General features: G+C 43.7%; 3 protein-coding genes across 4 annotated transcripts; 1 reads left to right on the top strand and 2 right to left on the bottom strand.

Annotated features, from left to right (window-relative positions):
• Window positions 1–45019: 45019 nt before the first annotated feature.
• Window positions 45020–47650, bottom strand: LOC119807334 (60S acidic ribosomal protein P1-like). The gene is made up of 2 exons (XM_042054559.1): window positions 47293–47650; window positions 45020–45114 (listed from the first exon to the last, which is right to left on the bottom strand). Exons 1-2 carry the CDS (start codon window positions 47648–47650, stop codon window positions 45020–45022), a joined length of 453 nt encoding a protein of 150 aa, XP_041910493.1.
• Window positions 47651–49283: 1633 nt separating this feature from the next.
• Fkbp9 (FKBP prolyl isomerase 9) lies at window positions 49284–97292 on the top strand. Its single transcript, XM_038319083.1, has 10 exons — window positions 49284–49576; window positions 68159–68304; window positions 69074–69263; window positions 70420–70565; window positions 73065–73254; window positions 76104–76249; window positions 85091–85277; window positions 90223–90368; window positions 92919–93082; window positions 95912–97292. Exons 1-10 carry the CDS (start codon window positions 49356–49358, stop codon window positions 96086–96088), a joined length of 1713 nt encoding a protein of 570 aa, XP_038175011.1. The 5' UTR covers window positions 49284–49355; the 3' UTR covers window positions 96089–97292.
• An 8145-nt stretch (window positions 97293–105437) lies between these two features.
• Nt5c3a (5'-nucleotidase, cytosolic IIIA) lies at window positions 105438–142387 on the bottom strand. Of its 2 annotated transcripts, XM_038319842.2 has the most exons (10): window positions 124042–124320; window positions 120360–120414; window positions 114010–114108; window positions 112652–112721; window positions 111552–111598; window positions 110417–110502; window positions 109621–109710; window positions 107975–108137; window positions 106647–106847; window positions 105438–105780 (listed from the first exon to the last, which is right to left on the bottom strand). In XM_038319842.2, the coding sequence occupies exons 2-10, from the start codon at window positions 120393–120395 to the stop codon at window positions 105679–105681; spliced, it is 894 nt and encodes a 297-aa protein (XP_038175770.1). In that variant the 5' UTR covers window positions 120396–120414; window positions 124042–124320; the 3' UTR covers window positions 105438–105678. The 2 variants fall into 2 exon arrangements, with proteins under 2 accessions (XP_038175770.1, XP_038175769.1); XM_038319841.2 differs by lacking the exons at window positions 120360–120414; window positions 124042–124320 and adding an exon at window positions 142177–142387.
• Between the last annotated feature and the right edge of the window lie 1792 nt (window positions 142388–144179).

Here is a 144179-nt window from a genome sequence, read left to right as displayed (position 1 = left end):
ACAAATATTACCCAGAATTCTGAGTAGAGTTTCCCTTGTATCCTCCTAATAAGGGGAATGAGAATGTTTCAGTTGCTGTCTAGTAATTAATCACAGGAAAGAGACCCACTTTCTTGGAGCACATTGCTTTTATCTTTCAGGAAGCATCTTAGCAGAAAGACCCTCAAACTGTAAGGCCAGGAGAGCTAATCAGAGTTCACAAGCACTGGACTGAGTTCTGACTAGCCTCCACAATCCTGGGGAATTGCTCTCTTTCATTCTGAGAGGTTAAAATCTATGCCTTATGATTGTATATGACCACTATATTATCAACATAAGAGTATATTGTCAACATAATGCAAACACAGCATTTAGCACTTAGTAAATGACTTCTTAATTTTTTTTCCCACAGGGTTGCCATATGATCCAACAAATCTGTTACAATTAGCTGCTGGGTTTCTCTTGCTCTAATTGTATAAAAGCCACAAGTAGGAAGGGAGAGGCTTTTCTAGAATTGACAGTCCTGGGCCTTTGAATGCCGGAGGCCTAGAGATAAGGCTGACCCAGTAATGAGAGCAAAGGCCCTTTTGCTCTAGCTAGAGACGTAGGATTTTAGGAACTCAAATTTATAACTTATTTCTCTGGGCTTCAACTGCCAGAAGCCTCAGCACTGGTCAGTAATCCTAGACTTCTAGCAACAGCCTGCAGCAGTGGGGAAATGATGGTCTGTCCTGTTCCTTTAAGAGACAAGCCCTGCCTACTCCCTCCCTTGTCCACCACAGAGGCAGGCAAATCTTCCTTCTACTTCCAGCCTGAGCTCTCTTCCTTCTCTCTCCCAAAGAGATAGCTGCTGCAGTGGCTCCTTTCCTCTCCCCTCTCCCTGCTTCTTTTCTTGTCCCCCTTCACCCTCCCTCTCCCCTTCCCTTCCATAACCAACTAAATAAATACCCATCCTCACTCTGTATGGCGTACCTATCCATCTCCAGCTCTCACCTGCCGTGCAGCTCCCTGCTGGGCATCGCTGTCCCGTGGGCCCTCGGGGACCTGCAGTGTTTTATTTTTACCATTACAGATACTAAAGCCCTAAACAGCCTCAGGTATTGGGACCCTTGGCTCCTTGTGTGATTACAGCCCTCTGACAGAGATTGCTGGGACTCTTGGCATTTAAGACTTGGGGGGTTTTGTCTTCAGCTCTTCACAGCTGTCTTCTGCAGCCTGTGTTCCCCATCCCATGCACTCTGCAGCTTCCTTGTCATTGCCGCACCTCCTGCCATGGCTGCCTTCACGTCTGCCCCCACTTTACTCCCGTGTCTGCCTATCTCCTCTTCATATTGCCAGCTCAAGATCTAATAATAACTATCAAAAGCAGGCCAGAAAACACCAGCCCTGGGGGATGGAGAGGTAAATGAATGGGGAGGAGCACTTGTTCTTCAAGCAAGAGGAGCCTAGTTTAAATTCCTAGACCCAGATGGAAAGCCAGGCATGGCTGCACATGCCTTGTAACCCCAGAACTAGGAGCCAGAAACAGGTGGATCCCAAGAGCTTCCTGGCCAGACAGTCAATGGCACAGTGACAGATGAAGATATCTGGTTTTTCACATTAGCCTGTGCATGCACATGCACCTGCACACTTGCATGCATGTGGCACACGCACATAGTACACACACACACACAACACACACAGCACTTTGACAGAGGCTGTTAAAGATTTATTTGTATTTTTAAACTATATGTATGTGGGTATGTGCTCATGGTGCCTGTGGAGACCAGTCAGGAAGAATCTCCTGCAGATGGAATTATAGGTGCTTGTGAGCCACCTCAGATAGGTGCCTGTAATGAACGTCCTCTGGACGAGTACTTACTATGCACTTTTAGTCACCGAGCCACCTATCTAGCCCCAACAGAAGCCCTTGCAATGCCACGCATGAGGGGGTCCCCTAGCTGACTCAAAGAGTGTTCCGGACAACTTGCTTATTATACAGCCAGAAAAGGGGCATGGCATGGGAACCCCTCACGCAAATGAAGGACAGTATGCACCAGTCATAAACTTACTGAGTCACCAAGGAAAGGCATCCCCCTGTGCCATGGGCAAAAATGGCTGCTAGAGTTCTTCAAGGTTTGCAAAGGCAGAAATTCAGTGCAAGCAACTTGAAATTCTGTGTTTGATTAGTGCCTTCTGCAACCAGGCATTTTGGCAATAAGCTATGGTCGCACTCTATCCTTAGGGTATCAGTGAAACATTCAGAGTAGCCAAACCATACTTATGGAGCCCAAAGATAGAGCTTGACTGACAGTCCTCCACACAAGGCAGAGGGGAGCCAGGGAAGGACCTAACACCCGTCAATTAGAGTCAGATTGCCCCAGCCAAACCCCTACTGGAACATTTAAGTTAATGGGAAAATAAACATTAAAATGAATGCTTACAATAAAGGCCTATTGTTACCATTAACAATGGCAATAATTAATAGCTGGGAATGACAGCACTTGCCTATAATCCCAGATCCAGGCTGAGGTAGGAAAGTCAAAGTTCAAAGCCAACCTTGGCTACATAGCAAGTTCTGTGTCAAAACAAAAACAAAATTGGAAACATCAACAATGCTTTTATAATATTTAATAGTGTTTGTCATGGAGTCAAAAACCATTGGAGAGAATTAGGCCATTTTATCTGTCTCAGTTCTACTGTGGGATACATGCCAAAAAATAACCAGGGACCTGAGCAGGTTTTTGCACACCCGTGTCCATAGCAACATTAGTCACAGTTGCTGAGAGGTGGAAACAAATGTGAACTCAGGTGAAATGTGAGCGAAAAGAGTTACATACATCAGACTATTAGTGCAGTGGAGTGGGACTTTATTCAGGATTTTCAGAAGGAAACCGAGACCTGCACAGAAGACATTTACTGAATGAAATAAACTACATACAAAGTGACAAACATCCCATGATTCCACTTACACAAGCCACTTGGAGGAATCAAATTCACAGTGACTGAGATGGCTTGTCTTTAACTTGGGAGGATCTAGACTCACCTAGGAGACAAACTTCTGTGTATACTCATGAGGGATAATTTAGATTGTTTTAGCCTCTGCCCATGCCTATGAGGGATTATTTCAATCAGGTTAATTGAAGAGGGAAGATCCACCCTAAAAGTGGGGAACATAAGGGCTGGAGAGATGGCTCAGTATTCAAAAGCACTGTTGCTCTTGCAGAGGACCTGGGTTCTGTTCCAGAACCCACATTGTGGCCCACAGCTATCCATAACTCTAGTTCCTAGGATCCGACACCCTCTTCTGACCTCTGGGGGCACCAGGCACACATATAGTATACATACTTACGTGTGGAGGTTTGAGTAAGAATGGCCCCCATAGACTCAGATTTAAATGCTTGGTCACCAGGTAGTGGCATTGTTAGGAGGTGTGGCCTTGTTGGAAGTGTGTCCCTGGGGTGAACTTTGAAGTTTTAGATGCTAAAGTCAGGTCCAATGTCTCTCTCTTCTTGCCGCTTTCTAGTTTGGATATAGAACTCTCAGCTCCTTCTCCAGCACTGTGTCTGCATGCATGCCACCATGCTTCCCATCATGATGATAATGGACTAAACCTGTGAACTGTAAGCCAACCCCAATTAAATGTTTTCTTTTACAAGAGTTGCCATGGTCATGATGTCTCTTCACAGAAACAGAACACTGACTAAGACAATATTGTAGGCAAAACACCCATACACATAAAATAAGTAGGTCATTTTTAAAAGGTGGCTAACACCATTTGCTGGGATTGAGTCCTGAAAAGCACAAAAAGCAGGAAGCAAACTGAGCACCAACATTATTATCTGCTTTCTGGCTGTGAATGCGATGTGCCCAGCAACTCCTTGCTCTGCTACCAGGCTTTTCTTACCATGATTGACTTTACCCTTAAACTCTGAGCCAAAATAAACCCTTTCTTTCTTAAGTAATGCATTTGTCAGGGTATGTTGTCATAGTAACAGGAAGAGGGACTAAGGCAGAACATTGGTACCAGGAGTGGGACTGCTACTATGATAAACATGATCACATGGTTTTTAGGCCTTTGAAACTGGTTTGTGGGAGGAATGTGGAAAACTTTGGTAAACAGAGCATAATGGACATTCTGGTGGGAACTTGGGAGACAAAATGTTGAGAGAAATACAGATAGTGGAGGCCTGGCTCACAAAGCTTCAGTGAGGAACAAAGAACTCTGTTAGGAACTAGGATAGAGGCCAAATACTATTTTGGCCAATATTCTTGTTTTATTTTCCCCTAAGACTCATTTTTAAATTGTCTGTGATATATATACTCTCCACTTTGGGGTGTAGCTCAGTGTCCATCACTTGCCTGGCATTCAGGAGCTCCTGGGCTCAAACTCCAGCATTAGAAAATGAGAAAGGAAGGAAGCAGGGAAGGAAAAGAATGAGAAGAAAGAAGAGGAAAGGAAAGTAAAAAGGCAATTTACACACTCTCCTATACTACCCAGCTCAGTCAAACATTTTGTGACTAAGTTCCTGAAAACACTACTTTAATCAGTGTTCCAAAGAATAAAGGTGTCGAAAATACCCGCTATGGAGATGAAGGGAAGCTTAGTGACTGGAAAGATGGCCTAGCAGTTAAGAGCTGTGAATGTTCTTCCAGAGCATTGCATATGTATGGCAACTCAACTCTCTGTAACTCCAGCTCTAGGGGATCTGACATCATCTTCTGACCCCCTCCATATGCACTAAACAATGTGGTAAACAGACATACAGGCAGGCAACAACCACATGTATAAAATAGTAAAGGTTCTCTTTAAAGAAGGCAAAACTTCTATTTAACAGCGAAGGACTCTGGTAAAGACCCCAGAATCCAGATGAACCAGGCATCTGAAAGGATATGTGTTTCAGAATCCCAGAAGGGATGGCAGACTGCAGGTGCATTGCAGCAGGAGAGTGTATGGTTTTTACACAAGAGGCCCTAGATCAGTCCCTAACACCAACAAACGAGAAGGAACACAGCCGTGGTGGGCTGCACAACCTGTACAAATAGTTAAGTGAGGCAAACTCTGTCTAAATCCCAGATCATTGTCTGACCACAGCTGAAGCCCAAGTTAGATTGTGTAAATCTTTATGTTTTGTGCTAATCGTTTTACTTCTCACAAAGTCCATGGTCTGACAACCCACGATTTTTCGGTCAACACAGAGAAAAGAAGTGTGAAGCAAGACTCGGGAGATGTGAGCAGTTGTGTGGCGGAATGCTTGACGAATATACCAAGGCATACGTTCAATCTCAGCACCCAAAGCAAGAAAGCCACTGGATAGTGGTTCTCAGCCTGTGGGTCATGACCCCTTGAGGTCAAATGACCCTTTCACAGGTGTTACATATAATATATCCTGCATATCAGATATTTACACTACAATAGATAACAGAAACAAAATTACAGTTATGAATTAGCAATGAAAATAATATTCTTGGGGGGGGGTCACAGCATGAGGAGAAGTATTAAAGGGTCACAGAATTAGGAAGATTTTTGTACAAGAAACATTTCCAGGGGTGGTACCACCTAGAGTGGGTTGTACCCTCCCACATCAATTATTGATACAGACACTGCCTCACAGACTCCTACAGGCCAAACTGATGGATGTATTTTCTCATTAAAGTTCTGTCTTCCCAGATGGCCCTAGCTTGTATCAAATTGAAAAACAAACAAAAGACAGCACAGAGTCCTTTATGATTATTAATGCTTTAAAGTTTATTCTTATCTTTTTTTTGTTTTAGTTTTGATTTTTTGAGACAGGGTTTCTCTGTGTAGCTTTGGAACCTGTCCTGGAACTCACACTGTAGACCAGGCTAGCTTCGAACTCACAAAGATTCACCTGCCTCTGTCTCCTAAGTGCTGGAATTAAAAGCATGTGCCACCACCACCCTACTTTTTAGTTTGAAAAGATTTATTTATTTTGCTGCATATACACTTATAGGCCACAAAAGAGCATCAGATCCCATTATAGATGGCAATGAGCCACCGTGTGGTTGCTGGGAATTGAACTCTAGGAACTTTGTAAGAGCTGCCGATGCTCTTAATTTAAAAATCAACATATAAATAAATTTTGAAAACTAGACTTGGCGTGGACATGCCTACAATCTCAGCTTTCAGAAGGTTGTGGAGAAATGATTGAGAGTTTGAGGCTAGCCTGAGCTATGTAGCAAGACTATGTCACAAAAACCAAAGGACTAGAGATGTCAGTGGTGGAGTCCTTGCCTGGCATGCCAAAAGCCATGGGTTTAATTCTACACACACACACACACACACACACACACACACACACACTTTTACTTAGTTCTGTTCCTCTAGAGAACCTGAATACAACAGATAACATAACAACACACCATTGTCCCACTTATGTGAAAGCTGAAACTGGAAAATCACCTGATCTCACAGAATCCCAACCTAGATGATAAAGTAGGATCCTGCTCATCCAAACTAAAACATGGAGTCAGGGAGATGGCTCCGTGGGTAAAGGAATTTGTTGCCAAGCCTGATGACCTGAATTTTATTCTGGGACCCACATAATGGAAGGGGAGAGCAGACAAGTTGTCTTCTGACTGTTGTACTTGAACATTCATGTTCATTACTGCTCTACTTGCAATACCTAGGAAGCAGAATCAACTTCATTGTCCATCAACTAAAAAATGGATAAAAAATATGTGGTACATATTACTACAAATTACTCAGCTGTAGAGAAAAATAAAGGCATGAAAGTTTCAGGTAAATGAATGGAACTGGAAAAAGTACTGCGTGAGGTCACCCAGGCCCAGGAAGACAAACACTGTATGTCTGTCATAGATTGTTTTCTAGTACAGTGATAAACAGCGTGACAAAAAGTGACTTCTGGAGGAAGGGGTTTTATTGTCTTACATGTCTCAATTACAGTCAACCACGGAAAGAGGTCAAGACAGAAACTCAAAACAGAGCAGAGGTGGGAACCATTGAGGAAACACTGCTTACCGACTTGTTCACCCTGCTTCCCAATACATTCCAGAACCAACTTTCCAGGGACCCACCCCACCCCAAAGTAGGCTCCACATTGATCATTAGCCAAGAAAAATTTCCCCACAGACATGCCCACTGGGCAGTCTCATCGAGGTAATTCTTCAACTGTAGCTCCCTCTTTCTAGGTGACTCCGTTTACATAAAGCTGGCAAAAACTAACCAGAACATATGTGGATCCTCACTTCAAATCATCTATTTTATGAGTTTAACTTGGATCACAGTGGAATTCAGGAAACTAGAGAGGGGTTTGGGGGGACGTGCTGGGGGCATATTGTACGATATAGGTAAACTAAAAGTAGAGACAAGACAATGGGGTCAGAATTGAGTTTAAGCAGGAAAGGGAAACTGGGGTGAAAGGGAGGGCGAACACAAAGGAAGGGTGTATGAAGAGAGAGGGGGGGTAGGGAGGGAGGGAGGGAGAGAAACAGGAGGGAAAGGAGGGGAGAGGGAGAAAGAGAATGGCAGAGAGGAGAGCATGTCTCTTACAGGTACCTTTACACCTGTGTGCAGTCAGAACTGCTTGCCTTAAGCAGAGGAGTACCAGGTTCCCAAGGGACAGGACCAAGATATGCCTGGATACTAACAGTCACATACCTTTCTTATACATCCTAGGACCATTTGCCCAGGGATGACACCACTCACCTTGGGCTGAGCCCTCCTGCATCAATTAGAAATCAAGAAAAAGCTCCATCAGCCAATCTGACTGAGCCGGTTCTTCAGTTGAGGTTGCCTCTTTCCAGTTGACTCTAGTTTGTATCAAACTGACAAAGACTCAGCAGCACACTAGGGTAGAATCTGCTATCGGTATTTTGCTAAATGGTCGTGCTGTCAAAGTGCCTTCTGCATATCTGTGCTTATACTCATAGACCTGGGCTGCTGTCCTCTTGTTCAGAGGGGCTTCTTTTTTCAGTGGACCCCAACCCACGGAAAGATTTGTAACTGGCCAAAGTGTCGAGAATAAGAGACTGAGTGCTCAGACCTAAATGAGAGAGACATCTATGTTACCACCCATCAGGAAACATTGTAGGGGATGATGATAGAAAGAATATAAGAGACAGAGGATGGGGAAGAGTGTTGCGATCTGCTGTCTTCTGGATATGACATGGCTATCAAAATAATACAACCCCAGCAATGTTGTTACCTACACAAGATCAAGTCAGCCAGATTTCTAGCATAGTTGAAGCAGATGATGTCCAGACACCATTCTCAGTGAAGAGCTATTGGTAACTGAACGGGGACTGGGTGGGTGAGTATCACTCTTCTTTGAGGATCGCAACCACTGGTAGGTTTCCCAGGCCCCAGTGAGATGCCTCAGGTTTACATATGAAGTTGGAGGGAGATGTGTTGAAAATATTGGGAGAGGTGGAGAAGGGTTAAATCTTATCATACTCCATTGTTGATATACATGAAAAGCTTATGAATAAAGAAAGTTTTGGGGGCTGTAGAGTTGACTCAGTGGTTAAGAGAACTTGTTGCTCTAGCAGAGGACTCAGGTTTGATTCCCAGCACCTACAATCATCTGTAGCTGTCTCAGGTCTTTGGAATTTGATGTCCTTTTATGATCTCCACAGATGTTAGGTATGCACGTGGTGCACAGACATATGCACAGGCAAAATATTCACATGTAAAGCAATAAAACAAATAAAGAAAACTGTAATGAAACAATTTCTACATCTAAGTTTATCTGTTAGACCACTGACTAGCTTTCTCCATTTTCTTGAAGCTTATTAGGCTATCTTAAAACAGCTATTTAAAATTCTCCATCTAGGTTTTAGGCAGTCTCCCTTACTAACTACTATCTAGCTGTTTTCTGGCTCTTTGTCTTTTCCATTGGGTAAATTTGGGATGCTTGTTAGTTTATTGTGTCATCTGAGTACTGAGGGATTTGGTGTTTGTTCGAATCTAGCTTTGTGCTTATCTTTCTAGAAATTATAAACAGCCCGCTAACTTCTGGAGCTGTCATCTTGAGATAATTTCCCTATCCTAATCTATGATGTTTTCAGCTAATGGTTTGCCATTGTTTCAACACTCGAGGGAGGGAGATCTGAGCCCAAGTTTGTCCCGACTACACCTGGTAGTCTACTCAGAATGAGCTGGAGGAATAATAGGAACGAATAGACTGCCCCACCCCTACACCCCCCACTAATCAGAGATGGGCAAAATTCCATGAGCAAACCAGTTCCAGGACCAGTGTTATTCCTGTGGCCACCAATGCACCATGTACCACCCTGCTCTGCAAGCAACACAGTACTGGAATAAGATCAAGGTTGACAAGGCCATAAGCTGCCTGATGCTGATGCTGAATTACGACTGGAATAAGACTGACACAACCATCCAGAGCAACCAAGCATGAAGGACGCTGGCTGGAATGGAAGTCTGGTAGCCTGGGGTGATGTGTCTTTCCCTGACTCCAGACAAGAGAAAGAGAGAGAGAGAGAGAGAGAAAGAGAGAGAGAGAGAGAGAGAGGGAGGGAGGGAGGGAGGGAGGGAGGGAGGGAGGGAGAGAGAGAGAGAGAAAGAGAGAGAGAATTAAAAAATATTCTGTGTTGTCAAATAAACCATTAAGTAATATTATTAAAACTAAAATTAGTTTTAATTAGCTTAATTAATTTAGTTAAGTATTTTAGCTTCTAAATAACATATACTCACACTTGAAAACACCATCCATCACTGATAGATTTCCACACTAATTAACCAGAATATGAACCATTCTGTTTCCAAAACTTGTTTTTTTTTTTTCAATCCTTAATTTGGTGATACAGAAAAGTTTTCAGTTTCTATTTCCTTTCATAAATAACATTAAGATAAGAAAAGATGACTTAACACTAGTAGACCTGAACATACACAACACACGCGCACACACACACACACACACACACACACACACACACACCCATGACTGCCATAAACTCTTATCTATTTTTTTTATCCTATACAAGGGAACAATATAGTCTTGACCCACTTTCCTTTCAAACTGCCTGCTTATCCCCTTAGAGTTTCCATGGCCTTCTTCCATGGCACTTTTCCTAACAAGTAGCCATAGGACCACTAGAGTCCCCACCACACCCCATTTTACCGTCAGCACTATGGAAGCTTTGCCATAACTGCTTTGTGAATCTTACTCCTCCTCAGATACCTCCTGTGGCCCAGATTCACCTTTGTTCTCTTTATCTCACCAGCTATTTTCCCCAAGTGTCAGCAGCTTCGGGTTCAAGAAATGGAGGCCCCGAGTTCAGAAAATCTATGCTAACTGGCTTACGTCCTCACACAGCCAAGATGAAGAAGACATATTATTCTTTGGAAGGGTGGAAGGAAGCCAGGGCACCTTGATGAAAAAGTGTCCAGGAGGTAGAGGTGGAATTGCCATTTCCGGGCAGAGATGGTGGTGGCAAGGAAAAGCATGGCAGGACTCAACACCTGCTTAAATACACCCGTGCCACAGGCTGTGTGCCAGTCAGGTAATTCCTGCATCGCTGGCTTTGTAGTACTAGAGGAAGCTTAACACCCCTGGCTGTGAAGGCCTCCTGGAAGGGGAGGTGTGGCCAGGGAGCTCTTACCCGTTACTAGCTTGGCATGACTGTGTTCTGGACATGCCGGTCTTTAGTGCAGACTCCCTTTCAGGCATGTCCAACCTTTTGACATTCTGAAATAACACTGCCACCTATAAAGTTCATGCTGGAGCACCACATAATTAATTGAGTGACAAGATAACAGGTTTTCTGCTCCCCCAATAATAAGTCTGTCTGCTGATGCAGTAAGTCAGATTAAGCTGAACTGAAAAAGTAAAAGAACAGATTTATTTGAGAAAGCAACTCCTGGGCAAGTTCTCTGGTCCCAGAGATCAAGGCCAGAGAAGCCACACGCCTGAACTAAAGCAGGGAGAGTATATAGCTTGTAGGCGAGGGCTGATGACATGTCTGCCAGAAGATGGGTTGTGCCCAAGTTTGATAAAAGTTGACTGCTTTAGGCAGGAACTTGGGCTACTGGCAACTTTAGGGGAAGGGCTGCCATAGTCATCAAGAATGTGGAACTGGGCTTTTGGTGTCTTCCCTTTGTTTGGAGATTCTCTGAGTGGGCAGTGTTTGGAGAAACAGGAATGGGGCTTCTCAGACCTTGCACGAAATGCAGGAGCAAGCTGAAGAGTCCAACTGAGCAGTCAGGATCTGCAGAGAGACTCTCCAGCTGCAAGGCAGATCAAGGTGGAGTCCCCCTGATGTCTCCAGCAGTTCTGAAAAAGTGAAGAGTATTACATTGCTCTTGGTCTCTGCATAGACACTGTTGAGTGGGCATTGTGGGCTTCTCTGCTTTTGTCATCACATGCCAGGTTGTTTTGAGTGATGTTACTGGGTTTTGCTTATCAGGTGCAGCCTTGGATGTGATGGGGTTCCTAAATAAGCTACTTCTTTATGTCTAAAAAGCATTTTTATTATGCTTATCACAAATGGTAATGTATATTCTGTGCTCTTGTATGTTGGAAGGGTGTAATTTGATTTTTCAGTTTACAGGGGGTTACAATTAAGAGATTTCTTTGAGGTTCAGAAGAGATTTTGAACTTTGGACTTTTAAACCATATTTAAACTGAGAGACTATCAGGACTTTTGCAGTTCAACCAAATGCATTTTGCATTATGCGATGGCCAGAAGTCCACTGAGACCACATTCCAATGTAGGCTCACACATGTGAATTCTTGGTCCCCATTTGGTGGTTCTGTCTGGGAAGGATTAGAGGTGTGATCTTGTTGGAGGAGGTATGTGATGACTATTGTTGGTTATCAACTTGACTACATCTGGATTTAAGTAAAAATCCAAAAATGGAGGGCACCCATGTGAGGAACCTTTTGCTTAATTAGGAGTAAGAAGAGCTACTTCTAGTTCAGACTTTTGAGGTATGAAGACATACTTTTAATCTAAATCTTTTGAGTTTAGAAAACACACATCTTTAATATGGATCTTACGGTGGGATGCCTTTAATTTGGGCCATACCTCCTGCTGGAAGCCTATATAAGGACATGAATGAAAGAAGCTTTTGATCTCTGCCTGCTTGCTCTTCTCTTGCTAGCAGGTCCATCTCTTCATTGCTATTAGAGACCATCTTTTCAAGATCCCAGCCTATGCTGAAGACTAGCTGAGATATCCAGCTGCATGGGCTGAGAAACTGCTGGATTCTGGGTTTTTTTGTTCACAGCCAACCATTGTTTTGGATTAGCTGGAGCACAGCGTATAAATCATTCTAATAATCCACACATATATTCATTCTGTAGGTTCTGTTACTCTAGAGAGGACCGACAGTGACAAGGTGTGTCCCTGGAGGTGGGCTTTGAGGCTTCAAATGCCTCCCATCACTCCCAGTGTGCTCATTGCCTCTTACTAGCAGATCAAGATGTAAGCTCTCAACAGTTCCTGCTACTATCTTTTGCTTTTCCATCTTGAGCTTTAACCCTCTGAAACTGTTAATTCAATTAAACACTTCCTTTTATAAACTGTTTTGGTCATGGTGTCTTGTCACAGAAATGGAAAAGTGACACATTGCAGTAAGAACTGGGGGTATATGTCTTAGTTTCTTTGGTGTTGCTATGATAAAATCCCCTGAAAGAAGCCACTTTGGTCTCGTAGTTCCAGGGCTTGTCACAGTAGAGCTGGCAATGTGCCTCCACAGTCAAGAAGCAGGAAGTGATGAATATTCATGCTGAGCTCACTTTCTCCTTTTCATACAGCCCAGGATTCCAGCGTAGGGAATGGTGTCACCCATAGTGAGCAAGTCTTCCCATCTCAACTAACCTGTTCTAGATAATCCCTTATCCATCTCCAGAGGTGCCTTTCCTAGGAGACTGTAGTCCTGGGAAGCTGACATTCCATATAAACCATCACAGTAAAACATGGACTTTGTATCTGTATCATGTAGATCAGCCTGTGATTATTCCAAAGAGAACTGCAGATCTCATATCAGCCCAAGCAAATACTTCCATTCTGCAGCACCATGACCTAAAAATATTTTTTTAAAAGTCAAAAGAGAAGCTTTGGAGTGGGGTGGGGTGGTAGAGAATGTCTTTAATTCCAAAACTAAGGAGGCTGAGACAGGCTGTTCTCTGTGAATTTGAGGCCAGCCTGCTCTACATAGTAAGTTCCAAGACAGCCAGAGCTATGCAGAGTGACACTGTCTCAAATAGTACAGAACAGAACAACAGCAAAACTAACAAAAAAGTGAAGCTGCGGGGTATATCCCCATAGAAGCCAGTCTAAAGGCTTCGGAAAAAAGAAAGAGAGATCCAAGTAAATGCAGAACAGCTTCTTGTTGAGGGGATGGCTGTGAAAAGGTAGAAAAAGAAAAAGAGGAAAGAGACCTAAGTAAGAAACACATGGGAGGAGTCAGAGAAGACACAGACCTGGAGGTGGTACCTGAAAGGAAAGGCAACACGGATGAGACCTGCATGGAGGAGGTGAGGGGGGAGACCTGCATGGATGAAGTGAGGGGGAAGACCTGCATGGAGGAGGTGAGGGGGAGACCTGCATGGGGAAGTTGAGGGGGAGACCTGCATGGAGGAGGTGAGGGGGAGATCTGCATGGAGGAGGTGAGGGGGGAGATCTGCATGGAGGAGGTGAGGGGGGAGGCCTGCATGGAGGAGGTGAGGGGGGAGACCTGCATGGAAGAGGTGAGGGGGAGACCTGCATGGAGGAGGTGAGGGGGGAGATCTGCATGGAGGAGGTGAGGGGGAGATCTGCATGGAGGAGGTGAGGGGGAGATCTGCATGGAGGAGGTGAGGGGGGAGACCTGCATGGAGGAGGTGAGGGGGAGGCCTGCATGGAGAAGGTGAGGGGGAGACCTGCATGGAGGAGGTGAGGGGGAGACCTGCATGGAGGAGGTGAGGGGGAGATCTGCATGGAGGAGGTGAGGGGGAGATCTGCATGGATGAAGTGAGGGGGAAGACCTGCATGGAGGAGGTGAGGGGGAGACCTGCATGGGGAAGTTGAGGGGGAGACCTGCATGGAGGAGGTGAGGGGGAGACCTGCATGGGGAAGTTGAGGGGGAGATCTGCATGGAGGAGGTGAGGGGGGAGACCTGCATGGAGGAGGTGAGGGGGAGACCTGCATGGGGAAGTTGAGGGGGAGACCTGCATGGAGGAGGTGAGGGGGAGACCTGCATGGGGAAGTTGAGGGGGAGATCTGCATGGAGGAGGTGAGGGGGGAGATCTGCATGGAGGAGGTGAGGGGGAGACCTGCATGGAGGAGGTGAGGGGGGAGACCTGCATGGAGGAGGTGAGGGGGGAGACCTGCATGGATGAAGTGAGGGGGAAGACCTGCATGGAGGAGGTGAGGGGGAGACCTGCATGGGGAAGTTGAGGGGGAGACCTGCATGGAGGAGGTGAGGGGGAGATCTGCATGGAGGAGGTGAGGGGGGAGATCTGCATGGAGGAGGTGAGGGGGGAGGCCTGCGTGGAGGAGGTGAGGGGGAGATCTGCATGGAGGAGGTGAGGGGGGAGACCTGCATGGATGAAGTGAGGGAGGAGATCTGCATGGAGGAGGTGAGGGGGAGATCTGCATGGAGGAGGTGAGGAGGAGATCTGCATGGAGGAGGTGAGGCTTGAGAACTCAAGGACTGAACGGGAACACAGTTTGGCCAGTGGAACACTGCTAGTTTTGTAAATGAAGAACAGAAGCTAAAAGTCCCAAAGCTGATGGGTGGCTTTAAACATCTGCCCCCATCATTCAGAACTTCCCACCCCCATAACTGGCTGGCTCAACATGGCCCAGGACAAGAAGTCTTCAGACATATTCCAGCAGCTGCTGCAGCAGGACTATAACCCAGTCATATAGTGGAAGAACAGCTTCAGGGTCACCTGGACCTCTCCTCTGAAGCCAGCAAGGTTTTCTACCTTGACCAGAAAGCCTCTGTGCTACCTGGTTTGACATCAACTTGACACAGGAAGAAGCCTTGATTGAAAAAAAAATGCCTCCATAAAATAGGGCTGTAGACAAACCTTTGGGGTATTTTCTTAATTAGTGATTGATGGAAGAGGGTCCAGCCCACTGTGGGTGATACCTTCACTGGACTGCTGGTTCTGGCTTCTGTAAAGGAGCAGGCTGAGGAAGCCATGAGGAGCAAGTCAGTAAGCAGCACCCCTCCACGGCCTTTGCATCAGCTCCTGCCTCCAGGATCCTGCCCTGCTTGAGTTCTTGTCCTGGCTTCCACCAGTGATGAACAGCAAAGCTGAAGTGTTAAGACAAATAAACCCTTTCTGCTCCAACTCGCTTTTAGGTCATGGTGTTTCCTCCCAGCAATAGAAACCCTGACTAAGACAGACGCCAAGGTTATTGAGTTACAAGACTAAACTTTATCATCTTTTTCTCCACACTGCATTTCTTTATCAGTTTTATATCTGGCAAGTTGGCTTGAATCAAACCTTCAATTATTGAAGACCACTTGTAACGAGTTTTGGACAAACAAGTAGAGGTGCTTATGTGTTGGGAGCCAGTTAATATGAATGGCTAAAGCCTCTTATTTTCTGAATTAAACCTTCCACTCTCTTGGATGACAGTCTTTTCAGTACTAGTAGCTAGCAGTGTTGAGGTCTGGCATATACAGGGCCCATAATAAAGCATTTTTCCTTGTAGTAATGTGTTTAAACCTAATTTTGGAATGGGTGCTAGTCTCATTCCCATCTTATAGATGTGGCAATTGAGATTCCATATAAAGTAATAAAATTTGCCCAGGGCCACCTTAAAAAAAGAGAAAGAATGGGCATCCTTCTTTAACTGAAATATAAAATTGTTAGGTCCAAAGCAGGCTTCCCTAATGGCAGTGCTTCTGACAGTGTCCTAAACAATGGTCTGGGCCCAACCTGGCTGGACTGTGCTGGAATAAGCAGAAGATTGCTATCCAGTAAACGGAAACCTAAACTCACCATTCCTCAGGAACCTCAGGAGGGGGCACCTGTCAGGAAAGAGATTACTTCCCTTATTCAACCCCAGAGGTCAACTCCCTTGGGCAAAGAACATTTAGCTCTGAATTAACCCAAACAGCCTGCAACAGTTCAAAGTCTCCATGCTAATTCCCAGACTGTTCAGGCCTGGGCACCACCTCCCACTCCTTCAGGCCCCAGGAAAACTGGCCAGGTTTGCTCTTCCCACCAGGTGTTGTTCTCTATTCTCTGGGGGCAGCCCAGCAGTTATGTCCCCAGTAAACTTTTCTTTCTAGCTATGGAGTGGTCTAGTTCATTGGCTTCAATGAGTATTGGTTACAAAAATATTTTAAGGAATGATGAAACTGATAATTTAGCAAAAAATAATGTTTTAGAAACTACAGCTAAGTTAGAAAGAAAATGAAATTAGAAAATGGAGAGACCGTGTCAGAACCAAACACAGATTCTGACGACCTTGACTCCCCTTGCCACCTCTGGGTCCCACTTTATCTAGTTCTCTGGCCTTGCCTCTTTATCTCCAAGCAGAGAAAAGGGAAATATTGTTGCAGTCTGTTTTTGGATTAAGCCTGCAGGGAGAAGAGATCTCAGACTTGTAAAAAGATTTTCCGTTTCAACTCTACTAACTGGCTCTTTCTTACATCTCAAAGAGATACAAGTTTTCGACCTTTTTTTTTAATCCAAAGCACACTCTGAACTAATGTGATTGTGTCATGCGTGTTCGTGATAACTTTTCATGCAGTTATATTATCTGTATGTATCTTTGGCTGGCTTGGAACTCATTTGTGTAAACCAGGATGGCCCCCGTCACATAGAGATCCACCAGCCTCTGCCTCCTTAGTGTTGGGATTAAAGGCGTACATCACCATGCCTGCCATTCATGCAATTATTTTTATGTGTCATTTTGTGTCTAGGGCATCATGGGACAAACTCCTAAAATTACTAAAAGGAACTGAGCCGTGTGTGTTCATGTGTGCATGTGGTATGAGGGTGCACATGTTCACTTGCTTATGGAGGTCATAGGTCTATGTTAGGTGTTTTCCTCAGTCACCCATGACCTCAGTTTTTGAGGCAGGATTTCCCACTGAACCTAGAACCTACCCATTTGGAGAAGATGCGTGGCTGGTGAGCTCTAAGGATCCATCTGCTCCCTTCAGAACTGGGCCGGGGACTAGCCATGCACAGTCATGCTGACTTCTGTGTAAATGATGGGCTCCAGTCAAGTCCCTACATTAGCGCAGCAAGTGCTTTGCTGACTGAGACCGAGCCCCACTCCCCATTTTATAGTTTCTAAGCCGACTTCAAGCTGAAGTCACTATTTTTTGGCATGTCTAATTTGAGATCCGTATGTTGTGAATATAAACATTTTTAGGATCTTTTTATACATGTGCGACACACATGGGTATATGCATGTTTAATGTATGTGAGCACACACATACGTCTACATTAGTGAAGAGGCCTGTGGCTGAAGCTGGAAGTTTCTCTAACTGTTCTCCTTTGAGCAGGGTCTCTCAACTGAATTCATTCACATGGCTAACCTACCTAGGCACTTGCTCTAGGGATGACCCCCTTCCTGCCTTCTGAGCACCAAAGTCACAGGCTGCCGCACAAGCAGGCATCATGTGGGTTCTGGAGTTCCAAATTCCAGTCTTTTTTAAAAAATTTTTGTTGAGCTATATGTTTTTCTCTACTCCATTCCCTTCCTCTCCTCTCTCCTTCTACCCTCTCTCATGGTCCTCATGATCCCAATTTACTCAGGAGATCTTTTTTTCTACGTCCCATGTAGTTTAGATCCATATATGTCTCTCTTAGGGTCCTCAATGTTATCTAGGTTCTCTGGGATTGTGAATTGTAGGCTGTTTTAAAATTTAATTTAATTTTATTTTTGCTTTTTGTCTAAAAGTCACTTATGAGTGAGTACATATGGTATGTGTCTTTCTGGGTCTGGGTTTCCCCACTCAATATGTTTTCTAGCTCCATCCATTTGCCCGCAAATTTCAAGATGTCATTGTTTTTTTTTCTGCTGTGTAGTACTTCATTGTGTAAATGGACCACATTTTCCTTATCCATTCTTTGGTCAAGGGGCATTTAGGTTGTTTCCAGGCCAAACTCCAGTCTTTCTTTTCCTTTTTTTTAGTACCATTTTTTTTATTGATTCTTTGGGAATTTCACATTATGCACCCCAATCCCATTCATTTCCTAGTCCCTCTGTATCCACCCTTCACTCTTGTAGTGTTCCCCCAAAAGAAAATTAAAAAAAAATAAAAATTAATGAAAACAAATACAAATATTAAACAAAATACAAAGCAACAGCAAAACAAACAAAAACCACTTTGCTCCTCTGTCTTCCGGTCTCTCCATCATCTCTTCATGCATCTTAGAGGCTTTGGGAGCTGTTGTGTATCATGCAGTGTACCCTTTTGTTCAAACAGTTTTGATTGGAAATGTTCATTGCGTACTGTGTTGTTGGTCTGGTTCCAGCTATGGCTTGTGGTACACCATCAACGCTGGACCCTCACGGAAACGCCTCTCAGATATCCTGCTGTTGCCCCGAGTCGAGGAGATCCTGTGGCCATGGTTCTGCAGGACCTGCTCCTTCATGTGCTCCAGCAGGTCATAGGTGAGATAGATGTTGGGAAGCACCATCTCAGAGCTCTGGATGTGTGCGTGGCTGGTAGCTGGATTGGCCAGTCTGGGCTGCTGGAACCGTTCCCCTCAGGTGAGCGGTGGATCCAGCTCTCCCACATCCATGGTAAGGGGTGGGGCCAGCTTTCCCAAGTGTGGGGTAGGGCTGGGGGTAGGGGGGAAGCTCTCCTATGAAGTACAGGGTCAACTGTTCTGTATGGGCCTGGTGGCAGTGTGGTCCCTACACTGCAGCATGACCCCAAGTGTCAGCCCAGACCCTGGATGTCTACATGGCCTTTGATGGTAACAGGAGCCATGGGTATCAGCACACACTCAGACATGGTCCCCAGCCACAGCTTGGGCTGGGGTGTCACCATGGCCCTGGGTATCAGCACAGGTCACTCAGATCTGAATGACCCTGGTGGCAGCATGCCCCTCATATACCAACATGGCCTCAGGTGTCAGCCTGATCCCTGGGCATCTGCATAGCCTCTGATGGTAATGGTAGTCACGGACATCGACACAGACCCTGGCTGCAGTAGGGCCATGCCAATGTTCATTCTTGCATAGCAATCCTTTTATTCACTCAGCCACAGGATGAGGTTTTTACTGCTACTGTCACTTTATGAAAACAACAGGTTTGCCAGGTATGGTGGCACCTGCCTTTATCCCAGGACTTGGAGGCAGAGGCAGACAAATTTCTGTGTGCTCAAGGCCATGCTGATGTATATAGCAAGTTCCAGGACTGCTATGCCCACGGCTGTCACGCCTGTGTAGCAGAAAAATGCCGCTAAGGTGGAACTACGCTGAAGGGTTGGGGTCTGAGCTCCCAGGAGCTGAGCCCCAGGCGGTTGGTTCCCTGGCAATCAGCCACAGTCATGATTCCGGATCAGCAAACTCGCCTTTGCTGGCCCTGGCGCTGTATTGAGCTTTCTGGTCTTTGTTGCTGTATTCTGTGTAGTCCTTTTATCTTGCCAGCAGATCAAGATGTTTTAAGACATTACCGATAATAACCAAACTACTGAGGACATATTGGACTCTGACTCGCTCTCTGGGGGAACTTATGGATACCCTAAAACAAAAAGAGCTCATGATAGGAGAAGAGGAGTAAATGATGAAAGAAAACATATGGAGTGACATGAGTTACCATCTATGGAGAGGCTAGCCAGAAGGAAAAACCCCTGGTGCATTTTAGATAGGATGCACAATTTCTTTCATAATAATGATAGTCTTCATATATACAAGACAAGGATTGTTCTCTTCAGGAACAGTTTTGAGGCAGGGAAGCACAGTATGGGAATAGATGGGTTAATGGACATTTTAGATAGGATGCACAATTTCTTTCATTATAATGATAGTCTTTATATATACAAGGCAAGGATCATTCTCTTCAGGAACAGTTTTGAGACAGGGAAGCACAGTATGGGAATAGACGGGTTGATGGACAAAGGCTGTTGTGTTTTATTTGAACTCTATGAACAGGCTTGCTAGATCCCAACCCCCATGGAGTCTCCTGCATAGGAGATACTAAAAGGTACATCTCCACAGGTGCAGAGAGCTGATTAGGCATATTTGGTCACTAGATGATATGAAGAAAGGTTTAGAGAGAGAGAAGGCCATGATAGTGATAATGAGACAGAAACTCTCTGTTCATAAGATGTAACCACTTGTCTGAGGCTTAAGTTCCCAAGGACAGGATTTCTTTTTGCTCCCAAGGACAGGATTTCTTTTTGCTCCCAAGACCAGGATTTCTTTTTCCAAGGATGCTTTGTGTCTAACACTTGCCCCTGATAATCTGACTAGAGAAGCTTTCATACTGTGCCAACTGACGACGCATGACCTTCTGGTTTGTTCTTTGTTTGAATGCTATTTAGTGAAAGCACGAATTTAGTAAAATTGCAGCAGCATATTTAACCTTATTGAGTGTGTCTGTCTGTCATTTCCTCGCTGATTCCTGATTTCTCCTGGCCTTCACCCCTGTTCTCCCGCGGTCAGTGGTCTCCAAGAGAGGCGGTCCGTGGCACAGGACAGTTAGGGCTACATAGCGAGATCATGTTTTAACAAACAAACAAAAACCAGATTTGCCTAAGATCTTGGTTAGTGTTTCTATTGCTATAATGAAACACCATGAATGAAAGTAATTTTGGGGAGAAAAGTGTTTATTCGACTCTTCACCACTGAAGGAAGTCAGGACAGGAACTCAAGCAGGGCTGGAACCTGGAGGCAGGAGCTGATGCAGAGGCCATAGAGGAGAGCTGTTTACTGGTTTGCTTCCCTCTGGCTTGCTCAACCGGCTTTCTTATAGAACACAGGACCAGCAGCTCAGGGGTGGCATCACCCACAGTGAACTGGGCCCTCCCATCAATCATTAATTAAGAAAATGCCCTATAGGCTTGTCAATAGCCCAATTTCCTGGAGACATTTTCTTAATTGAGGTTCCCTCTATGACTTTAGCTTGTATCAAGTTGACAGAAAACTTGCCAGCCAAGCCTAGATAAGATGCAATGCTAAAAAAAAATTGGGACTAAGGAAGAAAAAAGCATCATTAAAAACCCTGCTTCTCCTTCTTAAGGTTTACAAAGGTGTCGTAAGTTTTACTGGTAACTCTAATGTAGTTCATTAAATCATAAATATGGCATGGCATTTGTTATAATAATTTGTCTTTATGTCTTCAGATTTGAGGATGAAAAAAATAATTTTGTAGCTATTTGCTACATCAACATTCTTACTACAAAGGAAAACAGGTGATTAAAAAAGTACAAGATTAAAAACAGGTAGAGACAGAAAGGTCAGACTTAATCCTACTTTTGACTGCTTTGTGGGCCCAAAGGAAAAGATCCTTTCTGACAAGAGCAGCTTCTGAGTGGCCATTATGATGTCTTAAATCTCTAACAAATTGTTCACTTGAGAAAACACAGAAATACCTTAATATCAAGACTCAGAGTCCATGTGGTCTGTTTCAGGTACAGCTTCTTAGACTTTTAACTGAAGCATAGTTATTTTATTTAGGAAATATATTTCGTAAATTTTGTAAAAAAAAAAAAAAAGAAAGCTATCTTTAAAAAGAGGTAGCGGTTACAGATAAAAATGGTCTTTTTTGGTCGTGTGTGTATTGGAGACAGGGTCTTACTATGTAACACTAGTCTGGAACTACTATGTAGACCAGGCTAGACCCAAATTCATATAGATTCTCCTGCCTTACCTACACAGTGCAACTATGAAAGGCATGCACCACCACCTGGCAAAACTGTAATTTTGCTGAAGAAACTTAAAGAAATAAAAAAATGCCTTTTTAATTTAAAATTTTATTGATCTATTTTTATGTTTATGAATGTACATATGTCTGTGTGTGCATGCCTGGTGCCCGCTGAGGCCATACAAAGATGCCAGATCCCTTGGGACTGGAGTTACATGCAATCGTGAGCTGTCGTGTGGGTGCTGGGAATTGAACCTGGGCCCTTTGGAAGAGCAGGCAGTGCTCTTAACCCTGTGCCATCATTTCTGCCCCACAAAATAGCTTAAATTTTTTTTTGAGCTGAGTTGGGGAAATGCCTTTAATCCCAGTACTCGGGAGGCACAGAAGCAGGTGAAATGCTGTGAGTTTGAGGCAGCCTGGTCTACAGAGTGAATTCCAGGACAGCTAGAACTGTTAAACTAAGAAACGCTGTCTCCTCCTACAGAAAATTATTTTTTATTTATTTTTAAAAATTTAATGTGTATGATTTTCTGTGCATGTATGTATGCACTTACACATGTCTGTGCTTGAGATGGCCAGGAGAAGGTGTCTGCTCCTTTGCTGCGTGATTTCTGTCAACTTGACACAAGCTAGGGGCATCTGGGAAAAAGGAACCTCAAGTGAGGAACAGCCTCCATATGGCTAGCCTGTTGACATGTCTGTGGGGCCTTTTCTTGATTACTGATTGACGCTGGCAGATCTTTTGTGGGCATTGCCACTTCTAGGCAGGGGGTCCTGGGCTATACAAGAAAGCAAGCTAAGAACCCAGTAAGCAGCATTCTGTCAAAGTCTTTGCCTTGAGATTCCTGAGGTGGATTTCTTCAGCAATAAAGTAAACCCTTTTTCTTCCCCAGGCTGCCTCTGGTCATGGATTTATTCCAGCAACAGAAACTTAATTAGGACAGATCTCAGATCTCTGGCAGCTAGAGTTACAAACTGTTATGAGCCATCATGAGGGTTCTGGGAACCAAACCCAGCATCTCTCTAACACCAGACATGCTTTTAAATTACAAAGGATTTTAGATTAGTTCTGTCTTAAGGTAAAGAATATTTCCCAAATGGAAAATGAAATCCAAGGGAATACTTAAAGTCAGGGGACTGGAGAGATAGATAACTCTGTGGCTGAAAGCACTGGCTGCTCTTCCAGAGGATCTGGATTCAAATTTGGCAACCTGCCTGTTGGCTGGCAAGCCTCTGTAACAGTAGTTTCTATGGAATCTGACACCCTCTTCTGGCCTCTATGGGCATGGCATGTGTGTGGTACTGAAGACCAGCAGCTTTCTAAGAATCCTCCAGATCTCTAACAGCATATTGGGACCACTGAGACAGCCAGTTGTGTAAAGTACGCAGCTACTTTTTTCTTGGTCTTTCCATCATGAGACAAACCTTGTTAAACTACTTGATCTACAGTCTGTAAAGGACTCTAGTAAATCGTGTGTGTGTGTGTGTGTGTGTGTGTGTGTAAAATCAGTTCTCTTCCATTATAGAACCCCCAGTAACAAATTTTCAGCTTTTGAGTTCTCCCTCTACTTTGCAGAGGGTCTTCTCTGTATGTTTCCCATGTGCATGTTTCCTCCCTCCAATAAATGTCTTCTTGAGTTGCTGATTACGTTTGCAATGCTTGGGGTTTCTCTGCTGCTACCTGTGCGCTTCAGACTTTTCCTGCCTTTTAATTTTTAACTGGAAGAGAAAATGACCCCAACCAAGACCCATTGACTATACTATTTCTAGACTGTATCATTTTTGGAGTTTCTCTCCAGATTTCTTCTGAAGATGGCATCATTTTGAGACCTCATCTTGGGATTTCTTTTAAGGACCAGCGACTCCTCAAAATGGGGATAAAATCTTCCAAGGTTCCCTCAAGTTCCCCTCTGGCTTGCCTCCTGGACAATTGGAACAGGTTAGACCCTCAGGTGCTTAGGGTGACAGTCTTAGTTTTGTTCTCAACCCATGCATGACCTAAATATCCTCTAGGAAATAATAGCAAGTGGCCCCCAGGGGAACCCTTCAACTCGGCCATTATTCTTCAATTAGAGTTGTTCTGCGAACAGACGTACTCTGTTCCCTATGTTCAACTGTTCCTCTGCTTGCAGGACCATCCAGATCTTGCAACACTGCAAGATGGGCCCACAGACTTTAGCTGTAATATGTGACCTGGGAGTGAGCTCATACACAAACCTGATAGGATCTGCTGGGCATTGTAGTTCAAATGGGATCTGAACTCACTGTGGCCAATGCCCCACCCTGTCTAGATGCTGAGGCTAAATCTAACTTTATTTTCATTAATTATGGTACCCCACTCCTCTGGAAAATAACCTCCAATAACTTCAGTGAGACTTCCTGTGTCCTAACCACACAGGTTCCTTGATTAAATGAGGCAATTAAACATCCCACTGACAAACTCATGGGACTAGGAGAGATTATTCAAAGCAAGCAAGCAAACAAACAAAAACCATGTACTCATGGGACACTGATGGGCGATTCTACAAAACAAAACACAGTGGGACTGTATTTTTCTTTCAGATCGTGAACTGAAAAATGGCATCTGGCTTTGCCCTGAATATGGAACCCAGACTTCACCCAAATTTGGCACCAGGTGTCCACTGCCATCAAAACTTATGTATGGTACATGGGAAATGGTATATATTGTTAGGAGGGACTAACTAATGATACAATTACTCTCAGGAATTTCTCCTTTGAGGTTTCCAAACACTTCTTCAACCCTATAGGACTCACTCGGCCAGTCATGCAGTTACTAAACAAAACGCATGTTAATCATGATGTAAAGGGACATTCCTCATTAGCCTTGTCTGTTAATGCTTCCCCTGAGGTTATATCTGACTTCTGAACTTAGATTGGCTGATGAAAGGCTCTGTGAACTCTTGAATGAGACAAATGACATGACGTTGCACGATGTACATCCTATAGTAGACAATGGTGGCAGAAAGGTCATCAATCTCATCGACACCCATGACAAAGCCTGGCAAGCATTCTTTGGATGTTTTTCTTACCTGTTCTCTTACTCCAGTAAGGGCAAAGCTCCTCCAACTATTTTTCTGTCTGTACTCTCAGTAGGAATTGCAGTAATAACAATCTCACTTTCTGTGTTTACAGATGCTACCACACTTGTAAGATAAGCTCCAAAGCTACACCGTCACCAAATGGCTGTCTTATGCTTTTGATCATCACCTCCCATTAAGTTTTATCATGACCCCTTAAAGGGCTCCCCTGGGGCACGCTGATTGCTGACACCCATTGTTCACCCTTTGCTGGCTTGAAGCATGTAAGAGTGGCCATTGCCCTCAAACCCCCTACTAGTAGTTAGGGTGACCTCAGAGAGACCGGAATGAGAGGCCAGGAGTTAAGACTCCCTGGTAGACAGACAGCTAGGGAAATGGGGCTATGATTAGGTAATAAAGGTGGTAAGTCTTCAAGACAGCCAGCTTCTTCCTCAGCCTTCTGACTTGAGACAACTGGCAGCTTTTGTCTCTCACCGATAGGCCTTCAGCTGACGGAGTGACTCAGCAAGTTCAAGGCTGGATCAGGACATGTCACACAACAGTTGCACACCAGACAACCCCCCATCTGTCTTCAAGCTGGACAACCCTAAAGTGGGGGAGGAAGACACTTCAGAGGCTTTAAGACTCCCAGTTCTCCAGAAGAGACTGCATTTTCAGCTATCAGGGCTCCGCTCCCCCTTTGCAGAGGGTCTTTTCCTCTAAATGTCTGCCGTGTTATGTTTCCTCAGCCCCAAGAAATGCCTTCCTGTAACTGCTAAAAAAATAATAAAATAAAAATATTTAAAATATTTCAATGGTTATAAAAAGTTAAAATATAAAGAAAAATAGAGCAAGCATGATGAAGTTGTCTATATAGTGAAATTTATTAAGATTCCTAAGTTCAAAAGTCAACACTCTAATCTTGATGTAGAGCTGGTGTCTGTTTCTGCTTACAAGGAAATTTCCTTAAAGCAGTGGGAAGAAAGAATAATGATATCCATCAATTCCCGCCACATCCATCTTCAGGCTCCTGATATGAGGCTTAGGGTTAGACATAAAATAAGAGATAAAGAGGGGTTTTGCTTATCACTGACCCATCATTGTCTCTCTCACAAAAGAGTTGATGGGCTCACAGAACTGTGATATCTCCAACGGGTTTCTCCCTGGGTTGGACCTGCCTTTTCTTTCTCCCAGCATGACACTCTTGGGGGAATTCCACCTCCTTAGGGTTTGTCCATCAACCCTCTGATAGCTGAAGGGAGTGTTCTCTTCAGACAGTCTTTGATTCCGCTAGGTAGTTACATTAGAAACACTTCCAAAAAACCAGCTTAGAGAACAAGAATTTTCTTTTTCATTTTTTTTGCAAGTATTGAAGGAATTTAATTTTACTTTTCAAGTCCTGGAAACAACAGTGATTAAATAACAAAATAAATGGATCAGTTTAATTACTACCAGTTGAGTCACATGACTTGAAATATGAGACAGTGAATGCTAACCAGATTGCAAACTACGCCCTTTAGGGAAAATTGTGTTTGGATTCTGCTTCATAGTTACGGTTATCCTGTGTGTATGGAGTACCACAGCCAATAAAAAGAGGTCAAACATATCACACGGTCTGAGAAGGCCTCAATGAGGCAGCAGCTTCATTCAATGCCAGCTTTCATGCAATTCGTAAATCCAAGTCCCAAAATTTCCATGTCATGAACTTCCAGCACAGCTACTTAGAGGTTTGTGAAAGTTTCGGGGTTCTTCAGTGTAGAATACACATGAATCTCTCTCTGGCTCTACCAGCTTCAGGAAGACTACCTTGGATAGAATGCTATTAATAAAATTTCATTTGACAACACTATATGATTAGAGAGCAAGGATTTTTATCTTTATCCTTTTACTGAATCAGTCATAAAAACTCTGATTAGATTTTATCTAAACTCTAAGTTTATGTTTTCACTGTGGGCTAAAATCTTCACTTGCCTTAGCAAGTCACACACTGCCTTAGCAGTTGAAGCATTCCCTTAAGAAGAATTATTCTTACTTGGGGCATTCTTGCTAAATTATACAGCAACTAAGAAACATTTTTAGTGGACAAATACTTAAACCCATTTGTAAAATTGTCTATTTTCTAAGATTTCCATTTAACCTTAGGTCTTCAGCCCGCTAGACTGGTGCTCAAATAAACATACGGCAGTAACTGTGAAAACTGACTGGAGTTCTGGCTTCTTTAGCCAAAGGCATTCCCATCAGTTGGAACTTAAGTCCTACCCTTTTGGGTGGAAAATCACTAATCTCCTTATAAAAATGCTTACCAATTATCCTATAAAAAATAAACATCATGTAAGCCACCTCTGCTAAAGGGATTGTGAATGAGAGCTGCTGGGAAGAAGCTGTGCCTGCAGACTGACGGACTGACTGAATGACTGACGGACTGATGGACTGACTGACTGACTGACGGACTGACTGAATGACTGACGGACTGACTGACAGACTGACTGTCTGACTGACGGACTGACTGTCTGACTGATGGACTGACTGACTGACTGACGGACGGACTGTCTGACTGACGGACTGACTGCTAAGAAGGTCATCTTGGGTCTGTAGAAAAGCTTCCTCCACCTCACTCTAACTGCCTCTCTGATGTGTTCACCAGCCTTGCCTTGATTTATGACCTTCTTTGCTCTACAAAAACTACAAAACTCCATGAAACTGCTTCCACATTGGAACATGGGATTTAGGCTAACATAAATCTGTGTTCTGGGGCCATGATCACAAAAATTTGGCTCCTCAATAAGCTATCTCTTATTTTAAGATTCTGCATCTGTGTTTTTATTTTGACAGGAAACATTAGGCACAGTTATACAGGATCTTTAAACGTAATAACTCAAGATGCAGAACTTTGCGGGTCAGTCGACAGGAAAGCCCTAGAACAAAGAATGACAGCGATGGGAACTAAACCGCTGTGGTTTCATGGAGAGTGGACTGCGCATTCAGCCTGGAACGAAGGCCTCTAGCAGGTCTTTCTGCCTGCTTTCTGTGCTGCAAAGTTTCTGGACCTAAATTCACAGATACACACTTGTCGCCTTGAACTTGAGCTACCTTCTTCTGAAAGCACATCAATGTAAACTTTCCAAAAGTTGAGTGCTAGTCATCTACTTATGTCAACATTCAGTACCCCGGGGTCTTAGTTAGGGCTTCTATTGCTCTGAAGACACATTATGGCCGCGTACCTTTTGTAAAAGAACACACTTAAATAGGTGGCTTACAGTTCAGAGGTTCAGTCTGTTATCATCATGCCACCATGGTGGCCTTCGGGCAGACATGGTGCTGGAGAGGCAGCTGGGAGTCCGACAACTTGCAAACAGCAGGAAGTGGTCTGAGACACTGAGCATAAATGAGACCTCAAAGTCTGCCTCCACAGTGACACACTTCCTCCAACAAGGCCACACTTCCTGATAGCGCCACTCCCTTTGGAGGCCATTTCCTTTTATTCCACCACACCAAGTGTCCTGGCTGGGTTTTTTTTTTTTTTTTTTTTTTTTTTTTTTGTCCCCTTGTTTCAACTGTAGTCATTTTGGAAGAGGGGCTTTCAGTTGAGAAACTGCCTTTGTAAGATTTGCTAGCAGGCAAGTCTGCAGCGCATTTTTAAAATTAGTTATTTCATTGGAAGACCCAGCCTATTGTGACTTGTTTTCCATGGGCTGGTGGTCCTCGGCTCTACGAGAAGGCGAACTGAGCAAGCCATGACTGAGCAAATCAGTAAACAGCACCTATCCATGGCAGCATAAATAATAAAGGCACCAAGTAAATGAACTGAAGCCCTTCTAACAGCAATTCCACTAACTCTCAGTGTTCCCGTTTTTTAGGGCTGGTGAGATAGCTCATCAGGGAAAGGTCTTAGCCTGTAGGCCGACAACCTGCGTACCATTCCTGGAACCATATAAAGGTGTACGGGGAGAATCTATCCCATGAAGCTGTTCATGGCTTTCACTGGCACACTATGGCTTACAAGTATGTACTGCCCTCCCCCCACTGAAGTTAAAAATTAAAGTAAGATATACTTTCAAATCTTCCAATAGATATTTTAAAAATGATTGGGGATATTTGTAACTTTCTTTGTGTGTTTCTAAATGATAAAGATAATGCTAATCTTGGTTTTAATGAAGAAAGCAAACTAGAACACCAAAGCAATTCCTTTATGCAAAAATGGTTGAACCAAAATCCAAACTGGGTAATAAGCATGATAGAACAGGAAGTTCATTTGATTATTTTATAGAGACTTATGACTCCAAACTTTAAGGGCCAGAGGTGATTCTATGCTTTAAAATAAAGACTAGGGGTCTAGACACTCTGGTTGAAGGTTTGTAGCTCAGGCTAACTACTGGTAAACAGCCCTGTTATGGCTGTTCTGTATTTAGTGTACTCGGCAGCAATACTTGGCAACAACAGACAGAAGTAAGTGGTGCCTCCTACTGTTAAAGCTTTCCCTCAGGCCCAAAGCAACACCTGGGGCAACAGGCTTGGGGTATCTGAAACCCTCGAAACTTCAGGCTTGGCAGCTAGCTCCCTGGACCTCACCCAGAAATTAGGGCCTGTAGTTTTTCTTCTCTAGCTCTTCAAAACCTTCTACTTTTGCTCAGCCTCAGCTCTTCAGTCTTTCTTGCCTTCTCTCTGTACTGCAACTGTCCCTAGTTTCTAACACTTCTGGTCCCTTGCACAGATCATAATTCATTAGCGATTAACTCAAAGTTACCAACAATGCATCAGTGTTGCATAAAGAGATGAAATAAGGCACTTCCCCTCAGAGTCCTTTAACTGGGAGTGAGTTCAGAATGAATTCTCCCCTTCAGGTTTCCCATGCCTTCTGTGTCTGTGTGTATCTCTCCCACTGACAAAGGGCTTCAGTCTGTTTATTGAACAGCACATAGGGAAGGAACGGGATACTTTACAGAAACCCTTAACAGAGCTTTAACAGGGATAAGGTTGCTGGTTCCAAAAGATCTCAGCTGACCCAGACAACAAATATCCATAAATGGATGCTTTCAACCTTTATGGCAGAGTCTAGGAAGTTGCTTTCAATTTCTGTATTTCCTTCTTTCAGCAAATATGCACGTGCACTGTATGGGTCAGCTGCATGAAAAGCATATGATTTAAGATCGCAGCTATGCCTGAGCTTAGGCTGTAGTTGCTGATTATATGGGAAATCCAAGGCAAACAAGGTTGGCTGGTACATTGTTCTCTAAAAAAAATAGACAGAATAAACTGACCCAGGAGGATAGCAGTATTAAGTGACGTCTCTCTCTATATATATTATTAATTTGTCCATGAGGGTCGAATAAAAATTTCAGTCTCGTAGAATGTGAGATATTTTCAGATAATTGTATCTGCCAGTTTCTGGAACTGTTCTGCTGCTTTCTTGTCAATATTGTGCCATTGCTGCTGCTGCTACTTCTACTGATTTTGCTGCCTTTGCCACCAGCATGGCTCTTTGATAGCTTCTGTCATCCTTTTTTTATGTTGCCAGCTCAGTGCACTCTAATAATGATAAAGATCAAAGCTAGGCAAGGTTGTTCCCTCTTATTGGAGGCTCCTAGCTCCAAAGCTTAAGATGTGAGTACCTAGTCTGAAGAAAACTGCAGAAACCAGAGAGGTAAAATGGGATCATTGTCAGGATCGGGGCAGTGTGTGTGTGTGTGGGGGGGAGGCAACGGGGGTAGTGAATTGCAGCAGAGAGGGGAACAGTCAGGGAAATGGGAAAAGGAGGCGCTTGTTGAGGGTAGGGAGGCTGTTTTAGTTAGGGTTTCTATTGCTGTAACCACAGCAACTTTTACAAAGGAGAACATTTAATTGTGGGGCTTGCTTACCAATCAGAGGTTTTGTCCACTATCACCGTGGTAGAAAGCATGGCAGCATACAGGCAGACATGGTGCTGGAACTGGGAGTCCTACATCTTGATCCAAAGGCAACAGGAAGTGAACTCACTGGGTGTGGTTTGAGCATATACGAGACCTCAAAGCCCACTCCCGCAGTGACATACTTCCTCCAACAAGACCATACCTACTCTAAAAAGAGTCACACCTCTTAAAAGTGCCAGTCCCTTTGGCGGTTATTTTCTTTTAAACCACCACAGATGTAAACACAGAAAGGGCTGAGGAAAGAGTAAGGAAGAATGGTAGTGTACAGGTGATCTGATAGGGGAAATGGGAAAAGTGGGGCTCCTTAGGGGAGGGAGAGGAAGGAAACCACAGGAGATGGAGGGAGGTGGGTGAAACAGCAACAAATATGTCTGAGAAGCCACAGGAATTACACTATTAACTATTTACCTTAAAAATACCTGTGATACGGAAACAGCCTACCTAAAGCTCTAGCACTACCACTTCTGGGTAGATACCCAAAGGATGCTCCATCATACCACAAAGACATGCACTCAACTATGTTCATAGCAGCACTGTTTGTCATAGCCAGAACCTGGAAACAACTGAAAAGACCCTCGACCGAAGAATGGATAAGGAAAATGTGGTTCATTTACACAATGGAGTACTACACAGCAGAAAAAAATGACATCTTGAAATTCGCTGGCAAATGGATGAATCTAGAAAGCATCATATTGAGTGAGGTAACCCAGACCTAGAAAGACAAATGTAATATGTACTCACGCATAAGTGGCTTTTAGACATAAAGCAAAGAAAAACCAGCCTACAATTCATAATCCCAGAGAACCTAGATAATAAAGAGGCGTCTAAGAGAGAAATACATGGATCTAATCTACATGGGAAGTAGAAAAAGACAAGATCTCCTGAGTAAATTGGGAGCATGGAGCTCATGAGAGAGGGTACAAAGGGAGGGGGAATGAGGGAAGGAGAGCAGAAAAAAAATATATAGCTCAATAAAAGTAATTCAAATAGATAGACTATAGATATTTATATACATATATGTAAATATGGACAGTATGTGGTTAGAAGATAGGTGATAGATAAATTGATATATGGATGAAAAACTGATAAAAATTATATAGAAGTTGAAAAAATTATATTAAAAGCTATACAAATAAATAAGATATAGACCAATAAAGTAAAGCTTTAAAAGAAAAAAACAGCTATAATGCATATAATTCTGCATGTATATAGTTTTAATGAACTTTTATCATCTGGACTGATGGTACTTCCTCCAAGAGCCAAAGACCACCTAACAAAAACCCCAGTACTACATATGAGAAACCTTACTTTTGAGTTATTGGTCAGATCTGTCTAATGGTGTACAAGTCAGGGTTCTCTAGAGGAACAGAATTTACAGAGTGAATCTCTCTATATCTAGAAAAGGGATTTATTAGACTGACTTACAGGCTGTGGTTCAGGCTAGTTCAATGATGGCTGTCTTCCAACAACATGTCCAATAATCCAGTAGCTGTTCAGTCCATGAGGCTGGATGTCTTAGCTAGTCTTCAGTTTCAGCCAGAATCCTGAAGAAGTCGACTCTACTGCCAGTGAAGGACTAGACTTGCTATCAAGGGAGAGCATGCAGGCAAAGAGCAAAAGCTCCCTTCTGTGTCTTTCCTATAGACCTCCAGCAAAAGGTGTGGTACAGGCTAGAGGCCCATCTTCCCACCTCAGATCGTCTGAATTAAAGGTGTATCCTCCCACTTCAAAGTATTTAATTCAGAAAAAAACCCTGACAGATATATCCAACTGCTTGGGGTTTAGTAATTTTGGATTTTAGTAGTTTTGGAATTTAGTAGTTTTGGAATTTCAGTTCCTCACAAAAAGACTTTCAACTATGCAACCTATTGCCATTGCTCCTGGTTATCCTGCATAGATGGAAGGTAAGACCCTAGTGTTAAAGACATCACACACTTAAGAGAGAGGACCTGGAGACCCCTGACCAAAAATGCTACTCCCTGAGATGAGTTTTCATGGTGCCAGAAGGGCATCATATAAACTTCCAAAGGAGGGAGGCACCACTAGTCTTATTTAGCAATGATGTCTATAAACCACCTCAATGACATGCATGGCACAATAGCTCTAGAGATGTATTAGTGGCTGTGGTGATTTGTATTAAAATGGCCATTGTAGGCCCATAGGGAGTGGCACATACTTACTGGAGTAGGTATGGCCTTGTTGGAGGAAGTTCTGTCACTGGGGTGGCCTTTGAGGTTTGGAGATTCTCAAGTCAGGCCCAGTGTCACTTTGCTGCCTGCCGATCCAGAGGAATAAATCTCAGCGGCCTCTCTAGCATTAGATCTGCCTTCATGGTGCTGTTTCCCACTGTGATGGTAATGGACTAAACCTCCAAACTGTAAGGGAGGGAGGGGAGCATAGTGAGGAAATACTGGACCGAATTAACACTGAAGAACAGCTAGGCAAACTCCAAACTCTATGTCTCCATGCCTGATATCAAACTGCTCTTCAGATTTCCAGCTCCTTTCAGCTATGTTGACTGCAACACACTTCTCTCTTGGGTTGGTTCCAGTCCCTGTTAGCAGTTCTTCTTGGCAGGTAGCCCACAGTTCAGGCATTTCCAAAAATTTCAGGTCTCTGAGGCAATCCAGGCTTCAACTTCACAGCTTCACATAATATCCTTTCTAGGCCTCCACTTGGGGATACTCCTGACACACGCCAGGCCTCAGTGACTTTCCTTAGTTGGGGAGGGAGAGTCCATAACCCTTTTTTTCATCCTTGACTCTAAAAATAGAACCACGTGGCTGAAGCTGCCAAGTTCTGATTTTTGCTGGTGTAAAACATGGTCCCCTCTTCAATTCCATCTTCACCAGCTTTTTGTTTTTAATGGTTTCCTTCATTGCCTAAGCTTGGCTGTCCTGGAACTCACTCTATAGACAAGGTGAATGATATTATATATCCTGTGCCATTGTATGTTAGAAGTATTTGATCTGTTTTTTTCATTTTGAATATTTAGGGCTTACTGTTGTGGAATATTTGCTTACACTGTGAAGATATGCCATTGTGATTGGTTTAATAAAGAGCTGAATGGCCAATAGCTAGGCAGGAGAGAATAGGTGGGACTTCCAGGAAGAGAGAGAGAGGGAGAGAACTCTGGGAAGAAGAGAGGCAGAAATGCCAGAAAGACTCTGAAGAAGTTGGACATATGGTACAGAACAGAGGTAACTGAGTCACATGTCAGAATGTAGATTAATAACATCAGGTTAATTTAAGTTATAAGAGCTAGTTTGGGAAAAGCCATAGTTAAGGTCAAGTTTTCATAATTAATATTAAGTCTCTGTGTTGTTATTGTGGAACTGGCTGACTTTCTTTTCCACAGAAGAAAGTCCAACTACATTTGAGAAAGCTTGTTACAGGTTACAGTTAAGAAATTGCCATGTATCTCAGAAGAGAATCTGAACTTGGAACTTTTAAGCAATGCTGATAGTGTGGTAGACTATGAGGACTTTTAAAGTTAGATTATGATATAGCTACAAGTCTATGGGGACCAGGGAGTGGAATGTGGTGGTTTGTATGGACTTGGTCCCATAGGTCCATTGGGAATGGTACTATTAGAAAGTGAGGCTTTGTTGGAGTAAGTGTGGCCATCTTGGAGGAAGTGTGTCATTGGGTGTGGGTTTTTAAGTTTCAGATGCTCAAGCCAGGTCCAGTGTTACCCTCTTCTTCCTCCTGCCTACTGTTCTTAGCTACTTCTCCAGCACCATGTCTGCCTACATGTTGTCATGCTTGCCACCATGATGATAATGGACTAAACCTCTGAACTGTAAGCCAGCCCCAATGAAATGTTTTCCTTTATAAGAATTGCCATGAGACGGGCGGTGGTGGCGCACGCCTTTAATCCCAGCACTCGGGAGGCAGAGGCAGGCGGATCTCTGTGAGTTCGAGACCAGCCTGGTCTACAAGAGCTAGTTCCAGGACAGGCTCCAAAGCTACAGAGAACCCTGTCTCGAAAAAACAAAACAAAACAAACAAAAAAAAAAAAGAATTGCCATGGTCATGGTGTCTCTTCACAGCAATAGAAACCCTAACTAAGACAGTGGCACACTTACCTTGTCAGTAACCAACGGCTCTCTAATTGGACTCAGCAAGAAGGATACCATACCTGCTACTGGAAACCTAGCTAACCATGATTTAGTGCTAGTGAAATCATGCCTGTTGGAAGAGAATCTACAGCCACTACTTTATTAAACCAGCATAATCCTAAACAACAATCTATAAACATTTGTCTTCAGCCTGCTGGTGGTGCACACTTTTAATCCTAGCACTTGGGAGGCAGAGGCAGGGGGATCTCTGTGAGGTTTTTTTGGTGGGTGTGTGCATGTGTGTGTGTGTGAGTGTGTGTGTGTGTGTGTGTGTGTGTGTGTGTGAATGTTTAGGCAGGGTCAAGGCTGTGCTGCAACTCTTCGTGTAGCGAAGAATGACCTTGAAGTTTAGACTTTCCATCTTCCACCTCTGGATTCTGAGACACAGTTGCTTCCTCCTACTATCTGGAAATATTCACCATGATTTTCATATCTCCATTCTTCATCTAGTTCACAATAGGAAGAGACTTTCTAGAAACTGTGCTCAAACTCAATATTCATGTGACACAGAAGTTAGAACAGTGATCTACAACCATGGTATAATGAAGACTGTGAACACTGAAGAGGCACAAGTGCTCCTATAAGTCTGTGTTAGTTACATTTCTGTTGCTGGGACAAAATACCATGACTACAGCAAGTTGGAGAAGGAAGAACTTATTTGGGCTTATACTCCCAGAGAGATAAGAGTCCATCATGGTGGGTTGGCAAGGCAGTAGACAGGCAAGATGGCCAGAGAAGGAAGCAGAAAAATCACATCCTCAAGTACAAGCATGAGGTGAGGAAGGGCGGGAGGTGGAGTGAGATTATGAACACGCAAAGTTCACCTCTAGTGCCATACTTCCTCCAACGAGGCTTTTCCTCCCCAAGGTCCCACAACCTTCTCAACCAGCACCACCACTTGAGCCTTGGAAGGACATTGCCGTTCAAACCACAGCATATGAGATAGCAGATATGGAGGTTTTTACTGTCACTACCTGTCACACTGGAGGTGAGCAGGTTGCTTTCATTCAATAAAAACTACTTTTCAGGCCTGTTTTTCACAGTGCTGCACCCTATCTTCTGGCACTTTCCTCCAGTCCTCTCTTCTGTGATATTTCCTGAGCCATGGTGGGGAAGAGTGGGAGGGATAGATCTACAGTGACTTCCTTGTTCTGTTACCAGGTAAAATCCAGCAGGTTAAAGCGAGACACACAATGCTTGCGGAAAACAGCTCATTCCTTTCAATGCTACTACACTGGGTGATCTCTGCTGAAGATACAGCTACCTATGTGGTCTTGTACCTGATAAAATTCTGACCGGCTTCAGTTTCTGTTCATGACCTGAGCATTAGTAGATTCTAGTGCCCCCTCTTTGACATTGGCTGATCTTCAGTGCTCCAGATGGCAAGAACATGACCTGGACATCTCTTGAGACAGAAGCAAAGTCTTGCTGACTTTTCCCTCAGTGTATTGTTGGGGTGAGCTCCCCAATGATGTCAGGCTTCAATAGCTCTATGTCACTTGTGAAGGCTATGATAGTTTGCTTGGCAAAGGAAATTCAGTGGTATTTGGGTCTTTGTTGATTAAGAAGTCTTTCTATACCAGATTGGACTGCTAAGACATTCAGACTTGTGGACTGAACAACTGGCTAACTACAACGTTCTCAGCCTCTTCAGTATGGAGACAGCTGTCCTATCTAGCTTCAGTTGTCAGCTTGATACAATCTAGAGTCAACTGTGGAAACTCAGTTGAGGAGTTGCCAGATTAGATTAATATATGGGTGTGTCTGTGGGAACATTGTCATGATTGATGTGGAAGGACTCGGCTCACTATGGGTGGCACCTACCCATAGGCAGACGACTCTGAGCTGCATAAGAAAGTTATCCCAGAACAGATCTGAGAATAAGCCAGAAAGCAAGATGGTAAGCAGCTTTCTGCCATGGTTTCTGCTTCAGTTCCTGCCCTGACTTCCAAAGTGGTGGGTTATGATCTGAAAGTGTAAGCCAAAGAGATTTTTTTTACTCCCTCCTCTCCCAGCTGCTTTTGGTCAGTGTTCCGTTTTTGTCTTTTTTTAAAAATTTATTTATTATGTATACAACATTCTGTCTCCATGTATACCTGAATGCCAGAAGAGGGCAGCAGACCTCATTACAGATGGTTGTGAGCCACCATGTGGTTGCTGGGAATTGAACTCAGGACCTCTGGAAGAGCAGACAGTGCTCTTAACCACTGAGCCATCTCTCCAGCCCCCTGTTTTTGTCTTTTTAAGTCACAGAATGACAATCATTGTTTGACTTCTCAAAATTTATTGTGTAAGCCAAGAAATCCCCTTTTGACATATATTCATTCTGTCAGTTATTGTGGTTGTTTGAATAAGATTGGCCTCCATAATTTGAATGCTTGCTTGGTCAACAGAAGGTTCCACTTTGAAATGCTGAGGAGGTGTGGCCTTGTTGGAGGAAGTGTGTTACTGGGTCAGGCTTTGATGGTTCAAGGGCCCAAGCCAGGTTCCGTGTCTTTCTCTTCTTGCTGCCTATAGATCTGAATGTGGAATTTTCAGCGACTTCTCTAGCACCATGTCTGCCTGTATGCCACCATGCTTGCCACCAATACGTGATGATAATGTATTAAAGCTCTGAAGCTGTAAACAAGCCCCAGTTAAATGCTTTCTTTTCAACAGCACACTGACTAAGACAGTTACATTCCTCTAGATCTGTCCAATACAGATACTACTGTACTAGATGCTGTCCTACAGAACTGGGGTGGAGTTGTGATGGTTGATACTAATTGTTAATGTGACAGAGTCTAGAATCACCTGGGAGATGGGCCTCTGGGTGTGTCTGTGGCAGATTATTTTGACTGTGTTAAATGAGGTGGGAAGGCCTGCACATTGTATGTAGCATCATCTCCTGGCTGGGGTCCAAGACTAAGGAAGAATTCTTTTAGTTATTAGGCAATATGAATCCTTACGCTAGTACTGTTCAGATTCTACACCAGAATATATTGCTTCTGTAGAGGAAAAATTAGAATCATTGTATCTAGGGTAAACATCAGAATGAATGATTATTTTCAAGAAGGACTTAGACCTTGAAGTGTGGAAAACAGTGATTGTTTGCTGTTATCTATAGAGCTGTTTCTCTGAAGGAGCTTTCCAGCCCTTGAGTGACCTTGGTCGTACACCTGGATATCTTGGATTGTTGGGTACTGGAAACAGTACACAATAAGGACTAAAGTGGCAGAAGTGAGATGCTTTGCTTCAGAAAACATATAGATTAGATCAGGGCTTTGACATGAGGAACTTGTGTTATCCAAAAAACAACTTTTGTTTAGCAATCAAGAAATAAGCCTTTGCATGGCCGTTCAAGGTTCTGGTCATAGAAACTGCTCCTCCCTGCTTCCAGAGAGCCTAAAATTCATCTTGGAGTGACCCTCTTTCTTTGACCAACCACACAATACTGAACACCTGACAACTTCAGATGATCCTTACAGAAACCCTATGGGAGTTATGAAGAAACATGCCATAAAGATATTGGAATGCATGGAGTAGGGCGTTGGCCACAACCAACATAGTCTGATTTCTAGCCCAGGGGTTTTCATGGTAAGTCATGTGAATGAGAGTGATCTGTGGACGCTGGAGGTAGGAGACACTCTTGGAAATCTTGGGTAGGGAAAAGAATAGGGAGCCGTTGAAAACGATTTCCCTGGACTGCCCACTGGCGTCAGTTCAGACAGCTGATTTTCTTACCATTTCTTTTGATACGAAGGCTAGAGCTGCAGCCAGTCTGGCTTAGCTGCCACTGTTTGTTGCTTTCCAAGCTCAATAAAATGTGAAAACTTGTTTTTCTTTAGTGACCCGCTTTACGTACTAGTTTATGCTTGATTTCAGTATCAGGACTTCAAATCCTGTGTATTACTGGGGGATGGGTGGAGCCTAGTTTTCTGCTTTACATTAATCACCTTCTGTTTAAATTGTCCCCTTCTCTCCGGTATGATTTTACTGTACTCTGAGGTTGTCGGCTTCCTATTCTCTCACTGAATCTCATCTGTTTTTACATTCTGATCAGCTTTCTCTCTCATCATGCTGCTTTATCTTAATGTGGTTTCCTTCTTTTCTAGAAAATATTGCTAAGCACAGAAGACCAGCTGCCATCATAAATATCCATGAGGATTTCCTTCCTACTGCTCACTGTGGTGTCAGGCCAGTCGCTCTCATTTCCTGGTCTTAGCCTGGGGACCCAGAGACTGCACAGGAAATTGAGTCAAAAGCTTCCCCATTTGCCAAAGAGAGGGCACAACGTAAACCTCCTTGGCTCCAGCACCATCCACTCCAGGTGGTCCGGGGCTTCATGGGTCACTGCCTGGAGTATTTGGTCCCAGGCACTTCCTCTTAGGAAAGATGGGTGCTGCAAGAATGGGTGTGCAGCCATCTGCTCCACCCAGCCACAGCCTGGAGATCCTTGTCAGAATGGCTTCTCCTCCTTGGACCCTGCATTAATCCCTGGTCCTCAGAGCCCTCTGCAGGATCACAAGGGACTTTTTCAGGGGGCAAAGGACATCATAAATCTAGTGATAACAAGCATGGTTTGGCAAAAATAAGAGCTAATGGGGCTGCTCACCTGGCTCTGGTGCAACTCCCCATTTCTTGTCAAAACCACCCCGGGCTTTGTCCCTCCAGGTCCTAAATCATTGGCTCAAATCAGCCAGTGGCCTTGGTGCTTGAGGTCAAACTGCCAGGAAAGGAGGAACTGTTCCCTTATTGGTGTCACCCTGGAGACCCTCAGCCGGCCTTTGTCCCAGGGTAGGTGCATTTGTATAATAACATTTAATGATAATAAAAAGAAAATGCTTAAAAATATATTGCAAAAATAAGAATTGTATAAATTTATGGGCTACAATATAAAATTTCAATACACATGTACATTGTATAACAGGGTGATATTATCTCAGACATCCATCATTTCTCTGAGTTGAAACATTCCAATACATATTAGCTAATCTGAGATATTTAACTTATTTTTGTGACGTTCACTCACCCTATAGTATTAGAGAACCCAGCTTTGTGAAGTGTGAATTAGCACCCTCTGTGGGGGCCTGACTTGTCAGGACGACTATTGCTGTGATGGAGCACAATGACCAAAAGCAACTTGGGGGATTTGCTGGCTAGTTTTACATCAAATTGATAGTAGCAGGAGTTGTCTGAGAAGAGGAAACCTCAGCTGGGAAAACGCCTCTTATGATCAGGCTGTAAGCAGACAAGCTAGGCATTTTCTTATTAGTGACTGAGGGAGAAGAACCCAGTCTATTGTGGGTGGGGACACTCCTGGTGCTGTGGAATAATTTTTTGTGCATTGTAAAAATGTGTTGCTCTCACTGTTAATAAAAAACTGATTGGTCAATAGCTAGGCAGGATTTTCTGGGCAGAAAGAATGGTGGGAAGAAGGGTGGAATCTGAGGAGTCAAGAGCAGACACAGAGAGAAGAAAGATGATTGTGCCATTTTGAAAGGAGGTACTGCCATGTGACAGAGGGTAGATAAGAAGCGTAGGCTAATTTAAAATGTAGGAGTTAGCTAGTAACAAGCCTAAGCTATTGGCTGAGCATTTATAATTAATATTAAGTCTCTTGTGGTTGAGAATGATTCCTGGTATAGGAGGTCCTTTTGTATTTGTTTTGCTTTCATTGGTCGAATAAAGAAACTGCCTTGGCCTTTTGATAGGGCAGAATTTAGATGGAGTAGACCGAATTGAATGCTGGAAAGAAGAGCAGAGTCAGGCAGATGCCATGAATCTCCTGCCTGAAATGGACATAGGTTAAAATCTTGCTGGTAAACCACAGTCACGTGGTGATACACAGATTTAATAGAAATGGGTTAATTAAGATGTGAAAGTTAGCCAATAAGAGGCTAAAACTAATGGGCAGGCAGTAATTTAATTAATACAATTTCTGTGTCATTATTAGCCAGTTGGGATGGAACAAAGGGGTCCTGCGCTCCTACAACAGATTCCTGCTATACAAAAAATAGCTGCCTACATCCTGGCCTGGTGGTCATAGGTTCTATAAGAAAGTAGAATGAGCAAGCCACAGGGAGCAAGGAAGCAAGCCAGTAAGCAGCACTCCTCTATGGCTTTTGCATCAGCTCCTGCCTCTAGATTCCTGCTCTGTTTGCGTTCCGGTCTGTCTTCCTTTGATGATTAACTACAATGTAGAAATGTAAGCTAAGTAGACTCCTTCCTCCCCAAGTTGCTTTTGGTCATAGTGTTTCATCACAGTGACAGGATAACCTAAGTCAGAAACTAGAACCAGGGCAGTGGTGTGTCATGTGACAGGCCTGACCATGGTGTTTTGGGGAGGATGATGGAAGGACGTTGGAACATTGGGGTAGAAAAGCCATTGTGTGTTTAAAGCTTGGTGAGCTGTTCTGTGGGAGCTTGGGAGAGGAGAGGGTTGAGAGCAATGCCGATGATGGAGGGCTCATGTGGTCAGAAAATGCTACAGATGCTTAGTGAAGCCAGGACCAGACACAGGAAACCTCTCAAAAGGTACAGAATATTTAAAACATGTGATTAGATATGAAGAAAGAAAAGAAAATGTGTATAGAAAGTCATAGAAAAATAGTTTAAAAATAATAAGGTATTTAAGAAGAAAGTAATGTAATACCAAAAAAAAAAAATAAGCCACATAAGGATGGAAAATATAACACAAGGAGTTTTATGGTGCTTTGTTAATTCTGAATTTTTTGATTGTTAATGAACAATTGAGCTATTGGATTGTAGAAAGGATTTGCTGAATTAAACTAGCTTATGCACTTTAGGGATGTCTGGACCTCAAGATGGAAATTGGAAAATGTATTGTATTGGGGAAGAGGTGATGATTTTGTTTCCAGAGAAAACTAAAGGCTATGGATTCATTCAAGGTTGATAGAGATCAGGTTTGATCAGGGGAGACCCCTTGAAAATCCTGGATACAAATACAAATAAATAAACCTAGAAGAACTATGAGACAAGTGATGTATGTTTTACCTGCTCAAACAGAAAACAGAAAATCATCTTTGACTAGCTTATGTACAACACATAGACCATCATGTATTAATGCAGATATGTATGTTACCTTTGAAAGTTTGTGTGTTTTCAGAACAGGGGAACCAGACATCAATGAAAATGAATGACCCAAGTGATTTAGCCCCTCTGTAAACAGAGTGCCTCTAATACATTTTCCTCAGGGTTCTGCATCCATAATAGCTTCAAGGCTCTTGGGCTGAGATAGTCCAGCCTCACAGACTATTCTTGCCAGGACTTCAGATAGGCCTTTCACTTTCCTATTGCACAGAGACTGAGCAACAAATATTACAACTGGCTCTCCTAGTACTTGACCATTATCCTAATTTTTTCAGGGTCCTCCAAAGATGCCATCACACCCAGACATCAGGAAGCAGACTAAAGAACATGATGCCTATATTCCTAAGAGGTGGTGTGGGTGGTTTTTGGTCGTTTGAAGGGTTATTAATGTTTCTCATCATTTAGGGGAGTTGGGTAGAAATGGTTACTGGTCATGGTCATAGTATAGAAATAATGGGATTTTTATATATTGATACATATTTGAGTCTTTGTTAGAATATACTGTACATATGTTTCTACTCTTGTTTAAGGTATTGCAGCTCATTTAACAATGTAATATAAATTTCTAGTACAGTACATTATCTCTAATAGTTATAGTTAAAGTTTTCCTTAGTTGTGATAGAAAATAAATTAGGTACAAAACTTTAGACTCACCAAGATAAGACAGATAATATAGTATTTTTTCTGAATTTGCCAAATACTAATAATGGACTGGACATTGTGAATGTATTTTTTACTTGATGATCATTCTTATTGTATCTAGTTTTACTGTGTTAGAATTAAAAACTTTTTTTTTTCATTTAGACAAAAAGGGGGAAATGTTGTGGAATAATCTTTTTGTACACTGTGAAGATGTGTCTTTGCCAAGACACCTTCTGATTAGTTTAATAAATGCTGAATGGCTAATAACTAGTGGGAAGACATTAGATGGGACTTCTAGGCAGAAAGAGAAGAAGAGGAGAGGAATCTAGGCACCAGAGAGATACCAGTAGATGGAGCACAAGCAAGACATGGAGTTGGAGAAGTAACATCCATGAGGGGGCAGCATGTAGATGAGTAGAAATAGGTTAATTTAAGTTATAAGGACTAGTTAGGAAGTAGTTTAAGTTATAGGCCAAGCTTTTATAATTAATAATAAATCTCTGTGTCATTTTAAGTGATCTGGTGGCCCAAAGAAAACTTTGACTACATGCGGAACTTTTAAAGCCTATAACATGTTTTAGATTTTGATGTTGATATAAATGTGTGATCTTGGGGATGAACAGGAAAAGAAAGGTTGTGGCTTAACAGTGATGCTTGTATGTCATGTTAAAAAGGGGTCTATTGTCCTGTGTAGTTTTATGCTAGTTTGAAACATGCTATAGTCATACAGAATCCTGGCCTTGTGAAGCTCACATTTCTAGTGGAAGGACACATACTCTAAGTTACACAGCAAAATAGACGCTGGTGAGAGCGGTAGAGCCAGAAAGAGCAGTGGGAGGTTTTGAGGTGGGGGATGAAGCTCTAGGCCCAGAAGGGTGTGATGACATTGGGCATCCTGATGATATCTGATTTCTGGACTCCGTGGTAGACTCTCTGTGCCTCTTGTAAGTCAGAGAGTGGCTTGTGAGTGACAGACATCTGTGCCTCTGCCAGTTTTGATGAGGAGATTTCTCATGAAAAAAATGAGAGGAGGGAATCTCAATTGAAAACTACCTATAGAAGATAGGTCCATAGGCAGGCCTGTAAGCTTTTTTCTTAATTAGTGGTTAATGGGGGAGGGCCCAGCCCAGCGGGTGAGGCCACCCCTGGGCAGTTGGTCCTGGATTCTATATAAAATCACGCTGAGCATGCCATGTGGAGCAGGCCAATAAGCAGACTCCCACAATCTCTGAATCAACTCCTGCCTCCAGGTTTTTTTCTTTTTCCTGTTTGAGTTCTTGTCCTAACTTCCTTTGATGATATACTATATTGTGGAAGTGTAAGCTAAATAAGCCCTTTCCTCCCCAAGTTGCTTTTGGTCATGGAGTTTCATCATAGCAATAGTAACCCTAACTATGACGAGAAGGAAAGTTTTATTTTGGTCATGTTTCCACTTCACTGTTCATTATTGAAGGAAGTCAGGGAAGGAGCCTGGAGACAATTAGCTGATGCAGAGGCCATAGAGGGGTGCTGCTTACTTGCTTGTTCCTTATGGCTTGCTCAGCCTGCTTTCTTTTAGAATCCAAAACCATCAGCCCAGGGATGGCACCACCCACAATAGGCTGGACCTTCCCTCATCAATCACTAATTAAGAAAATGCCTTGATCTTATGGAGGCATCTTCCCAGTTGACTCTCCCTGTTCTCAGGTGACTATAGCCTATGTCAAGTTGAATAAACTAGCTAGCACAGGGCCCTTGTAAAATTTGGTAACAGTATATATTTTGTGGATATGAACAACAAGAAATCAACTCAAAAATCCAACACATAGTGAACCCAAGATCTTCTGGAAGCACCTGTGTTCACCACTTAACGCCAGTGTAGCTGAGGTTCAGAAACTGCACTGTATGCTCTTTGCCGTGCGAATACTCTAGGAAACAGACTAGAGATCATGGTCTGGCATGAATTTCAGTGTTTTTTAACTAAATGGAGGTTTTTACTCTGACAGAAACATAATGGTTTAGTTATAAAAAACAAAGACTTTCACTATTTTTCTACCCTCGTTTCTCAGCATGTAATAATTAAGTTAGTATGTCTTTGGATAGTATGTGTAATAATGTTTGATTGTGTGGCTCCTGCATTCTTGAGCTTACAGTAGCTGTGTTACCTGAGTAAGTCTGCCGTTCTATCATGGGTTAGGGAGTGGCTCCTAAGGGTCCACCACTTCTTAGGAGTGACAGGCAGTTAACGGTTACTGGAGTAACAGTGTTCTGTATTACACCAGACTGAGAAAGAAGTTCACTCCGGAGTGTAATTCAGGCTCTGTGGCAGCAGGGGAAACAGTTTCTAGCAAGTAAACCTCGAACAGTCACGCAGAAGCATTGATTGATTGTTACACAAAGGTTGTTTATTATGGGTTAAACTAGTTCTTCAAACCAAGCTTTTGATCTAATCTGTATGTTTTCTGAAGGAAAAAAAATCATGCACCTGCAACTTCAGTCCTTACGGTGCAGTCTTTGCAGTATCCAATAATGTAAGACACTCAAGGTGTGCCAGGATTGTCTTGTGACCAAAGTCATCCAAAGGATGGAAAACTCCTTCAGAAAAACCACTCCATAAATCATAGGAAACAATTACTGATTTCCACAATGATTTCTTCAAGGTCTAAGTACTTCTAGAAAACAACTATCTCATTTTAATTTTTACCCTAGATACAATGAAAAACAACTCTTTTGTTCTACTGTTTACCCTAGATAACAATGACTCTACTAGGTTCGCACTACACTGGAGAAGGGGGAATCATATTGTCAGTGGTGGAGCCACTGATAGGTTGTCCGTGCTCACAGAAGCAACCCTAATTAAATTCAGTTGAGTGCACCTATACTCCCAACACACATCACACACACACACACACACACACACACACACACACACACACACACACACGGAGTGTGGTGGTGTGGGACTTGGGAAGAAGAAAGGGGAGGGGATTGAGATAAAAGAGGATGATGGGAGGGTCTGATCAAAGCTCATTATAAACATATAGTAAAATTGTCAAAGAATTAAAAAAGAATGCTTGATTTTAAGAAACGACTTTTGAGTCAAGCATGGTGCTGCTTGTCTGTAATCTCAGCACTGGGAAGATGGAGGCAGGAAGATCAGAAGACCCCATGTCATAAAACAAAATAAAACAACAAAACAATATATTGCTGTTGATAATTTTTGAGTTTTATATAAAAATATTCAATGAATTTCGGTTTATGATTAGAGCAGAATTTCCAAAATGACCCTAGGCAGGCTTCTACTATATTGTAGAATGCATGTGTTTATCCCAAGGGTGTTCTTAGCATTGAAGACTTAAACATCAAAATGTCACTTTAGCTCTGAAAAATGTTGATGTTGCTTTGTGTCCTGCAGTATCAACTATTCAGTCAGGATTAATTCTTCGTGTAAAAATAAGCAATTATATACATCTCATTGTTTCATAAACTTGGTTTCATTTCTAATAAATGGTAAAAATACACATTAAAGAATTGTTTTAAAATAAAACTTTTTGTGTTTTAACATCAGCAAACGTTTGATTTATATACCTATTTTATGTATTAGAGTGAAAGGGATCCTGTGTAGAAAAAGTTTAAAAATCTCTGTTATAAAATATCTGAATTTATTACGTGTCCTTTCAACCATTTCTGGCCCATTAACATCCTCTTTCCAGTTCTTTTCAGGCTCTGGTGACCTCCCTTTCCTCTCCTTCTCCTCTTCCTCCTTCTTTTTTTTTCCTCCTTTCCCCTTTCTTTCTGCTGGGTCTAGGACCCAAGGCCTTTGACAGGTTAGACATGCACTAACACACACACACACAACACACACACACACACACACTCCATATTTCCAACTTTGAGATGAACCGTTTACTTTCTACTTCAAGAACATGTGGTCTGTGTCCTTCTTTGTCTGATTTGCTTTCCTAATGTAATGCTCCGTTGGATCCATCCATGTTTCTTCAAATGACGTCATTTCATTCTTTTAAAGCATGCTGCAATAAACATGCTAGTGCAAGCGTCTCATTAAAACTGGGATTTCAATTCTTTTGTTTATATACTCAGTGTGGAATGTCTGGATCATAGGATATTTATCCTCCTTCCTGTAGTACTGGAGATTGTACTAAGTGCTCTACCATTGAGCCATAGCCCAATGATCTTCCTGACTTTTGACATGAGACAGCATCCTGCTAAGTGGCTTAGGCCAGACTTGAATTCTTCTGTAGCCCCAGCAGGTCTTGAACTTTAATCTTACTGCTTGAGGCTTCGCAGGAACTTGATTATGAACAGTACTTCCTGACTCACCTCAGATGGTAGTTCCACTTCTAGATTTTCAGTAACCTCCTATTTTCCAAAACTGCGATACTAATTTACACTTTCATTAAGAATGTGAGATGGAAGCCAGGCAGTGGTGGTACACACCTGTAATCCCAGCACTCGGAGGCAAAGGCAGGTGGATCTTGGTGAGTTCAAGGCCAGCCTGGTCTACAAAGTGAGTTCCAGGACAGCCAGGGGTACACAGGAAAACTCTGTCTTGAAAAACCAGAAAAAAACCAACCAAACCAAAACGAAAAGAATGTGAGAAGCTTCTGTTCCCACAAATCACAGCATGCTTTTGTCTGGTGACAGCCATTCTAACGGAGTTAAAGTCATACTTCATTACATATTTTTAGAAATTTTATGTGTATGGTTGTTTTGTCTGCATGTATGTCTGTGCACCATTTGTGTGCATGGTGCCTTCAGAGACCAGAAGACCAAATCCCATGTCGTCATCAGACTCCTCGGATTCTTCCTTCTTTGCTTCCACTTTCTTCTCCTCAGCTGGGCCAGCAGCGGTGGAGGGGGCAGGACCGCCTGCTGGTGCGGCTCTGACTGCTGGAGCAGGCCCACCAGCCCCTACATTGAAGATGAGGCTCCCAATGTTGACATTGGACAGGGCCTTTGCAAACAAGCCAGACCAGAAAGGTTCAACACTGACACCAGCTGCTTTAATGAGGGCACTGATCTTATCCTCCGTGACCGTCACCTTGTGGTGTCGTCCGTTGTGGAGGATGAGGGCGGAGTAGATGCAGGCGAGCTCAGAGACGGAGGCCATGTTGCAGACTGGACGGAGGCCATGTTGCGGACTGCCGGCACGGTGCTAGTCGCCGGATGAAGTGAGGGCCTCACCCCAACACGGCCTTAGCTTCCTCAGAAGGACCGAGCACCTTGGCGGCAGCAGAGGAAAAGCTTGTTTTATTGTTTTTTTAATGCCAGCTAAAAAAATATTTAATTTGTGTGTCCAAATGGGTGTTTTGTCTGCATCTATGTCTCTGTACCATATCTACAGTGTCCAAATAGTCCAGAAGAGGGCCTTGGATCCCCTGGAGCTGGAGTTACAGAGAGTTGTGAGTAGCCAAGTGGGTGCTGGTCATTGAATTCAGCTCCTGCGCCAGAGCGCAGCCGGTGCTCTTAACTATTGAGCCTTCTCTCCAGCCCCTTCCCCATGCTTTCTCCCAGTAGTTTCATGGCTTACATTTGAGTCTTTGACCCATTTTGAATTGACCTTTGTGTACAGCAAGAGATAGATTTCTAGTTCTTTCTGCACGCAAGAATATTCAGTTCCCTGGCACCATTCACAGAAGAAATGGTCCTTCATCCAATGTGTGTTCTTGCTGTCTTTGTCGAAAATCCGATGACTGTGAATATATGTGCGTGCTGGGGATTGAACTCTTGTTTTACGAATGCTTGGTAATGGACCCTAGGTAAGAAAGGCCTTCTCAGAATCTCAAATAGCCTGGAGTAAAGAAAGGTTTTGGTTGACTCTCGGGTTGCTTGATTATAGAAGCAGAATTAGATGTGGTCTTGATCTTCAGGGTCCAGGGAAGGAGTGTGGAGCATTTCTTTTTCTTTGTTGATTTAGCATGGAGCTTAGTTAGTATGGATTTCTTTTTTCCTCTGTCCTTTAGCCTGTAACTTAATTTAGGACACACCGATTTTTTTTTTAAACACTAGAAAAACTAACACCTATTTTTTTTTTTGAGGGCCACATATGGTTTCTTAGGTCGCTGGACTCTAATTAGCTCTATACTTTCCGTAAGTATCCTATTTTCTCTCCAGTTTGCAGATGTCTCCGAAACTCTCAGCTCACTCAGGTTTAGGGCTTTTTTTTCTTTTTAAACAAAAAACTTGTTTGGTTCCCGTTGTTTATTTTTCCTCTTTTGTTGATGTCTTGACTAGGTTTTGGGACCTGGATTATTTGTTAACATTCAAAACGAGTTAAGAAAACGAGTTAAATTAGTGACGTCTAATATTTCAAAGTTTTAATAAATCGAGGATGCATTTAACTACTGAGGAGCTAGTGAAAGCCTACACACACGCTGTCCTGGGACCACATTAGTTCACAGCAACTCAAAGACATCCCGAGGGATAGTCCCAGCCTGTTTACTGAGTGTACTCCAGTAACTAAGTTTTAAAAAGACTCAAGTTTCCTTCCTTTCCCAGATCAGCAAAGGGGAAACTGGATCCGCTGCCACGTAGGAGTTTCCAAACCGTCTCTTGGGACCTACAGGGATCAGGCGCAGGGCCTGGCGGTCGTTGCGGTCTTCTTCGGGCTTCTGGACTCGGGGAAGGCAGAGGAAGTCCCGGGAGCCCCGCGCCCCTCCGCTAGGGCGCGGCTCCTCCCCTCGGCCCGGCTGGGGGCGGACGCGGGCGGCGGGGGGCGGGCGCTGCGGCCCGGGGCTAGCCGGGAGCCCTTTCCACGTTTGCAACGCTGCGGCGCGCCCAGCCTTGCTCCTCGCCCCTCCAGTCCAGGCCGTGCGATGGCGTTCGGGGCTCGGGGCTGGCGACCCCGGTCGCTGCTCTTGCTGCTGCTCTGGGTGACCGGGCAGGCGGCACCCGTGGCGGGCCTGGGTGTGAGCTCCGAGCTTCAGATCGAGCGGCGCTTCGTGCCGGACGAGTGTCCGCGCACCGTGCGCAGCGGCGACTTCGTGCGCTACCATTACGTGGGAACTTTCCTCGACGGCCAGAAGTTCGACTCCAGGTACCCCGAGCCCCCTCACTCCCCAGGGACCTCCACCAGCCCTTCCCCTCCGCCGTCCTCTTCCAGCCCCTGGAGGTGGGCTGAGCCTCCAGCACGCGACCGCAGCGGAAGGTGGGACTTTGAGATTGGGGTCGGGACCATCCCTCTCCCTTTCTGCCCGCTTCAGCTGCACACGCTTTTACACAGTCGTGTAAAATGGCCACTCAAGGACAACTCCAAGAGTGGGTGATGCCCGCCCGCTGCCTTCCTGACGGTCCTTCCCGATTGGCCCCTGAGTTTCATCCCTTGAGGACTAGAAGGAGGCGGCGGCGGCAGTTGATAATCGCAGCCACAGTTCAACCCAGGCTCTGGGCACCAGTCTGTTTGTATATATACATATGCATGAGATCATTTAAATATTTTGGGAGTTCCCAGAAGAACCTTGTCTTCACCGACGAGGTAAGCCTGCGCAAACGGTGGACTCGGGCTATGGGAATTCAAATGCAGTGCCTGTGTGTAACGTCCTGTGCCTTCCCCTTCCGGCTTCACAAAAACTGCGGGAGAGACGGCCTGGAGCAGCCCTGTCGTCTGGCCCGGCCCGCATAACCTGACTTCAAGGCTAAAGCGCTCACTTCAGCCTCTCTCCTCTCCCAGGCTGTGCCCTCGTGGTGAGCCAGTCCAGTAGGCAGGTAACTGTTGAGCCTCTTCCGTGTGCCTGAGTGGGCTTATAACAAATACGAGCAGCCACCCCCTTTTTTGACATTGCAGACACTGAGAATGTAAAAGCAGTTTAGCTTGTTGGTACTATGTGGCACAGAGCAAGTGCTTAGATATGGTCATCTTTTTATTTTAGGGCACACACAAGAAGATTAAACACAAGACTTTGTATATTCTAGGCAAGCTCTTTGTTGCTGAGTTATATCCCCAGACCCTATCCATACAGTTGTTTCCGTAGTAGCTTTCCTACCAACCAGCTCTATCGAAGTATTCTCATGCCTTACAGTTCTAGAATGTAGAGGGCTGGTGAGATGGCTCAATGGTTAAGGTCCTTGCGGCCAAGTTTGATGACCTAAGTTCAATCCCTGGGACTCTCATAGTGGAAGGAGAGAAATGACTCCCACAGGTTGTCCTCTGACCTCCACAAGCATGTCATGGCACACCCCACATAGATGAATAATGTGTAAAAAATACCCTGAAAAAAATAGATTATACAATTTGGTGGGTTTCAATATGGCCATAGAGTGTTGTATAAATACCACAACTCTGTGATTCTCGAGGGTTTCCATCACTCCAGAAAAATGCCGGGCATGTCCCACCTCCCACCTCCCACCTCTCATCTCCTCCCTCCCATTTGGACTCTCTGGAAGCTACTATTCTGGACAGCTTGGCGGTCTTGATTCTCTTCTTCCAGTGTGTGCATCCTGGCTGCCGGGCTGGCTGGCAATCTCTGTTCCTGGCTGAGCCGTATCGCTGACCCATCATCAAGGTTTTGATCCTCATTTCCCTAGAGACGTTGAGCATTTCTCCATGTGCTCATTGGTTATTTGTATATCTTCTTTGATTTGTTCCTCTCGTTGTATAATAGGGCATGAGTTTTTTTCTTGAACTGGAGGTGATTGATAATTCCCACTAGGACAGGTTCTACTCTTCGGGGGTGGCTGCCACGGTGAGGCAGCATCGGACAGTGGAAAGAGCACCTTGGGACACCATAGCATTTATGCCCTGCCGGCCCTCAAGAGGTCTAGTCTCTTATGTTTCTCTCTGATGCGGTCATTTAGCATAATCAAGTAATTGCAAAATGGTAAGGTAGGCATGGTAGGAATAGCAGAGCCTGCACTCCCTCACAAAAGGCCACACCTAGTTTTACCCTGTGCCTTCACACAGTTTAGTTGTTTTTATTTCAGAAGAATCCATTTACCCTCACAAGACAGTGAGGAAAATATCTCATTACAGATGAAGAAAGTGAGGCTAAGGATGTCCAGATGACTTGCTCTAGACACCTAAGAATTAGGTGGTCATGTGGGGATTTTAATGCAGGCAGTTTATGACCATAATCTACGTTCCATAGTCAGCCCATAAATATGGTGGGAGAAAAGAGAGAAGCAATGGACTCATACGGAAGGTTTGACAATATGTTGTGTGTGTGCAAGGGGTGTGTGGTCAGGGTGGATCTCCTAGACTGCAGGGGAAGACCTAAGGAAGACTAAAAAGGAGGAGCTGAGGAGGAGGGTTTGGTGCTGGGGAGGAGATATCGCTGGTGGTAGGGTATGGAGCTGGGTACGTGGTGTTGCAGAAGTGAGGTCTGAGGAAGATTGGGAGGTGACAAGAGGAAAAGTAAGAGGAAGCTAGAGGTGAAGATTTTTAAAAAATTAAAAAGACTTTTAAAACTTTTCATTGACATAGAATTATGCATACTTATAGGAAACAGTGTAATAGCCAGGAGGCGGCCAGCTTTGGTGGAATCTTGCTTTCTGGATATGGACTGTGTCTATAGTAGAAAGTCCATAAAGACTTGGAGTTCTGGGGCTCAGGCATTCGATTTAACATTCACAAGTGGCTGCTGATGGAAGACTGAACGGGAGGAACCAGACACTGAAGAGCTGTTTCGTTTTCTCTCTTGGGTCTCTATTCCTTTGGAATTTGTGGATCGTTAGGATATGAGTTTGAGAATCTCTTTTTTTAAAGAAAAGATTTTTTTTTTATTTTGAATTCTGTGTCTCTGTGTGGATATGGGCACATGCAGGTACCTTCAGAGGCCAGAGGTTTTGGATCCTGCAGAGCTGGAGTTAGAGGCAATTGTGAGCTCCCTGATGCTGAGTGCTGGGAACCAGACCCATGTCTGCTTAAAGTTTTCCACTGAGCCATCTCTCTAGCCCGTAACTTTGGTAGTTGTAGACAAAGTGTGAGCAGAGAGGAGAAATCTAGGAGTTTGGACTTTGGTTGCCTTGAGGGTTTTGCCAGAAGAAAGTGGCAATTGTCGGCCTGATGAGATGGCTCAGTGGGTAGAGGCCTTGCTGCCACACCTGATGACTCATGCCCCCCATCAGTAACTGTTAAAAAAAAGAAAAGAAAATGATGACTTGCATTCTGAGTAGAGTCATACACCACCAAGAGCTTCTTGTGCCACTAGTTTTTTTCTCTTTTTCTTTTTCTGTGCTTCTGTTGTCCTTTTCTGTATGTGGACATTTGGTCACCTTGGCCGCTGCTTTGGATGTGACTTTGTTTCACTCTGAGAGCTTGTTAATGTGCTCCTGTGTCTACTGTTGCAGGTGCAGGCAGCTGGCAGCCTCCGTGCTGTGGAGCTGCTGGTCAGCCTTCCCAGTTTCATCTCAGGAGTTCCATCACATTCCTAGGCATGAGAGTATGGGGGAACAACACGTTTGGGGGCTCTCATTTCCTTCTGGGGCCAAAGTTGAAAATGCTTCCATTTCCATTGTCCTGGCAAAAAGTGCCTCTCACTGGTTCATTCACAGCGTTCAGGCCTTTCCGGAAACCTACGAGGTACTTGACCGATGATACCATGTGCCCACCGAGTCTTCGGTGGGTAGGTCAAGCTAGTTGCTCTAGCTTTCAAGCTAAATACATCAAAATTACCCGGAGAGATCGTTACAGTTTCTGATTTGCTAGCTCTGGGATTTGGGTCCGAGAAGAATTTGCATTTATGACAAGTTCCCTACTGATCTAGCTGTCTTGAAGATCGGACTTTGAGAAACTTTGTTCTAAGAGAACCGTAGGTTGGATGGATCTCATTTTGGTACATTATTATTCATTCACCCGTTCATTGATTCATTAAAGAAATACTTATTGAGAGCCTACCCTTCCAGGTGCTGGAGATGTAGCAGCGGATAAAACAGAATCCCGGCCTTGTGAAGCTCACATTTCTAGTGGAAGGACACATACTCTAAGTTACACAGCAAAATAGACGCTGGTGAGAGCGGTAGAGCCAGAAAGAGCAGTGGGAGGTTTTGAGGTGGGGGATGAAGCTCTAGGCCCAGAAGGGTGTGATGACATTGGGCATCCTGATGATAACTGATTTCTGGACTCCGTGGTAGACTCTCTGTGCCTCTTGTAAGTCAGAGAGTGGCTTGTGAGTGGCAGACATCTGTGCCTCTGCCGATTTCAATGAGAAGGAGCTTTCTATCTGCTGGGGAAGACTTTGGGGGAAGACCTGATGCTTGAGATAGGCATTGTTGGGATTTTATTTCTTCATTGTAGGGAATGTCTTTAGAAGAGAAAGGGGTGTGTGCAATACCTGAACAGAAAAAGAAAAGAAGGGGAAGAAGAAAGAAAAGAAAAAGCCATGATAGTTGGAAGGAGGCAGAAGACCCAGAGCTGGTCAGGTGTGGAGGAGCCATTCCATAGAAGCCCTGACAGCTAGTAGAGGTCTTTGTGTAGCGTATCCAGGAGGTCTTCAGTGGAAAGAGTATGAGTAGAGAACCCTAGTTCTTAGCCTTGTTGCAACTTTATTTAGCATTATTCAATTAAGTTTTCAATGTTGGGATATAACAATGAATGGACTGTAACGATGTTGGAATATAACAGAATGCAAACAGAAAAAAGCCATGCCCTTGTTATGGTTGAGAAAAGCACGCAAACCTATTCCAGCTGACTAGAGCAGAGAGCAGAAGGAATTGCTGGAAGAATCTCTGGTGCTGTAGAAGTTCCAGAATCATCATTTGGGATAACTTTCTCCAGATCCCCAAGGGGCTGCATAGGAGGTTTCCTCAGAGGAGAGCCAGCTTTCCGCACTATACACTCGACTAACCAAACTCTCTCTCAAGTCCAGATTCCTGGGAGAATTTGGTTGGTTCCCTCTGGGTGAGCTGTGTGCTGAATAGGCGTTTAGTTATCAGCCTGTTGAAGTTGGGACCCAGGCTCATTCCTTTAGTAGACCTGGCCATTAGAGAAGAGCCCCTGGGCTGGGTGGTATCAGGGTAGTGTCGGGATGGGCTGGGAGAGAGAGATGTATGTAGCTAATGCGGGCATACTCACAGGCTGGCAGTATTTAGTGTGTGAACGTACTGTGTGGCAAGAGCAGTGATCTAGGGTCCTGCTGGTGACGTGTGTGCCCCGGGATTCCTTCTGACTTAGGGTCCCTAAAGGCTATTGGCAGGTTGACAAGGCACCCTGGGAATTTTTGATTTTCCCTGTGGGGCATTGCAAATTACTATCCATACTATACATTCCTAAGAATAGTTTGATTTGGGTGTGTTTTTCTGACTGTGCCCTTGTTAAGAATTACCTATAGGAACCTAACATTTTAATCTGTGCAGTTGCCAAGAGCAATAATCTGTATAGGAACATGACAGCTTGACTTTGCTTTGAAATATTTTCTTTTACTATTTTAATGTGCTGGAGATCATCCCAGCTCCCGCCTGTTCACTCTCTCTTTTCGTCTTTCTCTTCCTTCGTCACAACCTTCTTTCATTTTTCCATCTGGGCAGCAGACAGGTAGCTTGCCAGATCATTTACTGGTGTCTTTATCCTGCCAGCTCCCATCAACTGCTGGTAGACGTGGCTGCTTTGAGAGAAATAATCTTAGCATCTGGGAAGCCCAGCCACCTTTGGGAGTGTATGGCAGTGGGAGATAGGAAAGTCAGACCTTGACTGTCCTTTTTGAGTCTGCAGCTGGATCCTTTCTTAGTGGAGGCATGTCACCAGGGAAAGAAGCCAGTCACCCTGTAAGGAGGAGAGTTTTAGTACCCTTCACTAAGGGCTGAGATGTCAGGACCACAGTTGTCCTGTGAAGCAGATCCTAGGTGAGGCAGCCAGCCACCTTGAGTTGGCATGGGGGAAATTGAACTACCCGGGAGGTGCCTCAGGTGGCTTCTATACCCAGGGCTCCTTTTTCCACATGGCAGTCTTGGGTATTCTGTGTGTGTGTGTGTGTGTTGTTTTGAGATAAGGAGGACTCCCTGTGTCACCCAGCTGGGCTCAAGCTTGACGTCTTCCTTCCTCAGTCTCTTCATTACGGGGTTTGGAAGTGTTTGCCACCATGCTTGACCTGTTTATTTTTGAGACAGGCTCTCCCAGTGTTGCCCAGGATTGGCTCAGATTCATGGGTTCACAAGATCTTTCTGCTTCAGCCACTGGAGCAGCTGGGGCCACCATACTAGCCCTGGTAGTCTTTGTAGTGTTTGAAAACTTTATTTTCAGTTTTGAATTGTCCAAGTAGAATCTTAAAGTAAAACATAAAGCAAGTTGACTTTTTCCCTCCTAGCTGATATGTGTAACAGAACTGAGGGAAAAATTATCTGCTTCCTCTGAAAAAATTTTTTTTTGTCTCTGGATCTGAGATAAGAGTAATTTTAGCAAAGAATAGTATAAGCATGTGCCACTTAATTTTAGTTTTAAAATATATTTATTTTTGATTTTTATGTGCCTGTGAATGTGCCTGAGTGTTTGTACACCATGTTGGAGCCTGTGGAGGTCAGCAGAGGAGTTGGGTCCCTTGGATCTAGATTTTCAAGTTAGTTGTGAGCCATCATGTAGGTGGTAGGAACCAAACCCGAGTCTGCTCTACAAGCATAGCAAATGCTCTTAATCATTGAGCCTTCTTTTCTCCATCCCCACCAAAAAATTAATATGGAAAATAGTGTAGGGCTGGGGCAGAAGTGTGAGGCTGTGGGGCTGAGGAAATGGCTCATGGTTCAGAGCACTGATGCTCTTCCAGAGGACCGGGGTTCTTTTTCCCGAACCCACATGGTGCCTCACAACCCTTTGTAATCCCAGTTCCAGGAGATCTGATGCCCTCTTCTGGCATTCATAGGCCCCAGGCATAGAGGTGGTACACATCTATACATGATGGCAAAACATTCACACCGTTTTAAAAAATTAAAAGTATGTGAGGCCATGGATTCAATTCCAAGTACAACAAGTAGTCACATATATGCACTGGTTAGGTAATTTTATGATGTGGGATTCCCCTTTGTGTGCTGTGAATACGATTGGTTAATTAATAAAGAAAACTGGCTTGGCCTGATAGGGCAAAAGAATAGAGGTAGACAGGGAAAATTAAACTCAGTGCTGGGAGAAAGAAGGGCGGAGTCAGAGAGAAGCCATATAGCCTCGCCAGAGACAGGCGCTGGTTGGAATCTTGCCGTTAAGCCAGAGCCACATGGCATTACACAGATTACTAGAAATGGGTTTAAATTAATATATAAGAATTAGCCAATAAGAAGTTAGAGCTAATGGGCCAAGCAGTGATTTAATGAATACAGTTTCTGTGTGATTATTTCAGGGCTAAGTGGCTGGGAACTAACTAGAAGCCTCCTCCTAGAAGAATTTTTAGAACTTATAATTGCCCAGCTGCTAAGAACTGAGAAGGGACTCCTGGGCAGGTGTGGTCCCTTGTTGCACTGTAGACTTCCTTGCGCTAGCCTTCCCAGGTTCTAGAAGATCCACCAGATGGACCTTTGGCCATATCTTGTGTTACACATTCTTAGATCTGTGTCTTCTCATTTAGATCCACTCTGTTCTCTTATTTGCTTTCAATTTTCCAAAGTTTTATTGCCTTCCCTGGCCTATTTTGGCCATTTTTACTGTTCCTTTAATCCTTTTGGAGGGGAAGGCATAGGAGGCTTTATGAATTCGTTTTACTATTTGTTATTTTCTTTTAAAGAAGATTTATTTTTTTTATTTTAGATGACATGTATTTGCTTGGGTACAGGCATGAACTTGTAGTAAGTACCGGGAGAGGCCAGGTATCAGATCCCCTGGAACTGGAATTCGAGCTGGTTGTGAGCCACTCATGGGTCCTCTGCAATAGCAGTATGACCTCTTAACCCTGGAGCCATCTCTCCTTCCTCTCTCTCTCTCTCTCTCTCTCTCTCTCTCTCTCTCTCTCTCTCTCTCTCTCTCTTTTATTGGCTTTTTTTTGGAGGTAGGGTCTTTCTTATGGTCCAGGCTGGCTTCAATCTGCCCACTTCAGTGTTCGCAGTGCTTGGATTACAGGCACGCACCAGCCCACCCAACTTGCCATTTGTTCCTTCATCTGTTCTTTCTTGCTGTAGGAAGCCTATATTCAGAGGTGCAGCCTGTTATTTATGCTATAAGAATAGAGCCACCAAGTACTTATTCATGTAAGTGATATGTTGCAAAAAAATGTGTGCTTCTGTGTAGACAGCTTCCTGGGTTGAGTATCGTGGATTTTACTTATCTCCAGAGATAGTGTCGTGGCTGGAGCTACTGGTTTTTTTTTTTTTTTTTTTTTTTTCTGATTTTCTTTTTTTGAGACAGGGTCTCAGACTTGCTGACCTTGACCTCTGATCCTCGGCCACCCCTGCCTGAGTGCTAGGATACAGATGTGAGCCGTCAAGGGATTGTAGTGTTGGGGATGGAGACCAGGGCTTTGTGTGTGCTGCACAAGTACTCCACTGCTGAATTACATCCCCAGCCCTAGCTAGATCCCCTCCACTTTCTTAAATGATAACTTCATTTTGCATTATCAGTCATTCATAGAAAACACCTCAAATCTCCTGGAGTCAGAGATAACTTTCTAGAACCATTCGGTGTTTTTTGTTTTTTGTACAAATGGGAAAGAGTTCCATGAAACTTCACCTATAGCACCTAAATTTATTTTTATATATAATGTCTCGTGAAGTATAACTCAGCATCTTCATATGCCTCTTTTTTCTAAGTCTCAAAATTCTGGGTCTTACAAAGGACAGAAATCTAAATCTTACCTAAAATACTTAACAGTGGTTTTAAAAATATAGAACAATTTTTGATCACGTTCACCCTCATAACTCTTCCCAGATTTGCCCCCTCCTCTCCCATCACAGCTTTTTGTCTTTTTTCTTTTTCTCCATGAAGACAAATTTGTGGTGCCCACAGGTTCTTAGCTATGTGGTCTTCCAGTGGGGATGGTAGTTATACCAGGGGCTATACTCTTAGGAGAAACTGACCCTTCTCCTGCAGCTAAGAATTGCAAGTAGCCCCTCAGTTTTGGAGGCAAAACTTTCTTACTCTCCATGCTGGGGCTTGGTTTGACTTGGGCTTGCACAGGTCTTATTCTGGCTAGATATCTTGTAGACTGTCATTGGGAGGTACTACAGTTCTCTCACCCTCTGAAGTCAGGTAATAGTGTCCAGGGCTAGGACAGCAACTGTCAGTGAATGAGCAGGACCAGGCAGCCACTGGAGAGAAAGGCAGGGTGTTAGATGTGCTGTTTCCCTGGCCTTTCTAGGCCCGATTCTCAGCAGCTTCACTGGCGATTGGTTCTGCAAGGCTCCGCTGTTTGGCTCGTACATTTATGACCCGCCTGTCCACTAGCTTTGGTTGGTTTCAGCCATAAGACAGAAGGAGGAGCCCTCAGAAGTGAGGTGGTAATCTTTAGGCCCTATATATAGGGTCGCCAAGGTTTGCGTCTCTAAACCAAAGGTCTGAGCCCTAGTTATGAGTCACTTAGCTACGAAAACTCCCCAGCCCCCCCCCCCCCCCCCCCGCCCCCGGCACAATATAATAAAGGCACTCCCTTCTCAGCCTTGGGCTGCTCCACTGTCCACTGTGCTGCTCTGCATCAGTCCATACCCGTGCACGTAGTCCCTTGCTAATAAGTGAATAAAGTTTACCATTGTATCTGTATAAAAGTATATAGCAGCAGTGTGAATTGCATGCATGTTGATATGTAGGCTTTCTAGGAGTGCTTTTTTTTTTTTTTTCTTAAAGACTCTAACTCTAGAAGTACTGACAATCCCTCCCCATTTTCACTGTGCCTCTCTTTCCTGGTAACCACATTTTACTTTTGTTTCTATGACTTTAATTTTTTTATTTTTATTTTTGAGACAGAATTTCACACCATAGCTCAGGCAGCCCTGGGGTTTCATATAGAGCCCAGGCTGGCTTCGAACATGGTGTCTCCCTGCCTTAGCTGATCAGGCACTGGGATTATAAAGTCACTGTGCTCATATCTGGCTCGTGAACTTTGTGGAACCACACCTGCAGTGTTTAATCTTTCTTGACTAGTTCATTTCATGTAATAAATCACTCTCAAGATACATTAGTGATACACAGCATATCATAGCGTTTTCTTCATTTATTTCCTTCACTTTGTTTACTTTTCCCCCATTCCCCAACTGTTGGACGTTTAGTTTGCTTGCATTTTTTTGGCTGTTGTGGGTCATGCTGTAGTGAGAATGTTTGCACAAACATTCTCTGCGAGTCTCTGTTTTTAATTCTGTTGGATAAATAGGATTCTTGGGTCTTCTTTTACTTCTGAGTTAAATTTTTGATGAAATTCCTTTTCCCGTGTAATTCCTTTTTCCGTAATAGCTGCACCATTTTACCTTCTCACTCACAGTGCACAAGGTTTGAGTTTCTCCACATGGTCATTTGTGCCGGTTATTTTCTGTGTTTTTTAGTGGCCTCCCTGCCTGACCTGTGGTAACAATTACTATCATTGTTTTTAATTATTAAATTTATTGTTTAAAATATGTATCTCTGTGTGTCTGTCTGCATGAGTGTGTATGTGTGGGTGCTCACGGAGGCTAGAAGTGCGTGCTGGATCTTATAGGACAGGAATTATAGGCAGTTGTGAGCTGCCTAATGTGGGTGCGGGGAACCCAACCCTGGTCTCCTAGGAGAGCAGCAAGCATCCTTAATGGTGAACCATCTCTCCAGCTCCCTGAATTTTGATTATAGATGAGGAAACTGGGGAGGCCTGGAGAAGTGCACTGACTGACTTGAAGTCAGAGCTGGTATTCAAGCCTGGGTTTGTCAGCTGCAGAGTCCCCTGAGGTCAACCTAGGATTCAGGACCGAGGAAGGAGACAGCAGTGGAGGGAGTGGATCTGGGCAGTTTTTAAGGAAAGCTGTGGAGAAGGCAAAGCTGGAGCTTAGGGGAAGAGGATAGTGTGCCAGCATAACCCAAGGGGCAGGAGAGGCTGCGATGAAGGTAGCATTTGAAGTCCTGTGGCCTGGCTTCCAGATGGTTTGGTATCTGCCCCAGTCCCTAGGTAAGTTCCTGCTTTGGAGCCTGCTGGGAAAGCAGAGATTGGGCTACAGTGGCTTCATGCCCTGACTGCGTTTAGCCCTTGGCAGGGAATGGCTTATCCCTGACTCGGGTTTGGCTTCCAGTGCTGTGCATGGAATTTTCCTCCTGTCTCAAACCAAGGCCACTGAGAAGGGCCAGCGGGTCTTGATCTCTCTAGGGTAGTGGAGACAGTCTTTACGTTCTAGAGTGGGTCTATCTGTGTAGATCACAGCAGAACCTGGAACCCAAGCTGCTTGAGACCCATGTTGGGCTGTGGGTTAGGCCCTGGTTGGTGGCACATCCCTGTTCTGCGTGCTCCGTAGCTGCATGTGGCGTGGCTACCACATGGAAAGCACAGGTTTTGAAACATGCTTTTATTTGTTCTGAGTCTGATAGGTAAGGAAATTAAGGTCAGTGGTTGTCCACTGGGTGACACTTACCCCTTGAGACCTGAGTTGTCTCCTTGGGAGTATACTGACCACCTGCACTCACCATAGGAGGGCATGCAGGTGGTAAGTACTTTGAAAACACATTATGGTTTTAATTTGTAGTTCCTTGGTGCTTGGTAATATTGAATATCTTTTTACATGCTTGTTGGTCATTTGTGTTTCTCAGAAGAAATGTCTATTCAAATGGTTTTCTCAGTTTTTTTGGGGGGGGTGGTTGGGTCCTTTTGTTGTTGTTGAGTTGTAAGACTTCAGATTTTCTAGGTATGACTCCCGTATGTGGTGTCTTAGTTATTTTTCTTGTCACTGTGACAGAATACCTGGCAGAAGCAGCTTAAGGAAGGGAAGGATTACTTTGCCATGTAGTCTGGAGGGTTTGGTCCATCATGGCGGGAAAGGCATGGTGTGGAGTAGCTTGGTCTATGACAGCTGGAGCTTGAGATGCTGCTGTTTGCATCTCAGCCAGCAATAGGTAGAGAACACAGGCCAGAACTGCAGGAGGCTGTGACCTTCAAAGGGCCACCTCCAGTGGCCTAGGTCTACTTGCTGGGCCCCATATCCCAGAGGTTCTCTAACTTTCCCAAGTAGCATTACTGGCTAAGGACCGAGTGTCCAAACACTATGAGCCTGTGGGTGATATTTCAGATTCAGACCTCACGGTGGTTCGTGTGTACCCACTTCTGTTCCGTAGGTCCTTCCACACTCCACTGATTATTTCTTTCACTGTGAGGAGTTTTTAAGTTTGACACAATCCTACTTGTCTGTTGTTGCTTCAGCATCCTGTGCTTTTGCTGCTGTTCAAATCTAATGCTAGGAGGCTTTCCCCTGTGCTTTTGGAGATGGAGTTTAAGAATGAAGTCTGGCCTCTCATTCCTTGATCTTCCCGCCTCGACCTCCCCATTGCTGCCATGATGCCTATGAACTATCATGTCTGTTTTCTTCTAGGATTTTTGTAGCTTTGGATATCAAGTTTTTGTCTTTAACATGCTTTGCCTTTGATGACACAAAGCAAAACCCAACTTTGTTCTTCTGCATGTAGACGTCCAGATAGATTTTCTGGCATGATTTATTGGAGCTTTCTCATTGCATCACCATGTGGTCTTATCAACGACCCCTTGGTCATGTGTGAAACGGTTCATTTCTGGGCTCTCTGTTCAGTTTCATTGGTTTCTGTAATTTAAGTCTGGGTGCACTACTTTCATGGCTGTAGTCTTCTACAGTCAGAGGTCAGGAACCAGAGGATACTGTATTTACTCTTCTTCCTAGGGTTATTGTGGCTATTTGAGTCTTTAGACATTTCCAGATGAATTTTAGGATATGTTTCTACTGCTGGGAAGGAATGTGATAGGAATTGCCTTGGCTCTGTAGGTCTCTTTGATGGTGCACATGTTTTAATGAGATCATGTCTCTCAATCCACGAGCACAGGGTAGAGTGTCTTTATTTTTGTTCTCTTTAATTTGTTTTTGCTCAAAAAGTTATAACATTTATTTATCATGTGCATGTGTGTGCGTGAGTCTATAGTGCACACATGCATGTCTGGAGGTCAGAGGACAGTCTGCGGGAATTGGCTCTCTCCTTCTACCGTGTGGGTTCTGAGGATCAAACTCAGGGTCTCAGGCTTGGTGACAAGTGTCCTTACGGGATAAAGCACCTTGCTAGTCCTCGTTAATTTCTTTTAGTAGTTATTTTTCTGTTTTTCAGTGCATAGTTCTTTTGGGCTTTTGTTTGTTTTATTTTTTATTTTTTGTTATTGCAGATAGAATTTTTTATTGACTTGTGATTATTTACTGGTGGTATGGGCACAACTCATTTTTTGCTTATTGACTTCTGTATTGTGCCACATTGCAGAAATCATTTAATAGTTCAGAGGAGGATGGGGAAGAGGGGAAGATTGAGAGAGAGAGAGAGCGCTTCAGAGTTTTCTACGGACAGTTTCATGTGTGAGCACAGTATTACTTACCTTGCTTCTCTCCAGTTTATATGCCATCTGCTTCACTTTCTTGATGAATTGCTCTCACCAGTTTTTCCAGGACTTTGTTGACTAGAACTGGGAAAGAAGGCATCGTTCTTTTATTTATTAGCATGGAGAGAGCATCCGGTCTTTCCACCGTTGATTACAATGTCAGCTGTGCACAGCACCTTCATTAAGTCCCCCTGGAACTGCCTGGTTGGGTGAGCCATCTGTTTCCTGTCATTCCCCGATTGGGACATCTATAAAAGGTGTGAACGAGCTGGCCGGTGGGACAGGCTGCGTAAGCGCTTATTCTCGCATTGCAGAAATGATTTTCATGACCAGTTCTGGGCTTGAGGCATCACATGAGTTTGTGCCAGCTGCACTGATCAGCATAAATCTAGAAGAGCTTCAGTTTTTCCAGATGGCAGGCCTTTTAAGCAATAGATAGCATTGGTTTTGCATGGTTAGAGCCTTATGTGTCTGGGTGTGTATGTGATACATTTTCACATCATTGCTCACAGTGCTATGTGACCATCAAAGGATGGAATTAATACTGCCAGGCTGATCATCAGAGGAATTAACAGTACTGTGAGGCCGTGGAGCCTCCAGAGACCTGTGCCAGCCAGGAGCTGAGAGTCAGAACCGTCCTGGATTCTTATGTCTTTGTTTTTTTCCCACTTGGCTAAATTTTGAGCTTGGAAAAAATTTTAACCATCAGGGAGACTGCATGTTTGAGTCCCTACCTGTGTGGTGTAAAGATTATGAGGATTCAAGATTCGAAGGGTTCAGGTTCTTTGTTAAAGGCTTGCTTTGTGGCTGAACCTAGCATATGAGAAACGCTCTGTAAATAGTAGTTACTTTTGAAGATGTGCAGCAAGGTGTGCTGAGCGAGGCCAGCCAGATGTGGGAAGAGAAGCACCACACGCTCTCTCTTCTTCGTGGACACTAGCTCCAAATCTTTAGATTCGAGTATGCAATCTGAAGTATCCGAAGAACCTACAAGAAAGGGACTATGGCAGGATGGAGAAGGAGGAAAAGGCATCTAGAAAGGAGGGCTATAAAGTGGCAACGGGAAAAACGTTCCCAGGGAATTTAACTGTGGATGCAGGGGGAGAGTGAAGAAGCAGGGATAAATAATAAGGGTGTTTGAAAAAGGGCAACGTGTTACTATATAAGTTTACTTAAAAATATATGTACGTGTGCATATGTGTATGTATGTGTGTGTGTGTGCATGCTACCCCCAAGAGCCATGCTTTGAACACAGTTCAAATCCCAGCGCCAGGATAGGAAACCTCCAACAAGATGTAGGTCAGAGCAATGCAAGAGACTCCTAAAACAATATGGTTTATTGCCATTTTCCGTGATATCCTTCCAGAATTTGAAGGACCTATTTGCAAGACCCTGTTGCTGAAGATGCACATAGCACATTCTTCAGACACAGGGCATGGAGGAAGAGAGCTGGAACTGACCAAGTAGGAGACGCTGTGCAAGCTGTCAAGGAAGGGACACAGTCAGTAGTTCTGGCCAGCTGTAAAGGCTACAACAATACTCGCCAGCCTGGCAAGATATCTCCAGCAGTGCAATAGTGGCACTTTTATCTTGGGCATTACCAGCAAACAGTCGTCTGATTGGACTTATGGCCTACTAACAGGAGGGATTCATGCTTGGTACTGTAAACCTAGTCAGCTACCCATGGCTGGAGAGGTCATAGACCTGAGAGAAGAGCCTGCTACTGCCATTTTCTAGCTGCATTTTAAATGGTTATCCTTACACCCGCAGATAACGGTAGCTCTCGCGCCTCATCCAAGAAGCTTCTTTCTGCAACAGATGGAGACTGTAATAGAAATCAGAGCTGACCAAAGTGCAGAGAATAAATGACTGTGGGTGCTCTAACTGATACATCTGCAGTGTACCCCCCACCTAAAGCTCAGGGGAAGGCATGAAGAAGGATTGTAAGAGTCAGAGGCCATTAAATAATGTCCCTTAGTATGACAGGGAGAACACACCCATGAAGTAGCCACGGTATGGTTGCCTGAACAAATCTATAATGCCACTATCAACTGACACGCAGTGTTGATGGGGAAAATTCCACATGGTTTCACCCCTAGATGAAGAGCTCTAAGTGGTCATTGTCTGCTAAGAGAATCAGTTTCTTCCATGGGTGAACTCCTGCATAGATGTCCAATCCCAAGTGATCAGCCTTCGGATTGGATAACCTATGTTTATATAAGAAACATTTATATAAGAAATGCTAGATGTATAAACACACACACACACACACACACACATGTACACACACACACGAGTATTGGGGTGGGGCACAGTCATCTGGTCATCTAGGCAATCTGCAGGCTCTCTTCCTTGGGACAGCCAGAGCATTGGAATTCTGGGAAAAGTAGAAGACTGAATCACGAAAAGGAGAAACCACTTGGCAGATGCCTGGAAAATAACACTTGGGAGTTAGAAGGCCGCCAAAGTGGAGAACTTGGCTTGAGCCCGGATAGTAAGCGTGGTAGGTGGAGAGCTCGGCGCTGCAGGTGCAGAGAAAGAATTGTGAACTGCACAGAGACAGAAAGGACAAAAGAACCAACTTTATTAGAACCAACAACTCACACCAAGGGGGCTAAAGGGGCCCCAGAGGTGAGAGGTCACTCAGGGTTTCTGGGTCACCCTTTTTATTGGTTTCTTATTGTTCTCCCTTCTGCAACCCCTCTCCTCCCTGGGTGGCTTGAGTCCTCACTTGAGTGGACTTCCTTCTCTGGAGCAAGAAGCAGGCCCTCGTAAAGGGTCCCACACCTGATTTCCTCATCAGGTTCAGTCCTCAGCCTTCCTTCAATATGTATATTCACAGAACAATGATAATTAAATAAGGGAGCATGAATTTGGGAAGCAGGGGATGGGAGGGGTAGGGGAAGGGAAGGGGTGGGAAACAAATAGATACAGTGCTCATGTATGAAGTTCTCAGGAGAGAAGGCTCTGTGTTCAGAACATTGGCTGCTCTTCCAAAGGACCCAGGTTTGAATCCCAGGACCCCTGTAGTGGCTTACAGCTATCAACAACTCCAGTTCTAGGGGATCTGAAGTGGGCACCAGTCATGCATGTGATGCATAGACATACATGCGGGCAAAGAACTCATACACATAAAGTAAATTAAGCTTTTAAAACCAAGCAAAGATTTATAAATAAAACAAAGCCCCAAACCACTCTTGGTTTAGTTTGCAATTCCGTTATATGCAGTGTAGTTTTCAGTGGAATGGTTAGTGACCTGCTAGCTGTGCCTACAATCCCCTTCTATCACCAAAATGATTCTTTGAATATTTTATTTTAGTCTAACGGACTTTTAAATAGGATTCAATGCTAAATGTGTAAACTTCTTAGAGAATGAACTAGCATCATTAAAACAGAATGCGTGCACTTAAACATTGCATTAAGCTTGGGAACTATTCCCGTTCTACAGAGGAGGAATGCATTTCTACAGCCACTCCCTGTCTTTGCATTCTTGCTGCCCCCACATATGTTCTGCCTAGGGAGTCTTGAAAGCTTTGCTTTCGGATTTGTTAGCATGGCATTGAAGACGGCCCTGGAGGTGGTTCAGTGATTATGGCCAGGCTCAAGCAAAAGTCAAGGGCATTCCAGGTGGTGACTCACATGCCAGCGTGGTGGTACAAGGTTGACACGTGTAGAAGCCTCACATGCTCCTTTGTGCTTTAGTGTGGTCTCTGCGTGAAATCCTGCTTTCTGTTCATTGACCTTCAGGAAAGGAAGGCAGTGAAAATGGGGTATAAGACTAGGAGGAGGGGGTGAAGGGGGTAGGTCTGAGGAAGCTGGCTCCACTGCTTGACCAACCGTTCATTAGGAGAAAGTGAGGAAAAGGCAGGAGTTTCAAAAGGAGGCTTGCCACAGCCTCGTGAATTAAATGCTATTACTTATTCATTGTTTTTTTCTATTTTTTCTTGATTTCTAAGAAATAGATCTTTCCATATTATCTATATATGAGTAAATGGAAAATGCTATCATTTACACTGTAGCTCTATTTCCTACAGCGTGTGTTTGTACCTGTGTGTGTGTGTGTATGTATGTGTGTGTTTTTGTGCCTTTGTGTGTCTGTGTGTCTCTCTGTGTGTGCTTGCTTATCATAGCACACATGCACAGGTCAGAGGATGTCTGGTAGCAATTGGTTCTTTCCTTCCAGGGGACCCAGGTTTTGTCAGGCTTGGCAGCAGTTGCCTTTGGGCCTACACCCCACTTACTGTGGCTGTCATTCCTGTGTGAGTGAGTAGGAAGCCAGAAGACGGCTGCAGCCCATTTCATGGTGCATCGGACTAAGATGCAGCCGGGTTCCTACCCTTGAGTTATCTCCACTGTTAATTATTGTAAACCAAGATCCACAGCAAGTTTTCTTCTGTTTCTTTTTCTCTATTTTGCACTCATTTCCCATAGCACGCTGTCTCTTTTCTTTGTTCTGCAGTACCAGAGATGAAACCCAGGGCTTTGCAGTGCTAGGCAGCTACTCCACCACTGACTAAACCCGCAGTCCTCTTCCCCTTTAAATCTGGAGGCAGTTTCACTAGGCTGCCGGACCGGCCTTGAACTTGTGATCCTTTCTCCTCAGCCTCCATTGTAGCTCATACTCCATAAGGGCTATGAAGCTCAGATGTGCAGTCATTTTTTTTAATACAGTGTTTGAAACTATGAGTCTCTGCCAGTTTATGAAATACTTATAGACAAAGTCTTTGTCTTGATCTTTATTATCTCTCATAGTACATATCCATCATCTCCTAGAAGGTAAAAGTGTTGCCGAATTTAACATTAAAAAACAAGGGTGTACGTCCCAGCCATGATTTGTTATTTATTGTCTGACCCGTCAGCACGTTCTAGTATGCTTCCCCTCCCTATGTGTCCCTATGCATGTGTCTCCTTGTGCTTAGGGCATCAGAGGGCAGCTTTCAGGACTGGGTTCTTTGCTTCCACTGTGAGTTCAGGGGATTAAACTCATGTTGTCAGGGGATCAAACTCAGGTTGTCAGGCTTGTGTGGCAGTCATTTCTAAGTAGATTTGTTGGCAACCTTCAAGTTAATATAAAAACCAACTCCTCAAATGCCCAGCGAGGACATTTCCTGGGCCAGGAACTCTTGGTAAGTCTTTCCCTTGGCTGTAATAGTCATGAAGCTGCATTCTCTGTGGGGATGACTATGCTTTTATCTCTCTCCCCCTACCTTCTGGATCTTTAGCTACGACAGAGACTCTACCTTCAATGTATTTGTGGGAAAAGGCCAGCTGATCGCAGGGATGGACCAGGCTTTGGTTGGGATGTGTGTGAACGAGAGGCGCTTCGTGACGATTCCCCCAGACCTTGCCTATGGAAGTGAAGGAGTGTGTAAGTTTTCACTCGATTTACAGACACTTTTGCAGGCTTTGAAGCCAGCCTGACTGGAGAATTTGGGATCTTTAATGGGGGTTGGGAGAGAAAGGCCGAAGAGCCACAACCAACATTTCCCTTGTAGGTTTATTTCTTAGATGCAAAAGAAAGTGCCAACACAGTAGTATCTAATGAGGTCCTGATGAGAGGAGCCTTTCTCTCATTTTATTTGGAGGAAGGATGTAGGAGGAATGGACGTTTAGGAATTGTACCTCAGAGATGGGTTTGAATTCTTTGGACTTCTGTTACATTGATCGTAATGGTCAATTGGCTTTTTCCTTGTGGGATGTGTGGAAATGTTTATTTAACCCACTTAGGCCATTAATAGAGGACCAAAGATCCCACCAAAATCCAGCCTGGTGAACCAGTGAGTTTACTGGAGTAACTCAGAAGCATGGCTGAGGGGTCACTTTAGGGAGTGTGAGAGACTGCAGCGGCTGGGTCAGTCAGAAGCCCACTGTAGCCTGCATGGGTGACCCCACATAAAAGCCGTGTCTCTTCAGGGCACAGTCCTCTCCTTAGCCACTGTTTACACTTTACAGCTTTGGGGAGAAACCTAGGAAATCTTGTAACTTTTCGTTACTTCCCCAGTCTGCTGTACCTGCTTTCTCCCTCCTGGAGGGAGTGATTCACCTTGGAGAAAATAGCCATTCGACAGTGGCTTGCTAGGGATCTCGTATCACCAGGAGAGGGCGGACTCTCAGTGTGAACTCACTTTAATTTCCAGCTGGTGTGATCCCTCCAAACTCGGTACTTCATTTTGATGTACTCCTGATGGATATTTGGAATTCTGAAGACCAGGTTCAGATTCAGACGTATTTCAAGCCTCCCAGCTGTCCTCGGGCTATCCAGGTGTCCGATTTTGTGAGGTACCACTACAATGGAACATTCTTGGACGGGACGCTGTTTGATTCCAGGTAAGTTCCACGGTTCGTGCAGGGTTCCACGGTTCGTGCAGGGTTCCACGGTTCGTGGCAGTGTTCCACGGTTCCTGCAGTGTTCCACGGTTCCTGCAGGGTTCCATGGTTTGTGGCAGTGTGTGGAATGCTGTTTGGTTCCTTCTGTCATGTCTCCTTTCTGTGCTCATTTGGAAAGTCACTCAACCAAACTATACCTAGTATACTAAATCCTACCCCATAGAGTTTTGGTTAGTGTTTGGTACTCCGTGGCACCAGAGTCAAAATAGAACACCTTAGAAGAAATGAAAAATAATCTTGATTTCATTTAAAACACATTTGAAGATTTCCACTTAAGAGCCACATTTCCCAGGAATCTCATGGGTGTTTGACTCATTTATATAGTTTGCCCCTGGAAAGGGAAGAGGAGGGTTAGAGAGATGGCTGAGAGATTAACAGCATTAACTGGTCTTCCATACGTCCTGAATTCAATTCCCAGAAACCACATTATGAGATCTGGTGCCCTCTTCTGGCCTGCAGGGATATGTGCAGGCAGAGCACTGCATACATAATAAATAAATAAATAAATAAATAAATAAATAAATAAATAAATCTATCTTTAAAATGGATATGGGATGGGCCAGTGAAACTGTAGAGACCTTTGAGGCTAGGATACAAACCAGGGAACTCTCTGAGGCTTCCTGTAATACAGAATGTTCAATGAGTGGGATAACTGTTGACTGTTGGTCTAAATATGAGCTTTTCGCTTCTTCCTTTATCAGGAAGCAAAAAAAAAAAAAAAAAAGCCTGTCACTAGGGATGAGTGTGGGCTCTTTGTTTATCTGAGATATTTATTTATTTATTTATTCATTTATTTATTTATTATGCATACAATATTCTGTCTGTGTGTATGTCTGCAGGCCAGAAGAGGGCAGCAGACCTCATTTACAGATGATTGTGAGCTACAATGTGGTGGCCAGGAATTGAACTCAGGACCTTTGGAAGAGGAGGCAATGCTCTTAAACACTGAGCCATCTCTACAGCCCCCTTATCTGAGATTTGAGAAACAAAAATCCCTTGAATTAGAAATGATATAAAACTTGTTTTCTTCCCTTCCCTCCCTCCTTCCCTCCTTCCCTCCTTCCCTCCTTCCCTCCCTCCCTTCCTTTTTTTCTAGCCACAATCGCATGAAAACCTATGACACGTATGTGGGAATTGGATGGCTGATTCCTGGGATGGACAAAGGGCTGCTGGGCATGTGTGTTGGGGAGAAGCGCATCATCACCATCCCTCCTTTCCTGGCTTATGGCGAAGAGGGAGATGGTAAGTCCTCTTTCTCAGAGCTCTGCTCATTCGTTTTTACATGTTTAGTTTTTGTTTATGTGTATGTGTGTGCTCCTGCTTCTCTGTATGTGCACCACATCCACATGCATGCACTGCCTCGGAGGCCAGAAGGGGGCTGCAGATCCCCCGGAGCTGGAGAGAGAAACTGTGGCAGGGAACCGAGGGCTTCTGCAAGAGCAGTAAGTGGATTCCTGGAAATTTCTCTAGTGCCAGGTTTCTTGCTGGCCCCATAATGGCTCCCTCAATCAAAATATCTCTTTCTTTGCAATCATCTCTGTCCTTCTTCCATTTCGACTATCCCGTTCCCTCAAGTTCTTCTCCCCTCCTCTTCCCCTTCTGCCCTCCCTTCTGCCCCTATTCCCATGCTCCCAATTTTGTCTGGCAATCTTATCTATTTCCCCTTTCCAGGTGGATCTTTATATGTTTTTCTTAGGGTTCACCTTGTTACTTAGCTTCTCTAGGGTCGTAGACTGTAGGCTAGTTATCCTTTGCTTTACAGCTAGTATCCACTTATGAGTGAGTACATACCATGTTCATCTTTCTGGGTCTGAGTTTCCTCACTCAGGATGTTTTTTTTTCCTAGTTCCATCCAATTGCATGCAAAATTTAAGATACAATTTTATTTTTTTTTATTTTTTTTATTTTTTTTGTTGCTGAGTAGTACTCTAATGTGTAAATGTGCCACATTTTCTTTATCCGTTCTTTAGTTGAGGGGCATCTAGGTTGTTTCCAGGTTCTGGCTATTACAAATAATGCTTCTATGAACATAGTTGAACAAATGTCCTTGTAGTATGATTGCGTGTCCTTTGGGTATAATGCCCAAGAGTGCTATTGCTGGGTCCTGAGGTAGGTTGATTCCCAATTTTCTGAGAAACTCCCATACTGATTTCCAGAGTGGTTGTACAAGTTTGCATTCCCGCCATCAATGGAGGAGTGTTCTCCTTACCCCACACCCTCTCCAGCATAAGCTATCATTGGTGAAAAACATTTTCTTATAGAACATGTTTTGATCATAGCCTTTCCCAACTTCTCTCACGTCCTGCCCACCTTCCTTCTCCCCCAACTTCACGCTCTCTCTCAAAAAAGAAAAAAACAAACTAAAATAAAGAAAGCCAACGAGACAAAAAACCCCAAACAAACACCAACCAACCCAAAACAGAACAAGCAGTGAACAAAAGCATGTAGTCCATTTTGTGTTGGCCAATCACTCTAGGCATAGGGCCTGCCCTGGGATATGGTTGATAATTTCACTGAGACTTCATTTGAGAAAACTGGGTTTTCTTTTCTCTGTAGGTATTGATTGCAAATAGCTTCTTGGTTAGGGGTGGACTTGGTATTCGCTTCCTCTGATCAGGGCTGGGATTGTATCTGGTTAGAACCTGTACAGGTCTTGTGTGTACTGTCACGGTCTGAGTTCATATATGCATCAGTCCTGTTGTGTCTAGAAGATGCCAAAGAAACTTCCTTTTATTCTCTTTATCCAAAAGCATAAAATATGTGGTTTGTTTGCCTCCTGAGTCTTCCCATTCTTGGTGGGAATATTTCAGTTCTGGGGGAAACTGCTATACATACAATGGCTATACTACATACATAAATAATTATCACTTGGTATAGTTTAGGGAGTAATGAAATAAGTAGAAGTATATGTTTTTAGTACAGATATAATTTTTTAATTTTCTGAGAAAGGTCTAATTTAGTGCAGGCTGGCCTTGAATTCGTTATGTAGCTGAGGATAGCCTTGAATTCCCATCATCCTCCTTGTGCCCAGTGCTGGGATTGCACTTGTGCTCCACCACGGCTTGTTTTACAGGCTTAGCTTTTTGTCTCAATATTTTTGCTCTGAGGTTGACTGAACCCATGGATGTGGAGCCCGTGAATGCAGAGGGTAGGCTGTGTCCAGCACATCCTGTCTTAGAAACACCCAGGAGTAGCAGCGCTGTGCAGAAGTGAGATAGAAAAGATGTAAAAACTATTTTTAGATCATGTGTACCACTTTTTGTTTATCATCTAACTTCTGTTTATTGATGTTTTGTTTTGGATAAAGAACTTTACGTTTTAAAAAAAGTGGCTCTTGGTTTGAAAGAACAAGACTGCATGTATAGTGTTTTCCAGTGCAAAGTCACAGGTTTGGAATTTGCACACTTGAATGTTTACAGGGCACTTGTGCAGACAGAACCCACAGGAGGTATGGATTTGGGTTTCCGTGTGGGTGCCTGCTGCCCACAGAAGTTCTCATTGCAGTGCGAGCATCTGAAGCATGCTGTGGTGGTGGAGTGTGCGGCTGCCGTCAGCTTGCTCTCCCTGAGTCAGTCAGGCGGTGTGCTCTATCCACTAGCCCATTGTTAGACAGGAACCCAGGTTTTCCTCGGCTGGGAAGCTTTAAGGAATGAGGAATACCCACATAGAGGGCATAAGTAGTGGCCAAAGCCCCTCCCACGTTCTGTGTCTGGAATGAGTCGTTCTTCCATTTCTCTCCAGGGAAAGACATTCCTGGGCAGGCGTCCCTCGTCTTTGACGTAGCGTTGTTGGATCTCCATAACCCCAAGGACAGTATTTCTGTCGAGAACAAGGTAGTCCCTGAGAACTGTGAGCGCAGAAGTCAGAGTGGGGACTTCCTCAGGTATCATTACAATGGCACGCTTCTGGATGGCACCCTCTTTGATTCCAGGTAAGGAATCTACTTTCCCCTCACCAGAACAGCTCAGTGAAGTGCAGCTGGCACCGCTGACCATGGGTTAATAATTCCACCAGTGCTGATTTGTATTTTAACCTTCAGTACAGGTCTCTGTTTTCAGATTCTGAATTTGTTCCTAGGTGGTTTACAAGGGTTTCCTGATTTACATGTCTTGAAAGAAAACAGGAGGGGCTTACCCTAGACACCCGTTATATTCCTTCCGACTCTGAACCCCACTGTAGACTCTGAGATGTGGCGTGGTCAGAAGCGAGGTCACAGAGATACAGTGGACAAAGAAACAGCTCTCTGTGGTGCCCTAGCTTCCCCACATTGGCTAATGTTGGAGCTCTCCGAACATCAGCTTCAGTTTATCCCTTTGTTTCTACATGGTCTGAGATGGTTCAGTTCAGGTACGACCAGCTGGCGGAGCTGCTGGGCGCCTTCAGCTCCCTTCTGAGTGGATGCTGCAGAGGGTAATTACACTGCCCCATCATCAGCACAGATGGCGTCAGTACAAAGTGCCCTTAGCAAGCTGTGGCATGTCTTGTTCATTCAGGTGGCAGGTCAGTTTTGAAACCGCTCCTTTAGCTTCTTATAAACAAGTGGTGACAGAACCTCCTGTCTCTGATGTAATAGACTTCTCATTTGTTTATGTATCTGAAGCATCAAAGGGGGACTTTTTCATGATATTACTTTTATTGAGATAACTCATTCTTCTTAGTCTTAAGATCTTGTCTACATTTTTTATTAAATTTTTCAAATGAAAAATAGTCACATGGTTCAAAGTAAAACTAAGTAATAAATTAAGATAATCAATGTACCTGTCTGTTTACCTCATTTGTTCTAGTCTTTAACAGTAACAATTTTAATTAGTTAATTAAGATCTATTTATTTTATGTATGTGAGTGTTTTGCCTGCATTTATGTACGTGTATTTCATGTGTGCTTGGTGTCCACAGAGGTCAGAAGAAGTCATTAGACCTCTTGGAACTAGAGTTATGGATGGTTGTGAGCTACCATGTGGGTGCTGGGAACTGAACGTGGTCCTCTGAAGGAGGAACCAGCACTCTTAACTGTCTAGCCATCTGTCTAGCCCCAATGTAACCATTTTAAAAGTGTCTCTCTTACTCTTTCTTTTTTTCCCTTATCCTCTTTCTCCCCCCTCCTCCATTTCTCTCCTCCCTTCCTCTCTCTTCATTCTTTTGAAAATTTATAATTTTGGATTGAACCCCAGCACTTCACACTGAGTGAAAACCCAAGCCTTTTTTTTTTTTTTAAATTTTTTGAAGTGGCGTAGCTTACACTGATCGTGAACTCCTGAACTCAAGGTAGTCCTAGTAGAGTGGTATGTGCCTGTGTTCCCAGCTAATTGGGAGGTTGAGGCAGGAGGATTACTTGAACTCAGATGTTGGACAACAAAGTGATTGCCCTGTTAAAGGAAGAGAGGGAAGGAAGGCGGTTGGGCAGATTATTTTCTGGGCATACTAGATTTTTGCCTATTGTTTCTGCAGGTCTTGCATAGTTTCCAATTTGAGTACAGTGGGATCTCGCCTGTCCTAACATAATAGATTTTGTCCTAAACTTTGGTATCAGTTCATTTTTGGGACCATTTATGGTCTCATTTATGGTTTTACTACTCTTTGACTTTTAAGAGTTTTAATTATTTTTGTACCTATGTCTTCAAGTATGTTTCCAAGAAGAATCTTTGGGTCAAAGCTTATATGTAAGTGTGCGCACGTGCGTGCGTGCGTGCGTGTGTGTGTGTGTGTGTGTGTGTGTTTGTGTTGGTGTGTACATTATGTACATGTACGTGCAGGTATCTACAGAGGCCACATTCCCGTGGAGCTGGAGGTACATGAAGGTGTAGGCCGCTGCTCTGGATGTTGCAGACTGTATTGGGGTCTTCTCTCTTAACCATTGAGCCATCTCTTTGGCGCCTCAATATTTCTCTTTATTAAATTCCACTTTTATATGCTGTATTGACTTCCTTATTTCACTTACTTCTTTCTGTTCTCTATTAATTTGTGAGTTTGTATTCTGTTTGATTTTCTTGAATATACTTATACTTAATTATTCTTTTGAATTCTTTGTCTGGGATTTCATCTGATTCATTTTCTATGTGGGCCATCCTGTGGAACTGGCAGTGCTTGATGGAGTCGGGCTGTATTTGCTTTACACAGTCCTTATGTTTTAACACTGGGACCTGTGCATCCGGGCTTAGGTTTTGTTTTTGTTCCTTTCATTGTCATCATTAGTTTCTTGGTGGCAGTGTCTGCAGTGCGCAAGAGGGCCTGGGCTTCCATAACTGGAGGTGTCACTTTTGTCTGCTAGAATGGCGCTAAGGGCACCAGGCTCAGTCCAGTACTCCTAGGGAGAAGAGTACAATCTCCCCAAACAGTTGCTGTAAAAGGGAAGGCCCACTGTGAAATTACGTGATAAACGAAACACCGTCATTGTTTAGACAGTACTTCCTTTAGGAGTTAGGAAACACTGATAGTACTTCTTATGCTCTGCTGTGGCTATGAGTGGGAAGGGAAAAAGCAAAGGAAGACTCATAGTATTGAGTTGATTTCAAAAGAAAGATGGAGGAGGAAACCTTTAGTACCGGGGCGAAAGGGAACTGGGAAGGAGATAGGCAACTCCCATCAGCTCTGTTGTATGTGGCTGCTTCTGTCACTCCCATGCCTTTTATAATGTGGTCATACACATCGTCAGGATAGCATGTTGTTTCTGCAGGTGCCCACATGCTCCCCATTCCAGCACGTTCTTGGGCTGTGAGTAATTTCCACAGCTGCTGTAGGTGTCCCTTATGAATGACCTCACCCTTTCCTTCTTCTTTCTTAGCTATTCACGGAACCATACCTTTGACACGTACATTGGGCAGGGCTATGTGATTCCTGGGATGGATGAAGGCTTACTTGGTGTTTGCATTGGAGAGAGGCGAAGGATTGTGGTCCCTCCCCACCTGGGCTATGGAGAAGAAGGAAGAGGTGTGTATTACCTGCCCTCCTCACTGACTGGCTTCTTCCACATTGCTCAGGTCAGAGACAAAACAAGGAAGCCACTGATGCAATGCAAGACTCCATCCCACTGATGCCTGTCATTGCTAGAGCTGTTTGGTGGCAACTGCGTGCCCTACCCATTTTCCTTTCTGAAAAATTTAAAATCTACACCAGTGTTGAAAGGATTGCACAGTGAATTCTACTTTGTTTCACCAATTATTAATATTTTACTCTATCTATGAGTCTATCTATGTATGCTTATATGTTATATACAATATATTTATTTTTATTTTACCTGTATGAGTATTTCACCTGCATGTATGTAAGTGTACTATGTATGCATTGTCTGAAGAGGCCAGGAGAGGATGCTGGATCCCCTGTAACTAGAGTTAAAGACAGTTATGAGCTGCCGTGTTCATGCTAGGAGCTGAACTGGGTCTTTTTGAAGAGTAGCCAGTGTTCTTAACTGATGGGTCATTTCTTCAGTCCCAACATTTTGCTCTATTTTAACTGCCTTTATATTTCTTTATTTTAAATAAAGTGGTTGAAAGTAAGTGTAACTTTATTCTCCCCCTTTTGGTTTTTATTTTGCACACTAAGAAATCCCCCTATATAACTGTACAATTCAGCAACATTAGCAAATTTAGTGAGTTGTGTAGCTAGAACATTAATTCCAGGGACATTTTGTCACCTTAGGAGCAAACTTCCTTTAAAAAGTTGTAGAAATAGCTCAGCATGTGGCATGTGCCTGCAATCCCAACGCTTTGTAGAAATAGCTCAGCATGGTGACATGTGCCTGCAATTCCAACGCTTCATAGAAACAGCTCAGCATGGTGCATGTGCCTGCAATCCCAAAACTTTGTAGAAATAGCTCAGCATGTGACATGTGCCTGCAATCCCAACGCTTTGTAGAAATAGCTCAGCATGGTGACATGTGCCTGCAATTCCAACGCTTCATAGAAACAGCTCAGCATGGTGCATGAGCCTGCAATCCCCAAACTTTGTAGAAATAGCTCAGCCTGGTGCATGTGCCTGCAATCCCAACACTTCATAGAAACAGCTCAGCATGTGGCATGGAGGTGGAAGCAGGAGAATCAGGCATTCATAGTTATTCTGGCCGCATAAGAAATTTGAGGCTAGCCTGAGCTAAATGGGACCTTGTTTCAAAAACAAAAACAAATATGTCCTCCCGAGCTTTGCCCGCCTTGAGCTCAGCTGCTCCCGGCGGCCAGAACGGAGGGGTAGAGCAGTTCTCGGTGGCCTAGGGGGGCTGGGCAGCTGTGCCCAGCCCGGGGCCGTGCGAGACACAATGAAAAAAAAAAACAAAAACAAATAAACAAAAAACAAATCACAACAACAAACCAGACAAAAATGGATGCCAAAATGTATTTTATTTTTAGGATTAGAGAAGATTAAGACCTCCAACCTCCCTAAATCACACCACGAGAAGTTAATGCTACCGTGGTAGGCATATTACATTAAAGTGTCCATGAACCTCTGAATATTTCTTTATTCAAAGGGTATATTCTAGTGTGATGAAGGACCTTGATGCAGGGATGGTGTTCTGGGTCATCCAGATGGCCCTGAAATGAATGCTTTGAGTGTCTTTGCGGGAGGTAGGATGTGAGCTGGATGAGAAGCTAACTAAGCTTGGCTGAGACTGAGAATGTGGTCGTGGTCACTGATGTGGGTTGTGTTTGGTTGGGGTGGGGAGGAGACAGGACAAGGAAACTCTTTCTTCTGAGGCCTCCAAAAGGATCATGCCCCTGCCGGTGCCTGACTTCCAGAACTGTGTCTCTTTGCTTGTCCTCTCCTTGTCTTTTCCTGTTGCCTCCCTTGCTCTCCTCTGTCTTCCTCTTCCCTTCCCTCTCTCTCTTACAGTGCTGGTCATGGCGCCTAGGACCCTGTGCATCCTAGGCAAGTGCTTCTCTGTTCGCTTCTCCCCCACCCCCACCAGCTCAGTGTTTGTGATTTCAAGTCCCCAAATTTGATGTAATTGGTTATCCCAGTAGTAGATATTTTGGGTGTAAGTTAAAAAGAAATGTATGTACTAAGTATGGGGTACGTACGTATCTATATTCATGGCGTTCGGGAGGCAGGAGAATTCAAGTCCAGCCAGGGCTACCTAGGTAGGCCCTTTATCAGAGACAGAGAGGAAGAATAAGGAGATGTCTACCCACACTCATATATCCCGAAAGAGATTATCTTCCCATCATACTGTGGTGAAATCCCCCTCTTCCAGTTTGTTGTTAACAGCTTTATGTGTCAACAGGTATTTTTTGGTTGTGTGCTTAACCTTTAATATTGCCAAGCCATCTCTCCACCCTGTCAACAGATACTTTTAATAGCTATATAGTATTTAATATTTGAAATCATGTTTATTTTTGTTTTTGTTACTGCATTTCTATCTCTTGCATTAGTTTTGGCTGAGTTGCTTGACTTCCGCAGGGATAGTTGATGCAGTTTTTTTTTTCTTTTTTAGTATGGGTTTGTATTCCTTTCACTGCTGGACTTCAGGCTGATCTCATTGGCTGATTGTCTTCACTTTGTTAAACCCTCTTCTGACTTCTATTCACATATAATCTGGATCTTGAGAATTTTCTCTGGAGATTTCCTCACAGAGGATCCAAGATGCATCAAGCTGATTAGAAACTAGAGGGTTACAATTGAGAAGCAATTTTTCCTCTCTGACCTAAACTTCTGATTTTCTGGGCCATAAAGGATCATACCCAAAGAAATATGAGCTGGAGCCAGATGTGGCAGTGCATCCTGTCACCTCAGCTCTCAGGAGACTTAGGAGTCAGAGGGCATGCTCAGTGTCTTAGTTACTTTCTGTTGCTGTGATAAGACATCGTGAACAAGGCAACTCGTAGAAGCATTTATTTTAGGCTTACAGTTTCAGAGGGTTGGAGTCTACTATGGCAGAGCAGCGGCATAGAAAGCATGGTGGCATGAATAGCTATGAGCCTAGGTTTGTATGTAGGAGGCAGAAAGAATCAACTAGGAATAGCATGGGCTTTTGAAACCTTAAAGCCTGCCCCTAGTGACTCACATCCTCTAACAAGGTTATGTCTTCTAATCCTTCTCAAATGGTTTCACCCACCTGGGACCAAGCATTCAAATATATGAGCCTATGGAGTCATTCTCATTCAAACCACTACGCTAAGCTAATAATGACTTTGAGGCCATTCTGTGCTACATGAGACCCTGTTGCAGAGAGAGAGAGAGAGAGAGAGAGAGAGAGAGAGAGAGAGAGAGAGAGAGAGAGAGAGAGAGAGAGAGAGAGAGAGAGAGAGAGAGAATATGGGGGAGTATACAGTGGCAAAAATGCTTGCTTAGCATACATGAGGCCCTGGGTTCAGTCCTCTGCAATGAACTAAATGAATGAATAAATGAATAAATAAATAAATTAATAGGTAAAATGGGTCTTGCTTTCTGTTCCGTTTAGTGTTTTGATACTACTGTTTTACACTATGCCAGGTTTTAGTTCTGGTCAACCATACACAGAAGCAGGTAGTTTCTGAGTGTTCTTATTTCATTATGACTTGAGGAATGATCCTTCCTGTCTTAAACACACACACACACACACACACACACACACACACACACTGATGAAAACCATTTGTTTAAACTATTTTTTCCTTTTGGCTCTCCATCAAGTATGAGACCGAGGTCTGCATAGGATTAAATGAGGCTTTGGGAAACCTCCAAAGAATCATAACTGTTATGAGCAAGAGGCTGCTCCATCCTGAATCCCATGTTGAAGTGTAAAAGTAGGTGTTGTTGTGTAAACGGAGACTGTGCTTTCGTTTCTGGCCGCCCAGACCAGAAGGACATCCCACGTCTCTCTTGTGCGGGGGTGGGGGAGTACTGCATCATTGCTCTGGATTAGCGCTCAGTGACTTTTGGGGATGGTTACATGCTGATCTCTGGAGCACTGGTCCAGAAACACGTAGGGTGCAGCTCTGCCTAGCTTGTAACTTCCTCTTAGCACACAGGAGTGCCAGGCACTGAGGTCTCAGTAAGATCGGCAGCAATGAGCCCCTGGTGGAGCTCACAGTGTCTACCAACATTTTGTTCTGTTATAGCTGTGTCACCTGTAGGGTTAGTAAAGCAGAGTGGGACTTCTGGAATCATTCTGGTCTTTTCTGCCTTGCTGTGTTCCTCGAGGACAGCTCTGGATTGAGGACACTTGGAAGTTTGCAGCTCTGAAGTGCAGCTTTCTTGTTATAGAAGCAAGCTTCTTTGTGGTTTGCTGGTTTACTATCTTTTAAGCACCTTTTAGGGAAAAAGAGAGTGAGCAAAATAATTGCTGTTTTGCTCACTTGTGTCTGGGATTGTGTGTGTGTTGTTGTTGTTGTATATGTGTGTATGCACATTGGGTGGAGGCCTGAGGTTGATGTCAGGTCTTTTCTTGATTGCCCTTCCCTTTATTTTTTTCAGACTGAGCTTCTCTGAACCCACAGCTCATCCATTCAGTTCAGGCTAAATGAGCTTCAGGCTAGGATTACAGGCATGCAGTCTGTGCCCAGAGTTTTGCGTATTCTGGAGATCCGAATTCAACTTGTCATGCTTGTGTGGCAGGCACTTTGCTGACTGAGCCTTCTCCCCAAGCCCTCTGGGACTTCTTGCACAAAAGCTCATTGAAAACTGGAAACAGCTGTGGATAGTGTTACCATAATAAGGCTTGTCATATAAACTTGAAGACCAGATGTTTGATCCGTAATACCCACATAGGACAGCCAGATATGGCGGTATTGGTGTGTGCACCGAGCAGGCAGAGACAGCTGATTTCTGGAGCTCCCTGAGTGAGCCTAGATGACTTGCTAAAGTTCAAGAACAGTGGGAGACCATGTCTTAAAAGGATAAAGTAAAAAACAGAAAAACCACAGAAAAGTCAACAGTGTTCATGGCACAACACCAGAATTTGCCCTCTGACCTGCATATGTGTGTCTGTGTACTTGCACACACATGACCATACACAACAAAAAATGTTACTATCGCTGTGTAGATAAGATAGTAAGACCCATAAAAGTTGAGCTTTTTAATGCCGCAGAATGGAGTCACAATCAGACCTAGAACGTTCTAATGTGTCTATGTCCCCATTAGGCAGCGGCTTGTTGGTTTCCATATGTAGTGAACTGAGAGCTTAAACCAGACAGTCCAGAGATCTCAAAGGGAATTAGTAACTGCCAGGAAGTGGAGCTTTCTGCTGGGACAGGCAGCCTACTGGCAGGTCGTCAGCCTTGACTGGCTCTTTGTGGGCTCAAGACTAATCCTTAGGGTTCAAGGTCTGTCCTCTGGTTTTACAGGTGAAGGAACTCCCATTTTCTGGTCTGTCGAAGATGCACTAGAGTAATTCCATGCCCATGTTCTGCTTAGGTGTTGGGAATCCATCGGAGAATAAGAGCAACAATAACTCCCTGCCCACACAGAGCCTAGATCCTCATTGATGCCCTCACTAGATGGATGTTTGTGTCTCTGAGTTAACTGGGCACCTGGGAGACCGACCCACATTAACTTCCTAGAGGCTGACAAGCAAGCCTAGCGAATACAGTGCTCACTGAGTGGGTGTGTGTCTGTCTCTCTACTGACCAAGATGTCTGTGTCAAAGAAGTTGCCTTAGTCATCAGCAGAGTGCTTGGCAAGCTAGGAGCAGATCCCGGGAATGCGCAGATTTCAAACTTACTCTGTTTTCTTCTGTAGAAGGCTCTGTTTCCCAGTGCATCATGCAGGGGGCATTTTATTTACATTAGTCAAGTTTGGTATCTGTCTACTTATGACTCTATGTCTGAGAAAGGTTAGTCAATTACATGCCATCAATATAATCTTTTTTCTTCTGTTTTCTTGAAACAGTGTTTCACTGTGTATCCCTGTGGCCTGGAACTTGCTATGTAGCTCTGACTGGCCTAGTGCTACGTAGACCAGGCTGACCTAGAATTCACAGAGCTCTGCCTGCCTCTGTCTCCTGAGTTCTGTGGTTAAAGGCATGCGCCATGCCCAACCATAGTTTTTCTTAAACACAATCACCTAGGAAAAGAAATCCCTGACCCTTTTCTGGCCCATAGGTCCTCGAATGTTGGTGCAATGAGAATCACCTGTAATTTATAGGGGATTGAGTGGCAGTGGGCCAGGCCTCTGTGTTTTTACCTTGTTTTCAATTCAGAAGAGATTGCAACCACTGTTAACATCCCAGAATGAGGCCCAGACACTCACATTTCGATTGTTCTTTTTGAGACAGGGTGTGTCTCAAAATTTTCCTGCCTCTGCTTCCCTACTGCTGCTGACATTTTTAAGGTTCTGATGTGATTTTTTTGGATATACCTTAATTTTTTTTGTATTCAGAGGTGGAAAATTACATTATTTGATTTTTTTTTGAGACAGGGTCTTACTATATAACACTGTCTGCTTTGGGATTTGCTATATAGATCAAGCCGACCTTAAACTGGCTTGTCTGCTTGCTTTTGTCTCCTGAGTGCTGGGAGTAAAGAATTAGTGGTGCATGTCTTTCCCATTTTAACCATTTTTTGTTTGATTGGATTTTTGTTAAGATAATTATTGATTCATTATAGAATAATAGGTATCCCCCTTAACTTAGTTTCCTTAGTGGTCATGTTAATAAAACCATAGTATAAGTATCTCATACAAGGATGTGTATATTGATCAAATCCACTGATCTTATTCACATTTCTCTAGGTTTACTAATTTTATCATATGTGGAGAATCATTGTCTACCACAGTCAAGATATATAGCAGTTCCATATCTTCCTTTGTTTTTTTAATTGTTTTTATTGAGCTATATATTTTTCTCTGCTTCCCTCCCTTCCTCCTCTCCTTCTACCCTCTCCCATGATCTCCATGCTTCCAATTTACTCAGGAGATCTTGTCTTTTTCTACTTCCCTTTTCGATTAGATCCATATATGTCTCTCTCTATATATATGTTATCTAGGTTCTCTGGGCTTATGAATTTTTTAAACTTTATGTCTAAAAGCCACTTATGAGTGAGAAGGGAAAATCAGACACTAACAGTCATTTTAACCATTTTAAGTATATTCACCATTTTAAGTATATTCACAGTGTTACTGAAGTCATTCAGGTTAAAGCTCTGGAAGCCCTTGGAAGTTAGGTTCAGACTCATCCCCAATATACCAAGAAAGAGATAATAAACAAGTGACACTGACTTGAGTGGTCACCCTGGACAGATGAAGTGGCCTGAAGACCCGCTTTCCCTATATCCATCTTTAGTGATGTGAGGCTGAGGTTTAAGTAGAGGGCGAGAGGTACCTGTAACTGAGCAGTCCTGGTCAAGATGCGGTCCTGCCATCACTGACTTACAACTGTCTTGCCTACAGCCTCTTCCAAAAGACAATTTATTTATCATCAATGTTTTTTATTATTAACTTTATCAGTAGCTGTCCTGAAGAGCCTCCTTTGATTCAGGGATCCTTTACACAGGAGACGGTCATAGACTGGTTACTGCCTCACAGGTGGAGGTTTGGGGTCTATGGACAGATGAACACATAGAGATCCTGATCCTAACTGGAGTCTCATCACTAAGCCAAGAGATACCCGATCTCAAGAGCAAAAGCCATTATTACTCTTTACACTGTAACTGCCCAGAGGCCGTCTGGCCAGTGACCAAACTCATGGTTGATAATAAAATAAACTACTTCACCCAACTACTTTGGCAAACAAGGTCTGAGTGAGGTTAAATAGGGAACTGGCTGGAGTTCTGGCCTCAGTGATGGACTTCAGTTTTATTCTGTTTTTAAAAGATTTATTTATTTTATATCGGTGAATGTCTGCTTGCATGCATGCATGTATGCCACATGTGTGAAATGCCTTAGAAGGCCAGAAAAGGGCATTGGTTTCCCTGGAACCAGAGTTATAGATGGATGTAAGCCACTTTGTGAGTGCTGGGAATGGAACCCAGGTCCTCTTCAAAAGTAACAGGTGCTCTTAGCTGCAAAGCTGTCTCTCCAGCCCTGCTCAGCTTCAGTGAAGCTTACCCCTTCGTGGTTCTTAGTGGAGTCACACTGTGGGTGCAGATGCATTGACCTGTTATAAAACCACAAAATTCCACAAACGCAGCAGCGACAGCCACATCTGTGTCTTAGGGTAAAGACACAAATTTCTCTGTAACTCTTAACTTTGAGCAAACCTCAGATTGTGCCCATGTTTTTTCCCATTTGTATATTGGAAATAGAAGATTATGTCAAGTATCGACTAATATATACAAGCAGTAGGTGCTTATTAAATACCAGGTACACATCTAATTGCTTAGATGTGCCAGGCCTGATTGTGCCTGCCCTGTGGGGAGCAAGCTGGATGCATGGTAGATACTTTTTGATTCTGGTATGCTAACGTAAGGGATACGCATGGTACAGTCTGTGTTTCTTTTAGGAGGTTTATGGTAGTTTTGCTTTTCTTGAGTAGAAGGATGGACACTGACCTACGATATCCTACACTTCCTTTCCTGTGCTGCCTCTTTTGCTGTGACAGGGCGAGCCTTCATTGGCATAGACTTGAGTTTTCTGACCTATGTTTCACTGAGCCATGCCTCTTTTCATGCTTAGTAATTGGGGCAGTGGGTTGAATTCAAGTTGTTCTCATAATTAGTTTCATGACTCCTATCAACTGTGCCTCAGTTTTTCCGAGTGCAAAATGAAGATTAGATTACCTCTGACATTCCTTTTAGATTCTTTTTTCTAGTGCCCCTTCAATTTCATGCCTGGGCCCCTGGGTTCCTTGCACCTGCCAGTACTGGGGAGGCAAGTGTGCTGTAGCTTGGTGGACTTGTTCATTGATTCCCTGTGTCTCCCTTTTAGGGAATATTCCTGGCTCAGCTGTGCTGGTGTTTGACATCCATGTGATTGACTTCCACAACCCTTCAGATTCCATCAGCATCACTTCCCATTACAAGCCTCCTGATTGCTCTGTGCTGAGTAAGAAGGGGGATTACCTGAAATACCACTACAATGCCTCACTCCTGGATGGGACTCTGCTGGACTCCACGTAAGGGTACCTGGGAACCAGATGTGGAGGGAGCTTTGGATAGTAGTTCTTGCTATCTTCCTCTCTTCATCAGATACCGGGTAGGGGTTTCTTGGTCCAACCCTCCCTAGTGTGTAGTGTAAGCCTTCTTAGTGTTCAGTGCATCATTCTGAGAGTTCACTACTAAAGATCTTTCTGGCTCTAGACTGTTTCTTACTCGGTGGAACTTTCTTTCTCAAAGTCAGATCTATGTTTAATAACTAAACCTTTGGAGCCAGATGTAGTGACATACACCTGTAATTCTATTGCTTAGAAAGCTGCAACAGAAGATAGAAAGTTAAAGTCAAATATAGATACATAGTGAGACCCTTAAGTGTGTTGTTTTTATCTAAGATGTTTTATTTGCCAATAAAGACCCGGGAGTCACATGTTTGAGTGAAAACCTGCTAGATCAGAGAAGCTGCTAAGCAACCAGCTGGCCTTCCTTTTTGGCTAGACACTCAGCAAGAGAGCATCTCTTCTCTTGTCCCAAACCAAAAAGGCTCATAGCATTCTAAGTCCCTCCTTACTCCTTCCTATATATCTCTCTATCCTCCTGAGTCCTCCGTCCTCTCTGTGGCTAATTCCTGTCAACTAGTTACTGACTCTGCCCTCAATCCAAGATTAATTTTATTAGCAGAGTCTCGGAGTTTCACAGAAAGATCAAATATCCGTCAGCAAGTAGAAGCTAGTGTTAGAGTAGGGTCCACAGGGCTTTCTTTGTCCTAGACTGTTACAGAAACTGTGTCCTCACTGGGGTCCCACCCTGCACAGTGGCACAGGCTGCAGACTGCTTGGCCTCTCTGCTGGCGGACATTTATCCCTACTTACATGTCCTTCCTGATTCCAGAAGCATCCCTGAATTTATGGTAGGAATCACTGCTCCTTCTTTGTCTGTCTCCTTACATGTTCTGTTTTCATCTCCTGGCTTCAACTTATTTTTGTGTCTGTTACGATCTGAATACTTTAGGGGCACCTGATTTGCTTATTGATGTTTTTTTTCTTTTGTTTGTCCAGTATCTAAAACACAAAGGATCATTTTATAAATGTTAGGTGATAGAAACAAACCTGGAAATTACGAAATAAAGTTACCTTGTGACCCCAAGTATCAGTTGAGTCTGTAACTGAAGCCTGTCTTCTCTCTGGGAAAGGACCATCTTCAGACTTTATATTTCTGTATGGGAACATCCACTTTTGTGTTGAGCCTAATTCAGATCTCTGAGCCCAGAGTTTGGGAGCAGAAAGAGTTTCCTTCATATAAGTAAGGGCTGCAGTTTGTTCTGGGCATGGAGGTGCCTCTCTTTTACCTGTCCCTCACTCTTCTAGCTCTGAGAACCTGACAAGGTCCTGCATGCTGTTACATCTAGAGGTATTTCATCAAATCTAAAGCTCATTCATTGTTGGAAATACTATTTTATGTATCCCTAAGAACACAAAAGTATTCTTCCAGGAAGTAATGATGCTCTATCTGCCATAATCACAGAGATGTTAAGATGTGTGCCAGGGGGAAAGTCCACATTTTAGAATTAATGAAATATACCCTTAACTTTGGTGGCCCCGATTCACAGAGATATGGCTTATAACAGGCCAGCCACTGGTTATGGAAGTATTCAGAGTTAGTGGGAATGACTAGCTAGATCACACTCATGAAAATGGCTCAGAGGTTAGTGCAGTGAAAGTCCCTACTATGGTCCCTGTTCTGCTGTGCATACCAAGAAAAGGGAAGCGAGGGTGAGCGATAAAGGACTTCTTTCTCGTTGGTGCAGAATGCGCTTACTAGAGTTCCTGCCCTCTGTTATGTTTGGTGGAATCACCATATTCTTACCAAGTGGGAGCCACAGGATGCAGGGGGTCTTCACTTTGTGTCTTGGGAGTCATCTGTGTCCCATGGAAATCCACAGGCAGAGCAATGTGTGGATGGCCACACATCCTTCCTGGTCTTTTTAGTGTGTGAGGTTACAAATAAAGGAATTATGGGAAGGCGGCAGGCACCTGCCTTCCTCGTGCCACCTCAAACCCTACCGGTGGCACCTCAAACCTTACGTGGGTACAATAGACACAACCAGTTCACTGGTGTGGGTGCTTGCTAGGGTTTCCGCTGTGGTGATGAAGCATGTCACCATGACATGTCATGTCATGTCACCATGACAGAAGCAACTTGGGGAGCAAAGGGCTTATTTGGCTTCATCATTGAAGGAGGTCAGGACAGGAACTCAAACTGGGCAAGGACCTGGAGGCAGGAGACGATGCAGAGGCCATTTGAGGGGAACCCTGCAGATATCCCAGCAGGGAAGTGAACTACGGAGAGATGAGAATGAAAACGTCAGTTAAGATTGACATTGTCACCCAGAATCAAGACTTCAGGGAGTCTGATATTAGGCAGTTTATTCCCAACAAATTTAGACATAGTATAAACTGGAAAAAAGTTTTCCTGGTATATATAGTACAATTTCTGGTGCACAAGGAAACATTGTTACATAGAAACCTGATTCAGGGTACGTGTCATATTTTTCAAGAATATGGGTTCTAGAGATACCTGTACTAGCTTAAGGGCCTCAGGAGGTCTCTGGCCTGGTCTTGGTCATACAGATAGTGTAGAGGTCATTTGGGCTATTAGCCACCTCTGGTCCTGGTTGTGGGAGCTTGAGGAAACCTCTGGCTATACACGTAGTGTAAGGGTCATTTAGACTATTAGTTATCTCCAGTCCTGGTTGTAGGAGCTTTGTATGGCCCAACAGATAATGCAGATCACCAGGCTATTAATCACTTTTATTTCCTGGCTGTCTGGAAAAACAGGTTATATGTCCTTTGCTTTGAATGAACAATCCTGGGTTCTTAACATTCCTGGGTTCTCTGGAAATCAGTGGGCTCAAGGATCTTCATGTTCCCAACAGCCATGGTGTGTGTGTGTGTGTGTGTGTGTGTGTGTGTGTGTGTGTGTGTGTGTTACAGGCTTGCTTCCCCATGGCTCGCTCAGCCTGCTTTCTTAGAGAACCCAAAACCACCATCCCAGGGATGGCATGACCCATAATGGCCTGGGTCCTCTCTCATCTTTCACTAATTAAGAGAATGCAGAATGCCGTATATATAGGCTCGTCTGCAGCCAGATCTCATGGACGTATTTTCTCAACTGAGGTTCCCTTCTTTCAGATGACTTTAGCACAATGCTACTTCCAGAAGATGTGGAGATTTCAGTGCGAGACTGGGCAAGGAGCCAGAGCACTGAGGGGACTCATGACAGGAAGCAGGAAGCCTGGGGGCAGGGGTGGGAGAACACAGAGGAATGGGAGTGGCTTTTGACAATCCCACGAAATAAGTAAAGAAACAGAAATAGACCCCAAAGAAAAGAAATAATGGAGTTGTTTGCTTAGAGGATTCCCTTACTGTCTCTGTGTTTCAATGGGGTGTTTGTTACGGGGTCAGCAAGGTCTTGGATATTCTCTAAGCCTCAGAGACCTGTATTGCTTCCAGCTGGGACCAGAGAGAGGCAGCCTGGAGATTCCTGATTGCTGAGAAAGGCTTGACAGCCAGTAGGTCAGAGGTGGCTCCTCGGCAGGCCTCTCCTGAGGATGTCCTGTCCAGTGCTGCGTTTGGGTCATTTTCTTCCTAGGTAGGGTAAGCACGGGGGGGGGGGGGGGGTCATCTTGGGTTTGCTGGATTCTGAACATCAGCCGGCCTTGGGAAGGAGGGAAGGAAGTGGCAGTCCTGGCCTGTGGAGGCTTGGGAGACTGTAACCCTCAGGAGACATCTGCTCCTTGTCACCAGGTTGGGCACCAAGGGAATGAAGAATGTGATAGCCGTCGTTAGCCTTTGGGAAGTAGCAGGAGTGCTGTAGCTTTTGAAGGAGTGATTGATTTTCAGTCATGGCTGAGGCTATGGGGCCAACTTCTCAGCTGGGTCCCCAGGATCCCTGAACTTTGTGGTTAATGAAACTCTCATTGGGATCTTGGGAGTTGGAGACTGTATAGATCGCAGTGTTTTACACCCCTTTCTTTGCTTTCTACTATGTTAAGCATATTTATTATCGACAATTATTATCTCTACATGGTAGACAAAGAAACCAAGATTATATTTCCCAGAGCAAATGAAATGGAAGAGCCAGGATTCTTAAGTGGTCTTAATGGCTGGGCTACCTCCTAGCCAAACACCAGGGTTCTACTTCAGGCTTTGAACCTAAAAGCCATGTTCCTCAATGTTCCTCAGCTGTGGTTTTTTTTTTTTTTTTTTTTTTTTTTTTTTTTTTTTTTTTTTTTTTTTTTTTTTGAGACTGGGTTTCTCTGTAGCTTTGGGGCCTGTTCTGGAACTAGCTCTTGTAGACCAGGCTGGCCCTGAACTCACAGATATCCACCTGCCTCTGCCTCCCAAATGCTGTGAAAAGGCATGAGCCACCACCACCCGGCTTCAGCCTGGTTCTTGCCTGCAATGCTAGCACTTGGAAGTCTGAGGCAACAGGATCATGAGTTTGAGGTCATCCTGGACTACCTGGTGATTTCAAGGCCCTCCTGGGCTACCCAGTGTTTCTAAATAAATCAGTAATAAATAAAATAAAATACAGGCTCCTAACTATATTGCATAGTCCACACTCTCATAAAATGCCTATCTAGATACAAAGAACTTACTCCTTGGAGCCACTGGAGAGCCAGCCATCACCAGGAATGTATCCATGTTGCTCAATGCTCCTACTTCCTTTTTACCAGAATTCCTATAGGATCCCTCAGAGCAGCAAGTTCCCAAACCAGCGTGCTCCTGTACTGTGGAATGGCCACTTTGTCTTGATTTTCGTGCCTTTGACAGTTTAGAAATGGGCGGGCTGGTTGTTTTGCAGCGTACCCTGCCATGGGTCTGTGTGACATTTCCTCAGAACTGTACGAGTTGAGCAGAACACCCTCCATCACCATTGAGGGCACTCATTTCTTCTCTTTTTCAGGTGGAACTTGGGCAAAACGTACAACATTGTGCTGGGATCTGGACAGGTCGTGCTGGGCATGGACATGGGTCTCAGAGAGATGTGTGTGGGAGAGAAGAGAACGGTGATCATTCCGCCCCATCTGGGCTATGGAGAGGCCGGCGTGGGTAAGCGACGGTGTTCAGGACTGCTGGGCAATTCCCTATCTAAACTTTGGGCTTTTGGTATCATAATTAGAGCCATAGATGTTGCTTCTATGTTAAAACTACAGAGTTGTTGGGGTTTGTATGTGTGTGTTTTCCTGTTTGAAGTTTTGAGCATTTTTGTTTAAAGACCCGAGTTTCGTTTAAAGACCTGTGTCACTGCCCCTGACTGGTTTAGAAAGGTCAGGCTTCAAGAAAACACACCAGTGGTCTGCAGGTTCATCTGCCAGGCCTCAGAGGAAGGGCCCGGGTGATTCGGGGTCAGGCTGCCTGCTTCTTGGGATCTATTTGCTGGACCACATAGAGTGCTAAAGCTGTTCACTGCTCTACGCCTGCAAGTCAGGGACGATGCTGTACGCTAGAGATTGCTTCTGTGTTCTGGAAAAGCCGGCCGCTGCATCCCTGCAGGGGTACATTTTACTTTATTAGGTCATGATTCCAGAACACTCCTTTATGGTGTGTACACTGCAGACAGCTGGTACTGAAGGGTGCCAGTTTGTATCTGGTGTTTGGCATACCGGATTGATTTTCTTTCTTTCTTTCTTTCTTTCTTTCTTTCTTTCTTTCTTTCTTTCTTTCTTTCTTTCTCTCTCTCTCTCTCTCTCTCTCTCTCTCTCTCTCTCTCTCTCTCTCTCTCTCCCTCCCTCCCTCCCTCCCTCCCTCCCTTCCTTCCTTCTTTCTTTCTTATACAATATTCTCAGTACTTTGCCTGCAGGCCAGAAGAAGGTACCAGATCTCATTACGGATGGTTATGAGCCACCATATGGTTGCTGGGAATTGAACTCAGGACCTTTGGAAGAGCCACTGAGCCGTCTCTCCAGCCCCAATTTTCTTTTTCTTAAAAGAAAAAAAAAAAACCAAAAAAACATGCTGGGCAGTGGTGGCTCACGCCTTTAATTACAGCATTTTGGAGGTAGAGGCAGGTGGATCTCTGTGAGTTCGAGGTCAGCCTGGTCTACAGAGGGAATTTCAGACAGGGCTGTTACACAGAGAAACCCTGTCTTAAAACAAAAACAAAACAAAAACAAACAAACAAACAAATAAAACAAAAACCCAAACTAAAAGAAATATCAAAGTAGACCAATTACTGCCTGCTCCTTTCACTTATCCCAGAAGAAATGCTTCAAAAGCTGTGTGTGTCCTTTATGACTTTTCTTATGACATATAATTATATTATACACTATATGTAACATAGAATATAATTTAGTGGAGAAGCTTGTGCTTGACATGCATGAGGTCCCGGGTTTAATTTCTAACACCAAAATTAAAAATCAAATTTCAAAACTATAATCTATAATTTTTGATAATTATAGTGTTTATTTTTAATATATATAGTACTTCTTTTGAGTCTTACTGTATATATTAACCTTGAATTGTATGTAATTTTCAGGCATTGTTATTGTCCTAAAATTCTCTAGTTGGGGTTGGGAGTACATTTCAGTGATAGAGTGCTGGCTGAACATACGGAGGCCTTGGCTTGGTCTCTGGCACCTCAAAAGGAAGAAAAGGTTCCACAACTGCTGTCCCTACCAGTGGCTTTCAAATGTTTTGTTTTTACCAAAGAATAAAGCAAGATATACTTTTCCTATGGTTGTTACTTTTTTGGTTTTCAGAAGCAACGTTTTCCTGTGTAGCCCAGGCTGTCCTCACACTTGCAGTCTCTTTCCCCAGCCTCCTAAGTGCCAGGATTACAGGCATGGCCAGCACATGTGACCTAAGGATTTTATCCTATATTTCATTTTGTGTTCCGCATACACATAGAATTGTTTTATGTACGCGTGTGCATGTTTGTGTGGGTCACATGTGTTTGTGAGTGCATGTGTATGCATGTGTGGAGCTAGAAGGCAGTCTGGGTGTCTTTCCTTAGGTGCCATCCACCTGTTGTTTGAAACAGGGTCTTGCACTAGCCTGGGACTTAAATAAGCCGGACTGGCTGGGCCCAGGCGTCCTGTCTGTCTCTACCTCTCCCCAGCTTCCCCAGTGCTGGGTTATGAGTGTGTGCCGCTGTGCCTGGCTAAATGTTTTATTTAACATTCATTCATTCATTAGTTTATTCACTGTGTGTGTGTGTGTGTGTGTGTACATATATGTGGAGGTCAGAGGACAAATTGTGGCATAAGTTTTCTCCTACCATGTTGGTCCTGGGAATCTTACTCAGGCTTGGTAAGCCATTTTGCCTGCCTGTGCCTGACATGGGTAATGGGAACTAAACTCAGGCTCTCTCCCCAGCCTCTACATTTAGTTTGTGTATAAATTGAGACTCAGGTTTCATGAAAAGACATACATCCTTCCTGTATGGAATATTCAGGGATCTAGCTTATTTTATTCCTTTAAGAAAATTCTGGTCATCCTCCTTTAAGCTGGCCTCAGGCCTCTGTGAGGGGTCACTAGCTACAGTTGGGAATGAGTGGCCTCCTTGAGTATGGCAGCTGGATACCGCAGAGGGCAGCATGGGTGGATGGTCCCAACCGGGTCAGCTTGTGGTTTAACACCGTGCTCTGTTTCGTTGCACAGATGGAGAGGTGCCTGGCAGTGCCGTCCTGGTGTTTGACATTGAGCTGCTGGAGCTTGTCTCTGGCCTTCCGGAGGGGTACATGTTCATATGGAATGGTGAAGTGTCTCCCAACCTCTTTGAAGAGATCGACAAGGATGGCAATGGAGAAGTCCTCCTGGAGGAGGTAAATGGCCTTTGTAAGACGAGGCTCAGCAGTTGTTCAGGGGTTCATTGAGTGTGCCGAGGACAGGGCTGGGCATGCAGATGGTGGTAACGAGCTCATGTGTGCACTGAGGACTTTCACACACATTCCCACGTGCAGGAACAGAGCTCCTGAGAGGTGTAGGGACATCTCAAATGCAGATCTGGATTCAGTTCCCAGTCACCGAGTGCTCATGGCAGGTCTGCCTGGACACGTTCTCCAGCTGCTGCCCTCACAGCAGCCCAGGGAGAGGTCTGGTTATGTTTTAGAACAACGGTTCTCAACCTGTAGGTCCTCCACAACAGGTATTTACATCACGATTCATAGCAGTAGCAAAATTACAGTTATGAAGTCTCAACAATATAATTTCATGGTTGGGGGGGGTCACTACAGCATGAGGAACTGTATTAAAAGGTCACAACATTAGGGAAGTTGAGAACCACTGGTTTAGAAGACCCTGCAGAGAAAGTGGTGGCCCATGGAAGGTCTCAGCTACCCAGTGTGTGAGCCAGGGCTGTGGCTTCTTAGGGGAGCTCAGCAGTCTTTTGTGCTGTCACAGCTCCTGGAGTTAGAGCTCATGACTTCCTCTACTCAAGCACACGCTCCAGTCTTAACTCTGTCTTCCTGCATCATCAGCTTTTCCTGGACCTGGACCTGGAATGTTCCTTTTACTATTACACATGGTTTTGGTTTTCTTCTGTCCATTCTCCTTTGTGTTTGCTACGTGGTGTCCGTGGGTTGCCAAGGCTGCTCTTGAACGTGTGATGATCTTGTTTCAGCCTCCCATGTGTTGGGGTAATAGACATGCGCCATCATGCCCAGCACAATTATTTTATATCTTGTGTCATGTCTTTCCAGAGTTTTCGTTTCTTTGCTCCTTTTACAGCAAAACCTCAAACGCTTGTCTGGTCTATTTTTCTTTTATCTTTTGCTCTCGTTTGTTTTTTCTTGTTTGTTTGTTCTTTTATTATATTTGTTTTTTGTTTTGAGAGGACGTTTTGCTGAGGCTGGCCTTGAACTCATGGTCTTCCTGCCTCAGCCTCCTGAGTGCTGGAAATACAGCTTTATTTTGTGCCTGGCTTTATTTTGCTTTTATGAGATGGGTTCTTTCTCTCTTGCCCAGGCTAGCCCTGGATTCCTGAGTTCAAAGCATCTTCTTTCCAAGTAGCTGGGACTTTAACTTTCCACTGTGAGCAGCTTTTTCATTCCTTATTTTCATTTATGTGTATGGATTTTTTGTCTGCATGTATGCAGGCCAGAGAGGGTATCAGATGCCTTGGGATTGGTCGTGAGCCACCACGTGGGTGCTCACAAAGCCAGGTCCTCAGAAAGAGTAGGCAGTGCTCTTAAGCACTGAGACATCTTTCCTGCCCCGCCACTTTTTTTTTTTTTTTATTCTTTTTTTAAAGCCACTCTTGTCAAGCCTTTGTACCTCAGTGCCACTGCCTCTGGTCCCCTCTCTTTGGCACTGCTTCTGTGCACTCCTGCAGGACCCCCTTTTGCTCCTATCATGCCTGCTTGTTGGCAGTTCCTTCTCAGACCTCTCTCTGCTGTCTTCCTGTGGGAGGGTGTCAGGCTGGACCCTGGACCGTGTTCCTTATTCTCTCTGCCTTCCTCCTGTCTCAGTGTCACCACGCCCCTTGGGTTTGCACCCGCCAGTATTCCAGATTTAGAGCATTAGTCCCAGTTTATCTCCCCACTTTGCATTTATATATCCAACCACTTGCTTTACTTCTTCATTTATTGAACCTTGATCCTAACCCCACCCTAAGCCAGCCTCAACCTGAGCTTCTCCATGACAGTCAGTCACAGCTCCTTCCTTCTCAAACCTGAAGAGGCCCATCTCCAGGGCCTTTTTGTGGCTGCCAGGGCCCTCTCCTTCTGCTGGCTGCCACCTCTTCACCAGCTGTCTCTTTGTATGGTTCAGCACATGTTCTGAGGACCTCCCAGGCAGGCTTCCTCCCTGGGCATCTGAACCAATTAACTTCTCTCAATGCTTGGAACAGACTCATTGTAGACAACTGTTTGGCTCATTCCCTGACTTCCTTCAAGCCTTTGTACAAGTCCCCCTAACCCCAGAGGTTCTTTCCTGTCCTGCAAATTTCACTCTCCCTATTTAGCCTTACCTTGCTCTCCCCACTTTCTCTTGGGTGGAGCATTCCATTTTGTAACTTAAAGTGTAATTTACTTATATTCATGTAGAATATCAGTATCACAAGGGCAGTTTTGTTTATGACGTGTCCCATGATTTAGAATGCTTGGCACATGGGAGATGCTGGTAGGTTTTTAGTGTGAATGAAGGAATGTGTGGATGCAGCATTGTTTTTGGACTGGTTAGCCTCAGGTAGGAAGCTAAAAGTGGCTGAAGCTTATTGGATATCCGGGTCCTAAGGACTTGAGGTCCTTTAGTAAAGGAATTTAAAAACATTTGTTGAATATTATTTTTATTTTTAAGGTTATGTGTATGAGTGTGTCTGGGAATATATACATGTATCTAACAGATGCCGGAGGAGTCCAGAAGAGAGTATCAGATCCCTTGGGGCTGCATTTTGAGGTGATTGTGAGCTACCCAACATGAGTGCTGGGAACTAAGTGCTCTTAACTGCTGAGCCTTTGCTCCAGTCCCAAGACTAGGGACTTGCAGCTGCATCTCAGGAGAGAATCCCAGGGCCGGTAGTTCTTGAGAACAACTTGGTTTGGAAGCACAGCCTCTTACTCTACAGTCTCCTCACTTTAATGCCACAATATTTCAGGCTTGGTTCTGCGTTCTCAGCTCTGCCATTTCTCACATTTGTCCTGTCCCCTCTCCAGTTCTCAGAGTACATTCATGCCCAGGTGGCGACAGGCAAGGGAAAGCTGGCTCCCGGTTTCAATGCTGAAATGATTGTGAAGAACATGTTCACCAACCAGGACCGGAATGGAGATGGGAAGGTCACGGCTGAGGAATTTAAACTCAAGGACCAGGAAACCAAACATGATGAACTGTAAGCCCCACACAACCAGTTTGGGCCAAGGAGTGCATGACACCAAGTGACCTGTCGTGGCCGAGCGTGCTGTCAGCATGAAGGTTTCTAGGAAGGTGTGACATTAGCAAATAGTAGGTGGGCCATGTAGTACCTGGAGCATACATTGGGGGCGGGGGGGTTTCATGTCCGTGGTGAGTAAGCAGTTGGGTGGATTTCCAGCGCTAGTATTAGAGTCTGCAGAGGGCCTCGGCATGGGGAAGTCTGCACTGCCAAACTGTATTTATGAGTCTTCTGGGAAGTAGTGTTACTAAAGGAACATTATTTCATAGAAGACATAGCTGTCATGGAGGAAACAGAAGTACCTGGTGTCTACCTAGAGATTGATTTTTTTTTTAATCTTGTTGGTGTCTTTAAAAAATGTTCACTACATGGGCAGAAAGATAGAGAGCAAGAATGCTCCAGCAAGGTTCCCAGACAGCAACCAATGCTCTTCTTAATGCCCTGCTCTAGTGATAGCAGTCTCTGTGACTCCTTCCCCCCCACCCCCATCCCTCAGTCACCTTCCCTCCAAATCCCCATCTCCCGCTTTTCCAGTTCACTACACTGGCAGCCATCCAATTGGTAGTGGTGTAACTTGAAGGTTAATAGGAGCTTCCTGGACAGGAAAAACCACAGACCAAATGGGAGCTGTCTTAGCCACGGGGAGAGGATTTGGCTGATATTTGCTCTGTAGGATTATGTGCTTGGCACATCCTATCTTCCCGACGTTGTCCTGTAGGGCTCTCTCTCCACTCTGTGTTCCTTTGGTTAGGTAGATACATGTAGGGCTGATGGCTGGGTCTCACAGGTCAGCCAACAGAAAATTTTACTGTGACTAAGGTAGATGTGTTATCCCAACAAATGAAGGTGACATTTTTTTCCCCACTCATTTGTGTCTTGGAGGGCAATTTGGGGTCTACTGCTGTAGAAAAGCAATAACATTATTCAGGCCGGCTCATTCCCATGCCATGTGGCAGCCATATTCCTGCCTTATGTCCTATTCCCAAGCGGTGTTGGCACTTACCTTGAAGTGATCAAGGGTTTCGTTTTGAAATGGCTTTTTTACAAATTGAAACTGTTTGTTTTGTACTGATGATGCCCTGAGTTCATGCAAATGTTGTGCAGTTGTTCAATGGAATTAATGTTGGAAAACTGATTTTTTTTCCCTGATATAAAATGTTGAATCAAATCATCTGGCTTTATGGTGTTTTATTTGAAAATGGAGAGGATCTTATAGAACACAGTATGCAGTATGCAATCAACCCCCTTGACAAAAACTCGACAGGACTGGGACAGCTGTGTGTGTGTGGGTGCTGACAAGAAACCCACTAGATAAGCTACTTGAAAGGACTACTTACAGGAGTGGGCAGGGCTCAGGGGCACAGAAATTGGTGAGATACTGTGGAGATAGGGTTGCTTAGCAACAGTTGGAGGCAGTTTGCCATTCTTGGGCCTGGAGGTTAAGGTGAATCAGCTGGAGCAGAGCGGCCTGAACTTAGGTGTTGAGGAATCTAGCTCCTTCCCGAGCCTGAATGGCACTGCTGCCAAGTGAAGAATGAGAGACCATCTCTCTCACTCTCCTGTCTAGTGTCTGCTGCCAGCTCCCATCAGGTGAACCCCTACCTAAGCCAGAAGGAAAGGTCCCTAGGGACTGGGTTTCTCAAACCTTGGTCTCATGGAGTAGGCGATTTGTGAAGAGTGAAGTTTGGGGCGATCTGGGTTTCTCAAACCTTGGTCTCATGGAGTAGGCGATTTGTGAGGAGTGAAGTTTGGGGCGATGACTCAGTTGGCGAAGTTGTTGCCATGCAAGCGTGAGTTTGGTTCCCAGGACCCACATCAAAAAGCTGGACGTGGTGGTAACTGCGCACCATCGAGCACTGAGGGGTGAAGCAGAAGCGCCTGGAGTTCGAAGCCGTCCTGGGTTACAGAGTGGGTAATACCAGGCCAGTGAAGGTCACATAGCAGGACCCCCTCTAACCCATCCAAAGAGAGAAGGGGGTGATCTTATTGGCCTGTCTGAAGGACTGGAACACTAAGCACTCACTGGCGCTTGGGCCATCTACTACTTTACTGTCATAGGCTTCTAGGAACAGGACTTTATAAAGTCTTTCCTTCTTGGCTTTCTGAAGGAACGCGAGTCCATTTATTCAATAAGGAGAGGGCCACCAGTCACGGAATCATTTTCAGCTTACACTGGATATTTAAAATGCCGGGGAAGTTTGGATTATTTATTTATGTTTTTGAGACTGGGGTCTTATGTCTCTTGTCTATTATCAAAGTCTAGTCCTCAAGCGATCCTTCTACCCCAGCTTCTGGAGTAGCTGGGATAACAGACACCCTCCAGCACATGTGATTTAGCTTGGAGTTTATTTAAATCTGAGTCTCTAGCCTAGGCTGGTCTTCAACACCTGCAGCAGAGGGCTGGGGTTACAGGTGTGTGCCACCACTCGCAGTGTACACAATGCTGCATATCGAACCCAGAGTCTCTCATCAGCACCCCAAGTGCTGGATTACAGATGTGTGCCATCATGACTAAGGTTTGGTGGGAAGCGTATAGGCAACTGGAATGGTAGCATGGTCTTCTTTTATTTCTGGGCCACAAGGTGTTAAGTTTTGCTGTTATGTATTTTGGATTCTATGACCTACCTACCTACCTTTTCTTTTTATTAAAAATTTTAATAACATAATTCTTTACTGATTCTTTGGGATTTTCACATCATGCAACCCAATCGTGCTCACCTCCCAGTCCCTCCATATCCCCCCAGTCAACAACAACAACAACAACAACAACAAAAAGCCCACGTTGGTCCTCTTCTGTCTCTCCAACACTTCTTCATTCATCCTAGTGGCATTGGGTGCTGTGGTGTGTCACAAAGTGTATCCTTTTGTCCAATCAGCCCCACCCACACAATGGTCATTTGTAGAAGGAATGGCGGGGCTGTGTCCCGCCACCCGGCTAGCTTTACCCAAAATAATTACACGGAAACTGTATTCATTCAAACACTGCCTGACCCATTAGTTTCAGCCTCTTATTAACTAATTCTCACATCTTGCTTTAACCAATATTTAGTAATCTATGTAGCACCACGAGGGATGCCTTACCAGGAGAGATCTTAACCTGCGTCCATCTTGGAGAAGAGAGGCATGGTGACTGCCTATGGTGACTGCCTGAAACATCTCCCCAACTCTGCTTCCTTTCTCCCACAATTCTGTTCTGTCTACTCCGCCTACCTAATTTTCTGTCGTCTTAAAGGGCCAAGGCAGTTTCTTTATTAATCAATGAAAATAACACATAGACACTCCTCCATCAGTCATTGCAATAAATCATTGACCTAGTTCAAGGCCTCTGACATACTGTCTTCACTGGACCCTCACCAAAACTCCTGAACATCCTGCTGTTGCCCTGAGTCATGGAGATCCCGCGGCCATGGTTCTGCGGGACCAGTGCCTTCATGTGCTCCAGCAGGTCATAGATGGGGTAGATGTTGGGGTGGGCCAACCCAAGGCCCAAGATGTGGGTATGGGGGTAGCTGAGCTGGTCAGTTGGGGTTCACTGGGACCACCCCCCTCTGGCAAGGGGCAGAGCCAGCCCTCCTAAGCCCATGGCCACCTCTTTTATACTTATAGTGAGGGATGGGCCGTCTCTTCAGAGGTCTAGGGGCCAGCTCTCCTGCTGCAGTGTCCAGTGAGGGACAGGGTATCGCCTCAAAGGAAGAAAACTTCCTTAAAAGCTGACTATATAATGTAATCAACAGCCAAATTTAGTTTCAAAGTCTATTTTGAGCTGACCTGTTTGGTACCTCATGTAACTCGGAGACTACATGGAGAGTTTAAGGTACATTTCTAGAGTGATCCTCTTCCACCCTGTGTTCCTTTTGCCCATTTGCAGATGTCAGTGTCTTCTGTTCTTTCACCCTGCCTATCTCTCCAGCAATCTTCATTTTATAAGATGGACTTCCTGTTGTGTTTGTCTTCTCTGAGTTGTTTGAACATAGCTATCATCGTTTTGAATTCTGTCTGGGAGTTCCAGGTCATTTCATACGGGCCATTATTAAGGGACTTGTATTTTGAAGGTATGTGTATTTTATGGATGTGTGTGTTGTTTTTATTTCTTTAGATTTGTGTATTTGAAGCTAAGTTTGGTTGTTTTTTCCCTGTTTTTTTTTTTGTTCAAGTCACCTACTTTCAACAGGTGTGTGTATTCAGCCTTTAGTAGCATGGTTAGGCTTGCGATTTCCTATTTGGTATTCAGGGCTACAGTCTCTATCCAGGTCCTGGGTCTTCTGCTGATCATCTAGTCAAGTGCCTGCAGTGGCTAGGCCAACGAGGGTCAAACAAGCTTTCCCTGGTTGTGTGGATTGATCATGGGTCTCAAGCCTGGACAGGACAACTGGAGGGTCCCAGGTCATATGGTGGGCAGGGTTCTGCTGAATCTAAAGGGCAGGAGAAGACTGGGCTTCAAGACAACAGTTGGTGGCTCGGAAAGTTGCTGGTGGGAAATGGGCTGGGATCTGGTTAAGTCCCAAAGGGAGTGAGAGAGGCCTGGGGGTGGGGTGGTGAAGATAAAGGTCCTTGGCAAGCTGCTGAGAGCTTGGGCAACCTAAATGGAGTGTCCAGAAGTTCTGAAGACTACACAAGTAATCTTCTCAGATCTTAGGACAACTTGGAACAGCTGTTTCATCCAGCACATTAAATTACTGTGAACCATTTGCTTTTCATCTCCATGGCCCTAACTGTACAATTTACCATAATTTATTTTAGATCCTGCAGCCAAAAGTTTTTCTCAGGTTAATTTGTACTACCAATCCACAGTGGTGACATTTTGTTTGTTTCTGACAAATAAGGCTTGCCTGGGGATCAGAGGGTGGAGCTAGTCACTAGTTAGTCAAAGAGGCCAGGCAGTGGTGGCACACACCTTTAATCCCAGTGCTTGAGAGGCCTAAGAAGAAAGATCAGGAGTTCCAGGCCATCCTGGGCTACAGGAGATTGAATCAGTCTTAAAGAGAACAGGCGCACACCCGCACACCCTTAATCCCAATACTAGGGAGGTGGAGACAGGAATATAGGCAGGGCGGGGAGACAGGATCTTGGGACATTCAGTCTGAGAACCTGTAGAGAGAGAATATCCTGTTCGGTCTAAGGATTTCATAGAGGTAAGAACTAGTAGCTGGCTGCTCTGCTTCTCTGATCTTTCAGCTTTCACCCTCAATGCCCAACTCCAGGTTTTTATTATTAAGACCAATTAGAATTGGTGCTACAATCCAATGTCCATGTGCCAACATTATGATGGGGTGCTTGGCAGAGATCTGCCCCTCACCTTTGCAGAAAAAAAGCCCATTTGCTTTTCTTTCTTTCTTTTTCGAGATAGGGTCTCGCTGTGTAGCTGTGTGGCTCTGAACTCATGATCCTCGTGTCTCATCCCTAGTCCTCGGGTTGTAGGCATGGACCACTGTACCAAGCCCCAACTTCTGATTTATAAAGCCCCATAGTTTTACCTAGCATCCGATGCCATTCTTTCCTTCAAACCTTAGACTGTTGTGTCCTTTGACCACTAGACCTCCTGGAACAGCTCTGCATGCTCAGCTCTTGCCTCGGAGAGATTCTTTCTCCCTTAACGCTCACAGCTGGCATCTGCTGTCCTATAGGGTAGCTTCACTACCACTGTAATGGTCTGTCCTGTCCCTTTAAGAGACAACCCCCCCACTTCCGTCCTGAGCTCTCTTCCTTTCTGTCTATCTCTCTCAGGCAGCTTCTGTTTCTTCTGTCTTTCCCTTCTCCCCTTCCCCGTTTCTGTCCTTCCCACCTCCCTGTTTCTCTCTCTCTCTCTCTCTCTCTCTCTCTCTCTCTCTCTCTCTCTCTCTCTCTCTCTCTCTCCTCCCTCTTCTCCCCTTCCCTTCCATAACCCACTAAATAAATATCCAACTTCGCTCTGCATGGTGTGCCTCTCCGTCTCAGTCTCTCACCAGCCATGCGGCTTCCTGCCTGGGACCTGGCTGCCTTCGTGGCCTGCTGTGGTCTCAGGACCTGCTGCCCACTGCCGCCACTGAGGACCTGCAGCATTTTACTTAAACCATTACAACCACCTCCTCAAAGAAGCGCAGATTCAGATTATTGTGACATACGTGGTATGTACACATACACATTGTATGTGTGTGAGAGACAGAGGGGTGCGTTATGCATGGGCACATAGCCTGTATGTGGAAGACAGAGAACAACCTTTGGGAACTTTCGGGACTGAACTCAGGCTGTCGGACTTGGTGACAAAGTGTCTTTACCTGCTGGGCTACCTCCTCAACCCCCATAACTCAGTTCTTGATGGCTACATGAAGAAATTAAAGTCTGAAAACCAAACCTGAATGCAAACACCCTGAGCTTCAGGAGGAATCAGGTAGCGGTGAGATGAGATGGGTTACAAGCCTGCGGCAGCAGGTGTGTGCAGGACCGTGGAGAAAACCAGTTCTCAGGACGTCCATGACACATGGCTGATGGAACCTGACTCAGTGGGGGCTGCACGTTGCTTAGAATGCAGATCCTATCCTGTGCAAAAGCCTTGGGTTTGATCGCCAGCACTTAAGAAAAAAGAATGCAGATCTTATTTTTTGCGAGACAGTTATTGTGTAGACTAAGCTGACCTCCAGTTCATGTTCCTCCTCCCTCAGGCTCTGAGTACACATTGTGTATATCCATTGTCTGCCCCAATAACTTCAGTATTCTTTAATGCAATATATGCTATCTATGAGGCAAATTATAAAGCCCTTTGTAAAAGCCAGTATGAGAAGCTGTGAGAAATGGAGGAAACTTCAAATGGCTGTGGAAGGAGTGGATGAAGTCCTGAGTGGATGAAGTCCCGAGTGGATGAAGTCCCGAGTGGATGAAGTCCCGAGTGGATGAAGTCCTGAGTGGATGAAGTCCCGAGTGGATGAAGTCCTGAGTGGATGTGTAGTACTGACGAGGACCCCAGTGCCCCCGGCCCATGGGAACTGGCACAGTCTTCTCTGGCTGGACTGCGACTGACAGTTTATAGCATCAACTGCTCTCCTACAGACGCCTCCTACGGGGACTAGCTAGCTCTTCTTCCTGTGCTGTACATATAAACAGCTCTGAGTTGTTGCCTAGTAGTACGTGCCACTCCAGCAGAGCGAGTTCAGCCCACTTGAGCCAGTTTTTCGTCTGAGTGTCTGTTCTTCGGTCTTTAAGGGCCTTGTGAATGTTAAAACTAAACAATACTTCAAGCCATTTTAAAAATTTTCACTTGAGATGGGATTTTGCTATGTTGCTGAGGCTAGTCTTGAACTTGTGTGGGCTCAGCCTTTCATGCTGCTGGGACTGTCCATGTCAGCCAGAATGTCAGGCTTACCATTTACTTTTGAGTTTATTTGGAAATACTTCATATTAAATACTTTTCCTCTTTCATATATTGTTTAACAAAAAATTAAAAACACCAATGGTGGATAAGAAATTTTCTATCATTTAACCTTGCCTTTCTGCCCCATGTGGTTGGACTAGAGACTGCTCTTCCCAGTGGCCAGACCAATAGATCATACTTGGTAACTGTAAGCAAACCACTTGGTGACCTCAGGATCTGAGGTACAAATGTTACAGTCAGGATCAAATATATCAGTGGGAACTAAACCCTCTGGAACGAGGCCTGGGGAAGGCCCCGACTTTGCACTACGTAGTCTCTCAGGGACCCAGTGTGATGGCCTGATGACGTGTCTTGGGCATTTGAATACCTGGTCCCTAGATGATGTGGGAGAGTCTTCTGTTTGAGTTGATTTCATTGGCTAATAAAGAAACTGCCTGGCCCATTTGATAGACCGCCTCTTAGGTGGGTGGAGTAGACAGAACAGGAAGAGGAAGTGAGGTAGAAGGATCAGTAAGATGCCACGCCTCTCCTAAGTTAGGAAGACTGCCGTGCCTCTCCTCAGAGAGAAGCCAGATGCGATGAAGCTCCAGCCCAAGATGGACATACGCTAGAATCTACCTGGTAAGGCACCACTTTGTGGTGTTACACAGATTATTAGATATGGGTTAGTCAAGATGTGAGTAAGAGCCTGAAAATAATAGGCCAGGCAGTGTTTAAAAGAATAAAGTTTCCATGTAATTATTTCAGATAAAGCTAGCCGGTGGCTAGGAGCTGGGTGGCGGGAAGCCGGCCCACAGCTCCTCACTACACCTAGATGGTGCTGCTGTTTGGGGAGGCTTAGGTGTGGCCTGGAGGAAGACTGGCATCTGGTTTTGAGAGTAGAGACTCTCTCATTGCTAGTTTGTTCTCTCTGCTTAGTGCTTGCAGTTCCTGCTTCACCACCCTGGAGCCTAACTCCCCTGGACTAGAAATGCCCAAACACGCGCTCTCTTCTCTAAGTGAATATGGCTGTGGTGTTTTGTCACAGCAATAGAATGTAACTAATATATTCAGCTAGACTTTGTTTCTGAAACGTTTACAAGGAACTCTTTTCTTGTGTTCATTGAAAGAAAAGACTTTTCATGGACCACAGTATTTTTAAAGGACAGATTAAATTTTTCCAGCACTATTTTTTTTTTTTTTTTCCGAGACAGGGTTTCTCTGTAGCTTTGGAGCCTGTCCTGGAGCTAGCTCTTGTAGACCAGGCTGGTCTCGAACTCACAGAGATCCGCCTGCCTCTGCCTCCCAAGTGCTGGGATTAAAGGCGTGCGCCACCACAGCCCGGCTCCAGCACTATTTTTTATGCTTAGACATATATTTTGAAAGTGGGATTAATGTAACTATCCACTACGACGGAGATTAGGATTTATATATCACAGAATGAAGAAGGAAACTAAGAAGAAAAAAACACAGCAGCCCTTAATAAATACAATATTTGCTGAATAGATTTTTTTTTTGTTCCTCTGTCTCATGTAGTCGAAGCTGGTTGACTTGAAACTGACCTTAAATTCTTAATTCTCCTGCCTCTGTTTTTCATGTGCTAGGATTACAGGCATAAGCCACTTTGACAGGCTGAATAGGATCTCAATAGCAGAATTAAAAAAAACCCTTTCCGTTTCAGGTATATTTTCAGTGTTTCACACAGATCTGTAACGTCCGTGGAGTGGACACCAATGGATTTTCTGACACAAAGTGCTGGACTTCCCTGGCAAATTTTTTTTTTCCAGACAAAATAACCAAACAAAACACCATTTCAGGAGATTGTGTTATCACACTCCACCAAATTACAAAGCCGGCAGTGGTTAAAATCAGAGACACCATCACCCGCGACCCCGTGACCCCGCGACCCCATCACTGTGAGCCTCTACACAGGGCCCAGAACTGCAGAAAACCAAACTACAAAATTCACTTTGGAGAAGGGAGTTCTTTTTCTAATTTTGGCCTTAAGATCGTTTTTAATTGCTTAAAAAATCTGGTGAGTGTTGTGATGGAGGCGGAGAGAAGGGGCTGCAGTTTATAGGCTCAACACATCTGAAGATCAGAGGACTTCCACCTGAAGGGAAAGGGGAAAATGCCAAGAGCAAGAATGTCTTATAAATAAGAGTCTTTCCTCAAGATGGCTGGTTTCAGCTGCACCTGTGGGAGATGTCTTCTCACAAATGGTTTGATTATAATGTCTTTTGTAAAATCGAGTTGACAACCTCCAGTGATTCTTCTTTTACTAAAACAATATCGTAAGAGTCCATGTATTGTTCTAAAAGGTCGTCTACCTAATTAACAGAAGAATAAAAATACAATTAACATCCAGAGAAAGGCAAATAATTTCCACTTTAACCTCATAATATTAGATCTTTAGATCTGTAGTATATATATATTTTATATAAATATATAAAACATTTATATATGTATATATATATATATATATATATATATATATATATATATATATATATTTTCTTTTTCTTTTTGAGACAGGGTTTCTCTGTGTAGCTTTGGAGCCTATCCTAGAACTCACACTATAGCCCATACTGGCCTTGAACTCACAGAGATCCGCTTGCCTCTGCCTCCCAAGTGCTGGGATTAAAGGTATGCACCACCACCGCCCAGCAAAATCTAATTTCATAAAAGTTGTAAAACAAAACATTCTCAAATTCTTTTTTAAAGGAAATAATTTTGTTTCTGATTGAGGTTTTAATTTTCGGAGACACAGTCTTGCTGTCTAAGCTTACCCCTGGCTTTCAGGCTGAGTCCTCCTGCCTCAGCCTCCTGATGAACAGGCCTGCATCACCGTGGCTAGCTTATTCTTTGGATTAGACTCAGGGACAAGAAGTTTTCACATGGGTACTTTTCTCCCTAATAGTTTCTTTCCACTCCAGGGACTCTGACTTTGGGCAACTCTGTACAAGAAACGTTTGGAAACGCATGAAGACAGCTTTGATACTTATGACTAGGAAGTGCTGCCTGCTGCCACTTGGGGACTGTGCCCTCCACAGCTCATACAGTCTGTGCTTCCTATCTCCTCTGTCACTCCAAAGCAGGACAGTAAATACCTTTCTCACCTGCGTTTGGCAACTGACTACAAGGTTTCATCTTACATTTTTCAAGAGAAAATTAAACTACAGCCCCGCACACTCACTCTGTCATTCAGATACCCAATTTTCAGAATATGTTCAACGTTGGCTACGCCGTCTGCCATCCTCAAGTCTCCCTGGGAGTCCCCCAGCAGAATAATGTTGCTGTTGTCTTTCAGTTGGTTGAAATAGTCTGTGTTCTTCAAGGCACCATCGTGTTTGTTGAATACATGAATTAGTTCTCCTTTGAATCCTTTCAGCACTCCCTATGAGATATTTAAACTGCGTAAGAAACACTTTAATATATTTGTTCATGGCATGTATATGTATATAGGCGCATGTGGCAGTGAATATTTGAAGGGTAAGGGGACAACTTGCAGGAGCTGGCCTCCTCCTCCTCCCCTGCGCACCTGGGGATTAAAATCCGTTGTCAGGCTTGGTGAGGAGCACCTTTAAGTACTGAACCATCTCTCTGGCTTGAAATAATAGGTTTTACAAACTCTACTTGTTAGATCTTTTACATTTTACGATTCTAAATAGATGCCACTATTTGCCATATATTTAAATTTGCTTTTGACTTGATTTCAAACACAGAAGCCCAAGACAGGTAGGAGGGCTCAAAAAAAGCATATTCTCTTCTTAAAATGGCAAAACTCAGCTAATCAATAATTCACCTTTTACTTTTCATTTTGTTCCTAGCCAACGGATTCTATTTTATGTTTTTTGCTGTTATTTTATTTTGCTTGAGACTATGTGGCCCAGGCATTGAGCTCATGACCCTACTAACCTCAGCCTTCTGAATGCTTGGATTACATCATTCTCCAATATGCCCAGAACATTTTACAGTATACTCATTGAAAAAAAATGCTAGTATTATTCATATCTTTTTTTTCACTTAAGATGGAGTCTTTAGGGTTGCACTGTTAAATTACTGTCATGTAAGTTTTGTGAATTTTAATATTCGCTTATTAACTTGTTAATAAAACTTTAAGGAGGACATAAAATCTACAATACAATACTGAGAAAGCAAATCTCATTAATAGCCTACTAGCATCATCTAATTTAACAAACATCTACCTGATATTAATAAAGAACAAATGAGGGGCTGGAGAGATGGCTCAGAGGTTAAGAGCATTGCCTGCTCTTCCAAAGGTCCTGAGTTCAATTCCCAGCAACCACATGGTGGCTCACAACCATCTATAATGGGGTCTGGTGCCCTCATCTGGCCTGCAGGTACACACACAGACAGAATATTGTATACATAATAAATAAATAAATAAATATTTTTTTTAAAAAAGAGGTTTCTCCTTAAAAAAAAAAGAACACGTGAATTTACATGATTAAAATAGTTCAGGGTGGATATTAGCCTTAAGGAATGAATTCATATCCTTACATTTTCATCAAAATCCATGAAGTTGGATACAACTTTGACATTTGAATGATAAACTCCAGCTTGACGTATAACTTCTTCAAGCACATCACCAATACCAGCCGAAAATATGAACACAGGGATACCGTGCTGATGAAGTTTACCAAAGAAATTCTCATATCCTTCTCTGCAAGTGGAGACAGAGTGGTCATTAGCAAGATCGATTTCTCTCTCTCTCTCTCTCTCTCTCTCAGAAAGTATAAAACAAAAATTATTTCTACCTACTTCTGCAAATCATATTCTCATTCTAAAATAGTGATCAAGTCAGTAGGACTCTGCCTGGCCATTAGTTCTCACAGTTCCAGTTAGCCATTTTAGACTTACAGCAAGCATGGATAAAAGCCTACAATTTACACCATTTAAAAGCAAGGGGTCAAATCATACCGCGAAAAGCCCTTTAAAGCCCCCTAGGCTGAGCTCGAAGGCCACCTGCCTGAGGTCCTGCTGCTCTGCCCTCCCTACCTCCAGAAAAGCAGAGCAGCAAATTTTGCCTCTTATAACCATATTACCAACAAGTTGAAAAAAACTGAAGGTTGGTGCAAAGTTCTGGAAGTAAGCTTGAAGATTTTCACAAAATTATAACCCAAACACTATAAATAGTGCACACACACGTGTGTGTGCACTGTGCAGTAATTACTAAGTAGACCAAGTTGGCCTTCAGCTGGCTGTGATTCCCCGACCTCTGCCTCCTTAATACTGTAACCACAGGTTTCAACACTAAGCCAAGCCTTCCAAATATTTTACCTATAAACTAAAATGTTTCCCTTTCCTGTAAAGTTTTCAAAGCATAAGAATTCCGAAGGTAGATTCAGAAACACTTCTTAGTTGAAACCTTCCTAGCTTATAATATTTCCTTTAAATTTCAGATCTTTCAAAACTGGTTTCCTAAAGAACTTGAAAATGATAATGGTTACTTAAGTCTATACATTCTTATTTTTTTTTAATTTTGGAGAAAGGAAATACAAACCATCACTTAAATCTTTCAATGCTCTTGTCAAATCTAAATGAACAAATTTCATGCACCTCAAGCTGGCCTCAGACTTACTATTTTATTCAGGATTCCCCTGCCTCTATTCCCCAAGTGCAGGGACTTGTGCCACCATGCCTGGGTTTTAAAAAATGTTTTAAAATTTTATTCTATGTGTATGGGTGTTTTGCCTGCATGTATCTCTGTATATCATGAGCATTCCTGGGGCCCATGGAGGCCAGAAAAGGGTGTTGGGTCCCCTGGAACTGGGTTATAGGTGGCTGTGAGCTGCCTTGTGAGCGCTGGGAATCGAACCCTGGTCCCCTGGAAGAGCAACAAGTGCTCTTATCAGCTGAGCCACCTCTCCATCCCCTTACTGTGTCAGTTTTACTCAGTGCTCAGATCAAACAAAGAGCTGTGGGCGTGCTAAACAGGCACTCTGATAACTGAGCTACACCCCAAACCCTAACAGCTCTAACCTAGAATGGTTTTCTTATCTCACCACTATTCATTTTGTAACACTGATATATTTTAACTGTTTTATGGAATAATGTCATAGCTTATTATGACTAAAATACGTAATCGAATATATACAATAGTTAATTATGTAAACAATAAAAACAACAAAACCCAGGAGACTTACTTGAGCATGACATCAGAGTCTGCCACAATCTCTTTAAGTTTGGCTTTTGGTATGCCTTGTTCAACAAGCAAACCATGTGATTTAGTATACCTGGAATTTATGGCCAGAGGAGGGGAGAGAGACCAGTTAAAATCTTAAAACTATTATCTTTATTATCAGGGAAGAGCTTATTCATTCCACTCCCAGATAAACCTAACTGCAAACAGTCCTTTGTCCACACAGAAATCAGTCTTGGTAAGTTTTCCCAAACTAGCTCCAGTTTTGATTCTGCAGGTGGGCAGAGAAAGCCTCTATTCCACGTTTACTACCACACACAGGTGAGCTGTCCGCACTCCCGACAGCCAATGGGAATACTCCTGGCCTCTTACAAGTTAAAAGCCGATGCTGCCGCTCAAACCAAAAACACTTTCCACTTTAGGGGTTGCTTTTCAGAGGAACTGGGGGACTCCTCTGCACCTCTACATTGGCCAAGACTGTCCTATCCAGGAGCTCCACACAAAGCTCCTCACCATGGTCCCTTCGAATGCTGCAGTTTGAGGAACAACACCGGAGGCCAGGGCTGCATGCTGGGGTGGGTGTGGTGTGGACCCTTCTTCTTTTTCTTTGTTTTTAGATCGTGTCTTGTCTAAGAAGCTTTAAAATAAAGAGATCTGGCTATAAGACTTATGTGCTGGACTTCTTATTTACCCTCACTGCATGTCATCTCAAGACCAGTCACAAACTGTTGGTCTCTCTGTCTTTATTCTATCTGCACATGTCAGCCCCTCGGTGCTCCCAGGGCTCCAGAGGCACTCACCACTCTACCATGTAAGGGAACTTCTCTTCCACAGTGAGGTCGGGAGCGACCTCAATGGCGTAATACTGCTTCTTCAGCTGCAGCAGCTGCAAGGAGAGGCTAACTTAGTGGTGAGGATTAAAGTTTTGTCACTTGCCTGATTACCACAGAAAACAATGCAAAAAATACAAAACAATGAGGCCTTTAAGCTACTTTCCAGTAAAGAACAAAGTTGGAGATGGTTTGATCTTGCTTTACATATAATTACAGACAACTGCAGAAGTCACCTTACTTCCAAGTCAGCAATTCAGAATGTCATGAGAAACAGTGGGAGGTTTACTCTCAGCTCTGCTCTGGAAGGCACTGCGCATGTTAGACAAGTGATCTCTCTGACCTGCCACTGAGCTACAGGCCCAGCCCTAGTTTGACTTTCTATTTTGGGCCCGGTTTTGTGCTGGTTACCCAGGTGGCTTTGAACCTTCAAATCCTTCTGTCTCAGCCTAAGTAGTAGGATTACAGGCCCGAACCACCAGACCTGACAACAAGTTTAGTCCTGAAATCTAAGTAATGAGCTTTGATAGGCACCCTGAGACACCATTAAGATAGAGGCAGGCACCGCAGGAATGCCCTCATCAGTTTAAGGGGGCAAATTAGCAGGAGACTCAAGCACCTTTGCCTTTCCAGTTAACGTAAGGACCCAGAGAGTTGTAATAACAACTTCTGACACTGGCTGTGCGGGCACTGGTTGCACACCCTGTAATCCCAGCACTTGGGAGGTCAAGGAAAGGGGAACAGAATGTTTTCCTCAGCTAGCCAGTGAGTTAAAAGCTAAATGAGACACCCTGTCTTGAAGAACAAAAAAAGCCAAGATGGAATTTGTACAATAAATTTGATATTTATTGAATACTTAATGTGCCATATATAACTTAAAAGCACTCAGCATTCATTTCATTTCTTTTGGGGGATGGAGGTGGGTGGAGGATTAGGTCTCACCATTTTGCTAAGGCTGGCCCTAAACTTGAAATCATCTCCCTTCAGTACTCTAGTCTGGGAGTACATGCAGATGCCATCATGCCTAGCTTTTGACATTCATTCCTGTCTGAATAATTAATCAGCTGAGGCAATGAAGGATTAACTATACATTTGAAATATTTACCTTTTCTCGACATTCATCTGTAACAAGTTTACAGTTGTCAATGATATCTAGAGAGAGAGAGAGAGAGAGAGAGAGAGAGAGAGAAACAGAAAGAGAGAGTGAGTGCATAGCATAGGCATTAAAGAAAATATTCTGGTTGATGCTACCACTAATAAAGATAACTTGCTTCTTCTATTTTTAAATACCAAGTCAATTACTGTGGTTAGTGCATTTCTGGCTGCAGTGCTATATTTCAAATGGCACCGCTACAGGAGGATGGCTTCAGATCTGAGATCTAAATAGTGATCCTCCACCTCAGCACTGTGCTAACAGTTCAGCGGCTGCCATTTTCATCTTCCTTCTTAATAAACAGAAGCAACAGATACACCCCAAAATACATCATTTTCCTGTTCTTTCTGTTTTGAGAGAGGGTGTACTGGTTAGTTCTTGTTAACACGACACAAACTATAGTCACCTGGGAACACCAAGAGGCAACACCAATTGAGGAACCACATCCAACACACTGGCCTGTGCCATGTCCATGGGGCATTTTGCTTGCTCAATAACCGATGTGAAAAGGCCTAGCCCACTGTGGGTGATTCTACCCCAACAAGGGTCTTGGGTAGAATAGGAAAGTAGGCTGAGCAAGCATTAGGAGAGCAAGCTAGGAAACAATATTCCTCAAGTCTCTGCCTGCTTGAGCTCCTGTCTTGGATTCCCGATACGCTAGACCATAACTGTAGCAAAATAACCCTTTTCCTCCCTAAGCTGCTTTTGGTCATAGTGTTTAGCAAGAGGAACCTAACTAATAAACAACATTTGATAAATGTTAACTTTTTTAGGTTATTGCAAAATTTAAATTCTTTCAAGTATTTATTGGGTAATAAATAGACTATACACAGTGAGAAATATTTTGAAGTCTTCATCAATTCCCTTTACTTCTAAAAGCACACATAAAAATAGCCACGTACGTAAGGGGAGTAAAAACAATTTCTCAAAACATAACAAGAAAAACAAAGTTTCCTCACTTTTAATATCAAAAGCAGAAAAGAAAAACAAAAGTCATTTCATTGATAAGTATTTCCAATTAACATTCATTTACTTAAGAGCATCACACTTACTATGACATGATGGGCATCTTCTCCCATTGTAGGAGAACCTACTTAGTGTCATATCAAAGTCTGTTATAATCTGTGAGAAAAAGGAGAAGGCAAAATGTAAATGAGTGCACCACAATCACAGGCTCGCTGTGCTAACCAAATGCACATCTGGAGCCTTTCCACTGAGCTGCCTGGGAAGTTCCTCATCTAAACCTGCAACACACTGATTTGAGTGATTACTTCTTCAATTAAAAACTCTGTGTGTGTGTGTGTGTGTGTGTGTGTGTGTGTGTGTGTGTGTGTGTAGAGGACAATTTCCAGGAGTCGGTTCTCGTCTTCCATCTTGCTCTGCTGGGGTCTTGTTTCTGCAGCCCTGTTCTGAATACTACTTAAAGAGATAATGAATTAGCAGCTGGGCAGTTCAATAGCAAAGGAATTCTTATAATGAAGTTGGACTAAATAACTGTTTCAGCTCCTTCACATTTAATCTGTGATTTTCTACTTCCTGGGATAATACATGCTCATGATCTTGGGAGTTGGAAGCAAACAAAAATCTAGAAGACAACAACAAACCATAAAAATCCCAGGCCAATAGTGAGAGAGAACATGTAACACTCAACTATGCCTTCATAAAGTTACACTTTAATTTGACAATGACTCAGTTAATTAAAATATAGAATAACTTGAAACTGTACTCTTTTAAGTATGACTCCTGAAATGGCTTAATATATGTGTATAGTATTAGTTACCTTAGAACTTAATATTAAAGAAAGGTCCAAGTGACAGGCCTGGCAGAACCCAATGGAAGAATTAGTGATAGATAGCACGGCAAGGTCTAGAGTTTACTCTCCAGCCTGCTCCATCACGGCTCTAGTGCTGTCTCTGTCTCAAGGCCATTATTTTTTTCTTTGTTTTGAAGTAGAGTATTTCATGGTATTTAGACCAACTCTAGGTGACAGATTTTAGATTTTACACTCCAAAAGTATAGGCAAAAAAAAAAAATTCATTACTAAGGTTTTGTCAAAACAGGAGAGTAATAAATGTGCCTTCCCCCTGCAGTTTATCCATGCCCCGCAGCACCCCATCACTAGCCACAGACAGATGAGTCTGCTCCAACTCTCCATTCAATACACTTTGATCATACTCTCCCCTCAACTCTTCCTAGACCCTCTCCACCTCCATGCTTTTGTGTGCTCTCTCCCAATAAGCAAACCAAAAATCAATACAAAGAACCTAAAAAGACGAAAATACAAAACCCCACCGAATGTGGAGTCTGTTTCCTGTGACCAGCTCCAGGGTGGGTGCCCTGGAGCGCGGCCTCCCCTCTCCCAGCTGCAGTCACTGAAAATCCGCGCCAGGGTTTTAAAAAGCTGGATCACCTGAAGTTTGGCAGCTCCTCCTTTAATGAGACCACAGATGATTTCTTCTACTCTTGTAGGATTCTTGATGCGCACTGAGCTTTTCTGAAATTCCGGCATCTAAATGTGAACAGAAATGAGCACCTTTACCTCACTTTCCCCAATTCAGGCACCACCAAGAAACTTGTATTAGAAAGTATAAAAATGCTGAGGTATTGTTTTAAAAAAGAAAGTCACCATATAAAATTACCATTTATATACACAGAAAATTTACAACCTAACTAGTTTCCATCTAGAAAATTAAGATAAAGTCACCTAGTGTGGAGGCACAAATCTGTAACCCCAGCAACTGATGCTGAGGCAGGAGGATCTTATGTTTCAGGACAGTTGGGAGTACATAGCAAGAGCTTACCTTACACAAAGAAACCTAACAAAGAAAAATCCCCGCATTTATGGTTCATTTACTCTATTAGAAAATATAATTTTTACCCCTTGATCGAAGAATGGATAAAGACAATGTGGTACATTTACACAATGGAGTACTTACATACAGCGGAAAAAAATAATGACATTATAGGCAAATGGAGGGATCTAGAAAACATATTGAGTGAGGTAACCCAGACCCATAAAGACAAATATAATATGTACTCACTCATAAATGGCTTTTAGACATAAAGCAAAGAAAAATCAGCCTATAATTCACAATCCGAGAGAACCTAGACAACAAAGAGGACCCTAAGAGAGACATGCATGGATCTAATCTACATGGGAAGTAGAAAAAGACAAGATCTCTTGAGCAAATTGGGAGCGTGGGGATCATGGAAGAGGGTGGAAGGGGAGAGGAGAAGGGAGGGGAGCGAAGAAAAATGTAGAGCTCAATAAAATCAATATAAAAAGTATATTTTTCTTATATAATTATGCAGGTAATGAGCTTCTTGGAATTTATAGACCATAAAAAAACTGCTTGTTATTAATCAATATAGAATCCGAGAGAATACCTGAACTTTGTGATAGACATATTTCTTAAGGAACGGTTTGCTTAAGATTTAATTTGAGTGTGGTACTGCCCACCTTTAACCCCTCCACTTGGGAAGCAGAAGCAGGTAGATCTCTGAGTTCAAGGCTAGTCTGGTCTACATAGCTGGTTTAGGCCAGCCAGGGCCACATTGTGAGGTCCTGTCTTGGAAAACAAAATAAAAATCAACAAGATCTCACTAAGGCACCAGCTATGGTCTTACCTGCTCAGCATGTGGAGGTAGAAAGATCACTTGAGCCCAGAAGTTTGAGGCCAGCTTTGGCAACATAAATTGGTCTCAGTTTTAAAAATTAATTAAAACTTAAGAAGTAAAGTATGTAATTTAGTAAACATAGGTTCTATGCAAATATCCCACCATACTATGTAAGATAAGCATTGTGCTGGATAGCTTTATGTCAACTTGGCACAAGCTAAAGTCATCTGAGAGGAGGGAGCCTCAATTAGAAAATGTCTCCATTAGATCAGGCTGTAGGCAAGCTTGCAGGACATTTTCTTAATTAGTGATTGATGGGGGAGGGACCATTCGTTTGTGAGTGGTCCATTCCTGGGCTGGTGATGCTGGATTCTATAAGAAAGCAGGCTGAGCAAGCCACCAAGAGGCACCCCTCTATGGTCTCTGCATCAGTCCATGTCTCCAGGTTCCTGCCCGGTGTGAGTTCCTGCCCTCGCTGCTTTTGATGATGAACTGTTGTATGGAACTGTGAGTGAAATAAACCCTTTCCTCCCCAAGATGCTTTTGGTTATGGTGTTTGATCACAGAAATAGTAACCTTAACTAAAACCAGCAACGAGGATTAAAATTTTATTTGCATTCATATTTATGCTTTAAAATATTTCTGGCAGAAAAAAGTCACACAATTATTCCTTATAAATTTTTGCAACAGATAATTAAAATATCCCTAAAATCTGCAAAGTTGTTCTAAGATCATTGAGTCTTCTCCTTATACTGTATCCCAGATAATGCACTAATTCTTCTCAGCATATGAACAGACTTCTTTCAAAGTAAGACAACAACTAGAAAATACCTGGGATTTATGAAGATTTTAGGGTTGCTCAACATTTTTATATTGGTGCCATTTCTTGTTTGAACCCTATCACGAGTTGAAAGACTCTGACAGGAATCTTAACTTCAGGAGGACATGATGACTGCATGACAATGTCTTGGAAAAGTGACACAGAAACCATGATTATTCACACTATAATGCATAGCAGGAGCAAAACGTTCCTTAGAAGAAACAACTATCATAAAGTTCAAGATTCTCTGGGTTCTGTTTTCACTACTGGCAAACAAGTAGTATGTCATGCTCTCAATCTCCAGTGGACAGCCTTCTTCCCACTGTTATCACCAATACTAACGGGGTCCATAGACACCGCTAGACTTAGGTTTTTATTTCCGGAGACTCTGAACAGATTAAGTCTGTCAGGTTCCATGTTGTTCCTACATATACATTAGAGTTAAAAGGCAACAAGCCAGGCGGTGATGGTGCACACCTTTAATCCCAGCACTCGGGAGGCAAAGGCAGGAGGATCTATGTGAGTTTGAGGCCAGCGTGGTCCACAAAGCAAGTTCCAGGACAACCAGGGTTACACAGAGAAACTGTCTTGACCCCCACCCACCCAAAAAAACCCTCTCCTCCAAAACAAAAAAGCAACAATGACCCCAGCACCCAACCAAAAGACCAGAACATTTCCCAAAGACTGGAAGATAATGACAGAGGTATACAGGAAAGGGAAACACATTCAAGCCCTGCTTGTGAAATACCTACAGACCAGAACATTTCCCAAAGACTGGAAGATAATGACAGAGGTATACAGGAAAGGGAAACACATTCAAGCCCTGCTTGTGAAACACCTACATTTAACTGGGCTTCCTCACCTCTTCTTTTTTTGTTTTTGTAGGGAAGGAGAGATGCTGGGAATTAAGTCCAGGGATTCTCAAATGCACGAGTTCTACTATATCTATAGCCCATGAACACTTTGTTTTAAAAGCCGTATCTTAAAACAATGATAGGATCACCTGCAATGTACCACATCTTGGTACTTTAACGGTAGACCAGACCTCATGAGTCTTATGAAGGGGGCAGGGGAATGGCTCAGTCCATAAAGTACTTGCTGCACTTTATGAGCTGGGATCCTGGGCTTGTTCATTAGCATGCATAGCAGAATCAGTTAGCTTCAGATTCAGTGACAGAAAGACCCTGTTTCAAAAGAGTAAGCGGGGAGCAATAGAAGATGATACCCAAAATGTTGATCTCTGGCCTCCACATGTATGTACACGCAAAGACCACACCCAACAAGCCTCAATGGACATAATAAATACTGTATGTCTACTTTGTAAAACACTCCTGCTAGAGACTAGGCATGATGTGGACTGAGTTAACGACCTAATTTAAGGACCAATGCCGTCTTGGAGGACCCCTTCTGCAGCTCCCTTACAAAAAGCTCAGCTGAGAAGAGCATATCCTTGATTCAGTAACTAAACCCACTGGAGCTGTGAAATGGCTCAGTGGTTAGGAATGTTTGCTGCTTTCGCAGAGGATCTGTGTTCCCAGTAGCCATGTTAGATGGCTCATAACTGTAATTCCTCCTTCAGAGGATTTTAAACCCCCGTACCTGCACTTACATGCAAGTACTCCTCCTACATACACATAATTAATTTTTAAAAATCTTAAATAACTCATTATAGCGAGAGTTAAACAAAGGATTATGTTGCCACAACATTTTCACCAAGAAAATGAAGCAAGGTTCAGCTAACAAGAATACCTGGGTCCAGTGCTTCATGGCCAGTTGGATCTCTGAGTTCAAAGCTAACATGGTCTACAGACCAAGTTCCAGGACAGTCAGGGCTACCTGGAGAAACTCTTATTTCAAAAATGGCTCAGAGGATAAGAGCACTGGCTGCTCTTCCAGAGGTCCTGAGTTCAATTCCCAGCAACCACAGGGTGGCTCATAACCATCTGTAATGAGATCTGGTGCCCTCTTCTGTCCCACAGGGATACATGCTGGCAGAATATTGTATATAAAATAAATAAATAAATCTTAAAAAATCAAACAAAAGAATATTAACTAATATAGACCACTTGGTGGCACCTATGAACCACCCTGTTTCTAATCAGAGCTTTACCTACATTTTATATTTGGTATATATAGAACATTTTTCCTTTTTAAAAATTATCAATTATGATAACTGTTACCCTTTTATTTATTTTCAGTAACAAGCAAATTGAAAACTCAAACTGCTTCAGAACTTTCGCAGGCTATTATAAGATCTTTTTTTTCTTAATTATTATACATCAAAGAAAACCAATGGCTGGGGCATCATCCGTGCCTGCGACTCTGAGAAAACACGAGCATCCATTCCAAGCAGACACTCAGTGAGCACCCGAGGGCTCTGGAGGAGCGGACGGGTTACAACAAGGAAATGACTGGCATTTTATTTGCACCCTTTCCAACACTGAAGGGTGGAGGATGAAGGTGTTAAGAAATACAGGACGGTGGCTATGGCTCACGGGTAGAGTCTTAACCTAACATCTATAAAACCCTGTGTTCAATCCCAACAAAAGAAGAAAGGAAAAAACACAGACAGACAGATACAGATAGACACACCACACTCCTTGGCTGAAACACAGTTTAAGCTGATATACACTGAATCAAACATTACAGGGTTTATTAAAATGTGCATTTCTGCCGGGTGGTGGTGGCACACACCTTTAATCCCAGCACCTGGAAGGCAGAGACAGGTGGATCTCTGTGAGTTCGAGACCAGCCTGGTCTACAAGAGCTAGGTCCAGGACAGGCACCAAAGCTACAGAGAAACCCTGCCTCAAAAAACCAAAAAAAAAAAAAAAAAAAAAAGTACATTTCTATGGCTTTATGTACTAGTTAAATAGTGAACAAAATAGTATTTATTTACTTACTAATTTATTTTATTTTATTATTCTTTTGAAGACAAGGTTTTACTGTGTAGCCCTGACTGGCCTGGCATACGCTGTGTGGCTTAAGCTGGCCTTGAATTTGTGGCAACCCTCCTGTGTCAGCCTTTAGAAAACTGGGATTACAGGTACATGCTACCAAGTCTGACTCCAAGGAATTTTATCACGGGGAATGTGGAAAGCTGCTGGTATTTCCCTAGTGTACTTGGACAAGCTCTTTCCATGGCCTCAGGACCACCATACACAGAAGACAGCTGCTTCCTGGGCCTTCCAGGAACTCCACACACCTTCTGTCATAGGCAAAGTTGGCGGGTTCACACCATTATTTATATAACACTCACTAGCCCAGCTGGCTTCAGACTAGTTGTGTAGCCAAGAATGACCTTAAATTCCTGATCTACCTGTTTCCACCTCCCCAGCAATGGGATTACAAGTGCGGACCACCACATTTGAGTTTTATGTGGTGTTGGGGCCTGAACTAAGAGCTTCCTGCATGCAATGTAAGTCCTTTACCAACTGACTGACAGCCCCAGCCATTTTGCACCCTTTCCTTTTCTTAATTTTTTTAACATTTGCTTGCCTGCCCTGCCTGACTCCTCATCTGTCCGTCCGTCCATCCATCCACGTGTGTGCATAGCTTAGAGGACAACTTTTAGGAGTCAGTTCTTTACCTACACCACAAGGATCCTGGAGATTAAACTCAAGTGTCATGCTTGATGGCAAAACCCCTCACCCACCGAGCCTTCTCGCTGGCCCTGAATGCCCGTCACTTTAAACTACACTTAAAATATTTCATTCTGAATGAATAGCTTACACATGAAAGTGCCAAAGAATACAGAAAAGAATGGGAATCAGGCTGTGGTAGGGTATGCCTGTGATCTCTGCCTCAGGAGACAGAAGCAGAACCACGGTCATCGTTGGCTACAAAGTGACTTTAACCAGCCTGAGTCACAGAGACCCAGACTCAAAGAACAAAACCAAACTATACATACATGCACACAGACAGAAAGGGAGTAAGACGGATGTAATGTAGGCATGGTGGCACATGCCTGTAATCGCAACATTACCCCTCTCAGGGCTGAGACAGGAGGATCTCACATTCCTGACAAACATACACAGGTAGACTCCATGTTCAAAAAAGGAATAAAAACAAAACAACAGCAACAACAAATTCACCAAAACCTAGCCATCATTTTATGTTTAGAAGAACTATAAAATGTATTATATTTCAAGCAAAATCATTTCAAAGTCAGTTCAGTAGGTACTTGAGATTTTATCATTTGTGTGCCCAGCATCATGAACAAAGTCCTATAAAATTTCAGTCCCACAATTGCATAGTTAAAGAGGGAAAAATGGAGAAGATACACCGTTTACAGGTGGAGCCGGAAGGACTTGCATACCCACCATTTTCAAAAGGTCAGCAGACTCCTGATTAGTCATTTCTTGGTTATTCAATCTTCTGCATTTCCCCAGGTGATGTCACAGCAAGAGAGGGGGAAAAAAGGTACACGTGACACACTTGCAGTTGAGGCTCTTACTATATGCTAGTGACTACAAAGACAGTATGTTAGTATGACTTAAATACCAAGAAATTGCAGGCTGCTTGCTCAGCAAAGGATTTCCTCTATTTAGTAAAAATTTTAGAATGAAAGTATTATATTAAGATTTGGAAACTCCTACGATCTAAAATAGCACTGATAAGTTTGAATACAGAGGTAAAATGGACTACATATTTGCAATAATAGACTTTACTGCAAGATTTGTGACACCTATCTATCTACATGCATACATACACACACAGGTCTAGGTTTGCCTTGAACTCCTGGGTAACCTTCTGCTTCAATCTCCTTCTGTTGTGGAGTGAATGGTGTGAACCACTGTGCTGGGCTTTATATATTATCAATACTTTTTCTACACAAAGGGTAAAGCCCGTGAGAAAAGTGTGTTGCTAGTGCCAAGTCTACAAAGGAATTAAAATAAAAGAAGAAACATAATATACAAAAGTATTTTCCCTTCAAGTTTTTCAAAACTATTCATTTATCTATTCTCCCTACAGTGTCTAGTTAGTGTGCCCGCAAGTGTATGTGCATGATGTCATCCACTTGAGTGTGGGAACCCACCAGTGGTTAAATGTCTAGAGAAAAGTGACCTCGTCCAGCAGCCACCAATTGTAAGTAGCTCCTCAGTTAGAGGAGTTTGAGAGAGCCCTTCCCCCTCCACGCTAAATTTTCTTAAGTCAAAATCTTTCTGTGTGTAAAAATCTGTGTTGTGTTTGCCCTTAGGAAAGTGTCAAATAAAATGAGCAATTTTTTTTGGAGGTTGCTGGGTAAGTTTTATATCCATTAAACCAAAGGAAAATACACCTTTTCATTATTCTGGTTTTGTCCTATAGTATAAATCTTAGAGACAATTACTAATTTTTCCCATAATGACTTTATTTTTACTTTACTCTAGGTAAGTAAAAATATAATGATCAAAAAACCCTGTTTTGAAACAGCTAGGTAGGGCTGGTGATGTAGCTCAGTGGTAGAGGACTTGCCTAGAATATAGTCCTGGACTTGATTTCAGCATGGCATAAAAACAGAAATAAATTAGTGGGAGCTGAAGCCACACTACTCTGGCAGAGGATTAGTTCTGTTTCCAGCACCCACATCAGGCCCTTCACAACTGACAGTGCTGGTTGCCTCCAAACTAGTGGCAATCCTCCTGCCTTATTGCTGCAGTTACTGGGGTTATAGGCAGACAACCGTCACACTCGGCAGCTGCCGGTTTTTACTAATTCACACATGCTCTGCCAATGTCAACCCGGCTTTCCTTCTTCCGAGTGTTCACCAGCATGACCAAATTTAACCTTCGCTCATGGAAGTAAACAGCGCCGTGTCCAAACCTCACTTTGAGACCTGTGTTGTGGTGAAAGTGTAAACACACACAGAAAGACAAAGTTGCCGGCATTCTGGGACTCTCTGAAAGAAGATACCGACCATCACGGCTGAGTATTTTTAACCAGCGGTCTTGTAAGCCTACACCTGCTGCAGATAAAGGTCCAGCTTGTTCTGCCAACTGTGGCAGATGCTTCAGAGGAGCTGCTGGAAAAACAGCGAGCACAGAAGACACATTCAAAAATAGAACGTGCTCCCCTTGAACTATGAACTCTCTTTGAAGGAAGCTGTAGAGTCTTTACATCTGGAATCCTGAACTCTGAACTAGAAAAAACGGCAAACTAGAAAACAATTCCTCTGTGTACTCTTAGTAGGAGCCTCAGGCTTCTAAGAGTGGTAACGTAAGGCTGTGCAGAACAAGGCTGAAGAACGAAGCAAGAGGTAAGGACGTAAGTTTGTTATGTAAGAATGTTACTGCCTGTCATTCTGAGGCTATAGTTGTTGGTGTTGTTTTAATCACTAAGATGGGTAACCTGTCTATGTTAGCAATTTACTTGCTTTAGAACAGACCTTAAAGATTCTGAGTGTAAACTGAGTATCTTTAAAGGCTTGTTTCACTCTGGCTCACTGGAAAATAGAAAAAAAAAAATAAACTGATTAACATAGCTTTTAAGTGGTGACTCTGCTTTAGTTTTGATGCTTACAGAAACAAGAAAATTATACTGATAAGGTAATGAAATTTTACAGTGTACTGTGTTTTGTCTCTTACATGAGAAAAGGAACACCTTACTATAATATGGAAAGGGCTCTGGTAACAGTATTAACTGTGCCTGGCAAAGTCATTATTTTTTATTGCACCTCTCTCAACTAACCAACACTATTTGTCTTAAGTTCGGTGTATTAAGATGTCAAATTTTATAGGGTGATTATCATATGGAAATATAAACTATAAATTCATTTTAATGGACGATTGTAATCATTTCCTTGTTTCATTTAAATAATTTTCCTTAGACAGAAATAAACATCCACAGTTTGGAAAGTGAAGCGCCCTCGTTACAGACAGTAAACAAAACTGAAACCGAGCAGCTGAAGGTGTAGGAGGAAACAGAAAAAAATCAGACTGTCTGTTTCAGCAATTTATGCCAATTACCTTAGACAGGCAAACAACAGTCAGGATTTTACGGATAACTGTGAAGTGTGTAAGCTCAGAATTAGTCCTCCAGCCTATTGTCCATGTTGGTTCTCACACCCAATGGTGTTTCAAGAGAATAAACCAAGGCACGGAGAAATTATGCTGCTGACCCTGAACAGACTGACTTCTTCCCCCTGTATACTTTCTCCGGGAACAGCAGCACAGGTCACGACAGCATCCTGTAAAACTGAGCAAGTGGCTCGTGTAACAGTTTGGTGCACGGTCGGATTTTTAAGAAGAAGCTACATGAAACTTGGAAAACTCAATTATTTAAATTGGATGCAGGGCCAGGCCTGGTGGCACCTCCCTGCAGGAAGCACTAGGAGGTTAGAGGCCAGCACGGGCTGTATTAAAGTCCCTGTCTTCAAAGAAACCGGACACAGTCACAGCCTTCTAGATTTCACTGCAATACATATGCTCTGTGTTTTGAGGATGTGTTTTTGGAGGGTCTGGGTGTCCAATCTAAGACTTATCCATGTTAGGCAAATGGTCTATCACTGAGCTACACCCCCAGTCCTTAGATGTCTGAATTTTAATTTTCAATATGCAAGTTGATACTTTATAAATATAGCTTTTATCAATTCATAAAATTTACCAGTATCACTCCAGCCTACAATAGCCTGGGTAAGGTTCACACGCATAAAAATTAATTTTATCACCAGCCATTATAAAGTCATGTGGCTCTGTGCACAATTAAGTCAAACAGCAGCTGAACATGTTGCTCTCCACTCCTGAGAGCACTTCGCCTTTGCCTAACATCCACATGCCCAAATAAGAATGCTTAGAATCAGAGTCTGTAAAGTATGGGTACTGAGCCTAAGACATCAGAAAGTTTTACACACATACCTGTGCAAACTACAAAGAGTTTTACATTTCTCTACATTAAATTGGTCTACTTTTACTTCCTACTCTGTACATTTACACGGCCAAAGTTTCATTAAGATAAAGAACCAAACTAGAGCCACGGCAAGTTAAATACAAGAAACTCAGGTCTTCAGGAAGAGCGAGCACTTACTCTGAAGGTAACCGGACACACCACGGCAGCACCAGCAAAAGAAAATTCTTCCTGTCTGAGACGCACTAATATAGCACAAGGTGCAACAGAGGGCGGCTCCCAAAGCCTTGACTAAGCTTATGCAAACAGTCTTGTGACGCAAGCAAAAAGTACTTCACTATGCTACGGGAGGCAGCCCTGCTGGCTCTCAGCTCAATACCATTTAGTTTACAGAACCTAACTAGCTGGGGAAACATGATGGCTAAGAGCTGGCAGGTAACTCAGCACTAGGGGCGATTGCTCTGCCACCTAAGCAGGGACTGTTAGTGAAACTCTTAAGCCGCCCCTTTCCTGCTTCTGATTGCACAACACTGGTAACGTGTGCGCTCCGCTGGGGGACGCTCCACTTCAAGACAAAGTCAAAAGATGAAGTTAGTTGCTGGAGCCAGAGAAGGCGATAGGAGGCTGTTGCTCAATTTGGCAGAGTTCAGTTTTTAAATGAAAGGAGTTCTAAGGGTGGCGTGTAGTGGTGACAGTGCACAGCAATGCACATGTATTCAGTGTCACCAAACTGTATGCTGAAACTTGACTTACATGGTATCTCTTGTATTACACATATTTTACTTCAGTGGGATTTAACATTTATTCCAGTGGCTTTGATATTTTCTTTATATTTTTCCAGAAGTTTTTTTTGGTAAATTTTAATAAAAAACATATCAAAACTATGAAAACTAATTATAAAACTGGAAAATACAGGTACAGCAGAGTCCACTACTAAGACTAAGCAGAGTCTCAGCTACAAAGGACCCAAGGCAGGGAAATCATTGAGTCTATGTGGGTCAGCCTGGGTAATATAGTATGAGGGGTTTTGTTGTTGTTATTAAAAAGGGAGCTAAAGAGATACATGTTTTTATTTTAGAAACAAAACTAGTCTAGTTTTAAATTGAGCAGCAGGATGGCAATATGCTAATACCGTGCCAGGGCCTGCTAGATAAGGTAGAACATGGGCTCTGGGAAGCTTTATCGTCAGGCGCATGGTTAAGCTATACACATGTAAATATTTTTTGTGAAATAGCAAGTTTTGTTTTTTTTTTGGTTTTTTTTTTTTGTTTTTTTTTTGTAGAGAAAGGATCTTAATATGTTGCTGCTCAGGCTGGGCTCAAGCTCCTGGGCCCAAGTGATCTTCATGCTTCCTAACCTCCTGAGCAGCAGGAACTGTCCACTGTAAGTCCACATTACCATAGCTGTACAGCACTTGTGGGCTCACCCAATGCTTGGCTTCAAACTCAGAGAGATACCACCACCACCACCACCCCTGTCCTGGATGGGTGTGCATATTCACACATGTAGGGGTGGTGGTGGTGGGGTTTGTACAGGTCATCTTCAGGTGTCTTCCTCCTTAATATTGAGACAGAGTCTCTCATTTAAGCCCAGAGCTTGATCATTCAGTTAGGTGAGCTAGTCGGCGTGAGTTGAGCATCCCTGTTATCTGCCTCCTTGGTACAGGGATTACAGACACTAAACCTGCTTGGTACTTACATGGGTGCTGGGAATCCTAATTGCAGTCTTACGTGACAAGTGCTTTACCCACTGAGCCATTTCTCCAGCCCCAGGCACTGTTATAAGATTTAATAAGGTTCAGTAACAAAACATTTCTCTAAGAGGAAGACCTATTATATCTAATTAGTGATGGGACTTCAAGGACAGCAAACATAAAACTGCTAACTACTCTCACCTAAAGATCACCTCCTTTAACAAAGGAGTTCGGGAGATACACTTCCATATCTTCTGAGAGAATATTTAGAAATATTACTGAAAGCTGTAGATATAAACATTCCTTTCACATGCCACTTAGGGTAGAGTAACTTCTTCTAAAGAAGTATGATTGTAAACAAAGATATGGTTGCAAAGATATAGACTGTAGATTTGTTTGTAATACTAAGAAACTACAAGCAGCCATAATGACAACACCTAGTTGATTCTTAACACAGGAGAGAGATGGACACAGTAACACATGACTGGAATCTAGGCCTTGGGAGGTAGAGGCAGAAGGATTAGGAATTCAAGATCATCTTCCTCTGAAGAGTTGGAGGCCAGCCTAGGCTACATGAGATACTGTCTCAAAACCAAAACAAAACATGGAACAGTAACAAAACATATAACTCCAAAACACAAGACAGGTAGTGGTAGGGCTGTGGCTAGGTGGCTGGGTCTGTTTACCATGTGTAGAGCCGCGGGCTCTAGCCCAGCACCAAAAATACAGTAAAAGAGCATTAGAGGTGAACACACTCCGGCACACACATGAAACAGACATATAAAGCTCTTATAAATGATCATTGCTGGATGTGGTGCTTCAGGCCTATAATCCCAGTACTTGAGAGGAAGGAGCAGGAGGGTCATTGTTCTAGGCCACAATAGTAAGACACCATCTTGGAAACAATAAAAGAAAATATTATAAGTACCTAAAATTTCCTAGCTCCTGTGTGGGTGTGGCTCAGTACACAGCGTGATCACATAAAATACCTGAGGCCCTTGTTTGATTCCAAACAGTGAAAAAGTAAGAAATTAAATGACATGAATAAATAAATAATCTCACTACATTCTAAGTGTGTGGACATTCCTCACTGTCTGTCCCTACCACCCTGCATATCACATGTCACTATTCTTCCGTTCCCTAAGTGAGTAGAGGCGTACAGCTGCTAAGCAGCAGCAGTAGAGTCAGTCTAGGAAGCAGAGGAAGTCTAAAACAGGACACATGATAGGACCCACGGCAGCACCAACAGCCCACTTTTATAGCCTGAGTTTTAGAATAGAAATGATTTCTTTGGGAAATAAATGGTGTGTTTAAATGTAAGAGTCAGCAGCAAATAGTATTAATCTTGTCCATAATCAGAAAAGGTGAAGACCATCCTGACAAATAACAAACCAAGACCTTTATTGGGAGCCAGGTCCTAATAGCACACCCCAGTCTGCAAAACAGAGGCAGAAGAGTCACAAGCTCCAGTCACAAAGGCTACATAGCAAAGCCTTGTCTAAAGCATAGAAATAAGAATTCCCCCTTGAGGAACTTTGATTATTAATGTCCGAGTAATATTTGCTTAGGGTTTGCACTGGCAGTTCTGAGGCACACCAACGCCCTTGACCAACACCCTAACCCAGTCAGGTTAGGATGAGAACTCCACACAACTCCCTTCCTCACCGTAAAGCAATATGGAACTTGGAGAAACTAAGATATTTATTACCTTTATGTCAGTTATATACAAAAGCTTCAAGGTTTTTCCTTTTAAGTCATGTGGTGCCACTGTAGGTAATATGTGTACACGCTTGTGCCACTGGAGACAATTATGTGCAAACACTTACATGGGAGTGCTTGAGAAATAGCAATGTTTCTGCTTGTAAGATGGCTCAGCAGACAATATGGTGACACCTAAGTTCCATCCCCCAGACCCACACTGGAAGGGAAAAAACCACCAACTCAATAAAAAGCTCTCCTCTCAACTCCACACCATGGCAGTGCGCGCGCGCGCGCGCACACACACACACACACACACTAACTAATCACAGAGTCAGACAGTATGCCACAGAAAGTAATTGAATTAATTACTACAACTTCAAGACACTCTGAATGGGACTGGCACACATATGACCTGACACCCTTCAGCAAAGGGAAAAACCACTGGTCGCCAATGGCATACCACTGGGTGTATCATGGCACTTTAGGGCAGGGTGCGGGCCAGCACACAACAAATCCAATGGTATTTTTGTGGACTTTTTGTTTCATATTGGCCTTTTTGATCTTACTGGTCTTTTGCTTGTTTGATTTTTGTGGGGTTTTTTTTTTGGTTGTCTTGTTTTTTGTTTAGAGAGAGAAAGGGAAAGAGAGACAGAGAAACTATGAATGAGAATGAACAAGAACAGAATTGAGTGGTAGGGAAGTAGAGAGGATTTGAGAGGAGTTGCTAGAGAGAAGTGATCAAAATGTATTATTGTAAATTTTAATTTAAAGCAAACAATTTTGGGGGTTGCGGATATAATTCATCGGCCTAGCATTCATAAAGCCCCAAGTTTGAACCTCAGAATCACAAAACAAGAAACACAAACCCGATTTTGTCTCCTATAGGTTTTCAATTGTTTTCTGAGAAGGGCTAGAGAGAAGCTGGAAGTCACAGAGATTGCTCTTGCGCAGTGGAGTGGACTTTCATCTCTGCATTGGGACTGGCCTGGCTGAAACCAGCCATACCCCTCCTAAGAGGGCAAGCACTAGATGAGGAACTCAGATGCCAAAGGGCAGAGGTTTCCACGCAGAACAGGACTTACTATCTGCCAGGTTTTCTCCATTCTGAGACTGTAATTGATATTTGTCTTATTAGCAAGAATGGCAATCTTTATCAAAGGAGAAAGTGAAATTCATTTGTGTTTTGAGTAACGACCCAGAGCGTTTTAGCCTGTCAATTATTTAACTGAATCAAAATTACTTCATAGTTTGCCACTATGAAGTTTCTTAGGGCTTGGTCAACCCTGAAAATACAAGGACCTGAGTTTGGTCTCTAGAACTCCCATGTCAAAAAGCTGGGTGTGGTGCCCCATACCTGTAATTTTGGGGACTTGGTGGCCAGCCAGCCTCGCCTACTTGGTAAACTGGTTGGTGGGTAAAGGTCTGAATGCTGGGGAGAGTCTGGCTCCATCTCAAGAGATATTAAAACCTTCCCCCAAACCTCAACTGAGAGGCCTGAGTTTTCAAACTTGCTTTGAGAAACTCAAACATGGTCTTTAACTGGCTACATCTTTCTCTTAGTTAAAAGGCGTTCCATGCTTCCTGCTAAGTGCGCCATATCCTGGTATCTCAAGATCTGCATCTTTCAAACTATTGTCTCCATCTTATTGCAGCTGAACCTCTGTGCCGGAAACAGAACCAGGTTAAAACGTTTCTCTGTCTTGGACTTTCCACCACACAGTTTGTACTCTGCTGAAAAGAAATACTACTGCTACAGATTGCTACTTTGTATAGGGCATATCAGCAAAAATGGGAAGGTAAGCTTTTCCTATTGGTGCATTGTTTTGAGGTATTTGTACACTGTGAAGGGGCACTGGTATAATAAAAAGCTGCATGGCCAATAGCTAGGCAGGAGAGACAGGCAGAACATCTGGGCAGAGAGAAGAAAATAATATAGGCACACAGGACAATGGAGATGAAGAACGAGCTGGAAACACAGAATGGGAGAGAGGTAAAAGCCATATGGTAGAATGTAGATTAATAAAGATATGGGCTAATTAAAGTTACAAGAGCCGAGCTTACATAATTAATAATGTCTCCGAGTCGTTATTTGTGGGTTGGTGGTCCTCACGAGAAACATACTGCAGTGTGTCCTATCTGATACACCTAAACAGAGAATACACAGAGAGACAATCACCACAGCAAGGTTTACACAGCTCACAATGTCAACAGCGCATAACAAGCACGGCTAACTGGTTATGGACACTGCTCAGTGGAAAAACACATGCTTTAGTGAGAATGTAGGCGGCCCTGGGAAGACTCCTCACACAAAGACAATTCAAGCCTGCAATGGGAGGCCGAGACAGAAGGATCATTGAATTTACAGGCTAGATTGGGCTACATAGTGAGACTCACAAGAAAAATAAATTAAAAATTAAAAAAGCACAAGAAGATAAAACATGATTAATTGCACTTTTAGATTCTTAAAGTCTTAAACACACTAATTATAAACTAAATTGAATGCTGTAATAGCCGATACAAGCAAATCAAGTATCAGGAAGTGATCAGAGTTAAAGGACAGGATCACAGGTGATTTTCTTTCATTATCTTCTGTAGTGACTATGTCGCTAACTACCTGGAAACATCAATTAAGCTTCAGGCAGCCAGACTCAGCTCTAGCGAAAGACAGCTGTGCTACTGTAAAGCTAGGTGTTTTACAAGTCAGGCGGATAGTGCAGCGTGTACTGGGTCCCGAGTGCATGCTATGAATCCAAAGAGATTTAAGCTTCTCCTTCTAGAGTTCTCCAGTTCCAGTGCACTGTAGGCTCCCTTGTCTTTCCAGCTTCTTTTCTTCCTTTGTTTTCTTTTTAAAGACAGGATTTCACTATGTAGCCACAGGCCTTGAATTTACTCCCCTCCTTCCTTAGCCTCCCACGTGCTGGGGTTGTGGCATGACCCCTACCATTCATGACTCTAGTCTTTTTTTTCTCCCTAACGCTAACTAATGTCAGGAAGTTTCAGTTTTACATTTCAGCATACTACAAGGCTTAGAAGGCCTCATCTGGCTCCTACCTGCTTCTCCAAGAATCCATCTAGTGACTCATTTGTTCTTTTAGCATTCTAACAGTTTAACAAGACAGACCCTGGCAGATGTACTAATAGATCGCTGCTCCCGGGGAAGCTGCATATAAGAAAATGGTGATTTGAAGGCTGGAGCAGTGGTTCAGTGCTGAAGAGCACTGGCTGCTGTAGCCGGGGACCTGGGTTCTGTTCCCAGCACCCACACAGCAGCTTATAATCACCTAGAACTCCAGTTTCAAGAGATATGATACTCTCTTCTGACCTCCCTAGGCAATAGGCACACACAGTGTTTTGCAGGCAGAACACTCATATGCATAAATAATACTCATACACATAATCTTTAAAAATATGATTTTATTATTATTTTGGCATTTATTGTTTTCTCAAATGCACTGGTTCATGAGATCCTGTGTCTTTGACTCTCAAGCAGCCTGAACTACAGGTGGGCAGGGCATATACCACAGCTGGCTTTGACTGTGGGATTCTTTTTCATGCTGTCTCCAACATAAATCCCCAAGCAGAAGGGCACGGAGGGTAACACAAATGAGACGCTGTGGTGCGTGACATGGCAGAGGAGACAGACAGGCGTACAGGGAACTTTTCAGGCCACACTATCTCCTTCCTTCTTTTTTTTTTTTTTTTTTTTTTTTTTGGTTTTTTTGAGACAGGGTTTCTCTGCGGCTCTTCCTTCTTGAAGAAGGAACTTACCAAACAGATTAAGCAACCCCTCATCAACTGCAAGACAATTTGTACCTTCTTATTCTAGTAGATTAAAACAGGGAGAGAAGGCAGGCAGCAGGTACACAAATGACAGAGACAATGAAGTCTGCCATAGCTGTCGTCACACAGCTCAGTGGTTACAGTAACTCTGAGGGCTGACATAAGAGGACACGATCTGCCAGGCACGGTGGCTCACACCTTCAGCCCCGGCACCCAGGAGGCAGAAGCAGGCAGATCTCTGTGAGTACAAGGCCAAGTTACATAGTGAAATCCGTGAAATCCTGACTTAAAAAAGGAGTACATGACCTAAAGACAACGAATATATACTAAGAGAAAGACTAAAGTACAAACACCAGGATCAGAGAGGTAGCTCAGCTCGCAGCTCCTGCCTCACTAGCAAGTGTCGGGTTCAATCTCCAGTAGAACACATGGAGTGCAGCTACGCTGGAGAGCGGCATCTACTGCAGGACAAGACTGCCACCTGCTGACAGAAACCTGCACCGTGGAGATATTTCTGACTTCTGGTGTGTGTGTGTGTGTGTGTGTGTGTGTGTGTGTGTTGCTTGTTGTTTTTGGATAGATGTTTGCTTAATTAAACAATTATTTATTTTAGGGATAGTATCTCACTATGTTCCCCTGGCTGGCCTGGAACTCACAGGATCCATTAGTTTCTGCCTCCTGAGCTCCACCCGCCCAGTCAAGAATGATACTTTAAGGGAGCAGAACAATCTCTCGGGTAAGGTGTTCACACTACATTTAAATCAGAGGTGAAAACGCCAATGTCATGGCACACGCCTATCGGCCCGAGGCACCATATGCAGTTAGAAGCTAGACGACACAAGAGACAAGAAAGGGCCACCTCATTGTCCTGGTTCTGGTTTACACATCCTGCTGGCTGACACCCACAATCTTCAACATAAGGAACTACGCGCCCTGCTGAAGGAGTGTAGTGGCCTCTCTGAGAAGCACCACAAACTGTTAAATGACTAATGAACCACAGTTAACTCCCTGTCACCCATGCACAGGGAAGGGTCTCTTTCATTCCTGATGGTTTTGGTTTTACTGCTTTGGTTCGGCTGCTGCTTCCTCCTCTTCCTTCCTCCTTTTTTTTTTTTTTTTTTTTTTTCATTAGGATGGGATCTCATGCAGTAGCTGATGTTAGCCTGGGGTATCCCATAGTAACCTAGAATTTGTAGAAATCATCCTGCTTCAGTCTCCCAAGTACTAGGATTATAAGCATGAGTCACCAACCTAGCCTTGATATATGTCTCTTATCTATCTGAAAGCTCGCACAGTGGACCCAGTAAGTCTCCTCTTTAAGGACAGAATTCTTTGAATAAAAAAAAAAAAAAACTAGAACAGTACACACACACACACACACACACACACACACACACAATCTAAATTTAGCTGCTGACTAACTAGCTCTGATGGGCCCAAATCAGTTCCAGTAGAAAGTTTACCAGGATTTTAAGTTTGAGGCCAGCCCTGCCTACACAGTGATTTCTAGAACAGTTGGGGGTACATAGCAAGAACCTGTGTTAAAAAAAAAGTTTCCCCACCCCCAAACCACAGCTAGCTCTGAGGCTGCTGGGGCATGAGCAAGGGCCCTTTAGGCTCTGAGGGGTTCCTCAAAGTTGCACAGCTGGCAACGAGACCAGTCTTCAGGAGGCTAAGGCAAGAGGATCATGCATTTGAGGTCGTATGTGGTTATACAGCAAGACCTTGTCTCAAAATAAAACAACCAATCCACAAATAAGGATGGGAATCAGATAATTATGGGGACAAATGCTCAATGGTAGGATACGTGGCTGAGCATGTGTCAGGCCCCGAGTTCCATTCCCAGCAGAACCACAATTTAAAATACACGTCCTTTATGTACCCTAATTATCTCTGGATGACTGCGGTGCTTACATTACTCTTAAAGCACAAGGCAAATGAAAGGACTCTGCACAGAATCATATATGGAACATCTCAACTACAGTTCTACAAGTTGAAGCCCCCTCCCCCCTCTCCTTGCGATGGCATTGAACCTCTGATCCTACTGCCTCAAACTCTTGAGTGCTAATGGGATGATGCCATAACCCATGGTTTATGGGATGATGGGGATTGACTCCAAACCTTCCTGCATACCAGGCAAAAGCTCTCCAACTGAGCTACAGTGCCAGACCCCACCAAGCTTGTTTTAATGTCTGCTCCCTAGTTTTAGGTCAATTTTAGCGTATGCTCAGAGAAAAACATCAGTTTAACCATGCAAAGGTCATTCTCATTATCTATTTCTTAAAACCACACAAAGAACCTTCAGCAAATTAGCCACTGACACTTACTTATCAACAGCATCAGAGAAATGTAAGATAAAACTAGCCTGAGATGCCCCCTTACCCCAGTCAGAATGGCAGTCACTAGGAAATAACAAATGCGCGCGAGGCTGTGTGCGAGGCTGTGTCCACTCTGTTGGAAACGCAACCTGGCCCAGCACTGTGGAAAAAAGAGTATGAAGAGTTAAACAAACAAAAACTTCAATCCCATTACAGCCTAGTCCCTTTTGGACACTGTAAATACTTTCAGTGAAGAATAAGGGTGGTTAAAAAAATAATCCAACTAATACCTGAACCCCAGATGTATTACTACTCACACGTTAACATCCTCTAACAAGAATAAACACGATGAAACCCCAGAGAAGGAACTCAAAATGTTTATCACCCTATCCCACCGAAGAGACTAGGAGTAGAACAAACATCTCAGCGTACTAGAGGCTAAATACATCACACCTATAGCCAACCTCATACAAAAGGAAGGAAAACTCAAAGTATTTCCACTAAAGTTAGGAATAAGGCAAGGGCGCCCATTTTCTTCACTCACTAAATATAGCACTTTAAGTCTTAGCTTGGACAAAACAAGGAAATAAATGGGACACAAATAAGAAAGGAAGTCAAAGTATCCTTATTTGAAGATGCTATGACTCTACGGAAAAAGAGCACAATGGCTGTGCCTCATCAGAAGACTCAGCACTGATAAACACTTTTAGTAAGATACGGGTATACAAAATTAACACACAAACATCTGTAGGCTTTCTACATACCAGTAACAAACATGCTAAGAGAGAAACCAGGAAAGCAACCCCATTCACAGTTGCATCAAAAAGTAAAATACTGGTGACTGAGGAGAGGGCTCAGCAGTTAAGAGCACTGGCTGCTCTTCCAGAGGGCCTGGAACTCCCGCTGCAGGGGATCTGATGCCTTTATCTGGCCTCTGAAGGTATCTGCTCTTATGTGTGTTACATACACATACACACACACACACACACACACACACACACTTAAAAATGAAATATTTTTAAAGTATCTTATAATAAATCTAAAGAATGAACTTAAAAGTCCTGTACAATTTTAGAACACACTGTTTAAGCAGAGAGCTGGCTAGCCCTGAGTGCACAGCTGTCTGGAGCCCAAGAGAGATGAAGGCAGGAGGATCAGCTGAGCCCAATTTAGATTACAGTCATAAGATTCCTTTCAAAAAATGCCAGGTGGTGGTGGTGGCGCACATTTTTAATCCCAGCACCTGGAAGGCAGAGGAAGGCGGATCTCTGTGAATTCGACATCAGCCTGGTCTACATAGTGAGTTCTAGGATAGTCAGAACTGTTTCACAGAGAAGCCCTGTTTCAAAAAACCAAAAAAAATTTCTTTCTACAAAACAATAACCAAACAAAAATAAAACAAACAAAAACCTCAGATTGCTGGTCCTTATCTGCAGGATTGTGTATATGAGATAGGGCTATATAATTTACATTCTTTACATCACTAGCAAGTGGAAGAACTGCGTTTAAAAATAATGCTCCATAGTCTCTGGTTGCCATGATTTATGTAAACAGCTTTTGGGAGCATTGGCTCACACTGCTCTGTTAAGGAAAAACATGCCTACCTCTCAATCCCCAGTCAATGGTTATGCTGCTAATACAAACATGGACAGAAGACGGATGTAAAGAGTGTTTGAACAAACTAAAAATGTGAGGCACTTGCTCGAAACTGGTCCATCTGACACAAAGATGAATACAATAAGAGAAATAAGAAAAAAACAACTGTTTCAGGAAGTAACTCTAAGCTCACTAGCTAGACTATCAGACTCGTCATCAGAGTTGAAAACTGGTGAACTGACGTGAAGAGAAGCGGAGGCAGCATGACGCATGTGACTCAGAAGACAAAGTCATGTGGCCTGCCATAAATATTTCTGAAAGAGTTGCTAATTTGGGGATTCAAGATTATCTCAGAGGCTGGGGAGACAGATCGGTGGTAGAGTGACTTGCCTATGCTCAGACAATTCGAGAAAAAGAGAGTTGGCTACAAAGATAAGGTCAAGGTCAAGAGTTTAGTGCACTTACATCTCTTATGTTAAAATATGTTTTCTTCAGATTTGACGAACTGACTTTTACTCCTCAAATACTGCCCTCAGTGTCATCTCCTACTTCCTTCAAGACATGATTTCTCACAAATTAGATTTGTTTATTCTTTTTAAAGTCTGTGACCTTTGGGTTTAATTTTATCAGTACTTCCCTCTTCTCAAACTTGAACAACGTACCTTATAAACCACCTTCATTTTCAAAAGGAAACAAGGTTATGACCTTAAGTTCTTATTTCATTTTCAAACTTTGTTTCATCTTCAAACTTGATTCTATGCTGTTTTCTCTGAAAAGCAAAATTATAAGACACACGCACACACACAGCGCTACCGTTAAAACACTTAAACCTCTCTCAGTTTCTTTCTCTTTCCGCTCCTCTCTCCACTCCTACTGAAGTCTAAAGCATATGCTACCTTTTTCTTAAGGAGCCCAACTCCTAGTTTCTGTTGATCCACACGGAAGTTGTTTTCTGTGGTGTAGGACCTGCCTTCACATGAATACCACTTGAGTCACTCCACCTGATTGAAATGAATCATACTAAACACACATACAACGTAAAATCCTGGTACCCGGGAAGTAGTCTGTCTCAGTCACCTTTCCCACTGGTGTGACAAAACAACATGACCAAGGCAACTTACAAAAGGAAAGCATTTAACTTAGAGCCCATGGTTCAAAAGGGTTAGAGTCCATGGCCATCATCAAGGAACACAAGAGGCAGGCAGGCAGGTGTGGCTGGAGCCATAATTGCGAGCTTACATCTGATCCACAAGCACAAAAAAGAGCTAACAGGAAATGATGTCAGTTTTTGAAACTTCAAAGCCCATCCCAAGTGACTCACTTTCTCCAACACGGCCATTCTTAATTCTTCCCAAACAGTTCCACCAACTGGGACCAAACATTCAAACATATGAGCCTATGGGAGCCATGCTCATTCAAACCACCAACAAGTAGGCATGGACTTCTTTGTGGGGTGACCCTTCTTCCTCTCAGTACTCCTACTCCTGACTGGATGGCAAACCATCCAGTGGTCCCTCAGGCTTCCCTGGGGTCCTGGTAGTCCCTTGTGACTCTTGTCCTACAGGTGAGTTCTGGGCTCTTATCTTACTAATGGGGTTCTTGCCCTTCCTTTCTTAGTTCTTGCTTCATAAGTAGCTTGGAAAACTAAAGACCTGAAAGCAAAGGAGATCATGGTGACAACTTTTAGTATATCCAGTTACAAATGTCCTCCTTAATCTTCATCATGTGCCAATCTACCTGGAAGACACATCTATTTAAAACGCTAATCTCTAAACCTTTGTTATTACTAGGACAATACTTGATCCTTCTCACTATTCCTACTTCTGCGGAACTATCAGATCTCAGTTTATTTTCCAGGATAAAACCAAATCAAAGCCTGTAGGGACACCACGAGAGACTAGAGGTCAGGCACGTCTCTATAAATAATAGATTTGCTGGGCAGTCATATACGAATAAACTAACAGGTAGACAACTGTCAGAAAATGCCAACTTTATACAACTTTCATTTGCATCACAGAGAAAGGGAACTTCCTAAGTGTGAAGAAATGAGGGGAGGGTTTTGTTCTAAGGGTGGTAAACACTGGGCCTGGGGTACAGCTAAGACATAGAATGCTTTCCTCAAATATTGAATCCCCAGTGCTGAGAACAGCAACAATAACACACACACACACACACACACACACACACACACACACACACACACACACACACACACATAAAAGCAACAATTAAAACTTAAGGGCTAAGAGCAAGTGAGGTATCAAAGGAAGTGTGTTGTGCACAAAGAAGACATGGGAAAGAAGAGTCAGTTTCCAGGTTGGGGTACACAGTTCCGAGCAGAACGCATGTGTCAGATCTTGGGCTCAATCCTCTGTACCAAACAAAATAGCACCCCCAAACCAAAACCAAACAAACCAACAAAATCCTCTATGTAGGGTTTTCATTTTCATTACAGAAAAACAAGGCTAGCTTCCTAAATAAATGTGGAGGAAAGATGAGGTGAGGGTTTTGTTCTAAGGGCAGCCAACACTGGGCTGGGGGTGCAGCTCAGAAGTAGAATGCTTTCCTAGTATAGTAAATCACTAGTGCTGAGAACAGCAACACACACACACACACACACACACACCCCATTTCAAAATGCAAAAAAGCATAAAATAAACAAAAAACTAATTGTGAAAAAGAGGCTAATGACTTTATCATTCAATTAAAAAAAGATATACTGAGAGAAGGTTAAAAGGGTATACACAGAGAGTAAGCGGGCTTCCTAGGAGGCTACTTCCTTTCTGTGGGAAAAACTGAGGGAAAGGCTGCTCAAGGACAAACATTTGGGCAAGACGATAAGGAACTGGGAGCACCCAGGGGCCTCTCCCACCTCACCACCAGCAGACTGCAGCCTGACGGGAACTGTAGCCTGCCTCAGTAAAGCTTTTTCCTTGGCTCTCTTGGCAGCATTTCAGTCCTCTCCTGCATTTTAGTTGGTTGTCTTTCCCAGCAGATAAAACAAGAGCCACTGATTGGCAGGTACCATCCAGGACCATGAAAATGACGAGTCTGACCTAGAACTGTCCATGGGGTACTGCAGAGGAGGCTGGAGCCCAGCTCAGGCACATCTTGAGCCAAGCATGTACACACAGGTGCACCGGTGATGCTGAAGGTCTGGAAAAGGCGTGGCTAGTCACACTCTCCCAGAAGGACGGGCGCAGGTGCCTCTATTGGGCCTCCTCTGCCTACAGGGCAGCCTCTTTGTACCTTCCTCTAGCTGGCCACCTTGCTTTTGCTTCGGACACAGAACACTAGTCTGACTAGATTTGCATCCTAAAGCCACAAAGGACCCCTCAGCCTGTAACAGTACCCTTCTTTCCCTGACGTGGAAAACAGCCCCAAGTTTAGAGAGAGAACTTTCCGAGTTACAGTTTGCTCAGTTGTGGAGAGGACAGGCAACCTGTGTAAGGGCATACCACTTACGAAGTCCTGAGCTGTTGGACCCAATGTTCCCAGGCTCCTGGGCTCCACAAGGGTATCCAGGGGTAATGCCCAAGCAAGGGAAAAGATACTGTATACCCACTTTACTCCGAATCTATCTTTATTTCTTCTTTCTCTCTCTTTCTTTCAGTCTTAAAAACTATAAAGACAAACACAGTTTCATAACTCTGAGCAAATATTAAAACTAAAGCAGGAGACCAAGCAAATGTGTATGTGGTAGCAGGATGTTTTTGGCCAACCATACTCAGTTTTCTCTCTGATGGAGCAGTCTCTCTGTTGGCTGATTCTGAGCAGCATTGACCAAGGAATGGCTGTCCAGAGCTACAGACACAGGCCCCTGCTCTGGGAAGATGTCTGAATTGAAAAGAAAGACTTACTGTTGGGGACTGATGACATTGCTGGTGTCTTAAAGTGGTTGTCGTGAAGCCTGGCTGCGTGAGTTCCATCCCTGGGTCCCAGGTAAAGCTAAGAGAGAACTGATTCCACAGATGTGACCTCTGACCTCCACACATGGGCTGTGGCATGTGTGCATGGACACACATACACATACAACAATAAAAAATAAATACAAGATTTACTCCCATTAGGCACAGTCTGCTAGATGATGCTTTAGCCAACATCTCGAGCAGATAGTGTTGAATCTAAAGTATGCATATTGTCAATTTCTGCAGTCCCATGGCTCCATGACAACATAACTCCAAGACCAGCACTCAGTCTGCTTGTTTTGAGTCTTCCAGGTTTCTTGATCTTATCAGAGTGTTTGGGGCATGGTAATTATGAGTATTATAAATTTAAAAATGGCCTCTGTGTCATACTTGGAAGGCTGAGGCAGGGCTATTCTGTGTTCCAGGCATGTCTAAGCCACATAGCAAGACCCTGGACAGCCACTATTTCATTTTCAGCTGGAAAACACTATGGGTTGACAGGAATGTGACAAAGACAGAAGACCCAACTGACAGAGCTCTCAGTGGTCAACCGGGAACAATATCAGCAGCAAGTAAAGCAGCACTGAATTTTAACTCCAAATATAAGATAGCTATCTGAGCCTGTGTGATGCACACATAAGTGAGGACAGACGAATTTTCGGTATGGAATCATCCCAAGATTAACACAGATATTTTACTCCTAAGAATGGGAACTGTAACTCTGTACTACAAACACAAACTTCTCAGACTAAAGTCTTTCCCACGGGTACACCATGAGGAGGAGATGACCGTGGAGAAAGCTGATAAGCACACCCAACCAGAGACAGCTACAAGTTAGAAGTTACACCGACAGCAGGCACCCTCGCTGCGTGGTGACAGTAACACTTCACAGGTCACCCACTGAGAAACTTACAACCCTAGTCATGAGAAAACCCCCTGATAAAATCTCAACAAGAATGGTCTACAAAATATCTAACCACAACAACCTGAAACCATGCAGGACAAAAACAAGTAAAGTCTCAGAAAGTGCCCCAGTCAAGAAGAGATAAGGAGCTCTGTGGTGTAGCTCAAGGGTAGGGGGGGGGGGCGAAGGACACATGTGCAGAGGCCCTGGGTTTAATCTCAGGACCAGAGTGGGGTGAGATAAGGAGCCACGATGACTAAGTGCGCTGTGGTACCCAAGAGGGACTCCTGGAACAGAGGACATTAGTAGAAGGGGAGAAAATCTGAGAAAACGAAACAAAAACCAACCAGGGGCACTTAATAATGTGTCAATATTTGTTCACTAACTGTGTTAAATGAATCATCCTAGCTATTAATAACCGGGGGGGGGGAACTGGTATGTGATACTGTAAATCTATATTGTTCTAAAATAAAATGCACAGAGAAAGTGTTTGATAATGACAAATTAATCAGTAGTCTTAAGAGACTGTAGGTGTGAAAAAGAGAAATCTGGAGCAGGTCATGGTGGTGCATGCCTGGGATCCCACCTGAGGCAGGACTGCAAATTCAAGGCAAGGCTAAACAATTTAGAAGACCCTGTCTCAGAGGGATGAGGGCTGGGGTGTACTAACGAAGTAGGTATGCTTGTCGAGCAGGTGGAAAGCCCTGCAGTCTCTACCCTGTATAAAGGGTGTACGTATGTTGAAATCTCTGTTAGTGAGTAGGAGTAGATGTTAATATAGATGCAGGGAGCATGCACAAGGATAATTAAATTTGTAAAGTAGTAGCCAACATTGCTAAATGGCTGCCTTATATCTCTGAGTACTTCCAGTGTGCCTTTGAATTGCTTTTCTCTAGATATCTAGGTTGCTATGTTATTGGACATTTCCACCACGGCATGCATAGCTCACCAGCAACTCCCTAATGTCTTTCAATTAAAAATGCCCTGGCCAGCAGTGTGGCTCATGCATGTATGTAATCCTGTACTCAGGAGACTCAGGCAAGAGGATCACCCTGAGTTCAGAAGATAACAACGGGTGCCATTTTTTCCCCCTAGCCTATCTTGGTTAGGTAGTTATATATTATCTGTGACCAGAACAGCGATATTCAATGGATATCCCTGAGTTTCTACAAATTCTATGAAGGAAGGGTATAGAGGTAGGCACAGCAGACCCCTAAACCATGGCTATTATAAAGAGAAAGAACCAGAACTGGCATTCATATTTCAGGTCATTCAAATACCCACCTAAGTTTACAAAAGCAAAATAATTTCTTCTCACATTTCCTACTGAAATGCTACTAGCTTGCCTTATTACAGCATATTACTAGAATGACACACATTACAGCCAATTTAAATCTATGCACTCTATGTACATGCAAAGATTTTGTAGGGTACAAACAAGTTAAGTTGGCATTCTTATTGGGCCTTTATTAAGTTCACAATGACAGCAAATCCTTCCTTGAGGTTGTGAAGAACCAGTCCATAGGTTAAGTACACACAGAAAGATAGTGACATCCGCTTACAAATTTTAAATTATCAATTTTGAGTACGGAGCAAAATAAAGCCATTTAAGTTCTTTACGCAGGCAGTAAAACTTCTGACAAAATGTTTGCAACCAGTGATGTACAAAAAAAATAAGCTTTAATAACACACGAGTAGCCTAAAATACTGTTTAGAATAGTAATAGATTGTGAACTTTATATTCTGGTTCTGGACGTCACTTGTACTCCAATAAAGAAATCACACTCATCACGCTAAAGTCGACAAGTACCATCAAAACAAAAACCCCAAAAGAAACATATCCAACTTGGGAACAACAAACCACTTTCTAATGTACCTCAAATGGAATTCTTGAGACCATTTTTTCACGAAGCTGTAAATAATTCTTGAAAGAACATTTTAAAGGAGTCACACAGGAGCTTTGGAGGACGGATACAAGAACACTTCTTGGAACATTAGACAAGGAAGAACATCCAAATACTCGAGTTATTCCAATATCTCACTGGTTGACTGGTATTTCTAAAAACACCGAAGATGCTGTTTTCATAACATAACTCAAAGGCAGCCCGGATGCAAAGATTAAAAAAAAAAAGGAAGGAAGGAAGGAAGGAAGGAAGGAAAGAAAGAAGAAACGACTCCTGGAAAGGAATCTGAATCGGATTAGCTGCACCTCTTGGAGGCGGGGGCCGATTTGAGATTAGCTCTGGAGAAACGGGTTTTGCGGCTAGAGGCGGTTATCGCGGAGCATCTATTCCTCCTATTCTCTCAGACACCGTCAAGCATCAGCACGCGTGCAGCCAGCCCTCGCAGGGCCACCCTCGGCCCACGCCGCTGCGGCTGCCCGCGTGCTTGCAGCTCGCTGCACCGGCAACTCACCATCTCGATGATCTTGGTCTTACGGCCCGTCTTTCTCTTCAAGGTGAATATGTACTGGGCCAGCACCACGCCCGCCACTACCGCGCACACGCTGGCGCTCGCCACCGCGCCCACCCGCGCCACGGCCGCGCGGTCCATAGGCAGGCCCGCGTGCGCCCGGCGCTACAGCCCGAAGACCGGCGGCTCCGAGCCCAGGGGCGCGGCACCACGCCGCACACCAACCCGGAGCTCCGCCCCGCGCGGTGGAGACTGAGGAGGCCCCGCCCAGGAGAGGCGTGGGGCGGGGCAGCGGGGCGGGGACAACGTGCCCCATCCCCGGAACCCCGCCCCCACCGAAGGGGCGGGACTTCCTCTGACCCTGACGCCAGAGCTGCGCCGGTGAAGACCCGGAAGAAAACCTCTGTAATTCGCGGCCCTGAAACAAGTAACGCTTATGTAGTCCAGAATCCCAGCGCTCCGGACGCGAGGTTGTTCCTCTGCTACACAGTAAGACCATCCAAGAAATACAGGCGATCCCTGCCCAAGTGAAAGAGACTTCAACAAGTGCCCACTCAGAAACTGTGCCCGGACTCTGCCAACATGGACTACAACGCCCAGAAGCCTCAGCGGCGCCGTGTCGACTTGCGCAGTAGCTTCCTGGGGTGGAAGGCCAGGGTTTAGGGTTTTGGGGCGTTGTGTGTCCTACAATTTTCCATTCTCAGTCCCATCTTACCCAGCAGTGTGGGCAGCCAGACTTGCAGTTGTTCTCACTTGCCTAGTGCTTTTAAACGGGTTGATATCGTCTCCCCTGCTTCACTCGGAATGGGTGTTACGGGAGTGCAAAAGAAATTTTTCAAGGTAGTCGGTCCAGTTCTGTTGAGATTGCTGCTGCTGTTTGACCAGGCTCTGTCTGATGTGTGCAGCCGAAGGAAGTCAAGAATTAATGACTGTGGAGGAGAAAATTCTTTTTTCCCCCTAGGGTTTATTAGCCGGTCTAAAAGCAAATCGACATAAGGCATATTAACCAGAGTTAAACAATTTACGTATTGTACAAATGGCAGCCCCCCAAAATTATGAGACTCAAGCTGGTTATGGTACATCATGCTTCTGGTATCTGCACCTAGCGTACTAAGGCGGGATGATTGCTGCGAACACAACGGCCAACTAATTAGGGCCATGGACCATGACCTTGGCTCTAACAAACAACAACAACAAAAATCTCAAAGTAACCAAAAGATTGAAGCTAACATATACTATCCTGGGATAATGAAAGACATATGCATTATATATGACAATTGTAGAGTGAGGTGGAAATGCGCAGTGACTAAAGGTTGCCTTCTGCAGATGAAAATCTTTCCAGGTTCTATGGGTTTGACCTAAGTGATAGGGTGCATATCAGGCCCCAAGTTCGCAGTTATGTTTGGGATAGCTTTTATCCTGATACATGTACTAATGAAAATTTCCAAATGTATATATTTCACATACACATTTTTTTCTGCACAAAGATTGCTTAAAATTGTAAGGAATTTGTATTAGTTGATCTTCTATCGCTATGATAAGACACAGCATGACCAAAGCAGCTTAAAGAAGAAAGAGCTGGCATATGGTTCCAGAGGACTAGATCCATAGCAGTGCTGACAGCAGGTGGCAACAGGTGGCTGGAACGGCTGCAGGAGTTGAAAGGTGACAGCACACATCTCAATTCCAAGTGCAAAGCAAAAGGAGCACCACCACAAGTGGTGCAGAGCCTCCAAACTCTCAAAGCAAGCTTCCAGAAACATGCTTCCTCCAATGAAGATCCATCTCCGAAACCTCCCCAAACAGCACCACCAACTGGGGACCACATGTTCAAATATCTGGGCCTAGGGGGATCACTCTCATTCAAATAACTACAGAATTTAAGGGAAATTAAAGGGCTTTTCCTGCTTTGACCAACTCTCAGTATCTTTCACATCAAAATAATTATTGTACCAAAGTGGCATGTTTTCTTATGGTATCGTCTGATCTCCTTTAACCCTGCCTTG

The sequence above is a fragment of the Arvicola amphibius genome, chromosome 2, assembly GCF_903992535.2.
Source record: "Arvicola amphibius chromosome 2, mArvAmp1.2, whole genome shotgun sequence".
NCBI lineage: Eukaryota > Metazoa > Chordata > Mammalia > Rodentia > Cricetidae > Arvicola > Arvicola amphibius.
The sequence above is the reverse complement of the archived record's forward strand: the minus strand, read 5'-3'. Positions and strand labels throughout refer to the sequence as shown.

Excerpts from the sequence above, each read along its gene's own strand:
- LOC119807334 (XM_042054559.1), bottom strand. The coding sequence starts at position 47,650 with ATGGCCTCCGTCTCTGAGCTCGCCTGCATCTACTCCGCCCTCATCCTC. Across the intron at positions 45,115-47,292 it reads TGGTCTTCTGGTCTCTGAAG|GAGTTTTCCATCCTTTGGAT; the intron begins GCACCATGCACA and ends GTTTTTCTGAAG.
- Fkbp9 (XM_038319083.1), top strand. The coding sequence starts at position 49,356 with ATGGCGTTCGGGGCTCGGGGCTGGCGACCCCGGTCGCTGCTCTTGCTG. Across the intron at positions 49,577-68,158 it reads GGCCAGAAGTTCGACTCCAG|CTACGACAGAGACTCTACCT; the intron begins GTACCCCGAGCC and ends CTGGATCTTTAG. Across the intron at positions 85,278-90,222 it reads GGGACTCTGCTGGACTCCAC|GTGGAACTTGGGCAAAACGT; the intron begins GTAAGGGTACCT and ends TCTCTTTTTCAG.
- Nt5c3a (XM_038319841.2), bottom strand. The coding sequence starts at position 142,314 with ATGGACCGCGCGGCCGTGGCGCGGGTGGGCGCGGTGGCGAGCGCCAGC. Across the intron at positions 110,503-111,551 it reads CAGATGAATGTCGAGAAAAG|CTGCTGCAGCTGAAGAAGCA; the intron begins GTAAATATTTCA and ends CTCTCCTTGCAG. Across the intron at positions 108,138-109,620 it reads GACTCTGATGTCATGCTCAA|AGAAGGATATGAGAATTTCT; the intron begins GTAAGTCTCCTG and ends CTCCACTTGCAG.